We start from the raw sequence: 142,602 nt of genomic DNA on the forward strand, positions 1-142,602 counted from the left end.
TAAATGCAGCCTCATGGGAAAAGGGATGAATGTGAACTTGTGCCAATCCCTGAGCAGAGGCCATTGTCTCAGCACAGCTGTTCTAGTCCAACATTGCTTTATGTAATCTCATGTAGTCAAAGATACAGCTGACTCGGTGCAAAAGAATGAAGCAGAATGTTCTTCCCCCTTCACTTTTCAGGTAAGTCTCTACCAAGTGTGCATCAAAGATATACTTTAAATGAGGTCACCACCATTTATGCTTTTTGGGGAAAAGCACCACTGCATTGATCAGTCTTGAGCAAATCTCATTTACCTCGTCTTAGTGGTCTAGTTTGAGGCAATACGGTGCCTTTTAGTGAACACATGGGCAGGTTGCAACAGTCACTCACAACTTTGTGCCATCACAAGGCAGTTTAGGGCCCTTCATTGGATGCAATTTGAGCTGGTCTGCTACAAATGATAGTTTAGAGTGTTAAAGGGATTTCCGAACACTGCATCTGTGCAATGTATTAATAAACACTTGCCACATTATTCAAGTCGTGAGTTACAAGATGCAAAATTTGTGATTCGTCAAATTTAAAAACTGAACCTCCTCCGGGAGGAGGATTTATGAGGGATGAAAAGAGACAGTGCAAGGCAGGCAATTCATTCTTTAGTTTATTTTGCATATTCGAACTTGTGCATTCCAAATTTACAAGAGACAACTTGTGGCCGGAGCAGGGCTTCAAAACTCATCCAGTGCAAGTCCGTGTCACAGCATGCCAGCTCGTCACTGGCGCACTGGGAACGCAAACCTAGCAAAAAAGTGACCAGGATCCCATGCTGACATGAAGCCCCACTATACTGTACAGAGAGCCATCTGGTCAAGTTGAATGGTGATAGGCTACAACTACTGTTGATTGCATGTGCTGGAACTTAAATGCATGTTGGAAAAAGGTAGAAATAGGCAAAGCTTGTGGAATGTTCATCATGGGACGACCGGTCCTTACGACGCTGCCTTCTCCTGTTCAATGACTGCAAAAGAAGAGGAAGAGTCAAAGCCAGAAAGTGGAACACAGTGACCAAATGTGCATTGAAAGGAACTTTGAGCAATACATACCTTCTTTAGTTGGCAGTATGTTCTTCACTTCGGTGTCCGTCTTCTTCAGCTTTGTTTTGTCAAAGGTAGTGACTTCTGTGATGTCGGGTTTGTCAGACATGCTTGCAGAGGTTCTAAACAGACAAGAAACTCACCAGTATTAATTTCACCTCAAATGAAGTCAAGTAGCACACATTAGCATTAGCCAGCGGCATCCAAAAGCTTAAAAAAACGGCTCAGCAACGCAAATATGACCACCTCCGGTTTGTTACAACCGTGTAAACTGGGGGCTATTCTATTCCAAATATAAAAATTCTATACGACTTTCTAAAAAACAAAAACACGTAGTTCGAGGTTTAACAAAGACAACGCCAAACAAAAAATAAAAAGAACAAACGGAACCGTGACGCCTAAAGGTAAAATTACAACTGCCACTTACCAGTTTACGACTCAGCGAAATCACACAACTTTACTCAGTCACACAGGAGCAGAGTGTTGTTCCGTTCCCCAATCATCCTTTAAATACCCCTCAGTATGTTAATGACTCCATGACGTCACGTCTTTTGCCCTTTTTGTACAGAAAATGCTTTGCTCTCCCGCTCTAATTTTTAGCGTGATAAGAGGCAAAAGTTGAACAAGCCCAGGCAATAATATTAAAAAAAAAAAAAACTTTGAAAAGTATACGTGTATATTTAAGAAAAAATAACCAGCTGTATCTCATTAATGATTGACACGAGTCGTTGTCTCCGGACATTAGGAAGCTGTGCATACCACAGAGGCGGTTATAGATGTTTTTGACTCGCCAAAAAGCGAACGAGATGTGGTTTACAAAGAGATTTAAATTCAAAGTAGGACGATGAGTTTGTAGTTTAAGTGAACACACAGCCCTTTGTTTAAACTTTAACAGCTGCGACCCCATGCGGTTGAGAACAGCAACTGCATGAAAAGCAGAATGCTGAAGGCGAGGTCAGATGCATAGTGTAATTAAAAGGTTTGTGCGGGAAATTTAGGATGCGTATGCCTCAGTTTTCCTGACTCCAGACAACCAAAAATAAAATTTGAATAAAAGGTATATAGAAAGTCTTGTTGGTTAAATTAACACTTAGTATTTAGCCAAAATCTGCAAAAAAAGCACACATTTGAAATTGATTTATTTACATAAAGTATTGTTTCTACACACATTCAAAAGACTTCAGTTATTATTCAGGATCAGCGGAAATGACAAATTGTTTTGTATTTTCTAAAGAGCCAAATTGTGGAGAACCAAGCCCAGACCTTTGTACAACAAAATAACATTACAAGCCAGGTTGTCACCCTGCTTTACTTGCTCGTGAAGTAATTTGAATATGTCTTGTTGTACATCACTTGATTATCCACTCTAATGACATTCCTCAGGTTTTGCCAGAACCAGGGCTCCGCGGCTGCAGTTCTCGGCCACTCAACAACACTTTTCCCACACAGCCTCTTCCTCAGACGCAGGAAGTGTGAATGCTGCAGGACGGGCTCCAGCATCAGCAGCACGATCACATCCATATTTTCATCCAGCAGTCTTTGGTGGGCCAGATACATTGCCAACTTGAAGACACCAGTCTTAACATAGCCCTCTGTCAAGACAAACATAGTTTTGCGACTATATTGGATGCTCTGAGTGAGATTGTCAACTAAAGGGACCCCAGGGGGCCAATCCCTTTCCTCCAGGCACAAAGGCAGATGCTTCTCTCCTTCCTCTTCCAGTTTCATGCGGAGATTCCTCATCACCCATTCAGAGACATGCGGGTCATTGGTGTCGTATGTGACAAAGACGTCATAAACGTTATCTGTTGAATGCAGAGATCGGTAACCCTTCAGCTTCGCTTTCATATAGTGCAGAACATAAGAAACATCCCAGTAGAATAAGTGAGAAACTGTTGCTACAAACATGAAAACAATAATGAAGACAGTTGTGAGAATGTACATCTGGAATGCCTGACTATCGTTTACACACTGTCTAATGTCAAAGTTTATCAGTATGTTACCCTTCTTGTCTGCTGGTGTGTCACATGTCACTTTAGTTGTCAATCTAGGAATCTTTACATTACTTTTTTCAATCCATACAATAAAATCTAACGAATCGCAAGTACATTGGAAGGGGTTTTTCTCCAAGAATAAAGTCTTGATTTGATTTTCAGGTCCTGTCGGGAAGGTAGATTGATTGATGGTGGTCAGTTTGTTGTAGCTCAGGCTGAGAGTCCCAAGGCTTTTTGGCCCCTTAAAAAATCCCTTTTCCAAGTGAAAAATCTGGTTATGGCTCAGATCAAGGAAAGTCAAAGTGTGGGTCATGTTTGAGTTAATACCTGCCAGGTGAGACAAAGAATTGAAGCTCAGGTCTAAAATTTGAAGTTGATTGAAAAACCGTAGCGCCTTCCACGAAAAGTCAGTAAGTAAGTTATGGCTGATGCGTAGTTTGATGAGGTTACTGGGCAAATGCTCATAAACACTTTGTGGAATCTTTGAAATATAGTTGTTGGATATATCTAAAACTGTCAAATTAGTAAGGTCAGTGAAAAGTCTCACATAGGAGCCATCCCTTTCTTTCCAAAGAGTTCCAAGAAAGTTGTGTGTGAACTGAAGTTCTGCCAATGAGATGCTCTGCATCTGTTTTGTTGTTAAGGTGGAAATGCAGTTATAACTCATATTCAGCACTCTAAGAACAGGCAGGTTTTTTATGAAATTTAGATTATGCGTTATCCCATATGCTTTAAAGTAGTGCGCATTGTGACTGAGGTCCAGCACTTGTAATTTCTGCAGTTCTTTGAAGGCGTCGTCATAGGCCAGATCGATCTTGTTGAACGACAGGTCCAGGTATGTCAGATTAGGCAGCACGGAGAACTCTGTGCCATTGAGTGCTGCTGAAAATCCATTCCCTGAGAGGTTGAGACATGCGATATCTCCATAGCCCTCAAACTGCTTCGGAGAAATAAAGAACAGGTTATTTGAGCTGAGGATAACAACTCTTCCAGAGTCAAAGCAGTCCTGCTTTACAAGGCTATGTGATGGCTTATTAGCAGTGCCGTCTGGATGGGGTTTTATGAACGGTGAAATGGAAAGGTCAGATATTTGATTTGATATTCCCCTTCTTAGAATTGGGGGGGTTGTCTCTGGAATGGGATACAGCCTGTTTTCTGCAAGATATATCATTTTCAAGTGGCGGAATTTTCTGAATACACTGACATCAGTATGAATGATAAAATTAGTCCCCAAATTCAACACTGACAGATTTTTGAGCTCATACAGGGGTTCGAGTGTGCTCGGTCCAATATTCTGGAAGACCAAACCCTCTATGTTCAAAGTTCGTAATGATATGAGATTTGAAAACTCTTTTGAAAGGTTTACTGTTGTAGGATAAAGCTTAAGAGCAAAGTTGAAAGCCAAATGTATCTCTTCAAGCCTCGGAAGGTATCGTAGAAATGTGGCCTCCTCAGTAATCGCTTTTAGTAAGAAGTTAAATGACAGGTACAGCCTTTTAAGCTTGTTCAGACTTTTAAACCAAGATGGATTCAGGTATTGCAGTGAGTTTCCGCCCAGGTTCAGTGACTCAAGCTGTGTTAGACTCTGAAATGCATCATCATCAATTCCAAGAGAAGTGTTGACGCAAACTACACAAGGATATGGAGCATTTTGACATCTTTGACAGTTCCCTTGTATTCTAAGGTCTTTTAAGTTAAGCAGCCCATGGAAATAATCTTTATACATGTACTGTATTTTGTTAGAGGCAACATTCAACATGGTTAATGATTTGGGTAATCCTTTGGGAACACTGCTTAAGTTGTTAAACGACAAGTCCAGAGAGTGAAGTTTGGTCAGGGCAGCAAAACTGTTGTCCATAATTTTGACATGCTCTCCACACGGGTTCCACGTGTAGCAGTTTTTGGATAAGTGCAGTTCTGTCAAGTTTGTTAAGTCGGCGAAGCTGCTGTTGTGCAGGAAAACAATCTTGTTATTGTTTAGGTCAAGGACTTTCACACCGAGGGGGAGATTTTCTGGAATTCCTTTCAGACAATTACCAGCCAGTCTCAGCTTGCGCAGTTTTGTTAGGTTTTTAAAAACATTTGCAGCAATGATCACTTTGCTGTTCTTGTTTGCCCAGCTGAGATTGAGCTGAGTCAGGTTGAGCAGTTTGGAAAAGGGTTGGACGGTAATGTTCTTAATGAAGTTTTCTGATACGTCAAGATCAGTGACATTACTAGTTATGTCATTAGGCACTTTATGCAGATGACGCCCTTTACAGTTAAACTGGACCTCAGAAGCATTGACGGCTGTGACATCACAGGGGAACTGTGGTAACATCCAGAAAGGCTTGCTTGCAGCAGTTGTGATCTCATGATGGCAGCACAGACAGAGAAGCAGGAGGTGAATCCAACACATTGTGTTCTGTGGACAAATCATTAAATCAGTCAGATTCAGCAACTTGAACATGTAATTGTTTTCAGCATAAGTCACATCCAAATCACAACTTTTTATAAATGTGTTTTAGCGCTAGTCTAACACCCATATACCTTGAGCTCAGTTCTGCTTTCTATGCTAATTTGTCTGGTTCATAACGGACGTTAAGAGTTCACCTCTTAGTCTCCTTTCAAAATGTAACAAGGAACACTAGCTATAGCCTTTGTTTGCAGAGAGTTTTTAAAGTAAATGTAAAATATATATGAAGTTAATATGAGGCCTCAGCCACCTCATTTGAAAAATAAGGAATAGAGGAATGATCACATCAAGCAAACATAGCAGATACTCATCATTATGACAGCGATGAGTATCATCATGTCAGATTTGTCATTAACGTTGAGGTCATTTGTAATCATTTTACAATTTAGGTAACTGAAGTGATTTTGTGCCTTTTTGTGGTCAATTTGCATGTCCATTTTTGGAAGAACCTTTAATCCCTTTGAGACAATAAAACATGCAAATTTTTATTTCCATTTGCATGCATTTAGTAATTATTTGTCTCTTTGTGATTACTATCACTTCGTTGTGGTTTTTTGATGAACTTTTCAACTGTTAAGTTAGAACTAAAGTGATCTGGGCTGCTCTGACCCCATAGACCGCTGGGTTTATGTCTGACCGGCTCATTCAGTATTACCATCATGCAAAAAAGAGGCAACTTGCTACTCAACCAAACGCTTTGTATGCGTATTTAGCTTTTATTAATATTCAGACTTAAAACACATAAAAACCTAAGCATTGTTTTTGAACAATCTCCAAAAATCAGAGGATTTTTATCTGAGCCCCTTCGAAACAGATTTTGAACAGAACACTTTAGATTTTATTGTTAATTACCGACTTTGACCTAATCTTTAGAAAAATTAATAAGAAAAAACAAGAAAAAAAATGAGTGTGTCTTCAAATGATGAAGATAGATCAAAACTGCAGGTCTGGAAGAGCAATACACATCTGATACCTTACTTACAGCTAAGGGCAGACTTCGATACTTAACCCATCTTTCACTTGTTAGACATTGTTGCACAATATGGCACCAGCAGGTGGCAGTAATTTAAAATAAGTAAAACAAGACTCCAACTGGCATAACTCGTCTTCTTTGATTTTGTCTAACTGTGAGCTCTGTTAGCGTTAGTCCTTTTGAGCAAGACTGTATAACATTTGATGATGTAACAGTCAAAAATTGTTCATTCTAAAAGTTACTGCAAAAACACCCACGGGTAGAAAAGCCAGAAAGCCTGTGAACTGACGCAGTCGTGTCAAATGCACTGCGATTTTTAATCTAAACCATGACAACATTCGTTGAAAAAAATGTGTGGCTGCACTTGAACATGTAATTGCACCGTTTGTCATCTCTTGAAATCTAACTGTTGTTCCGGGACAAAGTAAACTGACAGAAAAACGACAACCTGATTTTTTTTTTTGTATATTGTATTTACTGTTTAATATATTTTCAATAAGCCAAAATAACTTCCAACAAATAACACAGAAAGAACAGTTTTTTCAGTCAATATTCATTGTCTTATTAAGCTGTATAAACCTTTAGCACAAAATCAGGAGAAACATAGGTATATAAACATATATATACCAAAAACATGCAATATGAAATCCCTGATTATTATTTCAGTCTGACACATAAAACTATAAAAATAAGTGAACTCACCATTGTACATAGGCTGTACTAATTCCTCGTAATCTCAACTTTTAAACCAGTTGACTTCGGCACTTTGAAATAGTTTGAAAAATCTATTCTCGTAAAAAAAAGCACCTTTGCTGCATCTCCAGGACACTATGAGTCAAAGCAAGCCTACGCTATCTCTTTCTTTATACAAGTACCCATGTGGCCAAAGCTGCACATTGAAGTTGCACACTGGTTCACACAAGAAGATCTGCTGGAGAGAAGTAGCAAGTGAATTGCAGAAGTACATGTTTCAGTTCCCTGTTTTGAATAAGTGTTTGTTGTTTCACACCCATCTCTTTCTAAAATGACGTCATAATCCTATGTAAGGCTGGCAAGGAGTGCAAATCCATCCCGTAAAAAGTAAATTAGTACATTTAAAACTTTAAAACTTCTGCTTACATTTGAATGACACATTATTTCCATATTAGAATGCAGACACAGAAGTACATTCAGAGCAATGAAGGGGGAAGTGTGTGTTTCAGTGTATTGTTCTTGTTACAGTGTCTCTTTGAAGAGATTGTTGTATTGTTTATGGCTCTCAGTAGCTAATACACTCTTCAGGCTGAACCAGAAGTATGGCTGTGCCTGCGGGTTTCTTGGCCACTCGAGTAAAGACCTCTTATACAGTCTCTTCCGTAATCGTAGATACTTTGAATTGCAAGGCACTTTCTCCAAGAAAATCAGTACTATTACATCATCTCTTTCATCCATCAGTCTTTGGTTGGCCATGTAGAAGGCTGTCCTGAAATTCCCCCCTTTGATGTACTTTTTAGTGAGTATAAACACAGTCCTCTTGCTCTTGTGGATGCTCTGGGAGAGGTTGTCAATCAGGGGACAACCAGGGACCCAGTCTCGTTCTTCCAGACACAGCGTCAGGCGGCGCTCTCCGCGGTCCTCCAGGTGAACGCACAACTCCTTCATCACCCACTCTGATACTGCGGGATCCTCTTTGTCATAGATCACAAATGCATCGTAGACAGCGCTCTGGGAGTACAGGCGGCCATAGCCTTTCAGCTTCGCCCAGCAGAAGTGGTAGATGTACCACACGTCCCACAGGAAGAGATGGCTGGAGATGGACAGAGTGAGGAAGCTGAGTACGAGGGACGTCATGAGGGTGTAGAGGATGATGGACAGGAAGGGATGCTGGCAGGCCAGCAAGTCCACTGAAACCACGGGATGACCTCTTTGTGCACCTGGAGCGGCACAGGTAACATCTGTGCCCAGCTGAGGGATGGTCACCGTTGTCTTGTTGAGCCACGTGACAAACCAAGTGGCGTTGCAGGTGCACAGAAACTTGTTTTTGTGGAGGAGCAACATGTTCATCTTTTCGATAACATCATCTGGAAAAGTGGATTTTTCAATGTACTGTATGTGGTTAAAACTAAGATCCAGATATCTTAAGCTGAAGGCATCCTTGAGTAGATTTGCTGTGAGTTTTTGGATTTGGTTTTTATGTAATATGAGTTTTACAAGGGATGTTGTGCAGGTTGACAGCATGCGTGGAACAGTAGTTAGGTGATTTCCACTGAGATCCAAGACGCTTAGATTACGTAGAAGTTTTAATTTCCCCCAGTCGAAAGACTTCAGTTTGTTGTTTTTGATGTAGAGCTCAGATAGCTTGTCTGGCAGACCACTGAAGACATCTGGTAGAATAACATTAAGGTTGTTGTGGGAGATATCGAGGACAGTCAGATTAATCAGTTTCTTGAAATAGTTGACATATCTAGTATCCCCATCCCGCCACAACATATCTAAGCGGTTATCTTTGAATTCTAACCTTTCAAGGGATTCACTTTCCAGCTCTGTGTTGGTGGAAGTAGAGATTTTGTTATGGTTCATCAGTAGTACCTTGAGCTTCTTTAAATTTTTAGTAAAATTAAGCAAGTGAGTCAAGCCTTCTGACTCAAAATAATGGTTGTTATTGCTTATATCCAAGATGACCAGATTTTGCAGCTCTTTAAAAGCGGTTGAGTAGAGCAAGTCCAGACGATTCCACGAGAAGTCCAGATACTGTAACTCTCTCAGATTGGTAAATTCAGAACCATTCAGGCTTTGGCTCATTGCGTTTCCGGACAGATTGAGGCATCTCAGCTCTTTCAGATTTAAAAATCTAGCATGCAAGAAGAATATGTTGTTTCGGCTTACATCTAAGGTTTTACCAAACTTACTGCATTCCTTATTGACAAAGGATGTAATTATTCCAAGTTCCTTATCTTTGTATTTGCAGCTTCGTGCATACTCATCATATCGAAAGTAATGAATCTCTCTCACGTCCTTATTTTGGTACTGATCGGCAGGTGACATGGGAGACCAGAGTGAGGGTTCCGCTCCAGTGAAACCGACAGTATCTTGGCCATCAGAAGGAGAAGATATTTTGTTGTCAGACAGACTGATTATTTTAAAATTTTTCAACTCCATCAGGATGCTAAGATTTGCCATTTTTATGAAGTTTGTGCCGAGATCTATGACCTCCAGGTTTGGTAGAAGTTTTAAAGGATCGATGCTCTCTCTCTTTAGCTGCTGAAACACATAACCCTTCAGCCTGAGAATTTTGAGTGACTTGAGATAGGAGAAACTACAGCTCAGACTCAGTGTCTGAGGATACCTCTGAAGCTCGTAGTTAAATGACAGGTCTAGCTCTTTTAGTTTGCCCAGGAATAAAGGGAAGGAAGTGAATCCCATCTCTCTTGCTAAAAAGTTTGATGAGAGATCAAGCACTCTGAGCTCTTTTGTGCTGACAAACCATTCAGAAGGCACACTTGTCAGGGAGTTACTGTGCATACGTAATGTCTTTAGTTTAGTCAACATATTAAATGCTGTCTTGCTGATATCAAGTGGTGCATTATTTGGACATGGGTTACACGGGAAAGGGGCATTGTAACATCGAGGACAGTTTCCACTAATGTCAAGAATTTCGAGGTCTGTTAAGTTTTTGAAATCCTCATCCGTGACCTTTTGAATGTTGTTGTTGTAGAGATACAGCTCTTTTAAACTTGTGGGTAGCTGATGTGGAATAAAGGACAAGTTGTTAGACTTAAGAGACAATAATGTTAAATTGTTAATCTGTAAAAATGCGCCGTCATCGATGTAATAGGAGACATTGCAGGGGTTGCGATAGTAGCAGTTTTGACCGAGGTAAAGCACCTGAATATTTCTGATCTCAGAGAGGTTTGCTTTCGAAAGATAATAAATATGATTCACTTCCAAACTCAGCAGGATCAGATTCGAAGGCAGGCCTTTAGGTATACTGTAGAGCTGATTTCCATCCAGATACAGTGCTCGGAGATTCCTCAGTGCAGTAAAAGCATTTTCCTCAATCACAACACTCTTTGTGCACATGTTGTCCTTGGGGCCAATTTTGATTGGCACACAGTTGCACCTCATGTCAATCTCAGTCAAGTTCTCCAGACCCCGAAAGGAGGTTAGGTTTAATTTTGGAATATGGTTGATGGTGAGAGTCAGATTGGTTGTGTCTCTTGGGATGCCACGGGGAATCTCCTTGAGGCTTCTCTCGGTGCAGTCCACTTTCACCTCACTCCCATTGTTGACCTCGCTGACGTCGCATGGCAGGGTTTTTGGGTAAGAAATTCCGGTTGATGTCATAATGAAACAAGACCACAGGCCGAGCAGCACCACACACATCTGTACAAAGACATAATCACCTTTTGAGAAATAAGTGAAAAGCTAATGTATATGGTATATAGAGCCATCAAAATCAATGTTTTGAGCAAGTTAAGTACAGAATCTTCCAGTTCATGATTAAACAACAAAATGGCACAGGCTAACATTTCATTTTCAACATCAGCTTGTAGTATACAGCCCTTCTGAGCAAATCATCCCTCATTTAACTGCATATGAATCACAATATTGCGGAGTATATGGACAAATAAGCTTACACTCACCAGATGGAAAGACATTATTTTTCTGAGAATGTGAAGAGGTCCCGCTTTGAGATCTGTCGTCAAGCTGAGTAGAGTACTGAAAGAGTCGTAGCACTCACAATCAATTCTAAGGAGATGGTATGAAAGTAACAGGTGTCTGTGTTAACCCAATGTTTGTATAATTTTAGCTGGCATCGCTTCCTTATTGTTACAAACCACACGCATACAAAACTTTTGACACGTCCGGAATGCTTGATCGAGTGCCGTTTGTTTTATAGACATATGCTCCATGCTGAGATCATCAAGACAGTAATTCAGTTATAATAGAGGGATCGGGGATTTGAGGATCTATTTGGATAGTATAATAGCACAAATGGAGGACTTATGGGTTATCAACTGCCTCCCATCAGTGCCAAGACTGGTTTCATTTCTGTTTAAACTACAGGGGAAAGTGAAACCTATGTGCAGGGTTTAGGTTTGCAGACTTGCATGGTAAACCAAGCAAACATTTTTTTCTGAAATCTGTGGCTACTTTGACTGAGAAGGATTCCCCCTCACCTGTGTACATAGCGTGCATGTCTGTTCCTTTACCAAATGTACAGATTCAGTCCACTTCTTCCCGATTAGCTGCTTTTACAACGATAACACATTATTTAAAACTGTCATTCTAGCCATCCCATCATCATATTTGTGGGCCATTGTACCGACGGGCCAACTTTTATCACTGCTCAGCTGATGCACACACAAGACTGTCCGGTTTTTTTCTGAGGAAATGTCTTGACAGTTCAGATTGGATAAATTTGATTACAATATCTACGATGCATGGAGGATGAATATGACTCTGGCCATCCACTTTTCCTCAAGCACCATGACCATTTTAAAGTGTTGCTTCTTCTTTGACATTTACGAAAATGACAAGCACAACTTTACTTACAGACATTCATAGTTCCCTAAGGACACTCCTGAACACCCACCCTCAACTGTACGCACCCACTCTCACATTCCTTTATATCACGATCACCACGTCCATTGTTAAATCGTTCTTATCCATCCTAGAACATACTAGCATAAGGAAGAAACAAATAAATACAATACATTTTAATTTACAATGAAGTTACCTACATATGTTGTCTCCCTGGTGAAGAGATAAGCATAACGTCTGGATGAAAACGCTTGGTGAGACTTACTTGTAATGATGGGATGAAGCCCCTTCTGGAAAAATCCATCCAACAAGATTTTGAGATTATTTTCAAGGACAATTATGTTAACAATAAAGCTAACATAAGTGTTTTTTTGTCATTCTTGGGCTACATACTGGTGTGTAAATGATTTATGGAACATGATAGATCATATAGATACACTCACATCTTTGTACTAGTCATGTTATGTTTTTTCTCAATCGTTCACACACTATCACCAGGACACAAAACAGACAACAACAAAAGAAGATACAAAAAAACACACCAACCAACTATTAATAGTATTCTCCTGCTCTGACAGAGGGCTCTGATTTGTTGAGCTCAATGCTAAACAAAAAAATTGCTTTATATTTCAATGCCTACACCAAGTGTTCATTTAGGATTAAAGTGATTTTTTTTTTTTTGCTTCTTATTTCTTTATAGGACTGAGCCATTTTCAACACTCAGCAACACTCATTACAGGCTGTTACGCAATTGTTTAACATCGATCTTCCTGGTGTGTCAGACTGTGTTGAAGTTTATGTGTTTTTGAATGATTTTGTGTCATGTTTGACGGCAAAGTATAGGATTTTCTGCATGATTATGTGTTTAACTAGAGAATTAGGTTTTGGGAGTTGTAAGTTAAAAGCTGACCTAAGAGTTGTAAGTTTTGGAGATGAGGGAGAATTTGTTATGGAGTTGTGTTTAGAGTTTGGGGGAAATGGAACCACAATTTCAGTTCATCTTTTTGCCTCCTCTAATGCAGCATCCCTTGCACCCTCTTCTATGCAACTATGGGCTGGCAGTTTTGTTTTTAACATCTTCAAAACATTTGCAGGTAACCATGAAATTGCTAGAAATGCAAATGTCGCTCACCTTTGAGTGCAACGTGCAGGTTAACAACCCCACTGAGTTTAAGTGGAGGAACTAAAAGAAAATAATGTAACTTCCTAAATGTGGAGCATGCACAGAACACTTAAGCCAGTTTTCAGAAATCCAGCTTTAAGAAGTTTGATTTGATACAATTTCAATTGGGAAAACACATGTTCATATATTTTAAAAATCTGGTTTTGGATGGAATTGCACGATCATTTATTTTTCAGTTGTCATGTACACATACTCTTTGTGCTCTCAGTAGAGTGTTTGCCCTCACATTTCTTAAGTATATGGAAACAACTAGAGGTGATGTTTTAGTGTTGGAGTAACAGACATTACACAAAACAACGTAATGCCGAAGCAACAGCCGGTGGGCTTTTAATCATGTCACACACCGTACAAGAAAGCAGCGGTGGGCTACTGAGCATGAGACACCAGCTGCGAACAGAAGGTAAATTATGAATAAGTAAGACTAATTATTATTAGATTGGAAAACGAGACTCTTCTAAGAAGTCTCTGTAGAGCTGCATTTCAGCACTTCATCACTGTCAATATCTTGATGTCCCACACCTGTTTATTGGCAGCCATACGCCAATGGAAACATAAGAGAGTACACAGAATGAAATGCTATCGGTTAAAAATGAAATGCTATCTATCAGTCTCACATAAATCTGGCTTCTGCATCCCATTTGGAACTCCTTCAAATCTCTGTGTATATCATACTCGTGTCCAAAACGAGCACCTCATACTCTATTCAGGTTTGTTGTTACAGAATCATCACTGAAGTCTTATTTCTTCACCTGCACAAAGTGCACCCAAGCAAGTAGGCCAAATCAGGGGAAGTTGAAGTTGTTCATTATGTCAAACTTACAACATTTTAATTTGCTTGTTCTACTCATACTAAACAGAGAAGATAAATACAAGTAACATTATACCTGCTAAATATCAGGATATGAGCAATGGCATGGTTAGTATATGGCATCATAACACTATATACTAACCATGCCATTACCTAAGCCCTGTGCTTATATACTTGCATAGCTGCTAGAATGACTGATTTGTTTTTCTCGTATGCATGATTCAACATGTTTTTTGTTACTCCTTTGCCCTGTACATTGCAAACACCGTTCAACTTGACAAGTGCGACAGACCATCATCATCATCACTAATGCAAAAAGCAGCACCACTCAGACTCGAGTGAGTCCTGACATGATGAATTGTTTAAACATAAGAGAACGTATCCCGGGACGAGGGGCTTTTCTTTACGGTTTTGTTTCTGGAACAAAACTTGTTCTGTGAGAATTGTGAGAATTCAAGGAAGTGGCTGTTCATTTTCACGTGCCATTGACATAAAATGTATTGTACGAGAGCTCTGTAATGAGAAGAACTACAAGTGGAGTGACGCATAAACTGACAAAGTCATGGGAGAAGATTTTTCAAAAGTTTTAATTTCTTTAATGATGCTGACAAAAATAACAGTAAAGTACTCAGTGTTCATGTGTAAAGTATTCATTAAATTAAGTGAATTAGCAAATGAAAATGTTTTATGTTACTTTCATTTTATAATGTCTTGTCCTGTGCAATGATTTGTCTTAAGCTTTAAATAGTTTATGCATTTCTCTAACATATATTCTTTTACAATTTATGAACAAAGTACTCATAAGATTATAATAATTTACATGTTGAACTCCTAATATAACTAATAAATCATTAAAATAATCCTTATCATAATCCTTAGATAATATACTTGAGAGGAGAGTCATATGTTTTTAATAGAAGCCTTAATATAATCTATTTCAAACTTGAATTCATATAATATTATATTTTCTTCACATAATAAAATATTGTATACACAAGGCAAGTTTTTTTTTCACAGCAGTTCACATTGGTTGTTAAACCCATGTCTCTTATATATGGCTTTAAAATCAATAATCAGGTCAAAATAACAGTTTTCTGTTGAGCAGTGTCTTCAGTGAGTGAGTTAGTGTGTTTATAATAGCAGACATGGTGGCAGAGTAATGTGTCAATGCATTCACACTTTGGTCACCGGGCGAGCCTCCTGCGGCCGCCTCGGCAGCTTTTAGCAGACAGGCATAGTTCATGACGACCTCATCCACCTTGGCTATCACCTCACGGCGGTCGCTCTCGCTGCTCAGGCCTTCCACCAGTGACATGCTGGCTTGTGTTAAGCAACAGAGTGTGTGGAAGCTGTGAGTCAGAGTGAGCAGCAGTTCCTCCGGGCTGCTGTACTCCATGGCCATCTGACTGCAGGCGCCACTCAGTACTTTGGCCTGCATGAAAAACAGCTGGGAGAGCGTTTCCATATCTGTTTTGTTGACCTCAGGTACATCACCTCTGGACTTATCTCTCACGCTGCAACGCAACACGCTGATCATCTCTAAGGCATCCTTGCGTGCAAGTGCAAACCCTGTGTGAAGGCTATAGGTTTTTCCCTTCATTGAATTTATATGAGCGAGCCTTTCTTTGAGGCTCATACTATTCACTGATGAGGGCGTGCTGCTCTGTTTACCTTTGTGTTTTGCTTTCAGGACCAGATTTTCCTTGCCAGTGAAAGGATTTGAGCTCTCAGAGAGCAGAGCATGTGAGGGCATCTCTCTGTCTTCATCACTACTCTGAGCGTTTAACTTTCTCCTGAGAAAGCAGTTACTGAACGGCCCATGGCATCTCAAAGTTCCTGCATCCAGCCTCAGAGATGTTGACTCCGGCGGCAACAGCGAGGCTTCTGTTAGCAGCCGTCTACCAGACGAATTAGAGGCGACTGAACCCTGGGACACGCTCTTGGGTAAGGTTTTGGCAGAGACTGCCCTCTGCGCATTTGGGGGATCTTGAGACTGCATGTTCTGATTATCATTCTTCCAAGTAAGTGTCGCTTTGGTCTTTTCTATCAGTGCTTCTAAACTCCTGGAACCTGGCATTAAGGTGCTCCAGCTCCTCCTGAGCATCCGAACCCTGCGTGGCATCCTGAGGTTGCCTGTTGTTGGGTCACATGAAGGTCCACTTGAGGGGAACGCCAGGGCATGTGGGTCAGGCTCAGGACTGGCCAGTGTTAGCCCTCTGGGCTCTGTGCTACTTCGCATAGATGAAGGTGACATGATTGTGGTGGTGGAACTGGTCTCATTACAGAGAGCTAAAGATGATTCTTTCCCAGCCTCCTTCAGCTTTGTGCAAGCTACACTAGGGGGGTAGTAGGAAAACAGAAAGAATCGTTAAGCATCTCCCTTATGATAATTAAATGTTTCTTTTCATTCCTCTCTCTTAGGCCAGAAATACACTTTGAAATTAGGATTATACTTAAATGTATTCAATATAATGTACTGGTGAGCAGTAGGAGCAAATAAGGGATCCAAAATCATTTTAGTGGCCTAACATACCATCAATTCTAACTGCTACTGCTTCTTCTTCTGCTATGGTCTGAATATCAACTACAGTATAACTTTCTTAATTGTGGGCTATTTTTTTTGTTACTCATGCCTGGAGTGCTCAGGTGATTCCCCTGGTGCAGTCCTTTGGGAGTAGACATAGTAAATACAAAAGTATGGGAACAATTCCACCCATGACAGAGTCAGTTGCTGATATTAGCCCATGGTAAAAGTGCTTTTAAATTTCTGGCCTTTGTGTTCTAACAGGAAAATCTGAAATGATTTATTATGCTTAATAGCAGATATCCTGATTCCTGGTGCAACTAAAAAGGGATAATTACATAGATTTTCACATTTTGGGACCTCCATGCAGATGATGATATCATTATCGTTCTTACATATGAGGCTTTGCCAGTAGCTGGTTGGCTTAGTTTGACAAAAAGATTGAAGACAGAGGAGCACAGCTTGCCTTGTTCTGCTTAGGTACCAGTAACTGTTGCCCAGCTGCTAGAGTAAAACACTCACATTTTACTGCTATTCCGAAAGATACATGTACAAAATATTATCTTTCAGCCGGATACAAGTGTGTGCTTTCACTAAAGAATATGTTCCCTTTTCCAAGACTGAAAGGAGAATGATGTAATATGTTTCAGAACATTCATTTGAGAGGCTATGGCAACGCCAACGAGGGATCATCTCTTTTGTTCTCTTTCTTGCCTTTAACAACACAGTATCAGTTTTTTTAAAAATCCTACACCCCCCCATTCTTTTTTGTTTACCAAAATGACCTCCTTCAGTGTATGAAAACATCAAAACAGTGTTAGTAGGTATGACCTTAATTTGTGTATCTGATTTGATTTGTGTTTTTCTATATGTAAAACATCAACATTTTTCTGTGCCAGCTGGACTGAAATCTGCACTCAAGCGCCTCAAAAACTCAATGTTGAATCAACACACACAAGCAAATCGTTATTCCCTTGTATTGTTTATCCAGCTGGATACCAAAGTGAGAAAATCTATGTTTTTATTTGCTGCATATATTCTTGCAACGGTGGATGTTCTTTACTCTGTATATACAGTCAAACACAGATTACATGGAGCACTGTCCTGTTTAATCTTACCTGTGGTCTCTTTTATCTTGGGCATTCTGTGACTGCTGTCCCGTTGGCTCCCGAAACCAGGCTCGGCACCGGTAGCTGCGTGGATCTTCCTCAGCAGGGTGGGATCTATTGGATGGCCGGCTTTCCCCTGCACTGAGGCCCCGTAAGCCTTCTCCTCAGCAGTAACATAACTCAGCCCCTTGAGTGAGGACTCTGACAGTACATGCATACTGTCTGTGGCACAGAGGGGAGAATCCATAGGAGTGACACAGCTGCTGCTGCCAGTGCTACAACCAGCATCTATAGAGGAGCACTGTGAGCTTTGGAGCGAATGAACTCCTTCACTTTGTATTGATGACATTCGCTTGCTCACATGGTATTCATATAAGCGTGTGACATCTGGCTCCGACTGTGGAAGTTTTATCTGCTGCTGCTCATTATCTTGCGAAGTGGGATCACTTTCTGCAGGGACGGGCCCTTTGGCTGGGGAGAGATGATGGGCATTTAGCTGTTGGCTTCTTTCATCTAAGTTTTGCTTCTCTCCCTTTGCTGTCAGCCTGTCTGCGTGGGAAGCCTGTGAGTCATTCACACATTCTGGAGCGAGATTCTCTGCCATTTTGTTTCCCGGTGCTCTCTGCTGCCATTTTTGATGCCTGTCTTTACAGTGAGTTCGCCCCAGATCAAGTTGATTCATGTAATAGGAGTCTCTCACAGTGAAAGCGTTATACTTCCCAACAAGATGAGGGAGCTCCTCTTTAGCGGAGTCTTGAGAAGTCATGTGTGACTTATTGGAAGAATCGCATGAGTCTCCTTGGATTCTGTTCTCCATCTCCCTCTGTTTTCCTCTCTGTCTATTCATTAATGAGCCCATGTGCATCTTTGTGAAGTATTCACAAACTGATTTAGTTTCCATGGTCTCTGGTTCCATCTCGCCGCCACCTGAGTGAAAAATCTGTGAGGAGGCGACAGCAGAGGATTTCGCCTCCTCCTCCTGATGTACATCGCTAGGTATGCTCACCTCTGTCTTTTCTTCATTCATGCCATGGTATCCTTCTGCCATGGCTGCATGTATTCTCAGGTGGTTCTCTGATTGTCTCTGAGCGGTGGCCAACTCGGAGCTCTCTGTCATTTCAGAGGAGTTTGTCTCATTACCAGAATCTGAAGACTCGGGACTAAATGCTCGTGATATTTCTACACCTGTGTGCCACAGAAAAAGACAAAAACCTCATTAACAATTTCATCTGAAGAACAGGAAAAAATGTCAGAATGAGTCAGCTGTAATTCATGGTAATGACAATGTAAATCAACATGTAGATGACACTGACAATAACAAATGTGAGACGATGCATAGTATGATTCCATCCTTTAAAAAAGGTATAATCTATAGAATATTAAGGTTTTGGCAACCTTACACTTCACTGAAACATGACAAAACTGTTTAATGTTTTCACTGAAAAACCCACCCACCAATTTTCCCCATGTCCTTGTGGCAAAGATAGTTAAATTCAAGTTTGTTTTCTTTTTCACAAACGTTCGGGGTGATGCTTTATGGCAAAAGTATAAACATTTGAAAAAGCAATGGCATAATGTATACTTTATCCTAACATTATTTACCCAAATTTAATGTTAGATGTGGCTCAAGTGTTATAAGTTTAAGCTATTATGTCATACGGACTTGTAAACCTTATGTTTGCCATAGAAAAGGGAAAAAGCAGTGAGAGATACTTGCTTTTTCCAAGAAGATTTGACATTTTTGATACGATCTGGATATATTTATCAATACTCCACTACTGCTTTTAAAGCAAATGATTGTCTTCAGTTACTTTAGAGTCTTTATCAGTCACTCATGCTATTATTCAGAGTGTTGAAACAGAAAATCACTAATTCCATTATTTGATGTCATCGTTTGCTCCACACTGAACAGGGTAAGAAAAGGAAAGTAAGAAGCTACACTTGTTAATATCATCAGGAAATTTAAGAGTGATGGTGCCTCATCAAATCAGCTGTATTCCCTAAGGAAAGTGGAATCCATGGAGACAGATTCAGAAAACCCCAGTTTAAAGAGAGCAATGTATATATTCAAAAAAGTATTCTGTTATGCACGTTGACAAGTCAGCCTGACCGCTGGAGAATGTCAAATGAAACACTGACACATTCAAAGGCGAAAACATCAACTCTGTGAGATATGAGAGAAGCCTGGTTGTGTTATGGAGCCGCAGGGCATGGAATCAGAAAATGATCAAAGCATTGAAGAGCAATAGCTGCCTCTTTTGGTCATTTGAAAAAAGCTTACTTTCTCATTTTCAGGTCTATCAGCAGCATAATGCCCCAAAACATACATTTTTAAGCATGAAGAACAGATGAGAAGTGGCCTGCTGCAGAGTTAAGGCTCATAATTGCAGGAGGGCACCCATTATACCTGAGGGAACTTGAGCTGTCAAACCACTACTTGAGAAATGTCTCTTTAAAATCTATTGAAAGTGACAACAGATGTCACAGAATTTCTTTCTCATTTAAATGACTAGGTACCCAAGATTTTTATCATATCTGTCGGTGGCTATTAGAAATATTTATATTACGCTATTTTTTAAGATGCTAGTAATAAAGCTAGTACACTGTACTGTGTGCAAATGAGAAAATAAAGAATACACAAAGTAACATGAATGACACAGCGATGAACAAAAATGTACTCACAGATGGAAACCTAGAACAAAATGTGCTTTATTGAAAAAAGGAAAAAAAAAACAGCAAATCAAAAATGAATGGCAAGAGGATGAGTGATGTTAATGGATGAATGTTACAATAGTATAAGAAGAACCTGCGCTACTCTCTGATTGTGCTGGACTCTGTTCCTCAGAAGCAGCAAGGGCCTCAAGTGCCTGTAAAGTGGACACCATTGCATCGTCCAAAGGCTCCCCTGGACCCTCTGCTCCGTGGGTGGGCACTGAATCTATTAGAGACACTGGGATGTCATTGCAGGCCCCCTGGGCCCGGATCCCAGCTGCCTGCTGCTCATCCTCATCTGAGCTGTCCCTGAAACCAGGAGGAGGAGCAGCAATAGCCATGTTCAGAGAATGCAGCAGCACGTCATTGTCCTCCTCATCATTAACCTCTGGCAGAGGAGGAAGGGAAGTCAAGTCAATGATGTCATCGCTGGACCCTGAGAGTGAAAGCAATGTAGGCTTGTCAATGTCACTCATCGCCATGTCTTCCTCACAGCTGATGTCATCCTCATCCTCTGCATCATCTGTTGTCTCTGCATAGCAGATATCATGCAGCAGCGGTTCTTCGATGCACTCAGTAGGACCAAAGATTTTAGTAGAGTATTGATACCCTTCCTCTATGGCATCCATCATCTTATAGTCCTCCTCTAGGCGCCTGTACATGGGGCTGTGATTGTCTGCAATCTCTGAGCCTTCGTCCATCAGTCTCCGGTAGCCCAGATTTTGGGGGTTTACACTGTCAAAGGGAGGATCCCCAAATATGAAGGAGACCTTTGCATTCCTTGTGGAGTCCTGGGGTTTGGCCCTCGGGATGTTGAGATAAGTTTGGGAATAAGGACCTCTGCAGCATTCCGCCATCTCTGTCATATGAGCTGAGTGCTGGGGCTGTTGGATCTCAGTTATGTATACGGTTTGGCCTTCACATCTGCTGTGGTCGAGGTATTCAAACTCGTGGTCGGAATAATCTTGGCTGCACCTCTGGTTGTTTCTGTCTTCACATCCTTTATGTGGTATGCTGTATGCACACTCAATGGCCTGATAATTTTGCTTCATTCTTGCTGCATGGCCTGTGAAGAGGAACCAAAAAAGAAACGAAACAAGTATTTTTAAACACAGCACATTCTGCTGAGTCATCGTGTAGCAATTTTAGATGCACTGTTTCCATACCGTCTGCGTTTTTGGCCACATTGAAGATGGAGCGCCGCGAGTCCACAAGTAATCTGTAGTACCCAGCGGTCAAACAGGCCAAATTCATTGCATCAACAGACTCCATTAAGAGTGTGATGGGCTGTGAAAGAGGCAGATAATCGGGTGACAATGATACAATGAGGTTGTACAGTGATGCTATAATGACTGCTGAACACACTTGCTTGGATTGAGGTAAAACTGTAGAAAAGCTTATTTACCTTAACATCCAGAACATGTAGTTCCACTCTAACCCTGTTCTCATCTTCTGTGTACATCTCGATGCGGTTAACATGACTGAAATCAGCCAGAAGCGCTACAAGGTTGGTTTTCGTGTTTATTACATGACTGATGCCATATTTGGGCCCCACCAGCAAAGTCACTTCCGTGTGTTTCTCTCCTTGCTGTAACAGGGGAAGAGACACCGAATATATTATTTTCTGGGTGTGTAACTGTACAGAATGTGATACTAGCTGCATACGTGTGAAGAAGCAAGAATGTTTTACTCACAACTAGCGTGGCTTTAAACACACGCCCACCATACAGCCTCAAATCACTGAGATACTTCAGATAATGGACCTTTGCTTGCAAGGCTGTCAGCTGGAGGACAAGAAAGTGATAAGCATCAAATGAAACATAAGCTGAAAGGTTTTAATGAGGTATTTACTGCAGACAAAAGTGTAACAGAATCTGTTAAAGTAACAACCTTGCACTGTTATTTTGTAGCTTATGTCTCCACTAGGGGGTAGCCAAGAGTAAGGAAGAAAAAACAATAAAAGGTGTACAAAGATGACTGAAAAAGGAAGAAGTAGCTCTTTCTACCTTTTTACCAGGTGGCACCAGGTTTTGGTTGGTTTTGAGGATGTGGGTGAGGGCTTTTTTGATATTCTTTTCTTTCATGCTGGATAGCACTGCAGGAGGGAGGAACAGTGCAAGACCCCATTCCTTCCTGCAGATGAACAGTTAAAATAATATCAGACACTTTGAAAAACAGCTAAGCAATCTTTCTGAACTGATTCTCAATTTACTTCGCCTAAAGTTAACGCATTAATTAACTTGGCACAATTAGGATGCAGAATGATCTCATAACCAAGTGTTAAAACAAGAGGGATGATGTTGTTATGTATCTAAGATATTTAGCAGTGTCCTTTACAACTCGAATAAGTGAATAGAAACAACAAAACTGCTCATTGAAAGGAGACATTAGGTCTCGGTTCCCGCAGCACAGCAAACTGTGAAATCCAATCTACTTACTCAATGTACTTCAGGGAAACTTTCTGGGACTGCTTGGTATTGATGGTTAAAATATACATTTGCAAGGCAGCCAGACGAAGGGCCGTGTCGTATTTCAGCTCCGACCCAAATCTCTCCAGTACCACATCATTACAGCTCTGAGTGAGGCAGAGGGGGAGAACAAAGGAAGATGTTAAACACCGGTCAATCTCCTTGTCATGACCTCAGAGACGAAAAACCTTTAGCAAGTGTTTGCTCAATCTAGGATTAGTCCTGATGAACAATATTGCCTCTTTTCGCTAACATGACATAAGAAACAATTCATTCCTCTACAAACTACTTTGTGTGAATCGGTTATCACCTGAACATAGAGATACTCAAAGGCTACAGCATCTCTCCTTAGCAGGTCCACAGGATCCTTTGGGACAAACGTGATCCGAAAAAAGCACTTCATCTTGTGTGACCCTGGCCTCTGTGTCACCTAGAGCACGAGCCAAAGATAAGGAGGGCCCCATTAGTCGTGAGGTGCATGCATCTGCAGTATGTCTAACAAAAGCTTCTGTGGTGTTATGAACAGAAAAAGTGCATTACGTGCAACATCTGACACTGGTTTAGGATTCCTCAAAGTCTGTCAGAATTCATTTACAGTCTCACTTGGGGATAATCCTATAAATATTGAATTCTATGAAAGTTACATTAGATGAAAAGATCAATACCACTCATATCATTACAATAATGCAGTTGAGTTTAGCTTAGCTAAAGAGATGGAAACAGTTTCAAAACTCTAGCCTCCTGCGTCTCTGTGGAGAATAGGAAGCTGATGTTACCTGTCGGTTTGTTTGAATTCGTTTGTCTCTTGCTCTGAGGGTGTCCTCTTGTATGTACACACTCTAAACTCTGACATCGGGATAGTGTTTCTACACTCAAACTGTAGGATCAGCTTTGAAAATCATATCTCAGTCAGTTTCTAATCCTCTAAACCAAATGTTAAACATATCCGTGCACTGCAAGTAAAAGTGCATCTTTATTATCAATATAGTGACTCACAAAATCCACCACATAGCTGCATTGAATGAACATATTGCTTAATGTATTTAGAAGTATAGTAATGAATCTATTTTGATAAATTTGCCAAAAAAAGGGTTGGATTTTTACGAGGGATCAGATTTTGGCACAATTCATACTTGTTAATTAGCAGATCATACTTTTAGTAGTGCAATTCAGTTATTCCCAGTAATATCCATCTTCATTCTCCTTTTTGTCTTTCCTCATCTGAATAAAACAAAATCTAACCAGATCTTAAACGAAGGCAAAGCATTGATTACGTTCTATCAGACAACACAATGTAACATATCCCTTCATTACCTATAAAACTATTTTTAAATTAATCTATTAATGTGTTCAGTTAGTTTCTACATACCCGGAGTGTTCAAAAATGTTTGTTTTCTGAAGTAGTTTGAGTTGAGTAGGCATTACTTGGCTGGTTCATGGCAGAATGAGCTAAGCTGATGTCTCCTGAATTCATCTTTTATATTAATGTTTGTTTAAATAAGATGCATCTACCCTCTCTAAATTCTGAATTGTACAATGAATCTGTTTATTGGGTGGTTATGCTCATAAATTTGATCCAATTGTACAACAGTATGAATTCAGAGGTAGCCATAAAGCCTTTTTTTTGTGTTGAGTGGCATCCAAGAGGGCGGTCTCACCTGAGTTAGCATCTCCTGTTCATGCAGGAGCATGAGTTTGCTGGCAGATCCCTCAGCTCTTTGCTCCAGCATCAGCGAGAAGTGCTCGATGCTTTTAATGGATAGCTTTTCTTGCAGGGTCAAGATGACGTCCTTTCACATGGACAAAGTCATAGTTAATACAAACTGAGAACTGTGCAGATGCAGCAGCTTCCTTGTGTTCAGCTTAATGCCATAACCACAAGTCATTCTCAAGGCTGCACATACAGTTTATTAAAGCATGACCATTCTTTAGCATAATTAATAATCATAATTTTAATCGCAGTTGAAGAAAAACATTCCAAATGTGAGCATACTAATTTCCCTCTGATCCACAGTTAAGTATGCTCCAATGTCATGATTTCAGTTTAGATGAAGTTCTGAATGCCATTGAGAAGCGGGTTGCTCTCCTTAATGTAAAAATCATTTTAGATTACATAACGGCATTTCACAGTAGGAGGAGATTCTTCCCGGCACCTACCTTAATGGATGTGTTGCTGTCAAATTTAAATGATTTAGTCTGCCCGTTCTCCAGGTACACCTTCAGAACATTTGGCATGAAAAGAAGGGAGTTGTCCTTCACTGTTTCCTGAGGATAGAAAAGGAACCGATTGATCAACAAATCTCCTTTTTTCTACCTGGATGTCATTTATTTACTGTCGTGCATCAGTGGAATATGGAAAATCCTTTAATCATAAAAGACAATACAATACAGTTTGAAGTGGAATTGAAGTTAAAGGGACAATTTAAAGGCTGTATTGCCAAGAGGAATAGATTAGTTCTACTCTCATATCTGTATAAAGACATTTAAATGTCACTCATTCTGCTTGGAATCAGCTACAAAATCCCCTAAATCTCCTGGAACCACTCTTAAACATACTCGAGTCAAATACTGTATCTCTGGTTGTAAAAGTTGTGATTGACCATTAAGGCCCCATTTAGTCTGCAGTGACTGTGTTGATTAAATATTCTGAGGTTCATGATTTCTCAAGCTTTTGCTGTTTAAACTTAAGATTTTTTTTCGTAGTGTTTTGTAGTTCCTCAATGCAATATCTACCTGTTATTATGTGTATAGTGTGTGTATATTTTGTTGTTTCTGCTGACCTGAGCCGCAGCCTATCTTGGTCAAGACATTTTTGGAAAAGAGGTTCTGAATTGCAAAAGTCTCTTGAGATTTTTCTGGTTGAATAAAGGCGTAAGCATAAGGTAACACCATCTACCTAACATTAACTCTTATTGATCACCGCTAAATATCTCACCACCGTAACGGGACTTAAGTAAGTAAGTCGTCTGTAACAAGGAAATAAACACAACAGACTACAAAAAACACAACTTGTGGATGATTAAACACTTCACTGTTTGAAAGAATTAAACAGAAAAGATGAATCTTAATAAATTATTTAATCATTCGGCTTAAAGGCTTTAGACCAATCTAGAGTAAAAGTCTCCTATGGTCCTACATCAGAATTTTATTGATCCTTCCTTCTAAGTATTGGAAACAAAGCAACTAATTGCTATAACATTGATCTTATCCTTTTTTCTTTATTTTTTGCATTTGATATCATTTCAATGACATTTTTTTATTTGCCGTCATACTAGTGAAAGTAATACAAACCAGCACATGGTTGCATTCTCTGTCATAATCACTCCCTGCTTTTTTCAGTTGCTCTCTCAAAAGTCCTTTTTTTCTTATTATTTATTTGTGACTCACCCAGTAATTTCGGGAAGCTCTTTCCGAGTAGTTCTGCTTTTTTTTCAATGTTGCATGTTGTTATTTGAACATGCCATTAAAATGATGGTAGTGCGGTGAAATGAGATAGAATGCAAAGGTTTACTTTTGGTTATGCGTGTCTTCTCTTTACTCTTTACCAGCTTTATGAATTCAAGCCCTGCATCTGCCATCTGTTCAGTGCTTGATGTGCACGGAATGAATCAGTGTCCACCATGACTTACAGGGACCTGTCCATTGATGATGACCTCTTCAGCGAAGCGGACTTTAACGGGATTCGTCTTTAACTTGGCCTTCTTGGCTGCGCTGATGAATGCTGATTTGGGTGACTTTCGGAGGGAAAATAAGGAGAAGACAGGGATTTAAAGGACAATCAGCTTCATAACAGATGTGCACGTTTTTTTGTCATCACACAATTCAAGGACACATTTCTCTCTTGAAACATGTCATCCTCCCATTACTCCACTGATGCAATTAAGGTGGCACTCTGTAAGAGAGTGGAAATCCTCCCGCTGTTATATCATTGCGTGTGCAAAGAAACCTCCTCATTATCAGAAGTAATTGCAGGTTGGAATGTAAATGCCTGGTTCAGGAAAATACTTTCGTATTTTGTGCATGTATTTTATGTACAAAATACTGATGTATTTTCCTGCCATTTACTCAGTGGCTGTTTTTTGAGACCTAACATTCATCATGCTGATAATCTGAAACACTGGCAGTGAACAAAACAAAATCAACAATGTTGCCTGGTATAAAACACTTTGATTAATATTACAGTTATAGGTGTTGCCAAATTTTGTGGGAATTTGGTAGACTAGATTTTCTTTTCTATGAGCAAGCATTGATGTTTGTCTATTTTCGGAGGGAATTCAAGCATAATTCCATTTCCACTGACTTATTATGTGAACAGCAAACAAAGGCCACATAGAGTGTATGCTCCTGGCACTGTGTGTTCACCGCCATCTGGTGCTCTGTGACTCGAGGGAATGTTTATGTGGAAGGATCAAACGAGGTCTTGTGACGACCTAGCTCTTTCAAACATAAGAGGACTCGAAAAAGTTCTACCTTTGGGTTACCCAGGCTTTAACATGGAGCTAAGACATTACTGATACAGTGCCAGCACAAACATATGGCACGCTTAATTACTCGCTTTTATAGAGTAAACAAAGTAATTGTCTCCAAACGCACAAATAGCCTATTGGAATTTACTCGATTTCATTCATTGAGGAGAAACTTACTGGATACGGCTGAACAACAGTTAGTAATATGGACTCCTTGCAGCTCCTGTGGGACACAAAAGAAAATGAATGAAAAATTATTTTTTCTATTAACAATTCTCAATAAGAGACCAACAAATAATAAACAGAAGATAAAGAACAGCTGATGGATGCAGTTAGATTTGTCAGGGTTTACAGTAGCAGGAGGAACGCTGTGTTCCAGTGGAGCTCCCAGCAACCCCTTCTTGCCACTGTAGTGATGAGCTTTGCTGCAGAGACGGAGCCCACTGCAAGCCACGAGAGCTGGGAAGGGATGGCCACGTGGGCACTTTTCCCTGTACCGTTTACAGATTGCCACACAGGTCGTACAAAGACCAAATGCTCACAGCCAGCCACTCTGCTGTGTCTGTGAAATTAATCTAATGAGATGCTTGAGAACACATCGACAACATCATACAGCTCAACCACAGTGAATGGAGCAGGTGGCTAGAGGGCTGCGTCACATCTATCAAGCTGAAATATTCAGTTTCATACTGTAGTACAACAGAATGAAATAGATTCAATTCAGGCATGGATGTGGCCATTAGAAACTTGTCAATGAAACTTAAACAGTTAACATGTGGGGATAAAGTATATATCTCCCTTGGGTGTTTAACACTAGATAAAATTAGTCTTGTCACTAAATGGCTCTTTTTCATGCACAACAGGTTTAATGTCAGGCAACTGTCTTACCTGACAAGGTCAATAACTCTCTCTCTGGGTGCTGAGCTGACCGGCTCATCATTAATCATGATGATCTCGTCCCCTGGGATCAGCTTGCCTTCTGATGGACCCCCTGCCAAAACAAAACAAACCACACTTCAGGCACGCATATTGCACACAGCCTGAACATTTCTCTTGATTTTCTTCGTTTCCTTGTTTTGTGGCTCAGAGCTCTAATAAACGCTTACTCATCGAGGGCTGTTAAAATCAGTGAATCATCCACATAATCTACAGCCTCACAGGGTTATTCCCTCTTAGCTACTTTTGAGGAGGATTTTATCTCTCGTTGACACAGTAATAGCTGTAGATTGAGTGAGTCACTTTTGTAGAGCTCACGGTGCCGCTGGATCACCTGACCTGGTGTGACTGAGCGCACCACTACAGGTTTCTCACTGCCGGCCACAAATCCAAAGCCAAGAACGGGATCCCGCCTCATCTCCACCTTCCGGGGCGCCGGTGGCACAAACTTGTCTGCGTCCAGACGAACTTCCTCCAGGGAGTTGCTCGAGGAGTAGCTGAGGGAATGATAGATAATATTTCTTGGTCATTTTATGTGTGGTGCTTTGAAACTTTCACAGAAATATCAATTCATTCATTGATTCACACATTCGAAGAAGATAGTTTGTTGTTTCCCTTTTTCTTTATGCCTTTTAAAGTTGTTTCTATGTTGTCTTAAACCGTTTTTGTGCTGTTTGACAGATTGATCAAGAAATTTGAAAATGTCTCCCTATATATGTATATTTGTAAAGCTATTTTCTGATATTCAGAAATTTAAATTCTTGAAATTGGGTAAATACAGCCTCTGATGAAAAACAACATAGCATATTACACTGTGTCTGTTAGCGTTTGTGGGCTTTGTTCTTAGGCTTTCTGGGTTTTTGTTTCGTACCTGTTTTCTCGTTACTAGTTTATAGTTTTACTTAAGTTTTATTCTGTTAGTATTAGTCTAGTCTATATCTGTCTCTTTGTTACTCTCATGGTTGGTCTTTGTTATTCTTGCTTTTGTCTGTTGGTCTTGTCTTGTCTTTGCTCAGTTTAGTTTCTAGCTCTCTCTCATGTTTCCTCAGTCTTGATGTTCTGGTAATTTACTTCCACTCTTTTCGCATGTGTCCAATTGTCTCAGCCGCTGTTCATTCACCAGTCACTTTCCCCTGTATCCTGTACTTAAGCCCCTGGTTGTTTCAGTCATTGTCGGATCTTTGCTGTCGTCTCAGCCTTGGTTCGGCGTCATTGTTTCGTGTTTAGTCACAGGCAGATTTTTGTTAGTTCTTAGGGTTTTTGTTTTTCACAGTTTAGAGTTATTGGTGTTTTCCGGCTTTTTGTTCTAGTTGTTAATAAATCAAGTTCTCGACTGGTTTCTCTCACCACCTCGCACCCAACCTGATAGTGTCATTATTTGTTTAACAAAAACTAAGCCAAAATTCACACTGAGCTTATGTATTCGCTTCAAAGAAAAAAACACTTACAGCTCTTATTAGAAACAGCTGTTCCAATACAGAAATAAATTCAAAATTGTTCTTCATGGCAAACAAGGATTCAGTGCATATTCTTAAACCTGGCAAAAGAGAAATTTTGCTAACAATAAAGAAATGAAGATATAAACTGTTTTACCATTTTGAGCTCTAAAGATGTGCACAAACTACTTGCAACTTTTTGCATATTGTGCAAATTGAATTTTCACAATGTTTCTTCACTTCCCCCTCGGCTGCAAAAGCAGCAGCAGCGGCGGCAACTCTGTATGGTGCCAACAATGTTGATTAATTAAAGCCGTGGGCAGACACAGTGTAATTCACAGTTATTCTTGACAAATGTTCTATTCACCGCTAAATACCAACAATTAATCTTTCATGGCACAAAGGCACAGTGAGATCTGTCGGTCGCATTCACAGTACCATGAAAACCTGACACGAGGATAACAAGGTCAAAGATGTTAAGTGATTGTCACATATTCTTTAGGAGGAGGATTCAGCTGCTACTCCCAAGACCAAAAGCCCTGCGATCAGCCATTTGGATTTAGAATATAGACACTAAACAGATATATAAACCAAATTTTTCAGTCCTTCAATAACCCCCAATATAACTGTTTAAAGGGGTGTTAAGAAAACATAAATATCATGGCAGGGAAAGCCTAAAAATTTACTCTACATATAATGTCAAACAGGGCAAAGATGCTTTACTTGCGCCATATGTTGACCTCCATTAGCTTCATGCTAATTCCAACAAACTGTTTTGCGTACAAGCTGAGCAAATCTCCTCATGATTTGAAACAGAAAACAAAAAACATTGTATATGCAAAACATATTTGCTATCTCTCTAACAAAACAATCTTCTACAATTAAGATGCTTTACATAAATCCAAGAGGGTTACAGGTTTAACTCCCAGCTGGGGCCTTTCTATGTGGAGTTTGCATGTTCTCCCCGTGTATGCGTGTGTTCTCTCCGGGTACTCCGGCTTCCTCCCACTGTCCAAAAACATGCATGCTCGGTTAATTGGTGTCTCTAAAATTGTCCTTATGTGTGAGTGTGTCTGGTTGTTTGTCTTGTTCATCTCTGTGTGGCCCTGTGATGGACTGGCGACCTGTCCAGGGTGTGCCCTGACTCTCGCCCGATGATCGCGGAGATAGGCTCCAGCCCCCCTGCAACCGACCGGCGGATTAAGCGGGTATAGAAAATGGATGGATGGATACATAAATCCAGCCGGCTCGGTTTACAAACTGCAATGCTCTTATCCCCCTTCCCACTCCCACTTTAAACATTAAACCTTGATTGAAAAGAGGTGAAAAAGTGCAAAATGTAGCTTGCTGGCATGTGGATGCTGGCATGCTGTGAGTAGGTCAGTATTTTTTCTCACACTTATTAAATGCCTCAGAGGTAATGTGCTACTGAAGATAAGTGATAATGCCTGTTAATATATTATGCATTGCATGAGTGATACGATCAGGCCATAGTGCATACAATTAATAAATATCCTCTTTGTTTCAATGAAAATTACACAACCTCAAGTGATCCATGGGCCACATTGATAACCCATCTGCTTTCCGCATCAATTCATAAGCATACGTTAAAAATTCTCTTTCACTCATGCAAACAAGTTTCAAGAACTTTTACAATGCTTTTACACCTTCTCTGCCAGGTGGACAGTAACAGTCAGAAGTTTGGAAACTCCCAGCTGTTTCTTTTTGAATGAGCATATGAGTTCAAAACCTGTGACTAATGTTGGTTTGAGGGAAACTTTTTATTCAGAACCAAAACTCACACAAATTTACATATCTATCAGATCTTTTAACAATGATCTGTAATCATCTGGAAACAGAGGAATTTTTTAACCAAAACATTTTCCTATTCTTGCCTGATCGAGTATTTAAGCAGCTCAACAGTTCAAACGTAGGTCTAGAATGCTGGTTGGTCAGATTAGCGTCCAGACTCTTTCAATAAGAAGCCATGCTGTTGTCATACTGCAGTTTGGCATTATTTTTCTTGATTAAACAAAACCTTCACTAAAAAAACACTGATGCCAGCAACATCTTAAACTTCTTTATGTCAGTCAGAATTCATTTTGACTTTGCAGATTTGCAAGTTGCCCATGTGCACCAAACGAGGTAAATGGAATTGAACCGAATAATACTTTATTATTCTATAAGGAAAATGAGATTTTCCACTGAATTTCATGACCAACAGAAAGATAAAATTTTAAATTCAAAATGAGAACAACATGCCTCTTTGATTAGTTTTTCACAATTTCTCCCATCTTATGCTTCTTTCCACTGTTCCAACTTTTTAACATCGTAATGCATTCATTAAAGTCAAAAATACTTTTTTTTTGTAATATCAGTACATAAAATAGGGTTGTTTTCAATCAAATGGTTTCAAATTTGGATGAGAAAAACTAGCATTTAGAAAGTGACTTAAAAAAACAATTATTTCATCATGAAAGTGACAAACATTTGCATATGGTGATGCCACCATGCCATCATATAGTGATAATGGAAAGAAGAATGTATGTAGATAATATGTGAACATTCAGATCTAGCAAGACTGAAAAGTAGTAACCAGCTAAAACTGATAATTCCCTGTACCACAATGTAAACTGCTGGTATTAAGAGACACCACACTTTAGCATGATTTTACTGAAATCCATTTACCTCAGCACAAACCACGTTTAGCCCTGGTTATCATAAGAGAAACACCCATTCCGTGACTTTTACAGCAAAAATAAGGAAAGGTATCTTCTTCACTGTCAAATGGCTTATTTAAGATAGATGTGCAGTAACCTGTGTGGTTTTTCTGAAACAAATTTAATTACAGTAAAAAATAGCAAATTATAGTGACATGTAACTGCCAGTTTGGTGCCAAGAAACTAGAGCCCAAAGGGAAGCATTTAAACAAAACCTATCCGATGACCATAGTGATTGATGAATTAATTCTTTGTTCTGTTTTGTTCTTTTATCACTGCAACACAAAACAATTTCAACACCATCCCAAATATTTTCCCTGTTCAACAACAGTCTTTGCATCATTTCTCTTTACCTTTTGGAAGATCCCTTTAAGTCACATTTAGTTTGTGTCTTTTTTGCTTAAGAATAACGAACTCAACAGATTGTGCACAAATCAAAACCATATGGACCTGTGCATTCAGGAAGAGGACTGTCCCCTTCCCTGCATGGCCACCTGCTAAACATGGCTAGATTCCCATTATGCAGACAGCCATGCATCTAACGCTCCCTAATAATACCCATTAGCTGCAAGTGTAGCTCCACAACACTCAATATAGAAATCACAGGACATGCGGAGAGCTTTCCAGGGAACGAGATGAACAACAACGGGCAGCAAGATATGCTGGCCTGATTCTCATTGTAGGAAGAGTATTTGCAAATGTTTTCTAGCAGCATGTTTTGGATGAAGTGGAGTAAGCCTATTATCAAAACCAATATCCTGTTGCTCCTGTTCCAAAAGCCTGCTATGATGAAGTTAATAATTTGGTAGGAGGCTGTATTTGTCCCCCTTGAAAAAATAACCATCTAAGCCTCCCAAATCTCTTTAAATGCTGCAAATACTATGATAAAGTCAGTTGAAGTCATGACCTTTTGTTGACATTATTGTAACATATATATAAGAGAAATATATACTGCCTTGTCAAGCTTTGAAAATTAGGTTAAAAGAAATCTCATTTAGGAAGAACCCTCTATTACATTTTCCTTTTTTCTTATATTAATCCATTTTGCTCAGCACCTTTTTTACTAAATGCACATTTTTTTTCACAATAGTCCAGTAAAGTATAAAGTACAGTGACATTTCTAAAAACCCGTTTGTCATACTGTAAATATTAAATGCCTACTGCTTTATTCATGTGCTCCTGTCACGCATACAAGGCATGTGTTCTACTGACAAACACTGCAATTCAGTATCAGCACCCTGGAGCCAAAACAGCACAAATTTAGATAGCCACAGACAGTCACAGGAAGAGACATTTGATTATTCATGAGTCTTTTTCCAATTTAGAAGGGAAAAGCTGAAGCCAAACAGCCTCCACGATCTTCCTCATGCAGACACACTCTGCATCCAGTACTTTCGCTGCTCCGTACTTCTTATATAACTCCTCTGACATCACGCTTCTCGTGCTATAACCCTCGTGTGACAAGTGCTCCTCTCCCACTCTGTACACCAGTCAAATAATCTGTTTGGAATGTAAAGTACCCGACTGCAGTAGGTTTTAGGTGCATTCAAACTTGTCAATTAAAACAATTAACAATCTTGTGAAAAAATGACAGCAGCACATATTTTGCAGGGACAGTTGGCACAGCAACACTCCAGAGTATATTGGATTTTCCACATTTAGAGTGAAAAGAAAAAAGAACATCAACGCAGCGCTTACAGCAAACGCTCACTTGTTACACTGCTATGCACACAAACATAGAATGAACCAGCAGTCTTTTTACCTGCTTGCTCAGATTTCCAAAAGTTCCTCTTGCGAAGGATCAGTTCGGATGATCACACAATAACCAAACATCCTCTGAGGGACGTGGTGATTTTCGATAAAATGCAAGCTCCTGTGCAGGTGAATTTCATTGGCCGCAGCAGCACACACACTCTCACTGTCTTAAAGTCCTCGTCTGCATTTGGAAGGCTGCATGAAGAGTGTTGTGGGTGTATGAGAGCACGAGAGAGAGTCAGCAGGGGCAGAGTGTGCGCAGCAATGAAGGGAGCAGAAAATCAGTATTCTGAATGCTCTGTCGGAGGCAGTGACGTGGCTGGAATAATCACAGGTTGGCAAAGTATCTAAAACATCTGGGATAGAGAGAGCTCCCCCACAGTGTCTTTAAACACAGGGCACTTACTTGATGTAGCAGTCACGCCCCTCTCTATTGGTGCCCATGTCCCATCCATTTGGGGGTCCCTGTGCAGCACTCCAGGTCCCTGAAGGGGGTGGCCAGCCTGAGGATTTGGTCCTGTGGCTGCAGAGGCAGAAAGGAGAGAGGATTCATGTATAGTTCTTGCATGCCTTATCAAACTACACGGTCATATAATAAGAATAACTTCCAAATAGTATTTGCCCAAGAGATCTTTGAATCACTGTAGCTATAAATAAAGTGCACTACGAAGCGATTCAAGTCAAGTGATAAGAGATTGTACAATTCCAGCATGATAAACAATGCTCCATCGGCACAGTTCACTCAGTGAATACAAATCAAATTAATTACATAACCTAGACACACAGGCAAAGTTGTCATGCCTCACTCTTGTGCTTGAGAGGCATGAAATTGGTTTTATTTCCAGATGTCAGCACATTGTTTAGAGAAGAAGCCCAAAGGAATTATTTTATAAAGGACTTAATTTGGTTTCCTTATTGCCAAGATGCTCTGATAAACGATTTTTAAGACACTATAACCAGAGCCATCAACCACAAAAAAACTGCTAATTGTGGCCTATTGTTCAAAAGGCAGCAACTGTCTAAATCTCAGTTTCAGCAGATTTTCTGATTTCACCGACAGAACACTGTTCTGCACAGTCATTTCCCTGTGCCACAAGTTAGCAGAGTGCAGGTATTCTGGAAAGCTGTGATTGGTTAAAACATTTTCATGTCTTCATGCCTGTGCCCCCCCTTCTTTTGTTCCCTTTATCTTTGTCTTTGTGTCTGCACACAGGCAATGCTATGAAAGCAGTGGCAGTAAGTTATGCCACTTCAAAGGCTTGTCGACTGTGTAACGGGGCTCTTGGCATTCATTATTCAAAGCCCCTCTTTCTTTCCCTCTAAATGTTTCCCCAGTTACAGTACCCGGTGATAATAAAGTTTTTGCATTGTGCCTGTATATCTACACGAGAGTGTGTTTGTATGGACTCACGTGTACATCACATTAGATATGAACGAAATCTCGACAATTCATCAACTCAGTCTATAAGCTTAAAAGAAGTAATGAAACATTGTAACACCATTTTCAGTACAGTTATAGTAAACCATAAGACGGCATAATCTCATCTTAAATTACTGAGAATAAGCCAGAAAAAATCATGTGAGTTCTAGTAGATGCATTAAGTCATTATTAATTCATGAAAGAACATGCGCTGTTGTGAAAAATGCTTTTTTTTCTTTTGTGCATGACATTTTAAGGCCTCTGAACATAGGAAGCAATTAGATTTTTTTCCAAATGTGTGTTTGGGGGATATTAATGTTTCCACATGGATATGGATTTATTTGACCTACAGTACATTAACTGGGTAGAGGCTTGGATGTTGTATATTTAGAACATTTCCTGCAGCTCAAATGATGCTCTCTGACACCGGAGCTATGTTAATCTCTTTCGTGAGTCCCAACCAACAGCCTGGCTAAAGCAAGCAGTGTTTCGATTTTACAGCTTTTACACATTTTAGTCAAGATATAAACAGTAAACTAACTCTCGGTTATGAATACAATATACTGATGACAGTATTCTTTAAGATTACACCTTCAGCGCTGACATAGTTGACATTTCTCCCAAGACTTACAACATAATATTGTACTTACAGTTTCAGATGCTGTGCCTTCAAGATATATTTCTGAACTATCAAACTGTTCCAAAAAAAGCATTTTCTGTCTCTCAGTCACCATGTTTCTGTATTAACAAAACAGTCACTGATAGTATGATCTTTGATTTCTTCTGTCTGCAAATGGGAGGTGCATTATGCCGCTGAGTCGCAGCATTCCTGTTTAACAGAGAGGCTGAAAGGGTTCACCCGCTGGTGGACAGTGAAACTGATCTTCCTCATCACGCATTAATAAGTCATTCCTGCTGGGTCGCATCGGACTAAGTAATCAAGAGCCAAGTAGGTAAGCCATGCTGCACAATTCATGAACAGGTTATCCAAGAGTTAGAACCACGACAATTAGAAGAAGAAATGGGAGGCAAATGTAAGATTTCATAAGGCATGATTCATTTAAAATGACAAAATGCACCATCAATTTTCTACATTTTAAACATCTTTAGATTTGTCTTGCTCGGCTAGCTAGAAAAAGGAAATAGTAATCTTTAAAAGACATTAACACCAAAAGAAGGAATAGAACCTCATAGCTTGTTAAATTAACAATTGAAAAAGTACATGACCACGACGCCTTCACTACCACAGAAACTAACGGCATTTTATGATTTAAACTGGTCAACAACCATGCAATTTTCCACACTTCATCATCAGTCTGCATCAGTTTTAATATCATCGTCAAGATGAACAGATATTACAGGAGTTTCAGGAGTTTAATTGCAAACTGCATGAACAGTTCCTTTATCAAAGAATTTCACTTTTGCTTCCTCCTCTCTAAAAACACGCTGGTCACAAAGACGCACCCTGTTGAAATCCTGATAATGAGGGAAGTCACTATACATTATAGACAATGCCATGCCTAAGAAGAGCATATTCCAACACAGACACTCAAGTTAGTTTGAATAATTTACATTGACAATCTCCACAAGAGTTGGCCATATGAAACCACATCCCAGCACCACATGCCTGCTATTACAGTATACAAGTAATGCGTTTTTTTCACGAGGTGCTCAGCGCATCATTTCCTTTGACAAGTGTTCTGGGGCAGTAACTCCATTTGCACGTGACTGCAAGTGACGTTTATGTGCTGAATGCTAGAGGAACAAACTCTCCAATCCCTTTTAGGTTTTTACAGCTTTCGCAGCATGCACTTGGCAAGAGACATAGGGAATGACCCCCGGTCAAGAGAGCCATAATAATTTCAATGTTCCTTTGCATATGCCATCATGTATGAAACATCACATTGTTCTCATCTGATGCTGCTACTTTGTTGCGACTGAATGAGGGGATTCTATGTTTAAGCACAACATTCAGTCTCTGCTGTGTGAATACACACATGTATAGAAAGACTTAGCACAGTCACACTGTTATAATTACATAACCAGCATTTTTTATATGAAGTTTAAAGATAGTATAAGCAATATCCTCAGATTCTTGTCACAGGCTAAATAATATATGACAATGCTTTTACCATTCAAATATGACTAGAGATACTTTGTGAGACGGCTTGTGAGAGATGCTACTTTCTCAGCGCTCTTCAATTAAACAGACATTTATGCAGAGACAGACTGCTAATGTGATTCTGTTTGGATATGAAATCTGCAGCGGAACAGAGATGACCATCTCCTAGGAGGAGACTGGGGAGATGTGCAGAGAAGTGGCTCAGACAGAGAGGAACCTCTCTGATTAAAGGCTTTCTTCCTCTGCTCCTCTTTCAGAGACTGCCTCCATCCTGTTGATGACACGTTGACACTGCCTTTTGTTTCAGAGAGCATCTGCCCCCTGCTTGACTTCTCCAACCACCACCATGGCTCTAAGGCTCGGGTCAATATGGCAGCGCAACACAGCGTGGTCCACACTGCTATTTACATTGTGCACTGCAATTTAAATGTCACTGTAAATGTGAAGGCTACTGAGCATGTAGTTACACTTAGACTGCTCCATTTTGTGCTGCTCTTCACGTGCATCTTCTGAATCAAACATGTTGATTTTGTACATTTTAAACTGTATGAACTTAAGACAAGGATAATGATACACCCCTCTTTTCTGATATGCAAAAGGATGCTTTCTTATGGAGCAAACATGATCACATGAACATATATTACAATTTGTACTCAATACACAATTAATCTGGAATCTTCTGCACAGCAACACTTGTCTGTGTTTCCCATTATTCCAACAGAATATTGTATTTCTGTTTGTCTTGGTAAGCACTGATATTGTTGCTATGGGCAACTGCACTATCCTGAGCAGCTCTCCGGTGCCTCTATATATATATAAAGGTTTTTGGTTAGTTAATCTCTTCTGGGAAAAAAAAATAAAACAGCATCTGGGAAACAGCCCACCCACAATGATCCTCCTGCATTTTTATGATGAGCGAGGGAGCCTCAGCGCCCCGCTGTCTCTAGTTTACCTGACAAGCAGCAAAAAACCATCGCCTAACAAAACAGTTACCAATTGAAACCTTGACATTATGTATAGCCTGCTGTAACCCTACATGGGAAATACAAAAGCAAATCATAAACTACTCATTACCGCAGTAGTAGAACTTATACTGGGATTGTTATTTCTATATCGAGCTGTAAAAAGTGGTGCAAACCTAAAGATAGACATCTGTGTTTTCATTATAATTTCATTATTAAAGTGCATTCTGTCCAGACCTCCTCTACTCTACGGCACAAAACATTACCAAATATAGTGATGAACTACCCTCTGGGCACTGAACTAGACATGGGTTCTCCCACACCCCTTTGTGCTCCTCACTGCTTTTATGCTAAAAGTGCCAAAGGCGGAACAAAATTAATGGTTGGGACCTCATTCAACAGCCAGCTGGCTCCTGTTTCTGACCCAGAGTCATTTCTGATTTACTCTTCTCTGATAGCGTCAGATTTCAGCAGCTAAGTATGACAGATCTTTTGGTTTGTGTGTACTCTGATAAACATTTAGGCGAATCAATTTCTGTCCAGGCCAGTGATTTCCTGTGTATACACTGTGTTGTCAAAGAATGTTGAACAATGGATAAGATGATAGATTTTTTTTATTCAAGAAAAGAAGAGTGAATCAAGAAGGCATCACCAGTAGAAAGTAAACACTCCAGCTAAAATCTCTTTAACGTTTATCCCATATTATTGTTTAGGAAAACCACTTTTCTACAGTTCTGCACAAATATTTAATGAGCAATGCTATCATTTATGTAAGGTTGACTAAAAATAGTTTGTTTTTTTTCATATGCAGAGCACGCATGCTCAGCAATCACAAACACAAACACATCTCACCAATCCATTTGAGTTTGGCAAGCCCTGTGGTGAAAAGATAACTGACAGTTTCTGTGTTAATCTACAATGTTTATTATCACCATACGGCTGTTGCTGCTGACAAACCAATTATAATACCCGCAAAATATATCAAAAGACTAACTACTTAGAGGGTAGATAAGCCCAAATTCTACACTGAAAGAACAAAGCAGCTTAAACAACTTTAGTGAGACCATGCTTGTGTTTTTTTTTACAGCAGACACATCTGGGGGTGTTGAGAGGCAGGAGGAGGAGACAGTGATGGGAAATTTGAGCTTTATTGTGGCTCTACGTACATATACAGCGGCCTTTTCTGTAAAATGTTCTATCAAGCTCAGCATTCCAGCAGCAAACTGAGTGAAATTCCTGCTGACAGCTGTAAGGGAGACAAACAAAAAATGAAAAAAAAAAAAAAAACGCCAGTGTAGCAGTGGCAACTCATAATCAGGGACAGCGATGTGTGGCATTATTAACAGTGACAGGTTGCAGTGACGTTGGTGGTCCACTGGGAGCCACATCATACACATGGGAGTCACATCAGCGTCCCTGCTGCCATGGAGGGAAGCTAACCGGGAAGCAATGCTCAATCACATGATGGAAAATCACTGCTACCTGTTACAGGAATGTTAGAAAAAGGAGCTGGGACTTGCAGACAATAGAAATGAACAGTGGGTGAAAAATGTAGGCTTTTCCTTTTAAATCATGCTCTCCTGTCTTCAAGTCTGAAATAAATAAATAAAAAAAAACATTGAAACATTGCTAGTGCAGTGTGCTGATGACTCACAAGGGAGATTATATGTTCCGAATGGGCATTCCTGTGACACATAGTATACATGTCACATATAATAACTCCTGTTTGTGATCAGCTGTTCTCTCCACCAGCAGTGGTCTGCTTTGTTTCTGATGGAGGCAAATCCCCTGAATGGATTAATGTCCACTAGTAGACTCTAAGGTTCATGAAATCAGCTGCTAGCCCTGTCAGTGAATGAATTCTTCTGGACTTCTTTTCATGTAAGGTTTTTTTTTTAAGTTTTCTCACACACTAACATTAACTAAAAAGAAAAAAATATAGAGAAATATGCTTATTTTCCTTTTTTTTAATGAACTGGTTAAAGTGTTCTGTGTCAGCTGTAGATGTTCACCCCTCTATTCAGACCAAAGTATGGGAACTTGATGGATCATTTTCTACATTTACACAGATAACCATGAGCTGATCACACATATGCATCAAGGTGAGGAATGCATGTTTAAGTTATGCGACTGTAATATGATGTTTCCAAATGAATGACATCTCTATTTGCTTGACAATCATTTCCCTTGGTCCACCAATTGCACTGATTTAAGATTAGGAAATGCAGAGCAGCAGTTTATTTTCATACTTTAATATATGCAGGTTTTTGTGACTCTGCTAAATACTTAAGCAACAAAACCATAACCACTATATGTAGTAAATAAGAAACATATCAACTTAGATACAGACGGTTTAGATCCATGAGTCGCATCAGCTTTTCCACCCCCACTCCTAGCTTCCTCACTTGCTCATTCATTTCACATCATACATGACTGCACAACTTGCTCCCTTGAGCAATCAATAACTCAGCATTTTTAATCCCGCAGTTCCACCTGTGATTCTCATGCCGCTGTCGATGTCAACATACAAAACATCTTTGTCCAGAAAACATACAGACACATCCACGGGCAGGCAATTACATAGCGGCATCCGTTGGACTCACCCTGACAGCTTTGGCATCTTCACAAAGCTGAACACATCCATGTGTGCTGCAGACTGCAGGCAAGGCTACACATACAAATTCCACTTCACTCTGACTCCATTGTCCTACACTTTCTTTGGCAAAGGGGAATGAATAATTCAGAAAAATAAAAGTGGAGCTTCCACAAGTCAGGTGGAGAGATTAGTCCTGTTGTCTGAGCCTCTGCATGGCTGAGTGATTGCTGTGTCCTCGCCTCAGCAGCGCAAATCCACAGCCCATGGAAAAGGATCTGGCAGCGCAGCTTCCCCTGGTTACATCCTTCAAAGCATGCCTCTGTTAGCTGCGTTAAGCCACCTTCATTTAATTTCCATCGCAGTGGAATGATGTGCAGGAGCCGCACAGTAACAACAGCTTTGGAGAGAGGCAGAGAGCCCGAGTGAAAGGGAGGGAGGGACAGGGGTGGCGATGCTGATGGGAGATGAGAGTGGAGGAGAGAAAAAGGAATGTGAGAGGATGTTGGGCTTGTGTTTATATGAAAGGCACCGTAATTGCAAAAAAAAAGCGATTAATCCAGCCTCCAGGAATCTCCCCTCAAAAATTCTCTGATCAATTCACGTGGTACCTTTCAAGGAAGAAAGAAAATGATGAAAGGAGGAGGAAGGATGACACACAAATGTTTATGCAAAAGCAACAGAGGAGCAACAAGAGCAGCTGGAGAGACAGGAGGATCTAAAATGTTCCCTCCACAGTTGAGGTCCCTGCCTCACAGCTGCACATTAGGATACCCATACTGTACAGTACATTTGTTTTGACCTTTCAAAACAGTTCAGCTGCTAAATGCTCACTCTCAATGACGCCATTCGTGAGAGGCCTGCAAACATTTTAGCAATCCACCTCACATAAACAAACACAAAGCTGATGCAAGCGCTCCAAAGGAAAAGAAGGATAGTTAGATCAACATATACAATGTGGATATAAAAAACGGATTACAAGACTTTTCCGGGGGGGGAGAAAATGTTAACAAATGCCCATAGCATTTAATTTCTTTTCTGATGTTTCTTTTGATAGGCATCTTGTTAAAGTAAGGCCCCAAAAATGAAGAATCACCTTTCATAGATCAAACACCTGAGATGAGGCATCACTGTCGAAAACCACTAAGAGCCAATTATCCTAATCTCTGATCCATGGAGGTTTGATACTTCTTCATGTGGCTGTGACCGTTTGGATGAAAGAACTTCACAATATAACCAGACTGTACTGTGATATGCTGATCTGTGAAACACAAGGCCAGACAACAGGACTAACATCAAACATATTCGATAAAGGCATCTGCTCCACCTGTCAAACAATGTATTTGAATGTAGCCAACTTCCATTAATTGAATTTACTAGAAAAAAACCTCCACTATAGTCAAACAATAAACAATAAGCTGTTTGATTCTCAGTTTGAAACATGACAGAAAAAGGTCATGATTAAACATGTTAGGTGGTAATGAATGAATAACTACAAAAAAGCTACACTTTGATACTGTATCCACTGCTAAGCAACAACCACTCCATGTTAAACCACCACAACATGCAAGTCTCTGTAGTGTGAGTCACTGCGCCTTTGCTCAGAGTGATACAGAAAATAAAGAATATCTGAATCTGTGTTTTGAGACAATCTAATTATTTAAAAAAAAAAAGCAAAGTGAAGCATGATGTTAATCACATTCTGGAAAATAACACTGAGCTTTTTTATTAATCGATGTATTTCTATTTTTAGGCGTACACATAAGACAGGGCAAGCTGAAGAGCAGGAGAACACGATTTGCTTCAACGATTTGACACCATAGTGGCCTGTGGCTGGAGGATTGAGAAGCTCAGCGTATTTTGGACAGTGATGTTTGTCCATTTGGGTTTGTGGTCCAGAGGCCAGCATGAGCAGCAGAGGATATTAGGGTCAGACAGAAGCGTGATCTAAGGCGACTATGGCTGAAGCTTTGACTGATAAAACCCTGCTGTCCTGCTGATCCCAAACTGTCATCTCTCTGAGTCCCTTTTAAATCATCTGATTTCAGTCACTTTGTCACATTCAGCCATACAGAACTCAGCATTGCTTAAGTACTTTTGGATCCTGTTACTTGCCTAAAAAGATAACAAGCAGAGAGCAAAAACTTGGCACATTTACCTTTAAAGATGCATTGGCAAAGCATTTGTCAAAATGTTATATTTTAGCAATAACGCTCGCAAAAATTTCATTATGTACTGGATCCATCATAAGCTTGATTGTACAGTACAGTGATGGGACTCTATAGTGTTTCGGACCCAGGTTAGTGGCTCCGGGACACACACCAGATGCGTGTGAGTAACCACCAGGCAACGCCCTGAACTGTTCCCTCTCCTGAGTTGTGTCATTCAGAACCTGTATCTGCCTGTGAGCCACCTCAGCATCTCGCCTTTCCCAGTCTCACAGTGCGACACTAATTATGCCAAGACTGTGGCTGATTTATTCAGTGAATTAAATGGCTTTTAGGAGACAGTTTAAAGATCTGAGCAGTGTGCTGTTATGAATATTCAGTAGTGCGACTAATTGGGATAAGAAGTGAAGTGTTACCTAGCTAAGTTATGCTACATTTCTAGTTTCATTACACCTGCTGATAGCATTCAGTGATACTGGAAAGCAGCAGTTCTGTGTGGAGTGAATAAAATCTGTGCAGGGGACACTGCCAAGATGCTTGACACTGTTGCAACTGTGTGCCTGGGGAACCTGCAGGTTATAAAACAGATTCATGAAAGTCATTGGCTGGTCATGTTTGCAGCGTGCATTCATCCATTTATCCTCTAAGGCCACATATTCTGTATACGGTTGCTACAGGCTGAATATTTTCCAGCATCCACTGGGCGGTTAGCTGTTTACACAAGTTAAAATTTACCAGTCGATCATGGCTTTACACATTTTTTATGGTTATGACAGCTGGATGGCTGCAGAAAGTATAAACAAAATCAAAATTCAATTATTTGCACTGTGTAATTGAAAACAGAACAAAGACAACATAACTGAGTTTTTGAAGTATATCTGCCCGGATTGAATTTCATTTGAACATTGATTACTTTTCAAAATGTTTTAACAGGACAAGGCAGGCACATCACAGATCACCACTCTGTTGCATCACTTTTTTCTTTTCACTGTTGAACAATTGAAGTACTTTTGACATCAACATGTTTCCCCTCATCTTCATTTGGTATATGATTTCACGCTGTCAACATTTCAAGGCCGGTTGTAGTATAGTTTAATTTCATGGATGACAGGTCTGGACTCTTAGCTAGCCAGCGGAGCACCTGGAATCTTTTGCTATGGAGCCATGTTGTTGCAAAATGTGCAGAATACAGACTGGCAGTTCACCTTGCTTAAATCAGCTATTTGGATGTGAGCATATGTTGCTCCACAACCTGTGTTGTTCAGAATTAATGTTACCCTTGCATGTGTGCATCTTACTCATTACATGTGCACTAATGCAACTAGATATCTGCCTTTTGAACTGTGTGCCGATAACAAATAGGATGGTGCACCTCTTTTTCCTAGAGGCTATCATCTGAGGGCCAATCACCATCACAGCTATTTAGTATTGTTTTTACACCCAAAGATTTCTCTAGATTCTTATTAGCTTTTAATCACATTGTGTTCTGTTGATAAGGAAGGAAACAATCATTACTCTTAAATGTTCTTAGATTACTGAGCTATAAATCCATGGAGTCTCACAAGACCTGTTCCAATGAAACAAACATCTTAAATTACCACAATACAAAATGCACAGGAATCTATCTATTATCAGTGTGAACAAACAAGGCTGTTAGTGTTGTAAGATAGAGGCACTTCAAGATACAATTTACGTGGCTGTAATGAATATATTAATGGTGGCTAAGAGGATACAATAAAAGAAGCTGAAAGACTGTACAAAAACAAGACTAATTTGGTGACACACATGGCACATATTAGGGTTAGCCCGTTTACTGTAACTATTAGGAATTAGCTGATAGCAACATTGGCCACCTCTTAAGTTATCATAAGACTATTGGCTTGCAGCAATGGCTAATGATAAAATGACTAATGTTTATGTAAAAGCCAGGCAGAAAATATAAACAGTCCAGTCCATCAGTAATGTTAGTAGGCGTGGTTAATTTGATAGATTACATATGCAGTTTTTTTATATACTTATGACCTCGAAAATAACTCCTTAAAGTAATACAATTTTGCGGCATTTTGGGGAAGTCACATTTTGGCTGTTGTATCATTTTTTTACAAGCCACAAAGTCTTTTGAAGGTCAGACGCGACCGAGGATCGCACCATCCCCACATACAAAACCTTTTTGGTTTTGCCCAATGAAGGTCTAGTAATGAAGCTTATCTAATATCTTTCACGATTCAGAACGGTACAAAGTAGTTCTTTCCGTTTTCTTGAAATAAATATTGAATTCGGTTTGCAAATCAATGCATCCTGCACAATTTTACATTAACTAACTATAAAGTACACCAACTGAATGCTCAGTAACTGACACATGTGAATGGAAAGCAGCCATCAACTGAGAACAGTGATACAGAAACAGACTTCACCGAGAACAGATGAACTGGTGTCATTATTTGCAAATCAGAGGTAAAGAATTTGTTGGATAACCCACAACCTTCAGTCAGTGATTTGCATCACAACAAAAGGCACAATCAATTCTTCGTTTTTTCACAGGCATTAAATGACAGAATCATTATTCTGTAAGGCTGAAACGAGAAGCTAAAAGACAAGTAGCATAAAATACCCTGAATGCGTTTATGTCAAAGCAATTGTACAGCAACTAGTACCCCCATTTTTAGAGATATGACAGATCTGACTGAATTATAAAGTAAGCACAGACAATCAATCGACAACACACAACTCACTGAATGACTGTGAAGATTCCGAGATCATTGTCATCTGGGTCCATTGCTGGTGACCAGTCAAATCAAGATTGAAGATTGAAGATTCCTGTCCAGGCCTTTTTAAATCTTCTTCACTGATGAGTGCCCGTGTCTTTCCTCCTGACTCCAAAGTTTCTTGCTGCTTGATTTTGACTCAATAGTCAACTGAGCTTGTCTGACTAAGCCATTCAGTTATTATTACATATAGTGCCCCCGTCCAAGTGAGTGGTCAGTGCCCTGAGGGAAGAGACCGAGCTTGTCGCTTCTGCCTCGGTAATGAAATAACATCACATTCCAGGCCAGTGCGTCAGAAAACACAGAGAGATCAATGTGGAACAGCTGGACTTCAATGGATTGCCATGCTGGTACCTCAATAAGCAAAGCGCTCATGAAAACCATGTTCGGTTTGAGAGAAAATTCCAGTTTGGGGTTTCTCCTTTTTCAGTGCTTTTTGCAAGAGAGTTGAAATATGTTGAAGGACTTCTAAAACAAAATGCTAAACATCACTGTTTGTGGTATTATTAACCACATGTTAGCATACAACTAAATGACAACATCTGACACATTTGCATGATCAACTGTATGCAGGCATTTAGGGAAATGCCATGTGTTTTGCCAATCACGAGAGCTTAGAAATTAAGCTTTACTCATAATCCAGCTTCTACTGTATCATTGTCTGCCTGCCAACTGTCATCCTCAACAGAGCCAAAACTAAGTCCTATATAAACCACAGAATTAGGTCTTAACCTTAATGTTAAACAGCAAACCTGTTAAACAGTTTTTTTTAATGCATTATTTTGCATTATTTTATCTGTGTTTTCACTGCTTTTGCAAACAAATATCAGCTTGTCACACGATATGTTCAAGCGCACGAATGCATCAATATTTCAAATGTTTTTGTACATTTTTTTGTGCGTTCTTGTGCCATGCTATTTTAGGATCATGATAGTTGACACAGAATTAAAGCATGCTGATTTTCTCATGCATGAGTTACATACACAGTAGTCCATTAGTTATGAACTGCAGCACGTGTCTGCCTCTGCCAGCAAATGGAGCGGCTTGCATAACACACCGTATGCCATGTAAACACAGCAATGTATGACAAGTGAAAGTTCAGCTTGCTATATTCGAGCAATACAGTATAACATTTCTTGCTATGCGTGCATTGCTCCATTATGTCTAAACAGTAGATTGTGCAATCTGCTAATCATATACACTGAGTCTGTTTATATGTCCACTGGTAGGCTTGACCATATCGCCACAATAAAGAGCTGTGAAAGGTCAAAGCAGACCTTTCTGTGAGATAAAACTGCACATTAGTCCATCCAATCATGTGGCCTGACACTAGCCAATAGGCTGAAGCAGGCTGAATCGGTGGCCTGTTTTTCTGTGTCACACAGGTCGCAGCGCTTAGAGTGAGGACAGGGGTTGCGCAGAGAGCAATAACCATGCACTGTGTACACAACTAAGAATCACATTTAGCATGTTGTCTTGAGGGTTACAGCAGCAATGATTTAAGATGGTGATGATAAGCAGAGTGCGTTCCAAGACTCGTCTGATTTAATGTGTTGCTCACTGTGTGTGGGAGGATGGCTCATTTGTTTCCTTAGAAGAATGTAAAGTCCAATACCCTCTGGAAAACTCTCCCTATCTGCTTGTATGACTGCAACACTTAGTTTGAATTTCTGATTAATTAGTTAAGTACACTTATGGGTGCATGAAACAAAACATCACAATGGTCTAATGTGGTTAATAAACAGGGGCTAAAACAAAAACCCAAAGCAATACGTGCTTCTACCTCTGTCTTACCTCTGGAGACACAAAGGCTATTTTTCAGGTCATCAAAGCAGATTTGTGCCTCACATAATAACACTGGAAGTGACTTTTTCATTACTTTATGGAGCAGAACAAACACTAGATGTAGTCATTTGCATAAAATGATGATAAGTCGCTCTATGCAGAACTGGAAAATGCATTAATATAAGACCACACAGAATACAGATACTACATTTATTCCAATACTGTGATTTACACTAATTATCTGTCTTGCCATCAGAAGAATGGCCAAGAGGTGATTAGTCATGAATAATTTAACAAGTTGTAAAGCCATTACAAGGATTCTGAAGATAGTTCATCCTTATATTTCCATGGACATTATTAACAGTTAACAATACAGAACACTAACAACCCCACCAAGCTTAAAAACCAAGCTGTTAGAGTTAGTCATCCACCATTGGCAGGAAGTGCACAGAAGTCAATCGCAGTCAATGAGATCTCAGGATATCACATTCCTCAAAAAAAGATAGCCACTCTTGTGTCAACAAACGACAGAAGCTCCTCCCTGCTGCCCTGGGAGGATAGGATTCACAGCATCCAGCAATTATCTGTAATGTGGGAGAAAAATCAATGTGCCCATGGAAAGCTGCTAAGGTCACCAAGTCGAGCCTGTCATTTGAATCAAAAGCACTGTGCTGCTGTAGGCTGGGCTCCAAGCCTCTCAGTGAAACTCGGCGAGAGCACGCATCATTTCTAATTCCTTGGATTATGGCAGCTATTAGCCTGACAATATGGAACATGATTGCTTTGTTCACGTGAACATGGAAGAATGGAAAATTATCGCAGACTTCAGTCATCTGTTAATGCAGAAGAAAGCATCGCTTTCTATAAAATCTTGTTAATTACATTTTATTCCCACTGTTCTTGAGAAATTGTTCTTAGATTTAACAGGCTTTTTGAAATCTTGCTTGAACTATAATTTCATTATGTTGTTATTTTACACCTCAGGTTCCACATGGTGGAGTTGAATTTAAAGTTAAGCAATGGATTTAATTTGCTGCATATGTTCCTCTATGAAAGGCACGAACTGATCATATTAACGACAAATTTGACCCGGAGTAACGCAGAATTCTCCTCTGTGAACGGCTCATGTCTCAGATGCTAGACTTTAACTAATTCTAGGATTAAAAAAGAAGTGAAACAGCTCTAGACTCACCTCTGCTGCTCTTGGCTTTTATCCAAACAGCTGGTAACACAAATGTCATTTTTGCCTCTGTTGTCAAGTTCCATGTCTTCTCTCTCAGGTAGGCATTTGCAACTGGAGCTTGTGGAAGACAAGCTTAGAGTGTACCGTCTTTGGGGCTTAGAAGATCCTGGCACTACTGTGAGGGGAGGGGAGGCCTCGTTGAAACATTGATAGTCTGGTGTAAATTCTATTAACAGCAAGGGGATATTGAGAAGGGTGAGAAATCAATATCTTTAGGCCAGTAATGTTTAAAGGACCTGCTGAAGGAGGGGGGTAAGATGGCATAGCTTAGCTCTAACGCAGAGACTGCGTCTATAAGTGGTTAATCAAGTGCTTGTCTGACATCCAGATTGCATTTTCCTCTCACCATTACTCCCATTTTCCTCCCTCACTGTAGGGAAGATGTGCTATCAAATGCAATAGATGGGAATCAGAGGACTAATAGCACCCACCAATCTGATAGAGATGCACTCCTTGTGAGGCACTGAAGATGGTCTTTTGGTTTCACTTCTCAGTTTTCAAAAGACAAATGCACCAAGTGTCAATTTCGTGTTAAATGCACTGACACTACATACAGTTGCATGCACATAAGCAAAACACGCGTGGATCTCAGAGTGCTGCCTACAGTCTCCTAGACATGATGTGTTGTCTGTAATGAGTCACAGTGTTAACATTTTGCATCTGTGCACCTCACCATTTTGTTGTAACCTCATACAAGAAAGGAGATTCCCTGTTATTTCAGCAATAAATGTCATTAACACAAAAAGCAGGGCAACATTACCAAAGGTTATGTCACTCACTTTTGGTGGCCCTCAAGGACAGACTCTCACTCTTATGTGTATTAACAAAGGTTCATAACACTATGGCGCCATGAGCTGCTTGCACTGCTTTACAGTGCGCCAGCACAGACAAGTGACAGAAACACTGCATGAAGCCATGTTAGGCCTGTGAGTCAATTAGTTATACTAACGCAATGCATTTCCACTTTTCAAAAGAAATTTGACTTTTTATCTGGGATCTCTCCACTAACACACATAGAACAGGAGTCGGGAATTCTTCAACCATGCCAGCAACTCCGGACCTTTATGACGTTAAACCAATCTGGTTTGATTAATGTACATTCCTGGACAAGAAACTTGAAACAACAAAGAAAAAGAAAAGCAAAAGCAATGCATCTGCAACAGCAAGTGCACTGAAGACAAGTCAGTAAAAGCCTTGCAAAGGAGTCGTTTGCTTCTATTGCAACTAATTGTATTGTGTTGCCAATTTGTCTCAGTCACAGAACTGTGAGGTTATTAACCTATCCATCACTAAAGCAAAGATGCTATAGGGATTACATTGGTCCAATGGATCCTGTCGTATTACCTTATTTTGAAACCCTACTTTGAAGAGAGATACTGTCTTCAAATCTTGTTTAATATTTTATGATGAATGTGCTTATATAATATTAGTATTTCCAGTTGTGCATAATCAATTTACCTGCAGCAAACCTGAGGTTATGAGATGTTCCGGCAGACAGACACTGTAAAAAGAGAGGGGTGGCAGGGAAGGAGCCCAGAAGACAATTTTTTGCTAAGTACTCCAAATGAATAATTAGCATTATCCATCATGTCCTGACTGAGTTGATGATGAAGACTCAAAGTAGGTCTGCTAATGCCATCTAGTGGCCTTTCTCTCCCCTGTCACGGATAGATGTTGCTGTTTCGAGACTGAAGCTCTGATGACTCATAATCTGGTGGAAAAGATTTTCAATTTAATGTTTTTCTGAAACTGCTCATAAGCCCCGAGCCTTTCACAAATATTATGCCTTATGTGGCAGACCCCCAGTGGTTTAGGAATGTAGAAGAGCCTTGTTTTGCAGAAATCTAATGACAGTCGAGACCCAAGCTAAAAAAAATCAAATTACCTCCCACATACATCACGGGGAACCTTGACAGAGGTGTTGATAATATCCCCATGAGCTGACTGAAGATTATACAGCTCATTATGTTCCTACTGTAATTGCACATCTCTGTCCCACAGACCAAGAGAGAAACATTTTTCATTTGTCATTTTTGTTTAAAGATGAGAGATTCTGCCAAGGCTAAAACTCTTTTCTTTTTCATGTGCGAATGCAAATACCTGAAAGCAAACCAAACTTTAATTTGCGAGGTATTCCAAAAACAATGTTCTTTCTGTCATCCTTTATGAGGTTGCTGCACCTATCCCTCTGAGAAATGACAAACGGGAAGTCTGATGAGAATCTTCCAGGAGTCTTTACTCCTAACCCCACCACCGAGATATAAGTGGATCAAACTTAAAGCCGCCCACTTATCACCACTTCCCCTGTCTGTTTGGTGGACTCTGGTATCTGATGAATCCTTATCGAGGCCATACAGTGCTGGTTCACATGTCATGTTATCACACTGGTCCCTTCCCCAGGGCTCCCACAGGAAGCACCCGTTCAGAGGGCATTGCATGCCATGTATCTCAATTGCTTATGGTGAAAAAAATGCAGTGCGATTAGGTGAGGCCAGTTGATATGAGCAAGGTTTCTGCAATATTTGTCCTGAAACTGAAACATATTGTGGTTTGGAACCTGCAAAGAAGTTCAGAAAGTAAATATTAATAGTAATGGGCAACTGCCATACTGTTTGCAGACATTCACTTAGTTGTTTAACATTGTTTAACGGTTACTGGTTCAGTTAATCTTAAACATGTAATGTCACATAAGCACTTAATATACAGCTTCATATGAAAATTCCAAATAAATCATATAGGAATGACTGGCTTTGTCTGGTTTTGAGTATGATCAGTCATGGAAAACAAATTCCACAATGAGCGAATAGCATTTTATTGGTTTTTAAATGGATTCTTCTTTGATGAGTGCGTTTTTAACAACTGAAATTAAATCATATGGGTTTACCCCACTAACTCATTTTGATTTGCACATCAGGACCACATTAAATGGTCTGACTGAGTCACACATAGCTCACATAGATAAAAGCCTAACCCTAATCCCTCGCTGTTTTGTTTGTGTTTTGGTAAATTAACATACTTGCAGTCGTTGTTAAAATGCTGAAAGCAGGAAGTATCGAGTCACAAAATTGGGAGGTAGAGGAAGGACCTGTGGAGGCAAGCGCGTATTTCATAATCCATGGCTGGGATAATGAGGGTTGAACGCGGTGGAGACCAGGTGCCTCTGTGAAACTCTCTCCCTCTTATCTGTGGCAGGATATGAATCTGTTTTAACTCGTCTTTATCCAATACGTGACAAACTAAAGGAGACATGTCCGCTCAAGGACTGTTAAGCAGTGTTTTCTCGTGTTCGCTAAGCCCTAAAAGTATTTCCAAGCGGAGGCTGAGGCAGACCAGGAGCTTGGACTCTGCATTGACGCGACACTGTGGTACCGAAGCCGAGGAGACATCGTATAAGGTATGTCACTTTACCGTTAATTTAATCGCTTCCAATGCCAGACAACACAGATATAACCGGGTCTGTTATTAGAGAGAGAGTGATAAGGGTTACAGACTTTATGTTTATTTAGGTAATATTGACAAGAATCTCCATGACTGGGGATGCAAATTTCCTCGAACTTCGGATACCCTTACTTTAGTTTGCTAATTTCATGGGTTAAATAAATAACTATTTGCAAGATTTAAAAGTTAATGGGATAACTGGCGTCTTTGCGCCATATTGTTACCAAATTTTGGAAGTTGCTGGAATTCCCTTATGGATTATGTTTGTTGGCTAGTATAGATTTGTTGGAATTTTCCTTTTATTAATGAATAGATAAATAAAATACATAAATTTGAAAAAAAAAATGCTTGCTTGCCATGCAGCTTACATGTGATGATTAAGCACTGAAAAATCGGGAGAGGATCATAGTGTCCTGTTCTTGCAACATCACCAAGTCTGTGACTAACATGACAGTTTTGGTGCCCGTTTGGCAGCCCTCTGCGTCACCAAACGTGATTCACCTGGCGCCCCTATGTAAGCCATCATGTCTGCAGCCTTTGTTGGGATTGAGGTCCTGGAGGATGTGTCACGTTTGACAAGACTGAACTCAAGAAAGTGCACTTTAACACACCGTCTATGCCAAGGCTGATTTCTGGTAGAATGCATGCATGTCTGGTATGCATTGATTTATTTATTTAGTTCTGTGCAGTGCAAAGGTTACAACATGTCAGTATGAAAAACAAAAATATTATGAAATTCTTTAGATTCATGCATTGTGGAAGTGTGCATATTCTTACTGGACATCTTAGATGACTTGCTCAACACAACGGGAACACTCTGAACTTGAGTTTAGGGGAAACCAAAATTACCAGTAATAGCTGCAGTGCAGAAAATGCACAGGAAGCTATCTTATATAGCCAAATGAAATAAAGCACTGAATATTAGAGCCAGTGATTTAAACAATCTGTAGTGTTTTGCATAAAATGAGCTTATTGGTTACGTTGGTTATTATAATGAAAATGTAACGCAGACCTGTGACTGTAAAAGGCTGTAAAAGGCATCAACAAAAACTGATCCAACAGCCAGAGCTCTTCAGAAAATGTGAATGAAGCAGATTATTCCAAGACACAATTTCATGTCAGAGAAGGTATTTAATGTGATTCATGAATTGGCATTAGTATGTACACACATACTTTACTTAATCGCCAAGAATCCCTAAGCTGGAAAATTTCACCTCCATTGCAGATAGCAGAAAATGATGTTGTTATAGAGACGATTAACCATTTGTCACTGATATTCTTCCTATTTCTTAGATAGGTGGAGGTATTTATAGAGAGCGCAGTTGTAAAAAAAAATGTCCAATATAAAAGTAAGAAGAATTCTAGCGACTTGAGCTGAAAGCTGAGGTCTTAGAGCCTATCTGGAGTCTCACATGACCATGCTGTCAGCTTACAGTCACAGCAACTAAGTGCCTTTAATGCAAACCTTTCGCCAACTCAGTAATCAAAGTCACATTTTATGGGTGTGCACATATTCAGGCAGTGCTTCATTCAGGGACAATAGTATCTATGAGACTGTTGTTACAACAGTAGTGAAATCAGGGATGCAGTATGCTTGTTTTTTTGGGGGAGGGGGACTTTGAACAAAACAGTGCTGAATTTCCACCCAGTAATGACCCCAGTACTGCAAGACTCTGATGTACAATATGTCTTATTAGTAAGACACTATAATCCTTTCATAATCATAGAAATTGGCTCTATTTAGTTTCTTGAAAGATATCCAATATAAACAATGTACTGGCTGCCTTGGTGTGCTAATGATAAGCCTGTAATTTTGTGGATATTGTGTCATGGCACAGTTGATGTGTCACAATCAAGGTGTAACCTAGCTAGCACTGCCTTGTTTTTGTAAGGTTGGTCTTGGTCATAAGAGCCATATCCTTTCCTTTGTTTAAATCTGCCTGTCAGAGTGGTATTTTTCTTTTTTTTTTTTTTTAATAAACGCCTCTTATTTTCCATAGGTTGAGAATCATTGTGCCTTAATAAGAGATTACTTACTCTGAATTTCGGCAGTCTGGGCTGAGATGGAAAGCAGAGACATCTGGTTTACGTGAAGAAGGCCTCAAGTCTTATTTCTCACAGTGCAGCAGCATGACCTGATCCTTGGCTACAGTCCCTCATGCGCATATTTCTTCCCACCAGAGACTGTCCGTTTGCATGGCATAAGGCTGAATCTGCTGGCTTGCAAGTGCAGCACTGTACCATCAAGTGTGAATGTTTGATAAATAAAAAAAACCCTCAAATTTTTAGTCTTAAACATACAGTAAGTGTAAAATCATTGTTTTGAATCAGTTAATTTAAACCTCAGTTTTAAGCTGCCTTTGTGTGGTTACATAACAGACAGGATCTGTTTAGTCAAAGTGTTCTCTGCCTTAAAGAGCTAAATACTTCCATTTTAAAACCAAATGTAGTTAGAACACTCTCTGAGAGAACAATAAGGCAACTGAGGCATAATATGTTGTGAAATTATTAGCTTAGTTATCAAAATGCCAGATAAGCTAGAAGAAAGAAGGTGTTAACTCTTTCTCTGTCCTTCCCTGTGTATCACACTCAACCGTGCGACAGAGCCAGAACCCTGAGCGTTTAAAGTTTTATGAAATCATAACATTTACCTAAGAATCGGAGATAACATTGATCTGCACCGATCAGCTGGGCACATCTTTCCAGCCCTTTACACAGTTAAAGGATTCTGCAGACTGCTCTACTCCAAGTCGATTACTGTGTAATGCAACTCTAATCCTGTCTTTGATCCACTAAAGTTCCCAGCATTGTTTACAATCCTGTATGCAGTTCATTGAAGACTGTTTTGCATTTCGTTTTGCTGTGTTTCTGGAATAGCCAATGGTTATGACTTTAAGGTAAAAACCAAATGTGTTAATTTACATTCATAGTGTTTTCCATTTTCTTCAGTCCGTCTGAATATCTCCTGAAACCTCATCTGAGCATTAAGGTGATTATGAATGCATGAGAGAAGTAGTTCTGTGATTCTCTGAATAGCCAGATTAGATATACAGTTACACAGGGTATTTCCATTCAATTTCTCATAAGAATTGTAGAAACTTGTCTGACCTTTAGATGGAGCCATTCATCATTTGGTTTGAATTATGCAGTGGCAAAGTGAGAATAACAACCACTGGGACAAAGATCGAGGGTGGATAGGAAATAGTGTCCAAAGATGTGAGCAGTCATTAAGTTTAAAAATTACTTGGTAGCGTTGTTGACTAAAATAAGGACTTGAATTGGATCATATTTTAAATTGCCTTTTGTATGCAAGTTAATAATCCTTCATTTTGTCATAGAAGTACAAAACATATCCGAATGCTTTAACACTCTCTGCATATACTGTTTGAACAATATGCTGCGGAGTAAGAGAAGTTTGTGAGTGCTGTGCTGTGCTTCTGGAGGGTTCAGGCAATCTGCATTCCTCTGAGCACAACGAGGAAGGATGGCCTGAAGCAGAAAGAGCGTAGAGGCAACTGTGCTCTCTGGGATCTCATGAAATGAAAAATAACTTATAATAACAACTTAGTTTGAGAGACTTCTGAAAGTGTTCTTTGTCTCATGCTTTCTTACTTCCAATTGTAATAATGTTTTTAAAAAAATGACATGCACTACAAACATTAGGATTCAAATTAGAGAATTTTATTAAGGCTGACACACGGTCCCTACCAGGATTTGCGTAATGAAATGGCCGAGTGCCTTCCAAATGAAAAGTACTGCAGTCACTAACATGTATCCAATGGCAACAAGATATTTAATCCTAACTGATGTAACTTCTCATTCCCTCAGCAACCATGTCTGAAGAAAACTTCCTGTAAAAAAGAGGGTACTCCTTTCCAGAAGGGTTGAAACACTATTATACTTCAAGGAAACAAAACAACAATGAACATTACTGAAACTACTAAAATTGGGTTAGGAACTGTCAAGCGCATTATTAAAGCCTGATCACCGTAGTAAAATATTAAGAAAACATTAATAATCGTGACAGGAGATCGTTTAAATGTTTGGGCAAATCAAATTGAAGAAAACAAACTCATAGAGATGTGAAGAAATACTGGGACTAAACAGCTGTGTCGCCTTAAGAAAACCCCTTATCAGTGAGGCTAATGGAAAAGAAAAGTTTTCAGTTTGCTAGAGAACATAAAGATTGGATTCTGTAGCTACGGAAAAAAGCTCATGTGGTCTTATGAGTTCAGATTTATACTGTTCCAGAGTTATGGGTGCACCAGCGTAAGAAGATAGGTGGATGAAGTGCTTCTCTTTGAAGTGCCTCGGCATGTCTTGTGATTTGGCGTTACGTAAATAAAACTAATTGAATTTAGTTGAATTGCACCCGTTATGCCTTGGCCCGACAAGTGGGGCCTGTGGGGGCAGCGCTATGGTTTGAAGTTGCTTCGGTTGGTCAGGTTATGTGCATTATGTGGTAATTAGGTATCGTTATGTGGATAAAACAGTTGGTCAACTGACAACCTGAATATGCCAAATGACCAGGTTTTTCCGTTAATGGGCTTTTTCTTTACTGATGGCACGGGCAAATTCTGAGATGATGGAGTGGTCGAAGAGTGGTTCAGGGAGCATGAGACATAATTCTTCACACATGGATTGGCACCAGAGTCCAGACCTTAAACCCATTTAGAATCTTTGGGTTGTGCTGGAGAAGATTTTATACAGTGGTCTGACTCTCCCATCTTAATTACAAAAATGAACACAACTTAATGTTGGGATATTACATGAACTCGCACATATTTCACGGCGAATGCGTGCTGCGGCTACAGCTAAAGATGGTCAAAAAATATTGCAAGTATCTCACTTTTCTTTTGGCCAGGCAGTGTACTTCTGACTCTGCTCAGTGCTGTTAGTACCACTGTTAAACATTGGAATTTATAGGATTCTCAAACTATTGCTGTAAAAAGTGTAAAAGTCATATTTTGGGTCTGAAGGCTGTTAACTGAGTGCATGTTTAACCCTGCCTGCAGGGTGAGGCAGTTGTTCATCTGATAACAGTTTCAAATGATATGATATAAGTCAAGACTTTCCCCAGCAGCTGTGCATGAGACTTTTTAATACATTCTTGTTATTGATAATGACATTGTATTAAAATGTGACAAAAGAGCTGTGAAACAACATATTTCATTGTAGAGTTTTAGTGTTTTCAATCACTGATAAATGTACTGTGTTCACATGAGACTGGGGATTTCTCCACTCAAACAGTGCACTTAACAATATCAGCGACATATTACAGAGTATGCCCCACAAAACACATGATTTAACATGAATGTATTAATATACAGTATAACTTCCCATTGGGATTAATGAATAAAACAAATGTTTTCACTAAATTTAATTGAAAAAATAAGGCTGTGGGAACCGTAAGTGAGCCAGCCATTTGTGCTAAAAATCTGTCAGGTTTGAAGTTTTTTTGGTCTATAGGTTGCAATCTTTTCTGATGCACAAATCAATCTTGCCCCTACTGATTGCATAATTGTATAATTCATTATTGAATCACTGACAACATACGTATGCACTGTAGAAAAAAGTTGAAAAAACGCGGAGAACATAGAAGATCACTTAACAATTGCAGTTGTGGGTTTTTCTAGTCTTGTTGACCACTCAAAGCGCTTTTATGCCACATTGATCTATTCACACACACTCTCATACAGCACATCTTAGTCTATACATTTGTACAGGTGTGGCAGTGCTTTATTTCTTCTAACAAGAATGAGTGCTGATGAGCGCATCAGAAGCAATGTGGGGGGGGGGGTCACTGTCTTGCCCAAGGACACTTCAAAACGTGGTCAGGGGAAGCAATGGATTTGACCAACCTTCCAACAAGCAGACGACTCCTCGTCCTCCTGAGCTACAGAAAGTGGGGAGAGGTAACTTAGTATTGTGGCTATTCTGCAAAAGAGTTGAGACCAAGCTATGATGACCCAACACAACACAATAGTGAGTTAAGAAAGAAGCTCAGAGGAACAGATTGACACTTAAAAGAAACTATTTGAGCAGCTCAACATCTCTGTTCATAAATTTATCATGAGCAAGTCACTGAACAGAGCTGTATGAGGCTTTGAACTGTTTAGGAGGAAGTTGCATCACTATGCTAAAAGGGCATCGACTGGCTGCAAATCCCAAAGTCGAAGTACCACAGAGCGTGCATCATGATAAGAGGCTGCTTCACTTCATCACTGAGGAGAAAGTCAGTTTTGGTAATTTTAGGAATACCTGACAGGATGAAGTTGTTGCGGCTGTGCTAGCTCAAACCTTTGGTTAGTTAAATTAATGTTTGCCTGTGTTTCTTTCTAATTGCAATGTGTTTACTGACATATAACTTAGCCGAGATCAAAAAACAATAGCTGGAAGCTTCCATATGGGTGTACATATTGGTCACTTTTGGTCACATTTGAGTCTATTTCACAGTTCTTATTTGGACCCATCATAAAGTTGCAGAGGGTGTATGACATCAGTGTTCACACATTTGCAGCAGGGTGCAGAATGATGTGTTTTTAAGATTTTCTACAATACACACAGACTCTCTCTCTCTCTCTCTCTATATATATATATATATATATATATATACTCATAAAATTAGCATTTGGTAAGCTAGAAGTTAAAACAAATATACAGTGACAGCATACGGATACAGATACATCTGTGCACAACTATTGTGTCCACCAATAGAACAACCTGCAAGACAAAAGGTCTTGCTTTTCTTTTTCTTTCTTTTTTATCTTTTCAACTCTTGCTGCAATTTAGTAATTTCATTAATAAAACCACAAATATATCTGTTATGTACAGCTAGCTAAAGACAGCCCAATGCTACAAATTAGTTTTTCATTCAATTAGCAAATAAGTTTCTGTGTCTTTTAAGCCGTTGCCCTGTAATTTGCGTCTCTAGCTCTCTGAAGCGGTCGGCGGCCGAGGCTCATGGGTAATGTAGTATAAAGATAGATGAGCTGTTAAACTCCCCGCCACGTTCATTTGTGCGGTTCTCTGGTGTGAGGGCCTTCCATGTGTTGGGAATGCACGCAGCGACACCGTATGGCCGTGTTTTGCATGTAAAATTGGGTTCGCCTGGCGTCAGTTAATTTGGAAGCAAGTCCGTGTCAGCGTCTGAGGATTTAGGGATTTTTTTTTATGATGGAGGATCCTTTTGTCGAGCGAAGCGTCATTTATCTCGTGAGTAATTGGTGTTGGGTTGTCTCAATAAACGTAGCGGGCAGAAACCAAATTGGCTGTCTGGAGGTTAAAGTTGACTAAAGTAGATGGAATAATACAGTGGCGTTCAGGGTATGTACAGCCAAACTGTGAAACATGAAGATGTCTAAATATGCTTGAAAGAAGTTAATACCGTTCTTTTTTTTTCTATACGTGTCATTTGGCTGACAGTGAACCTGCCAGGGTTGAATATTGATGCACCTGCACTGATTCCCACAGTTCAGCCAATATTAATACAGTATGTTGGCAATTTTTTTTTTTTTTAAATGTAACAATACTTTAATTCTGCAAAGAAAAAGGTACATATGCACTGTTGTATGTAAAAGTGATTTTTTAATTTTTTTTTTATTCAGCATTAATTTAAAGAACAACGAATATGAGCAATTGAGAGCATTTGATAAGTTTCTGTTTGCTGCATATATAAAAAGAAAGAAAAGATCAAGTACACGTCTGCTGGTGAAAGCTTGTTTTTTTTTTTTTGTTGTTTTTTTAACATCTTATGCAGAATTAACTGTGGACCCCTGAAGCAAATGAAGTGGGCTGGCGTGCTAGTGTTCCTTTGGAAAACTCTTCCTGTAATGTCCCATTGAATGGCTTCCTGAGCACCGAGGAATATTCATCACCTCTCTGGATCTCGCTCAAGTGTGCTCGATCAGTGTAATCTGAGCTTGTGATCTCACCATATTGTATGAACTACCTAGCAGGTTTCCTCTCATTGTCTTCTAGGAAGTGCTGTTTTGTATCAGCAAGACTTTGAATTAAAATTAGCCTGAAGTCGAGTACACCTGTATTCAAGTGGCGTGCGCCCGCTGCAACAGGACGGGGTTTAGATGACTTACCATTCAATATATTTCAACAGTGTATCCTAGTTCGTTGCTAGTGCTGTTGGGAATTAAATGCAAAAATGCTATGTAAACAGAAGGTCCTTTTTAGCCCAGTAAAATTAATCATAGCTATTAACTTGCAATATCAAGTTTCAAACTTGACAGGATTTTGAAAATTCACATTTTTTTTGTCAGGATACTTCATTTAATTTAACTTTAACAATTACAGCCACAACCACAAGCTCCCTGTGCTATGAAACTGCTTCCCTATCCAGCTTTGACAGCGGCTGCTCTGTAACAACTGGGAACAACTGTTTAGGTCTGAATTCCTTTCAAGTGTCACCATAGGAAAACAAAAAAAAAACAAAGTCATCGTCAAAGTCCTCTCAAATTATGAAGAAGTTACCGGCTCAAACTGTGCCCGAATGACACGTCTTCTGCTTAAAACGTTTTATAAACCTACTGTGGTGTGATAGCTAAAGGATTGCATCAAAATGCTGAGCAAAGCACCATGTATTCCACAAAGAAAGTAGTTGCATTTTACTTGCAGACGTCGCTTTACTGCAGGGAAAGGAAGTGTGGGAACTCAACTCACCCTTACATCAGATATAGGGAAAGTTTCCACTCCTGTGTAGTCACACCAGAGGAATGTCTGAGCAACATGGGTTGATACAGTTACAGCGAGCGTGACACACTCACAGCAGTTTACGTAATCCCAATCTGAAGAGTGATATACAAAGACGGCCATAATGTTTTTTTTATTCATTCTTTATTTTACGTTTGCTTTAGATGGTTGTCACATGATACTTGTACGACTTGTTCATCTATTGTCATAGAGTGCAGATCCAACAGACTTCTGGCATGTGAGCCAAGCCACCCTGTGTTCCATCTGCCCAACAAGTAACAGCATCTCTCGTAGTTTCTTCATAAAGGCATAAAAAAGTGTGCAGAAAGGCCTTGCAACATGCAGATTGCACAACAACACTTCAGCTTCAGCAACTGATAGCTGAGCATTGGATGGGGTACTGTTTAATGCTTATTGATGCAGAAAGGAAGCTAAAACAGTGTGTCTTTGACAGTCAATTGAGTGTCTGTGAGTTTATAACATTATGTATCGTCTGGTATTTTATGCAGAAAGTTTTTTTCAGATTAAACTGCAAGAGATTTGCCAACTAAATCATTTTTCGAGTTTTTTTCAAGGCAAAATAGTGAAAAAGTATTAAAAAAAAACACCCCAAAACAAAACAAAGAAATTGAAAATATTTTATTCTATGTTGTGTGTCACTTTTGTGTGCAGTAAACGTAAGGCCATGTGAAAGTTTCAAACGCTAAAAGCAGAGTGAGCATGTCTATGAATTTACTTAAGCTGTTTATTTATCACTTAACATCGTAAAGTACTGCAAACAGAAAAGACGCAGATGAGATGTAGTCGACCTTTAGCCTCTAAAAACGGTGTCGACGCTCTTCGAAACGCAGCTTGTCAAAGTGCTTGACAGGTTCGTTGTACCACCTCATGGAGAATTTGTGATCCCAGACTGACACGATGCTGTTGACAGGCTCACAAAGACTGTGTGGGCCACACCACTTGTTGCAAAAAAGTGTAGTAGCTGAGCATAGTTCTTTCTGACTCTGTTTGTGGGATATTGGGATGCAGCAGAATTAATTTGGCGCCTCCCTGATAGTGCTCTGTATTTATACAGGACTTTCTCATACCATGTGTGTACTAGATCACAGCATGCTACTGTGGAACAGCCCTAATTCTCATTTAATGAAGGCGAGCCACTTTAGGGTAAGCCTTATCCTGATAATGAGTTACTAAGCCTCTTTGGAACATGGCTCATATGATTGGCCCAACATTAGTGGATCAAAGCACTGTAATCTTCAGCATGGAGATGCTCAAAGGTTGAGAATTTCAGATCAGATTATTTGCTCCGTTATTACCGCACTACTAAATCTTCAGAATGGCTGTGAGATGCCTTTTGATTTGTTTGAATAATAGATTATTAAGAATTGTGGAAAAGTATGCACCAAAATTATACCCACTGAAGCAGGGATAGAATTAGGGATTAGAATTGAGATGACTTTTTTACTTTCAAGGGTTATGCTGAAGTGTGTATACTTAACCATCTGTATGCTAATTGTACAAACGGATGATCTCCACAATGAGTTTTCTGAGTCAGCATTTGTGATAGAATAGCTTGTCTAAGTCGGCTTTCGGTTTGCGCTAAACGCTTGTAAAAAAAAAAAGCCTTGAGAACGATTTCAGCTGAGCATTATCAATTATGTCAACTCCACCTAATTATTGCTGATATAATCAGAAAAAAATGCATATGTGAATTGTTAAGTACAAATGTGACAGGCCGACATTGAAAAGATAATGCCAGTTAAACATCAGATGTCTTTACAGCTGGCAGTTGATGCTTTCAGCTGACAAGTGAAGCAGACGTGTCTGTCAGTTTGTGCGTGATAGACAGCGTGTCTTGACCTTAATGTGGCTCCAACTCTTGCTGTATCTGATGTGTAGCGTGAATTCCTTGTGTGTCCTCAGGGTGACTTCACCTGGAACAGCGCGCTAGGACACAGCGTTTGCCTGAAGCCCGTCCCCCTGCAGAGCCTCTCGGAGCTGGAGAGGGTTCGTCTTCAGGATGTCGCCTTCAGGCGTCTGCTTCAGTGTCATGACCTGCGCTGCCACATCACCATCCCTAAATGTATTACTCTCCTCACATGCGCAGCGCTCCCCTTTTTCCACCCCGTTGCATGGACATTTTTGGTTAATTACCCTTTGTCTCGCCACTTTGCTTTTCGCGCTAGTTGTCTTTTGTATGTAAACTCCTTCAGATAGTTTAATCATTTGGAAAATGAGTCTGAGAAGTGGAGCAAGCATGAACTGCATTTCTGCATTTACCCTTTCAGATGGCCGCAAGCACAAGAAGTCTCTCCGGAGTAAGTTTGATTCATTATCAAAGGAGAAGAGTAAAGACAAAGGTAATGTTGCTGATGGCATACTCCTAACTATGTCCATTACAATGTGTAAATTACAGAGAAGTGTTATTCCAGTCTGCCATCCATTAAGATTTTAGTTGTATTCCAGCTTGATGTGATAGCAATCCTCAGTAAACTTCTTAAACCAGTGAAGGTAAACACATTTTTCTTACAGGTCTGTGAGAGAGTCTCTGATTCTCGTTAGGATTCTTGTCAGCCTCTGACACTTGTACTCTTTTATTTTTTATTTTTTGCTGAAGCTGTGTACACTGACTGAAACAGACTCTTAGCTGTTTATAGCCACAGAGCTCTGAGTGATCTGAATCTTACAGTACAGAGGAAGCTGTGATCTTCAACCAGCGCGCTGCCCCGCCCGCTGCAACAATGTGGCAGGAAAGTGATGTTCTCTGTCAGACAGAGGGAGTCGAGGGAAATAACTAAAACAATCTTAAGTGGCGGCTTATTCGCTGCAGCCTATCCTCCGGCATGCCCAACCCCCTCTTTCCTCTTTTCCCCTTTTGTTTACAAAGGCACTTGGGAAAGTATGCACAGTCTGAATATTAAGTGCACGCCGCAGAGCACTGTTCTTGTGTTTCTCTTGTCAACTTGGCTTAAAGAAGGATTTGTTTAAAAGTTCAAATTTGAATGACTCCATTGCAACTCGACTTAGACGCTCTCTACACTAGAATAGACGTGACCAAAGATTAAAGAGTAATTCATGACGTCTCTGTTCACTTGAAGCTAACGAAAACACGTGAACTTTAAATCTTCCTGTCTTGCTCTTTTTGTCTCTCTCTCAGAGACTACGCCACAGGCGTTTGGCATACCGCTGTCACATGTCATATCCAACGACCGCATACACAAGCTGAGGCACGATCACCCGCGGGAGGAGCACAGTAACCCCACAGAATTGATGCTATCCTTCCTTCACCCGTCCTCGAGCTTGAAAAGGCCTAACAAAGAGCTCTCCAGCAGCAACTCTTCCCTGAGCTCCACCTCTGAGACACCTAATGAATCCAGTCTGCCCAGCACACCAGACGTTGCCCCACCGACACGCAGGAGGGTAGGATTTTCTGTTTATTGAGTGTCCTGAACCTTCAACTCTGATGTAGAGCATTAACGTCTGTCTGATTACACGTGCACGCTAGATTTCTGTTGAAATTTCTGACCTTTTTAGATATTCTCTACGTGTACTGACGATGGTGCAGCCTTTAGATGAATGTGGGACAAAAATTCGCACACAGTTGGCTTTTCTCAAGCTTCACGGTTGTCACCCATTTGCTTGACAGGGTGGAGTGTCTGTGGACTGCATCACTGACCTTGATGATAACCAGTCTCGGCTATTGGAGGCCCTTCAGCTGTCTCTGCCAGATGAGGCCGCCGGTAACAGGAAGAAGCGGCGTGACAAAAAGCTCAGCCTCAACCCTATTTTCAGACAGGTGCCGAGGATAGTGGATCTCTGCTGTCAGCACCTGGAAAACTACGGTACAAAGTTGAACGGCTGAAGCATAGCGTTGCAAATACTCACCTGCACGCAATCCACTGCAGGAACCTGGTCACGAGTGTAGGATCAGTCATTTCATGTGATGTTTTTTGTGTTGTTGTTGCTGAATATTTTTGTCTTTGTTCAGGCTTGCAGACAGTTGGAATCTTCCGCGTTGGGAGCTCCAAGAAGAGAGTACGACAGGTAACACTTCACACAGCCGGTGAACCTTAAAACACCTGTGTACTTTAATAAATTGCATTAGATATATGCAACATTTTTCGGCATTAAACATCACAATGTTTCACCAGCTTCGAGAGGAGTTTGATCAGGGGTTGGAGGTACACATGGATGAGGAGCACAGCGTCCACGATGTAGCTGCTTTGCTGAAAGAGTTCCTCAGAGACATGCCTGACCCACTCCTGACAAGAGAACTCTACACAGCCTTCATCAACACACTTTGTAAGGGGCACATACACGCGTACTGAATAAAACACCTCACTGTTTTTGTTGTTATGAGGTAAATATTTGAAAGCCGATGTCCACTGATGCGTCTCTTTTTCTGCAGTGCTGGATTATTCCGACCAACAGAGTGCCATCCAGCTCCTGATTTTCCTGCTTCCTCCTTGTAACAGCGACACGCTGCAGCACCTCCTCTACTTGCTGTCCACTGTGTCCATGCATGCTGAGGACAGCCTGGACAGTAAGGGACGCGAGGTAAAGATACAGCATCGGCTGTTTTGACGTTTTTGTGAAAAAGGCGAGGTTTATGAAGTAGCATCAGGTCTTCCAGGGGCCACCTTTTTGATAACTTATTGCATAAAAAAAAAAAAAAAAAAAAAATGGACACAGTCTGCCATCACAGAAAAACTTTGAAGAGGGCAGCGGGACAGATGTGTGTTCATCTGCAGCCTCTGTTTTGAAGAAAGTGCTGTGCTAACATGCAGCACCATTATGCATGATGATTCCTAAGGTTTTTTTTTTTCAGTAAATGATTCATGATTACCCTCATCATGCTTCACCACAAGAACATGAATACAGTATCTATTCTGTCCCAGTTTGCTTTGTACTCTGTGTGATGCAGAGGATAGAACCTGTTAATACATGTGGCACCTGTGGTTATGAGCACTCAGCATAGATTAATTTGCATCTCATCACTCTGCATTGACCAGATACTATTGCTTTATTGTGTTGTGTTGGATTCGGAATAAAATTATGGCTGTGTGTTGGATTAAACTCACTGACCTTACAGCCCAAAGTACTGGTACCTTAATGGTATAATTATCTTTTTTGTTAATGTTACGTTTGGACTATGATTCATCACAAAGATTTTTTTTTTCCTTATTGGCCCCAGTCTTTGAATGTGTAAATCTGAGCTACTTTGAACAAAAGGAGGCAGAGACAGCCGGTCTTATTGAGGACGACAGGTTTGATGTAGGTGTAGATTCCCAACCTCTCCTGGGAACTCAGGAGGTCTGACCACAGCAAAAGACTTGCTCTTAATCTTTAGGTTTTCTTGCAAAGCCTGCCAGTGAATTCTATATCCTGTTTTGTTTAGATTTCAGGAAACAAGATGACGTCGCTTAATCTAGCCACCATCTTTGGGCCCAACCTTCTACACAAGCAAAAAAACTCAGACAAAGAGTTTGCTGTCCAGAGTTTTGCCCGTGCGGAGGAGAGTGCCGCCATCATCACTGTGGTCCAAAGCATGATTGATATGTATGACATGCTATTTATGGTAAGCCTCATGCACTATCAGTGCAAACTAAAATACCATAAAAAAGTTAAAGATAACTCACACTTTAATCCGAACAATCTCAGGCTCTTCGGTTTAATTTTATGTGGAGTTTAATAAAGCAAAGCCACTTAATGAGATGTAAGCATTTACTTTATAGGTTATGATAACCTTTTATGGACGATTATAAAAAGAAAGTTGCTACAGGAAAGCATTTTCTCAACCTTGTAAAATGAAGCTTCATCCACACACTTTTCAGTGCTTAGCAAATGAAAAGCCTCACTGGAGGGGCCAGTTAGTTTTATTCCAGCCTCTGTTCATACATAACAAGATCTATCTCTCTACTGTGTTCTCTGTTTTTCACCGGGCAGCTGTGGAGAGCTCCATCTGGAAAGCAAAATTCTAGATGAAAAAGCGCAATTGACCAAATGTGGCACACTTAAAAACTCACTTTCAAAAGAAAGCCACACTGCTCATAATGACTTTGTAGTTAAACAGCCCAGCGACATTAGCTGGTATGGACAAGTATGTATTTGATATTAAAGCAGACTTTTGTCTCTCCTAGGTCCCTGCTGACCTGCAGAATGAGGTTCTGATGAGTTTGCTAGAAACTGATCCTGATGTTGTCGATTATTTGCTACGGAGGAAGGCCTCTCAGTGCACGTGAGTTTCACCTTTTGTCTCATTGGCCCACTCAAAAAGACCCAATGAAACAGACCTGTTCTTGATATGCATTGGCAGTTTTCTCAAAACATACCGATCCATATCACCAATTATTTTAGCAGCAGAAAGTTCAAATGAATTGTGTTTTCTTTCTCTGTGCAGAGAGCAAAGCCTTCTTAGACCAAAGGACTCATTCTCTCTCACTGAGAGACGCTTGTCAAACGACTCCCTCAAAGCATCCAGTGGAGAGGTGTCTCCTTATGACAATAACTCCCCTGTGCTATCAGCTCGTCTGCTGTGTAAATACCCAGAATACAGCAGTTCAGTCTCAGATAGGTGTTCCAGGCATTCCAGGCGGTGCACACTCCGCTGCGATTCAAAAGACCGATCGGGCAGCACTTCTCCCACCCTCTCTACTGACAAAGGTAATCTAAATTAATTTCACCATGTGGCAATTTAAAGTATTATTTAAACAGTTAGTTTGACGTTTTATGTAAATGGTTATGAATTGCTGAGATTTTTCTTTCCTGTTTATGCGGTGAGTGTGTCGCTGGAGCCGGCAGGTGATTAAAAGGAAAGTGAACAGAATTTATTCAGAGCATTTTACGCATCGTTGGGTACTCAAGGCAGTTTACACTGCAACCATTCACATACACACACACACACACAGTGATTCCATCATTGTCATTATCACACATTAGAGACAATGTGGCCTTCAGAAGACGCCTCAACATGGGATCAAACAAATCACCTCCCAAACGATGGATAACCCACTCTACCTGAGCCAGAGAACTCATTAGCATAACTCAGAAGAAATACTATAAATTGGAGGACTCAGCAGTTTGTTTTGTATAAATGTAATGACAGCATTTAGGTTCCGTTTTTATTATTCAAATGTGTATTAGAAACAGCTTTATATGTATTTACACAAAACATGTGCATTTATTAACAGTTCCCTATTTCATGATCTTCAGATAGAGTGGACAAGCAGCTAATGGCCTTTCTAGGCTTTGAACTGATCAATAAACTGCATGTTGAGTATGGGTGTAGCCTCTGGCTAGCAGCAGGCAGCTGAGACTGTAGAAGTCGATAAAAATCGACACAATTACCCCACTCCTTACTATTTGTGACTTCACTTAACATAATCTCTATGGGTTTATGACTAAAGTTACATCTTCTTCAGTCCAGCAAGACTTTAAATTGGGAAATACCAACCTATGGAGAGTGAAATTGACAAAAGAGTAGGTAAGCTTCGAGGCATGGCTTCCCCATGTGCCTGATATGTGCACGTTCTCAGTCAGACTCAGCCTTTGTTATAAATAACTTAAACCTGAAACCAAACCTTAAACCAAATGGTGACAACAGGAGATAACACTGCATCTTTGTGTATTTTTCATGTCTTTGGGCATTTCTTTTTGAGGGCTTGTACTGATATCTCAGCTCCCATATCTGTGGAAGTGTCTTAAGGCAGGACGCCGAACCCCCTATTGCCCCAGATATGCTCATCGATGATTTATCATAGAAAAAAGGGATTGTACATATACTGTAGAGTGCAACTATAATAGGCACTGTATGAGTGGTCTATGGTTGAATGAGAAACAGTAAACTAATAAACTTGAATACTATTGTGAATAGGATGTCACCAAGAAAGAAGGAAAGCAGAAGGAACCTTAAAAAGTGGGGCATGGGTTTGGTTCTGTCTATATTTCACTCATCTATAATCACATATTAAACCAAAGTGTCTAATTCTCCTTAATTATCTTGTGTCTCAGAGCCCTCAAGTGACTGTTTTTGGGAAACCTGGCATGAACTGTTTGGGAAGGATTTCATCAACCATCACATTACTGGTAACAGAATCATCTTTTACATGTTGCTCCAGATGGTCTGAGGATATGAAATGAAGGCAGGATGTTAATGAATTGTTTCTCCCAGGCTCTCTAGGAGACGCATCAGAGTGTGACTCGTATGGATCATCAGAGGGGCTGAGCAGTCACCAAGGCAACAACAAGTTGCCCATCAGGCCAACACAAACATCATTGGGTGTTTTGGAATGCAGGCCACACCTCCCGGTGACTCGCAGCAGCAGTGGTCATCATGACCAGAGAGAGCAGAGACAGCCAGAATCATCATTGCATCAGTCACTGAGCGGCCAATCAGGAGTCATTAGCTCAGACAACCTAGCACAAAGGACAGGATGCCCTGCATGTCCATTGCTTACAGACAGTACTGATAGTTTGTCTCCCCTTCGGTGCTCTGGACCTCTAAGAGAAACTTAAATGTCTCACTCCCCACCCTCGGTTTTCACTTGTCAGCCTGACCCAGTCCCCACAACTGCCCCAACAGAGCTCTGCCCTGTAGATACGACAAACACCTCAAGGTCTGGTGAGAAAAAGGGCTCCGATCTCTCAAACTGAAAGACAGAGAGGTGGTATGTATGGCAGCTGGTGTCAGATGAAAAGCCAAAGCCCTGCTGGAAACTCTGGTGTGACGCACCCTTCGCTGATAAACTGAATTGTGAGTTTCAGAATTGGGGGCCCACCACTTGTAACATCATCCGATCAGTCATCTGTAATGACTGTTCTGTAGTTTATATGCTGAGGAAAATTTGCAACGCTAAAGGTGCCTGACTGTTCTTTTTTAATCCTGATTTTGTATGTTGCATTTTGTGCTACTGTTTCTTTGGATATGTTGTGGAATAATTAGATATAGAGAAATGATTTGCAATCAACCATCAAAAACTTATATTCAGACTTGAATGTCAGAATTTAACTTGAATGTTTTTTATGCTGAATGTAAAAACACAATTCCTCTTTATTTTGTGATATAACATTAACAGTACAGTATCTCGATGTATGCATTGTAGCTACATTAAGTTTTACATTAAGAGTTTTGTTTCAGGTGCACTGGTGGAAATGCTGCAATCTGTGTTACAGTTCATGATTGTTTTTTTTTACAGAAGTTCTAAGCTGGTATGTATGTCATGAAGAATGAGTCACGAGTTATGAAGTAAATTGTCACGTTTCAAAACAAATGTTCTGCTAATTGACACCCCAACGTTTTGTGTTTTTTTTTGTAGAGTTGAATATATGTATTTTATTTGAAAATGTTATAGTTAATGCCACTTAATAAACCGTTTCAGATTGGTCCCCCCCTCTGTTAAATTGACCCCCGTCTTTCCAATCTCACAAGGCAATTATTCTTCCATCCAGTGACCAAAGCTGCCAAAATGAGAAAAAATTGATGGTCACTGTATCGTGCTTCGAGTCGTTCAATTACTTTTTTGACACATTTGTTTAGTTTGATGCCAGAACTACAAGAAAACCTGAACAACACAAGTACAAAAATATATGGATATGAGTATTTTTCCTTTCGTCTCTACAGTAATGGTACCGACATTGAGCAGCTCCCTCTTTTCTTTGATCCTGATCGCTGTGAAGGCAATGCATTTTAACAGGCAGCCAACACCACACACTGACTTGACCTTTGTGTGGAGGCTCAAAAAGGGCAGGGGCTACTCAGTGCTCACACAGCGATAGCGTAGTCATGGATAAAGCCCTCAAATCTTAGCTCGAGGAGCAATTACCATGGCTACACTTGAGTGAATACATGACCCCGACTAGCTCCACTAAGAAAAGCAACATTTTTACTTTAGTGCTATGTAAGCTGAGAGTAAACGCTATCTTTACTTTAGAAATGGCAAAAAGAGTAACACTTGACAGTGGCATTCTGAGCTTTTTTTAAATGCTTTATAATTTTTTTCTTTTTAGTATGAACCCTGAACAAGTTTTCTGTTTTTTTTTTTTTTATTTCAATTCTAATTTACACTGTCAATTTTTACCTTTGAGTTTTCTTTTTAAGTTTTCAAAACTTCCCTGCGCCATAGGACACTTTCAGTGTAAGCTAAAGATGTGCGAAAAGTAAAGTTAGTCATTAAAGATGTACCATTAGCTGTAGTGGCATACGTCAGTCCCCATTTGTTGCTGTCATTTGTGGGTCCAAACAGTATACAGAGGACAGTAAGCCTTCTCTCTTCTGAAATCTCCTTGGAAATAATTCAACATGAGAAAGGTAACATACACAGTTTATTTCAATGTTCAGCATTTCCATTCCATACAATTTATCCACAGTATGTGGACATACTGTGGATAAATGGGACTGATAGCAAGATTGCCTTGATTTTCAGTTCTCTTTTCAGCAACAGAGATTATGCATCTACAAATATTTTACCAGTAATGCGGAAAAACAATGAAGAAAGAAATAAAAGGCTGAACGGCGCATATCAAACGCCCATCGAAAATCTGTTTCACAGAGCCCGATAATGTCAGTGAACCCTTTCCTTTGTAAAATTAGATTGAGAATCAAGTTATATGCCTGATTACCTGTCTGTAGTGGGGAGCCTAGAAGTCTGATTTCTTACAAAATGAATGAATTACCTACACTGGACACAAGGGGGAAGCATGAGACCAGGAAAGCGTTTTTATTTGGTTGAGCTTTCCAGTGAGCCAACATTGTGGATCTGCACGGAGGTTTTTCATCATTCATTGCATTTTATATTGTTGTTCACCGTAACCAGGATAGTGGGCCTTTATGCGTTGGGTATAACCACTTTTTCATGTTTCTATAGATTGGATTTTACAGTCTATGACAGTGTTTCCCAGCCCCAGTCCTTGAGGCAGACCGCCCTGCATGTTTTCCATGTGTCCTTGCTTCAATGCACCTTATTCAAATGAATGGGTTCTCATCAGCCTTCTGCAGAGCTTAAAGAGCTGAGGAGCTGACCCATTTATTTGAATCAGGTGTGTTGGAGCAAGGACACATGAAACACACGCAGGGTTGTGTACCTTGAGGACCAGGGTTGGAAAACACTGCTCTGTGATGTAGGCTTTTAATGTCCTTTGACATTTTGTTATAATAAGAGATTGTATAACTGAGATTGCTGGTTCTGTAGTTGGAGGGTGCCTCAGTATGATAGTGGTTACTATGACCCAGATAAACTCTTTGCTCGTAAAGCAAAGACACACATTTCCTCCACGTGGCCTGTGGTTAAACTTTGAGCACTCCACAGCTGTGTGGGTCAGTCAGCACCTACCACCACTCTCACAAGACCAAAGAAACCGAACAGGATGTCTGGATGTGTTTTACAGAGAATACAACCACACATGCTGCCTTCACATTTTCTTTTCTTTAATGCGTGCTGCAGATCGAGTCTTTCATTATTCCAAACAGTAACTGGCCAGGCAAAGCAAACAGATGAACCAGACTGAAGATGCTGTTTTCATGTGACCTGTTTCCCAAAACCAAACAACTGAGATGTGATATTTAATTTGGTGTCTTGATGGATGTAAATTGATCCTGTGGCAGAGTGCTGCCGCTGCTCCCAACAGGAGGTCCATCCGTTCACTTCTGAGCATCAGGAGCAGCTGCAGGGAGGACAGAGGAAGGTCACAACCAAAATGAGACAGAATATTAAGAAACAAAAGAGCCCTGGCCCTGCGGTTTCAAGGGCAGGATTGATACACAAATCTCTGCAGATCTAAAATAAAGCACAGCGGAGCTCATTAAGGTGTTAGTCATGCACAATCGCTTTCAAATCAAATGCTACAAAGCCTCAGTCCTTTCGCTGTCATTTTGAGCACCAACTTTGAACTATTTAATATGCAGCAGCACACTGACTGACTCACCATACTTCTTGAGTGCTTACTTACCCCAAGGATTTACTCCCTGATTTGTTAAACCACAGAAGTCTGCGTCAGAAGTGTCAGAATACCTGAGGTGTATGTTTAACACAGTGTAGACTTACACAAATGAGATTCCAGTTTTTAAAGAACTGGAATGATTGCACCAGATGATATAGTGCCTCCATGTAGTTGAATGAAAACTAAAGAGAAAACATGAACCACAGCTCTTCAGTCATATTTGTTTGCAGAAGGAAAGCCTCTAAATATTTCCTATAGCCATCTATAACCTTCTTGGTTGTTTCTGTCACTCTGGCATTGCTTAGCAGTTAAGCTCAAGTCTTGGCAGATTTCAGCTTTCTGTAAAGGTTTTCACTGGGATTTAGGTCAGGACTCAGCAAATATGTAGATTCAGATCGACCATCGTTTCCTTTTCAGCCATCCTTTTGAAATGTTGGATGTGTACTTCAGATCACTAAAGAAAGTAAATATTTGCTTCAGCCCAATGTTTGAGACAGCAAAGCCTTCCCACAGCATGACAAAACCCCAGTAAAGTGTTCCTTATGGGCTAAATGTAATCAGTAGTAAACAAACAAACTGATTCTCTGCTTTCCCAAGGAGGGAAACTGCTTTGGTTGAATCTGTCCATAGATCGTTACCTCAATAGAAGCTTGACCTGCACATGAAAGCTGTTGCAAATATTAGCCTTGTTATTTTGTGCCATTCTTTCAGAAGAGGTGTCATCCTTGGCCTTTGCCCACGGAGCACAGCATACAGCATATGGTACTCACTGAAAATAACACTCCAGATTTTTTTTTTCTTTCTGGTCCCAATCTGCCACTACCATCACATGCATCTATCGATGTCTCATTTCACAGTGTCACCAGTTATCTTTGCTGCAACTGATGAAGTGATTTCAATATCACTGGCGACTATCTTGTCGTCGTTTGGTATTGTTATGCTTTTTTGATAACAGTGGTACTGGTGCCTTCAGACAGCTCTTTAGTCCTCACAATTGTGAGAAAAAATATAATCCCCTTTTCACCTTGACTATTTTCCATTTGGGTCACATGAGCTCTCAAGATTAAGCATTATGCGAGTGACTCTTATCTTTTGGGGGTCAAGACAAATGTGTCCCCCAGATGCAAATGGCTGCCTCTGGGGAAAAATATTATAATTTTTTGTCTTTAAATTCACTTGATAAAAGCCAATCCTCATTGTTGTTCAATAACCTGGGACATTTAAATGACATATTTTGATTATACAAACAGGTTCTTTTGTGTCTATTTCTGAAGATATTCAAAGTTCTGTCATTTTTTTAAATCAACTCGACATCAATGACCCATGCAGGATATGTTAGTGTTAACCTTTTATATTTCTAATATTGAGGAAATGTATTGTGACATCTTTTAGAAATGAACAGAACTTTACATTAATAATGGTATATGACAACAGTGCCCATCCCAACAGAAAGGAGACAGTTAATGAAAGCAAGAGCGACACCTGACCCAAATGTTAATGAGAGTGGCTCACAAGGGTCAGATTCATGATTGGGTAATGAAGTTTGATTTAAGAAAAAAACATTACAGGATTATCAGTGGTTGCATGAAGTCTCACAGCTTTGATAGCTTCAACACTTTGTCAGCAACGCAATTTGGGCAATTTCCGACTTACTTTGGATTCGGAACAACACCTCATTTCTCACTGTCGGAGGGTAATGCTTGAAGTGATACTCTTGAGTATGACTTTTTGAATTTGTACTTCAGAGTCAACGCTTTCCAAATCAATTCTTTCTTATCTGCTTGAAACTATCAGGCCAGTACACTGAGAAGCATTTCTTCTCTCCTGTTTTTCTACAATCTCAGAGCAGCGACACGAGAGCCGAGCTCATGCAGCCCAAGAAATCTCATTTCATTCGTGCCATCTGTTCCGCCTTGTGCTCCAATTGGGTTAAATTAGATTAACATTTTGAAACAGAGATCACACTGTACCAAGAAAAATGGTGAAAAACACACATATTTATTTATTTTGATGAGTTTTGTCCAAATGCTTAGCGTATGCAGGTTTAGAAATGGAATGTGTGCGTGGAGGCAAAGGTGGTTGTGACATCTCAAATGCAGCACAGCTTTCAGCGTGCATAATGCCAAGAATGTTTTCCTTCACCCTTCTTGAGATAACTCATCATAGACAGCACCAGAGCGGCTCAGCCAACAGGCATCGTGTGGACAGTACAAGGGTGGGGTTTTGGGTCAAGTTTGGTCAACCTGATCGTGTCAGTTTTTTTGGCAAGGCAGAGCAGCAAATGATTTCTTGTTTGAATTACATTAGGGGGACTCTTCAGGACACTGAAAGACAGCTTTCAACATGCAGCGTGCTCCTTCCTCAAACTTGCGCAACAAGCAGAAAACTATGTGGCTGAGAAATGACTCCCATGCAACATCAGAAATTAGAGCAACCAGATGTTTTCCTCCAAAGCGTGCTGTTATCAAGCTTGTTTTATGGGACAGCCATGAACGTAATAATTCTGTCTACTTCTTTGCTGAGACTGTCAGCCTGCCATTTAGCAATAAGTAAGAAAGGGCTCAGAGATGTGTTATTTTGCAACAAGTGTTATGAGACAATATATGTGTGTGATAGAGAGACATATGGTGTATTAATACAGCTTAGCCAATGAGTCCTAGCAACAAAATCTGAAATGTGTTTCTTATTTTGGGCATATGATGAAAAAAAGTTGGCAACTATTGTTTTGTAGCTAAATACAGCTGACCATTACCAGAAAAATGTTCAGTTCTCGGTACTCTGCAGGCTGCATTTAAAGCAGATGATTGACATCAGTAAGTAATTTGAGTTGAAATACAAACTGGTATTGTGTGGTACAGAAAAAAGAAATTGAAGCTTACAGTTTTCTGAACAGAAGAGGACAGAGCAGCAGCTTCAAGGCAAGCTCTCTGTTTCTTCTCACCACTGTTTCCTCCATCCAATTTACTCCTGGAAGCTTTTTTCTTCTACTTTGGTTGCATCTTTATGGTCTACCTCTTCAGATGTGTTTTCTTATGTGAGCCATTATAAATGCCATTTAATCAGAAATATGTTATCAATTTGGTGATCTGATGTGTGCAATTTGTGAAAGTACTGTAGAAAGCTCCATGAGCACCCTATCAGCCACTTAAGAACAACCATCATTGCCATAGCAACTACTGAGCAAAGTGGCCAACATCCAAAGTTAAATGGCTTCTGTGAGATAGATTTAATCAACAATGAGTTCTAAGTAGTTCAGTGTAACTAGGTTTAAAATGAGAAAATCCCGATTTGATATGAACTAAAACTATCCCTTACAATTAAACACTAATATATGTTTATTAAATCCAAGTTTATTGATGTAAAATGATGTATAAGTTTAATCAAAATGAATATCCTTGCTTAATCAACTTTGAATGAATAGGGTTAGGGTTAGGGGAAACCCTTAAGTTTGGCTGCCCAAGACACTCTGATGGCAGTTCAGCGGACAGTAGTTGCTTTAATCAAACAGGTCCCCATCCACCTCTGGGTACAACGAATGGCATGACCACCTTGTACCACTAGAAAATTTAAACTACTGGCCATTTATGAAACAGGAAGATTCCTAATTCTTCCTATTCAGAGTCATAACAGTTTCCTCTTCTGGTACCTTGGGAGAAATTTAGCCCCATCCTAAAAGTAAAACAGTTGAGTCCATCTGTAAGGAATCTGATTTTTAGCTCAATCCAAATGAAAAAGATACAATTTAAAATGTTGCGACTCCTAGATCTATTTATTGCAAGCTAGATTTATAGTTAGATTCAATATCATTCAAAGTCACACTGTGAATTAATTGAGTTTAACAGTAAATCTGTTGTTACATCTCAGAAAAACTACATACAGTAGAATTTGATACTAGAAGATTATGTTAGTTGTAATAACTTGCTGTGAAAAACAATCAAAAAATAAACGGTCATGTAAGTTTGAAATGCAAAAGACAGACAGTCTGAACAAAGTGCTCTGAAATTCCTCTGAAAATCTCTAATCAAATTTGATCTTAGAATAGGTCTAGTTTATGATTCAAAAGCTTTCTTTATTAGTTATAAACTCCTCTGAAGTAGCAGTGCTTTTTATAGATTGAAGCTAAGTGTGTTGCTGTGTATGAAAAGGGTCTGGATTCAGGATCAATCACTACTGCTTGGTGGATTTTGAATAGATATCATTTGTATATTTCCAACTTATAGTATGAAATAATTTTTCCACAAATCAGATATCTGATCATTCGGAAACTTTCTGTCTTTTATTTGTACCCTGTGGAGTTACTTCATCATAGACGTGTTAGGATCATGAAAGGCAGTGATGTTTGAACTCCCTCAGCAGAATGAAACACAATCTCACTCTTAAAGTATAATTCAGTGTTCATGTCATTATCATTATTATCATTATTCCATTAGTACTATTAGTAAAAACACGAATTGCTTAGAACAGAATAAGACACATGATAATTTTCTTGACCACATTTTGATGCAGCACATCTGCAATGAATGTTTTAAGTCTCTGCACGTCCACATGTGTTGAGTTCATCTGTGAGCTGGCTGCTATATGCTGGAAATTTGCTGAAGTCATGCAACTCCTTTATGCTCGAAGGAATCATAAAGGTGTAATCATCCCACCTTCACAGGTGTGTGAAAAGTCCCTTCTTATGAAACCAAACTTTCTTTTCCGGTTACACCAAATGTGGGCAGAGCTAGTTTACCTGTGAAAATAAATCTCTGAACAAAAGAGTAGATGACAAAATACTGTCTTTTCTCTTAGAAAAATAGCAGCTGCGCATATTGGTCGTATGTTACAGTAATAGAACCGGGGCTTTCCGTCCATACAGATTTAATAAAATTCATTGTTTTCCTGGAGCTCTTAGAAAGATAGATCCAGAGGTCCCTCAAGCCTGATCAATTCAAGATTGAATTCAAACTGAGTTTAAAATCGTTTGCTATGAGCTCCAAATAAAACTCATCAACAAGATGGAACAAGACATGAGTAGAGTACAAGTTCCAACTCTAACCCAAAAGCTTTTTCCACCTCTTCTTTTAAGAGAGGTAATCAGAAGATGGCATGCAATGACAGAATAAAAGGCCAAATTTAAACTGAGGACACTTCAGGCGAGAAATGGGTTCTTCCTCTTAACCTCCTCCAGCTCGACATTTTCCTCAGAAATTCATGGCTAAACACAAATGTTCTCAATTATGACTGGTCCTAGATTAGATCAAGTTCACCACATCATCGACTTTCACGATGATCAACTTTTCCTAATGAATAATGGTTACATAACAGTCGAGAAAGCAAGAAGTAAACAGAGGTTCAGATGTTTTTGCTTCTTAGGTTTTGCTTCTTAAACCTCAACATGTTTGTTCTTGTGTCACAGGCAAACCATTCCATTAGATCATAGTTTTTTTTTGTTTGTTATTTAATTTGCCTGTACTTTGTCAGCAGTTTTTTACTCCTACAGCTACTACTTCAATTCTGGAGACAATTACTGGCAGAAACCAGAGCTGACAGTGAAGTCATAGTCAGAGATTGTGTGGAAGCGGAAATAAACTAGTTCTACCTGTTTTCATACAGTCCCACAGCATCCAAACTCAAGGTTACCATTGACATCTGGTTGTTTTCACAGATGTTTATGTTATATAATTACTTTTCCCCAAGAGCTTCTGTGCATGATGCACATGCTAATTGAGCACCTCCCTCTCTGTTCTATTATTTTTGTGATAACGTGGCTTTAACTTTGACCGTGTGGTCTGTAATTTAGCTTTTTCTGATCCAAAAGAGCCTGCTCTGACTGGAGCCTCAGGTGTCTGAATGTCTGAAGCTTTCCCATCCATTCTTTTCAGTTTTAGCTTCAGAGAGAAGTTCAGCTTGTAATTATTCAGGTGCTGGCCACACAGGCTTTTAAAACTGACTCTGAGCAGCTCTGATTATAAGAAAAACAAAGTTCTCTTTTTGCTGTTCATCTAGAACATATCTCCTTCCCTGCTTTAAAGCCTAGTACAGAATTTAAAATGCATGGATTTACTTCAACAAGAGTTGAAAAGCTAAAATGCCTTAAAGTGAGGTTAAGGTTGGCTGTAACTTTTTCACTTGAGGGATATACACCCAATTCCTAAAATATGATCTCATCATTACAAGTAGAGAATTGTTTTCACATTGACTCATCTATCTGACAGGATGAATTCTCATTAGGGTGGAGAAAACTAATTCTCTCTTGCTTAATAGTACGTTCTTTTCCTCCCCTTCCCCCCTGCTTTTCCCTGCCTCCTGGCTTCTGTGAGTCTTACCCTTGAGCCTTGTTTGCCTGTGCATGGTAACACAATCAACCCAACTAAGCCAATGAATATACACCCTTTGTCAGTATCATCTGATGTCAGGTTCCATCTTAGACTGACATTTTTATTAATATTTTCTCATTACCACCAAAAAAAAACCAAAATATAAAAGAATCAATGCTATATATCAATAGCGCCTCTGTCAGAGGAAAAGTAGGTGGGCTTTTTGGCTGATCTGCATGAGAATACATATCTTCCATACTGTTCAATTCCAGCTTACCAAAGGGTTAAGTATTCCACTCAGGAGCTTTCCATTCTCCTGTATAAACCTGTAAAGCAGACGAGAAGCAGTGTGTGTGTCAATGAGGTATGTGTGAATACACACCCCAGTAAAGAGGAGTGTACATGTAGACAGAACACCTTCAGTCTTCTGTCTCCTGTCTGTCTTACCTCAGGGGAGAAGCACCAGCTGCCTTAAAGTATTATACAGTTTTAGCCTTTTTCACCAGGGAGTGACACGAATCACCACAGCCATGGGGAAGCAGGTAAGACAGAATCAAGAAGCATTTGGTGGTAATGGAAGTTTATTTGGTGCAAAGTCTTACATTTTGTTTCTGCTGTACCTAGAATCAATGCTAATAATCTCAGGCTAAGTAATGGGGCGACTTGAAGTCCTCTTGTAATCGACAATAATGATTTCAGAATATCAATCATGGCACATTAGGTGTCCTACCTGGATTCTAATTTAGTCAGTGAGGAATCAACACACTGCAGTCTTCATACATGAACAATAGTGCAAAATCAGGAAGACACATTAAACTTTATGTGTAACTCATTTAGTTGATCCAAGTTGATCCAAGTAGAAAAGCCAGACACGCTGCCTTGATAATATGTACACTCTTATTTGCACATGCATCACATCTGCTGACAGCTGCATATAGCTCTGATATATCAGCTTCCTCATAAAACAGCTGCTGGAAGAATTATTCATTCCGCATTTCCTGCTCACAGGAACAGGCTTGTTATCATACTTTTGTTTTCCTACTCTTTTAGCTTTTCTATCTTTACAGGATCGTTTATGGTTTTTAATTAGCAGGCCTTTTCTCCTCATATTTTTTGTTTTGGTGGGAACCAAAGTGATGCCATGTTTTTCTAAGAGAGAACTGTATGTGTGCTTTTGCCAAATAACTCTGGTGAACTCATTTGGGTTTTCTGTTTTTTTTCTTTATATAAGCATCTGGATGTGCTATTCCTTGCTTCACTTTCAGAAGACTGAATCAAACTTTTGTTCTTTGGTACTATTCTTTTTTATGCCCGAGGCAACCAGTATTAATATTTCTATCCTTTTACAGAATTATGAACTGTCCAGAGAAGACAGTTTAAACAGATTATTGTATCTCAGTGCTTCGGATGTCTGGTGATTTAGATTTGTTATCTGAAACTCACTCTTGATGTCATTACATAGCTCTGGTTCTTCAATCTTCATTCCAAATGATAAACAAACCAGAGTCCACTGCAAACCAGAGTCAGCAGTGCCAGCTCCACTTGCAGCTGTGAGTTCTCTGGGTCGGACTGTTGTGACAGGGCAAGAGCTTTTTCCAGGTCGATCTCATTGTCAGAGCCAATAGCTGTGTGTGGAAATGGGGTCTTGTGAGGGAATTGGGTGCTCTAAGTGCATGTGCACAGTCACTTTATGGGGATTTATCTTTAATATGGAGAAAGGACCAGGCCCCATTTTCAAAGGTGCAGGGTTAGGGTAAATCAAGCACAAGTTATGCTTATGGTAGGAGCAAATCTATAGGAAATGATCCACTGTAACATTTTGTGAAATCATGGGTACACTCTGTAGCTGATTTTATCAGCGATAGCACTGCGATTTTTTTTTGTCCCTGTTAAACTCCAGAGAATGTGCTATACCCGCCAAAACTGAGGAATGCGTCCTACGCTGTCTTGAAGGAATGCCGTGTTGACTTGTTGATGGAGAGTAAGTGAGGATATTTGGTATCGACACAGTGAGCCAACATTCACAGAGGAAGCAGAAAAAGCAATGACTCTAGTTTTGAAACTTTTAGGGAGAGCTGTAACACAGCAACGACAGGCCTTTAAGGTCTATGTGCTTCAAAAAAAATCTTGAGATAATCATCAGCAGTGCTTAATGTGCCAATGACAGTGTCAATAATGTGTCAACCTAAGCAGATAGTCTTATAAAGAAAACATCCATGAACCCACATTCAGCAGACCCAGATCCCAACAGCTGGGCTTCCGCCTTTGGCTCTAACAGTCTCTCTCGACACAGCACACCACAACAGATGTTTACACCTCCTCCAGCAAAATCTTAGAGTATAGACTTTAGCTGAGCACTGTGATATAGTGTGTAGCCGAAAACGGAGGCACAACACTGTCTTAAGCCTCTTTTTAGGAGAGCTGAGAAAGAAACTTTATATCTGACTGTGTTGCAGAGGCGGTGTCGTTAATAGCTGCTGCTGTTTGTAAGACAAGACTGCATTCAGAGGTTGGCTGTTACCACATGAGTGGTTGAGTGCTACACCAGCATCATCTCTGATAAGATAAGCTCAGAGTTGGTGGTAGATTCCTGATAAAGCTGTGACAATAGCTCTCTACAATAGATCCCACAGAAGCTGGAAGCAATTACAGACTCCTCGAAGTAGTAAAGAATGTAGCAGCCTTTCACCGCACCCTTTCAAAAGGATACATCTTTTTTCCCCTTTTTTTAAAGGGAAAAAACAAAACCCAAGACTTTTCTGTGATGGGGCTGTGGCATGGACTAAACATAACATATGACCTTGCTTTTCCAAAACCCCTTCACATATTTGTTTCGGTGAGAAAGCAGCAGACGGTACAGTTTTTCACTGAGCTGCTTACAATCACAAAGTATAAGGTAAATGATAAATGAATTTCTTTTGGCCTTGATTTTTTTATTTTCATCTTCTGTCGTAATTCACATATTGTAATTTCATGGAAGTCATCTCATGAGAGCAAATTGAAAATGACCATTGAACCATATTCTGTATGAGCCGAATAAGGCACATTAAACATTGATGGTGTCTTTGAAGCAATACTCCTGAAGAAAACCATGCTGTTCAGTTTATACCACTATTTTAAACTAAATCCAATCCAACCATGTAAGATAGAAGTATATGTAAGCTTTATATATTAAGAGATGGAAGAGAGGACAACAAGGGAGACAGCTGATTCTGCTGGTGCCATAACTGTGAACACATTAATACCACAGGAAGCAAATCAGTTTCAGGTCAGTGCCCATGACAATCCTATATGTTCTGCCAGCTGATCATAAACCATGCTAAATGCATCTAGACATAGACTTCAGAATGTGATATACAAAGAAGGCTGGATCTGCTTCCTTTACCTGCATTAAATTAAAGACTTCTCTTGAAGGCAGAAGATAAACTGCAGTCAGTGTTAATTGGCTTTGTTGTAACATGTTCATCCGTTTGGGTGATGTTTGGATTGATTGTGAGTCACTTTTTTATGGGCAGCATGCCTTGAGAATGAAAGCAATTAAAATCCTGAACTTTTGCCAGGATGAGGGCAGCCTTTGCCCTCAACTTATTGTTTATTGGCAAAAGGAGGAGTGCTCTGCACTGTCCTAGTTAGGAAAATAATTATTGCCGGTTAGATCGCTGTTTGCAATGAAAAAGACTATCTTGATGCCAAAGCACATGCTAACTCAAGTAGGCATGTACTTTCAGACTTTAATTACTGTAATTTCTCGGGGTTTGACAGCAAACATGATATTGTAAACATATTCTGTGTTGTGTTGCCCTTCACTTGTGCGTGATCTATGATCTGCTGAGTGTCATTTAGCGAGCAGAGGAATACAACGTTTACTGAGAGGATGTATAGCTGCGTATTAAATGCAACGATGGAGCATAGCCCTGGAGACTGGTCCCATCTGTTCGAGGCCTGCCTCCGTAGTTAGAAACTCATCAAAATTTGTCCCCCAAGGTTTATGCCCCCCCCCCATTGTCTCCCCATTTGTTACCTCTTTGTCTCATTGCTGAGAGGGTGGGCAGTCAGGGGCAACTGCTCAACCCCTGAAGGGGGAGGATGATAGGCCCAAGCATTAATGGAGACAGTATCCGTGAAATGGCCCAGTGGAAGTGACGCTTCCTGGACATGATTTATGCTTGCATGAGCATACGGCTGGGGCTGGGGTTGGGTGGGAGCTTTAGCAATGAGGGAGGGTGTGTGGAAAGAGACCAGTCGGGATGCTACTGTGGGTTTTGTTTGTTCTCTCACCCATGTGCTATTGAAATAGAGAGCTGAGCTGTCAATGGGAGTTGCATTTTACACCTGTGTTTTAGAAGATCACTCTGGATGGTAGCATGTACTGTAAGTCAGTTTTACTTCTTATTTCTTTGGCTCCAGAATACACAAGAAAGATGCAGTTCTAGTTGTTGTTTGGTTGCTTTAGCCTTGTGCAGTTTGTCCTGCTAACCCAGTAGCCTTATAGGTGTCTACTCTACTCTATGATTTATTTTATGTATCAAGTATGTTAACATGCATATTCTAAGATGTATTTGTTTAGTATAAGACAAGTTTTCACTTAGAAAGTAGCTAATAACCACGGTGAACTGTAACTATGAGTCACGGTGATGATGCAGTAAACAAATCTCTGCTTCTCCCTGGGAGATTTCTTGTTACTTTTTCAGCAATCAAAGTTTATGTAACATTACATTTCATAACCTATTTTGTTCCAACTTCTTATCTGCCTTTTCGGGAGGGCATATCTGTCCCTTTGCAGGTCTTTTTCCAATTAATGCAGCTTGATGTACCAGCCATCATCCAGAGAAACTGCCTCAGGCAGCAAACGGCCTTGTTTAATGGGGATGAATATTCATTTATTTTGAATAATTGTTTCGACAGTGCTGTTAATTATTGATAAGGGAATTCATTTACAGTATATTTTAATGTATTTTCTGGTGGCAATCTTACTAGGATTACACAAGAAATATCTGTCTTAAACAAATCCTACATAACCATAATTGTTCTCAACATTGCTACAAGGTTTGGGCGCAATTTTATCAATTCGCTGAATTGTTATTTTTCTTTTTTTTTTCATCGAAGCTGATACATCACGACATACTTGAGGTAAAATAGTTTTTTTTACTTGGGAGTTGAGCTACTAAGTAACAGAAATACACAAAAACAAACATGTTTGATCAATTTTTGGAGAGAAAGCCACAGAGGATTTATGTGTCAGACTGGATCGAGGATTTTCAGTTTCCAGAGGGCGAGTTGGGTACTGTTGCTAAAACCACAACCCAGACAAGTTTTCTTTTATGGAATGATAAAAACAGAAACAGACAATTTTCCATTTGATGTTTATTACAGTTCAGAGAAGGGCGTGACTTTGGATTGACCCGAGAGCAGCATGCCATTTTCACTGGCATCAAATGTCAGAGTGACTCTAAAATCCATGTAAATGCCTCGAGTTTTATTGCTTCTTATTACACTGAAATGAATCTCAGTGTGAAAGCAAGCACTAAAGTAATCTTTATCAAAGGCAATTTATAGACAGGTTGTATTGCCGTGGGCAGGGCAATAACAACTCCTTTTTTTATTTCCTTGCTGCCGTAAATACCAGAGAGGTGGTGTACATTTAGGAACTGATGTAAGACTAATTCAGCTTTGCTTTCTGTATGTTTTACATAGAGAATTGATTTGGTGTTTACAAAGCCATTAGCATGCTGTTAATGTGTGCAAAATGGGCCAAGCATGGGAGCCACACTAGAAGTCGTGCTTAATTTGCCCATTGTTTCTCACTGCCTCTCAGTTAAAAGAGTTTAGCTGTGGTCACGGGAGGAGAGTGACCTCTCTCAGGTATTGTTGTCTGGCTCACAGTGTCTTTACACATTCTGTTTCCTTACAAAATGCAGTCAACTTCACTTTGGCATGGGATGTTGGAAGGAAGTGGGTAGTGACAGACAGCAGTAGGCTTGACTGAGAAACAAACAAGCTGTGAAGAGAGAGCCGAAGGTTTGCCAGTGAAAAGATTAGAGTGGCATTTTGCTCAAGAGCCAGGATGCATCGTTGCTCTTGCCACACTGCCATGGCAACGGAAGCTTTATGCTTCCCTCGCTGCCCCCCAGAGTGTTCAGACTGGACCAAAGATTCATTTAAAGATCTTGAGATTATTCAGGTTGACCCCAACATTTACCCTGTTGCCCATTTACAACATGAATTGCATTTCCCTAAATCCAGCTGCATGAAATAGGCATTTGCTGTCATGTCTGATTAATCCCTCATTTCTGTGGCTTTCTTTTAAATGACATGTAAATGAGTAAGCTGTAGAAAAGTCTATTATAAATGTGCATGTAACCTTAGCGGAGCTTCTCTACAATCCCATTCCATCCAGCTCCAATTTGTCACGCGGGGCACCTCTGTTCCCTGGTGGCCAATCAGGAGTGTTTCCTTGGTGGCTAAAAGCAGCCCCTCACCACCTCATCGTCACATGTGATTGACAGCCTCCCATAAGAAGGAGGGGGGTTATTTACCTCTTCATGTTCTCATGGGACTAAGTTAATGATCCCAGCCAACAAAATAAAACAAAGAGGGAAAAGCCTGAGAAGTCGGCGCCTGGTTGAATCATTTGGAGCAGTTTCGGCTTCCTTTAGAAGGGATTAGAGAAGAGGAGGCTGTGTGAGGAGAATTTCAGAGATAGCAGCGAGGCAGATGAAGCAGGAGAACCCTGACAGAAAGTAAGAGGTAAAGGGAGGCTTCTGAGGAAAGCTGGCATTTTTAGAAAACTCTCTTCTTGGGTTTTCTTTCTGAACTGATGTGTCACCCTGACTGAGGACTGTTTGGTTGACTGACAAACAGACTGTGAGGTAAGATACACTCTGGATGACACTTGAAAAGTTCCCTGAAAGTCTCTTTTAGACCTTATATTCAAGCTTTTGGACAGAATTAGTGGACTAAATTATACACGTTCCACAGGATTCTGCATACTTTTTCAAACTGTTTGATATGGAGCAAATGTTTTCTTGGACAGGGGAATGGATGTAAACAAATAACACGGTGATGCTGCTTCCATTCCTGCGAATTTTCTCAGCAACACAATTGAAATACTTTCACGCTCCATTGCTTATGCTTCCATGCTGCACATTATGCTGACCCAACCACTGGATTTGCATTGGTTCTCCTGCAAGATATTAGCACATTTATGTTCCTTTTCATGTCAAAATTTGCTGTCGTGTACCCAGGAATCTGAGTTGCCTTACTTCCTGTCACATTACCTCTCATACTTCTTTGAACGCTGCAGGCTAAACTGAAACACAAGGACTCCTGGCAGGGGCTTTGGCGTAATCCAAATGAATTCATGCCTTATGCTCTGTGGTTTTACCTCTTTGTATAAACATTTGACTTGCACACAGATAGCATTTTTTAAAAACCTCATACCTGATGCTGCTGACAAGGTCATTTCAGGTAATGTCCCCCTCAAACCTAATGGTTTAACAGTGAGCTGAGAAACTGATCAAACTTCATGTGATCAGCTTCTCTGTAACCGTGTCAGCCTGCACATGTTTAGCTCTGGGAGCATTTTCCATGCAGCTGAGGACTGGTGAGAAGATGCCAGCAATCTGAAACAACTTTCAACACTTTCTGAGACAGCTGTCGCAACCTCGGTGCTTTCCTGTACGTTTCCGTATCAGTGAATGTGTCCACATCGAGAAGCAAAGACTTGTGATTGCTTTGAGAAATAAAAACAACTGACAGCACATTAATGCACGTCAGTTTAGCCATGATGGAATTTACATTGGGCAACTGACAGAGCATCACTCTTGCCCTCTCCGGAGAGTATAATTATAATTGACTCCTATATTTGATTTGGCTTTACTGAATCTTGCCTTAGGTGTGAAAAACTTATCCAACTTCAATAACAGTGACTAAGTTTGGTGAGAATAATGAGAAGCCAGGTCAAATTTTGACTGAATATGGTCACACAAAATGCAGGTTTCGTGGTGTTCCATTCCACGCGTCTATTTGAGCTTAACAACAAAGCTTTGTTGAGAATTATGGCAGCGCGTCATGCCCTGATAGCCCTGAGTGATACATTAAACCTGCAAAAGTCCTGCCCCTTTCATATGATTGGCTTATAGAACAATTTGCATCCCACTACATCGAAATGGGATAGTTCTGAGTTAGAGCAAAGAAAAAGGTGGTAAGTTTTGATCCTCCTGTGGGCTTAGAGGAGCGGCTTAGAGGCTCAGAAACTCCAAGAGAGTTAAAGAGACAAGTCGCTTTGCTTTGAGTTCAGACCATTGCACTGGATCAGCTTTTCAGAGCCTAAATATCAACACTGTCTGACTTTAAAGGTGGCTCTTTCCTTTTCCTGCTTGTTTATGGCTAGAATCATGAGGCAGGTAAGTTAGTGGGTCAGTCTGAACTCGGTCTGTATTTCATGTTACTGCGCATCTGTGTTTTTCTACTAAAACAGTGAGTCATGCGTTTCCAAGCCTCTAGGCAGGGATCTGTTTGAGTGCCTGGGTTTGTTTGGCTGTGTTTTTTTTCTTCTTTTTTCTTCACGTTTTGAACCAGGGATAATACTTAGGGGATAAGATGACTAAGTGAGAAGACAGGGGGGGTTTATAATTAAACAGCGCCAGAAAGAGTGGGTGTAGACAAAGTAGATTTCCTGTGTCAAAGCACTCATTAAGTGTATGCTTTGTAACATTTTCAAAAATGCGCACTCCTCCAGGTGTTCTGTAGAAAAGAAAATGTTAGCTTAATGCTTGTAGTTTAATTCTAAACCTTATTTTCAAACATGCAGCGACAGTAAAGCTGTCTTCTATCTTTTCTTGATCAATAATATTTTTTCATTCATCATTAGTCAGAGGATAGGAGCTCCTCTTGTGCACCAAGGAAGAAAAACCACCCTGTGGTTGCCCTTCTTAATAAGTAACATGTCCTTGCGAGGAGGAATGTCAGACATCTCCTGTCCACAGCACAGCTCCTGATCACTAGTGTGACTAATAGATAGCAAGCTGTCACCGTGGCAACACATGTGGGGGTCATGTGTTTTTGGGGAAATATTTGAACAAAACCTTTTTTATGATTGCTTAAATAAAGTCTGCATCACCTTTGGAATGACTGTAATCGAATCAGTTGCTATATGTCCCTTTGAACTGTTCTTGGTATGTTTCTGAATTCGTGCAGAGAAACTTGCACTATGCTCTTATACTGATCGGCCGCACGATGTCGCTCTTTGAGTGTTTTCTGCAGCAGTGGAGTATTCCTAGTCTATGACGTCTGCTAATTACTTGGACGACGACGGTGGATAAACAAGGGCAAGTTTTGACATTTTGGGGTTCTAATTCAAAGCTTACATCGATATATATACATATATATACATATATATATATATGCTCAGCGATACATTTCCTCCATCTGGCCCTGTGCGGAGCAGGTTAGGATTGCATGCTTGGAAAGTCACATTATGCAAAGTTCCTGTGGTTGTGGAAAGGATACGGTGTTTTCCCGCTGATGCCACCTGCCAAGCCGCGGAGAGGAAATGAGAGTTCAGTGCAACTTCTGATACTGACCTGGATGACCCGTGTGGCACACAGACAATAAGCCTTTAAAGCAAATACTGGGGGAAAGAACTTGTTTAACTGCCCACTAGACCTCTGCTTCCATGAAAAATGTAGTATTACTCACATTATGAGCGGTTCTTGCTCTAATTAGAGATAGTTTTTCAACCACCCCCTTTTCTCAAGAGGGACCCTCCAGCCAAAGCTTTTATTGTCCCAGCAAAAAAAAACTTATGGCCATTGCTATTATTCTGTATATGCCATCATGTTTGACAGATGTGTTTTAGATTAAGTTGCCAAGATGTTTAGTTTAGTAATTAACATGTCTTCTAAAACAATTTATACAACGGCATCGGAGGCTGTTAGTCAGGGCCAGGCTCCATTAGGCTAATCTGTGTAATGTGTGCAACTGCAGATCAGGTAGATTTGTCAGTGTAATCAGCTGGCTTGTGCCGCCACAGCTGTAAATCACATTAGGCCTGAGTGGGCCGCTGCTGAGCTGGCTGCTGCAGGGAGCTGCAACTGGCCACACATTGGTCACAGCTACGCTGTGAAGACAGGATTACAGATAAATATGTTAGGTGTCAGCCCCAGGAAAGAAGACAAAGAGCAATCGCACTCTTTCAGACTCTGAATAGTCTACATGGTTCAGAGCTATCATTAAGGGTTATAAAAGACCATAACCGAAAGGATTAGAGAGTGCTTGAACAGGAAATTGCCTTCATATCTGTGATTCCGTAATTGTTTAATCTCTAAATGACCTATTACTTTCCTAATCAAATAAAACTCAAAATGTTAACTTACTACCCTGGTTCGTCTTTTGAGAATGAATCACAGTTAAGTGCTTGCATCCCCATCTATCTGCTAATACTCAGTATTAAGCACCTTGACCTCAGCCCTGAAACTTTTAAGCCGATAACTGCAATTAAATGTCAGTGCAAGTTTTGCACAAAAAGAGGGCATTGTTACAGTTCCTCAAACAGTTGAAGAAACATTCTTGTAAAAGTTACGCACAGATAAAATGATGACTTTGTGGTTTGTTTTTAGATTTCACATGTGATTCTGGGTGTTAGTACTGTGAGACAGCCTATGCAGTTTCCTTTGATGCTCTCAAGCTTATCTGATTGTTGTGGTTAAGATCAATTATCTATGGATTTCTGTGCTCATTAACACGAGGAAAGTTTTAAAGCAACAGCATATAAATTCACTGTATAAATACTGATGTGCTCCAGTTGGTTTGGGTTCGTCATATGGTCTAACACGATAATCAGGCTTCATCTATACAAAATCACTGACTGTAGCCTGAAGGTAAAATTTTGCATGTGACTTTGCAGCCAAGGGAAGACTGCTTCCCTCCGTCTCATAAAATGACTGCATAAACTCCCTTGCTTAAAGAGATTAAGAAGCAGGACTATTTCAACATAATCATCATATTCTATATTTCTTTTGGGTTTCCTAAAAGATTTAACCTTGTGTAAGAGAATTATTTTCCAGTTGGAGAGAGTATAGAGAGCACTCAGGGGAAACCAGTCACATTCCCCTCCCATGAATTGTAGCTTGGACACCCATGTTTGTATGAACTTTAGTTCAGTTTTTACAGTGTCTATCTGTATCTGAGTATAGATAGTCACTCTGGAGACTCCTTTGAATGACAGGAGAATCAAAACGGAGCTCAGCATGGGGTTTGTCTGGAAATAGAGGCATATGGTTAGCAGATGGTACCATTGTGATTCCTACATCTGGGCTGGCTGGGACAGATGTGAATTTCGCAGATGATGCTTTATCACGTTTGGCTTCATTTGTAGTCTTACAGCGGATGTTAAGTGTCTTTCTAGTTTTCCTGAGGGACTGTGCAGTTGTTTTAAAGTCTGTAAAGCCATATGGTTTTGAATTGTTCCATGTCATAAATCAGAAACATTTCAAAGGGATTGCTCAATGATTCCACATCACCTTGTTGGTTGGATGTTGGGGGAATCTCAGACCTCTGTTCTTCCTGTGTCTGTGATTGTGTTTTCAGTTTTTAGACTCCCTGATGGGAATGCCAAGAAAAGTTCCAATCCACGGCATTGTGCTGCTTAAAGCAGTGGGACAGTTGCACAAGGAAGCCTGAAACTGATCCTAATGCTCTGATTTTCTGAATGGGCAGGGCCGGTTGGAGACTGACCTGCCTGTAAGGACGTGGGCTCTGCATGATCCCGTCCCTCCGCTTGTTTGCTGATTTTAACTCCCTCTCTGCTCCACAGTGTTGTCTGCTCTCCCTCTTCTTCCAGTGCTGGCCAGAGCTCCTGCTGTAGGTGGAGCTGGCTTTCCTGGAATTGTCGGGCAACTTTTCCTGTTGTGCTTGCTACCTCTTGCTCAATCTCTTGCTTAATGACAGCTCTGCAGCAGGATTACTGGGGTCGCGCAGACTTGTGACATCCGGATGCATATCTCTACAGAATGATGGAGTTTCTGACTGATGCATTCATTATAAACACATTTTTATGATTCCGTTCAGAAGTTTTTCTTCAGCAAAAATGTCTCGGCAGTGCAAAGTGGGGCGAAATCCATCGGTGGGTAAAGTAAACTATGTATGAATGGGAGAGCTTTCAGGAGTGTGTAATGTACTTGGGGCTGTAACTCTGTTTGTAGTGGCTCTTTGCCACAGTGTTATTTTACAAGCTTTTTGTAAGTTCAGGATATTTTATACTGTAGGTGATGACATCAGAGGATTAGCCTCTTTGCATTGTTTATTACACAAAGCTTTATTCACTTTTGTATTTAGGACAGTCTGCTTGAACCAGTAGCCATTACCAGTTTGACAAGATCGGCAAAGGCTATAGGTTGCAGTTTTGCTCATGTGATGTAATTTTGTTGTACTTGAAATCATGTGAGAGTATTTGAATATTCTGAGAGAATGCGTTAGAATGTCAACTTTCAAAGAATATTTGTGATGAAAGGCTTTATGTTTTACACGTTTTGTTCAAGATGGACGGTGAACAGATCATGTTTTATCCACAAAAGCAATTCCCAGGCACCTGCATTTGTCGCTTTGTGTGGAGACGAACAAAATACCACATAAACAAAGGCCCACAGATGCATCCCAGTCACAAGAGACAAGTGCAACAATTGCTTCTTGTCTTATACAGTACAGCGGGGTAGCCGAAAGTCTGAAGATTTGAATAGAACGGGAAGAACAAACCCAGGTCTTTTGCTCAGGGGTAATTGCTGTATCCTTGCAACTTCAAAAGGCTGCTTGTGCTCGACTGTCCTGATAATGAGCTTTTGCCCTCTTCACACATAATGAGTGGAGGTAGAGGGTTCACATAGAGAGAGACGCTGTGAGCACAGTGTGTCCACTCGCAGCTGGGGTGTCTGACTGGCCGGGAACAAAGGCTTAGTGTCTGTGATGGTGTAGAGCCCCAGCCATCAGCAAGCAGGCCAATAGACTTCTGCTTGGCTGAGTTGTCAGTCCTGACCGGCTGGCTCGCCTGCGGACTACAGTATAGAAAAGAACACATGCAGACTGTTTTTGTGCCAAATTAAATGAGCCACCGCTGCATTCTTTAAGTTCAGCCAAATAGACCCAGTATAAGTTTATGCACTATATGCAGGCACATGTTTTCGCTAGTGTTCTCTTCCTCTCTTCTTTCATTTTACAGTTTGCTTCATATTTATATCTCCCCACAATATTTACATAATATTTAGATTTGTATTCAGCATGCAAGAGAAATCAATTGAAACTCAAGACAGAGATGAATAATTTTGTGTTTATTATCATAGATATTTGATAATTATCACAGAGTTCACATGATGCCTGTTTTATTCAAGCTATGTAGGCTTCATGTCTGAATCTGGACAGACTATAATGTTGCAGCCTAATAAACATGCTAGACTTGCTCTTACATGTTTTATTATTTAATCTCCTTAATAATAAGCAACTTAACTTTAATAAGCAACTATTGTCTCTTATTTAAGGGGTGTCTACAACCTCCCAGGGTTGAACTTCTTTTATTGTTGTCATAATTTTCTATTTTGTCTCTTTGTCATCTTCTCAGATAGCTGATCAGCTTCCCTGGATTTCGCTGACATTCCAACTTTGTTTTGCCTGAAAATGGAAACGCTGGAGTCAGAGCTGACCTGCCCAATCTGTCTGGAGCTTTTTGAGGACCCACTGCTCTTGCCTTGTGCTCACAGTCTTTGTTTCAACTGTGCCCACCGAATCCTGATCTCCCACTGCACCCCCAGTGAGCCTATTCAGTCCATCAGCGCCTTCCAGTGCCCAACCTGTCGCTATGTCATCACTCTCAACCAGAAGGGCCTAGAGGGACTCAAACGCAACGTGACCCTGCAGAACATCATCGACCGCTACCAGAAAGCCTCTTTAAGCGGACCTAACTCTCCAAACGAGACTCGCCGGCAACGAGCCGTCCCTGATAGCAAAGCCATGACATCTTCCGCCGACCGGGTGCAGTGTCAGTTCTGCGAGCAGGACCCGCCACAGGATGCTGTGAAGACCTGCGTCACCTGCGAGGTGTCGTATTGCGAGGAATGTCTCAAGGCCACCCACCCAAACAAGAAGCCTTTCACTGGCCACCGACTGATTGAGCCCTTGCTGGACTCTCATCTGCGAGGGCTCATGTGTCTGGAGCACGAGGATGAGAAGGTCAACATGTACTGTGTGACGGATGAACAGCTGATCTGTGCATTGTGCAAGCTCGTTGGCCGACATCGAGACCACCAAGTAGCAGCCCTCAGTGACCGATATGACAAACTCAAGGTAAGCAATGATTTATCGTTTGAGGAATGTTTGAGGTGTTATGATGCAAGCGTTCCCACAAGTATTATGCTGATGGAATTCAAGTAGGATTTCTGGATTTATCAAAAACCTCTTTTCAGCTCATTGCATCTCAGTACAACAGGTACACAAGCTGCTGATGAATATTTCAAATTTCCATTTTATGATAAACATTTGCACTGGTGCTGCATGATTTTAGCATCGTATGATCCCAATTACAAACTGTCTTCTGTGTGCACTTTATCTGAAACAAATGCTTTAAAGAAGCACACATATATGATCTGTGACGTTAAAAAATGCAATGCAATTTACAGTGCAAGTTGAAACTTGCAGCGCAGTTTGAGAGTTTTTTTTTCCGCTTTGGACACGATCCACTTCTCTTACAAATTTCACAAAAGCCAGCACTTTTGTAGTTTTTACATATTCCTGCTGAAAAGCAGACACAAGACTCTCATCTTGATGGAGGCATAAGATTATACTGCTTTATGTTAGTTTTATTGTTGGCATCAATTGTACTGCTCGTGTTATATTTAAGTAAACCTAAAGCGGCACTTTACAAACATTATTAACTTTCTATGATAAACAGCAATAACTACAGAAAATTGCTTCTTTGCACGGTTAGACTTGACTGTAATGCGCTGTGTTGAAGGCCGCTCTCACGGTTTCAGGTAAAGTGGAACTGCTCACTTTCAACAGCTAGCCTGACATCAATAAAACATAAGATGATGCTGTTGGCCGGGGGATAGAAAGCTTTCACTGCTTCCTTTTCATTGTAAATTTGAATGAGCTGCCATCGCAAGAAATTTTGCTCACTCACTGGGCATCTTACCATAGCTTCAGCATCATCTTAAGAACGTTTTATGGTCTAATATAAAAAGGAGCAGTGCTATGGAACTTTATTGTGGAGCCTTTGACACAGGGATAGTAAGTTAACTGTAAACGAAGGTTTCAGATTGTTGGATGAAAAAATTAGCCCCAGTCCTTCCTAAATCTTATCCGATAAACTGCATGGCAAAGACTGCATGAAAAAAGTATGCCCTCTCCTTCCATCAGCGCTCACAGTCTTCATGCATGACTCACTAAAGGATGGATTTCTGCATCATGAATAAAACTCCAAACCCTTTCTGTGCCCATCGCACATTCTTTCACAATGCTTGGTCACAGTGGAATTTGGATGCACACAATTTTTTGCAGCATTTTGGGACGTTAGGTCAGAGGACTCGTCTTAACTTCTCTCCCTTGTCTGATCATGCTGTCGTTGGGCAGATATCTCCTGGCCGCTTTCCCTCTGTGGGGCGTGATCTTTCACACCAGGAGGCAGACCAGGTGATCGACATGATTTCTTTAACTATGCGATCGGGACAGGTTTGTTGTATCCATCTGCCACATCCTGAAAGTTGTTTTTTTTTCCTTTTAAAAATGAGGCAAATTAAAGTGAAAAATGTTCTGAAGAAAGGTGGCGATGTGGTGGTTATTAATGCACCCGTTATCTCGTTTAGCTTTTGAGTCTCTTGTGTATTTATTATGTCATCTAGTCGTTAATGTCAACATTAAAGTCGAATAACATCCTCCAGATGATTAATGAAGTAAAGTTCAGGAGGTAAAATGTACAGAATCCACTTAATCTTCTACATTGTTGCAGCTATTTAATGTATGATACATTCTCTCTGTACAAAAAGATTAGCTTATTACTTATGTTCAGAATTCACATGCTTGGTGTCCTTTTGTGTGTTGTATTCCACTTATTCACATATTTATCATTGAACCCTGTTGACCCCCATTATACGTTGTTATACTTCCATTGTTAGAAGCCTTCGGTGAAAGTGGAAATGGAAACTCCAGTCCAAAAGAAAACAAAAAAGATTTTTCTTATGTCATACAGGACAAGACCCAGGCAGCATGTCGCTAAGCTTTGTGTTAGCTTCCATAATTTTTCTAACACTTTTAAAGCCAGTAGGCTGCGCATTTCTTTGAAAGTCCCTTTGATCTGAGCATTTTGCGACGCAACCCTGGTTTGGCACCATAGCTGTGATTATTTTCTGTCAATATATTACGATTGAAGATCAGAGGAGTGACTGCAGCGTTAAGGGATAAACTCAGTTCTCCAGTCAGTCACAGAGCTATAGAAACAGAAGGTAGCCATACCCCATAATTCAAATGAAATCATTTAAACCACAGAGAGAAACAAGTCTAAACAAATGCAAACCCAATAAAAAGTGACAAGGCCACACTCATTTAAATAGCCGACTTTCCTGAATGATTAAAGCATATGAAATCCATGGTCAGATACTTGTTTCTTTTCCATATGTCATACTTTCACATGACCTTGTGTCATAATTTTCCAAAAGTCAGTATTAGAAATGAGCATCTTGGCTGTATCCTTGGCTGTATGCAAGTATCCTGCAAGGTCAGATGGTCAGTTGATGGTCAGTACATCCCAAATTAATCAAAAATATAAATTCCGGTTGACATACTGTGAAAACCTAACAGTCAGTAGACTGTAAACATTAATCGAAAGCTTTTCAATAGATGCAAATATGCGTCTTTGCATCTACACCATCCAATATATTGGAAAAGGTAATATTGCATTATACTATTCAAGGCATATTATGTTGTCCACTGGATGCAGATATGTTGCATAAAACATTTGATGTGATCGATGATTGTTATTTGGGTGCAATCTCTAATTCAAATCTAATCCAAACCATTAAGATTCCAAACTGATTTGGAATCAGCCTTCACTTCCTCTGATGACTCTTTTCACAAATTAACATTTTTATGTGTCAAAGTAGGAAAAAACGTATTTGAAAGATATTTTCCAAATTCCAAATGTCTAATGATAGCAATGAATCCAAGTATCACTACTTTAAAGCAACAATGCTTCTTTCATTAAAACGAATACAAGACAGCAGTATTTGTAAGATCGGTCTTACAGTGGGTGTGAGGGAATCCTTAGGGTCCTGTTGACTGTGGGTCATTGCTTCCATATTAGGCTTGTTCTAGCACATTTTGCGAATGTTTAGTCGATCAGATTACTATTTTGGGAGTTTGAAGTCAACTTCTAGAGCTATTAGTTGTGTCCCTGTGGCCATTCCTTAGCATTTTTTATGTTGTGTCAGTTGTCCGGCTGGAGCAGTCTGCTGCTGTCGGGGGAATCGTGTTTGCGACGGTGTTTTTTTTTTACAATCTTAGTTGGGCTGTTATGTGCCAGACCCCAACATATTTCTGTGACAAGAAGATCAATGCTATTTACCGCACCTATAAGTGGAAAATCCACACTATGTACTGTACTTGAGGTTATTCTTACAGTAAAAACCCACAAGTCCAAATGAGCATGTAATAAAGGACAATTGAAGAGCTGAGTTAGCAGGGTGTACATGGAGTACAGGTTGAAATAAAACTTAAAACTCCAACAAAAATGACAGATGTGTAACTGGATCCGTGCTGCTCACAGGATGAAGTGGCAGCCAATGGATAAAATGTCTAATGTTGAAACAGGATAAAACTCTTGGTCCTGACAGTGACCTTTTAGGACTGTGAGAGGAAGGAAGAGCGTCTGGCCAATGCAAAGGTGTGGGACCAGAAGCATTCCCACACGAAAGGAAGCTGCTATTCTTTCCTCTCATCAGGTTTAAATGATTTTAGGAAAGAGACCACATTGAAGAGAGAGATCTCTAAACATGTGAGGAAGATTAATGTTGTTAAAGGAACTATATTTTAGGAGCACTGGGTAAATGAGTACATCAAAATGTTTGCAGAGATGAACTCACACTGCGGTTCATGTTTCCTCTCTTTTCCATTTGCTCTTTATGACTTTATTAGTGTGTCTCTTGACATAGAGAAACAGTTGAAACACTGAAGTCTTTAAAGTGCATACATTTGGCTGCATTTGAAGGCAGTTTGATTAATATGTTATGCTCCTTTCTCCACTTTCGAATTTTGAACTTTCCTCACCTCCACCTGCAGCGCAGCATCTGAAATGGCTTTCATTCCATTCTTTTCAGTATGAATAAATCATATTTATGGGAGCAGTACAATGAAACCTTTGCTATTTTGGTATACGGTGACGCTCTTACCTTATAAAATCACAATGTGAAACATCTAACATTAAAGTGGTCTCACTGCTGCTTGCTTCGAGCTTTGGATCTTTCCTGCCTTCTCTTACTGCTTTGCTCTCATCTTTGACTCTTAAAGGTTTTCGTATTAGACCAGAATAAATCTTGCATGATGCTCAAAATGATATTTTTGGCATCTGTGAAATAATTTTTTTCAGGGAGAGAGTTTTTTTTTTAAAATTGTTTTAAACACAACTTCAAATTATATTAATAAGCAGAACATTAAATCCATCTTGAAGATCTTGAAGAAAATCTCTTCAATGAGCACATTTATGAATGAACAGAGTTTGTTGCTGTATCCAAAAATGCAATTCAAAACTCTACCGTGCAGATAGAGACAGATTAACGAGATCTTGCAACGCTGCCGCCTGCTCTTAGTCTGAGATCATTTAAGATGGACTGAGGCAAAGTAGAGTGATGAATAGAAATGTGAAATTCATTGTGAAAGTTCACGTCCTCGACTAAAAGAAGAGCAGCGTACAGTTCAAAAGCCAACATCTGTGATAGGCACTATTAATGCTTAACAACATGCAGGTTTCGGAAAGAAATATGCAGCCACGAAGACCGTGTGTTTTTTCAGTAAAGGCCGAGCTTATTTCATTTTTAAGAGCCTGGCTGTCCAGCAGTCCAAACCCGTCACCCTCTGAAAACATTTACCACATCACATAACTTAAAATATAGCAAAAGAGGCCCTGAACTGCTGCACACCTATAGTCTTATATCAAGCAAAGCTGGCGATGTTTTGGTTTTAAACTATAATATTTATGGTCCTCGTGGTTCTCAAATTCTTCAAATTCTACCAGAATGTTTTTCAAACGCAGTGGTAAAAATGTCACATGAAACATGAAAATATAATATTTTTTTAGATGTCAATTACAGAATTCTTCCACTCCTTTGTAACTGATAGAATACTTTGATTTAAGTTTGCACCAACTTTTGTTTTGGAAGAATATGAATATTTACAATGTAACAGGACATTTCTCACCCCCAGATTAAACCATCCTCATGTTACCCAATTACAGTGAGAGATTAAGTGTGAAACATAAGCCTTTGATCCCAGTCAGTGATTAACACAGCCTGGGTTTAGTTGTCCAAATCACTGGCAGATGCTCCGCTAAGCTCCATGGCCTCAGCAGGCAGTATGGTGGGATCTTTGGCACACCACAGGGAGGACTCTGGGGAGCTTCATACTAATCAGAGCCCAAAAGTGGACAGTTGGATTCAGTTGCAGCATATACTCACTACATTTGAGCCTGACATGTCTTTACTGTATGCTCTCATTCACCTACTCAGACATCTCTCCAAGGTTTATTGGGCAGTTTGACAGTGGAAAGTGTGTAATTAGATATTCCCTTTCAATTTTGTTTTGCAGCAAGCCTTGGATTCCAACCTCAGTAATCTAATCAAGAGGACCAGTGAGTTGGAAAGCTTGATGGGCAAACTCATCCAAACCTGCCAACGTGTGGAGGTGAGATTTTTAATCTGTCTCTTCCTGGGTGGATGTTATTAGCTACTGAGGCAAATTATTACCGTGATGAATTGCTGTATTTGAAAGCAGCATTTTACAGTATCTGCTAGATTAAGTTTTTTTACAAGGATATGGACTTGTGATTTAGTTAATATGGTAGCAAATTAAGTATTTTCAGAAGACTGTAAATAGTAGTTTACAGTCTTTGTGTACTGTTGGTATGTTGTTTTCACCTCACTATGAAGTTTCAAGGGCTTTTGTTAAAAGTCAGCAATAAATCATGTTTTTGTAGATTTGAGTGACACTTTAATAACCTTTAATTGCCTGTGATCATAAATGTGTTTTGAGCAAATAGAGAGACTCTTAACAAGGCCAATTGATTGTTATTCTGCACAAGGCAGAATTATCGTTTAATTAGATTTCCTGGCCGTTTCTGTTTGCCTATTATCGATTGTGCTACTCATGATAAATGCTGTGAAGAATTCAAACTTGCACATATTTAAGCGTGCTGCACAACATTCATTCCGAGCAAATAAATGGTAGAAACACTATCACACTTATCTACAGTAAACCTCTGTTCTGTCCAGGTAAATGCATCGCGGCAGGAAAACAAGCTGCTGGAGGAGTGTGACTTGCTGATTAATATCATACAGCAGCGAAGACAAATTATAGCGACCAAGATAAAGGAAGGAAAGGTATTGTTTATCACCTTTTGTATCAATATAACCTTTGTTTGTTTATCACCTTGTCCGTGCCAATAGCCTTGTCTCTCCAAACCTGAGCAAGATGATCTTTTTAAAACTGCAGCAATAAAAAATCGCTGTTAGTTGGTAAAAAACTATGTATCTTCAAAGTGTTACTGCCTAAAGAGAGAGTTTGTAATATTTAAGCAATATGTTTTTCTTCTTACAAATGAGAGTCTGAATTAATTGGTATTTCACACACCATTGCTCAGCTCAGCACCTGAGGGTTGAGTTGAGCAATGGTGTGCGGTGCCCGGTTTGACTATTAACTTAAGGTGGCTAATGTTTGCTGTGTAGGGTTCATACAGTCTTAAATAAAAAAAAAAAGAAGTTTGTTTTCAATAGTTTCCATGTCTTCAAAAGTATTGAAAAAAGAAAAGTTTCAGACTTTTTTGGTGAAACAAAGTCTAATTTCTAAAATTCTCAAATAAAATGAGCAGAGATAGACACCATGATCTTACCTCTTGCATTGTCTACCTTTGTGTTTAGTGAGTTAGTGTTTTGGTCATTAGCATCTTGGTTTTTGCACGTTTTGAATTTCTTGGAAACTCATGCTCACTATGCAAGCACATACGGCTGTAAGGACACTATGGGTCGATGTAGCTCAAGTGGTGGAACAAGTTGCTTCCTTATAACGAGGTGTGTGGTTCAGTCCTTTCCATATGCTGAAGTGTCTTTCGACAAGATATGTATATGTGTGTATGGAGGAATAAGAAATACACTGTAAATGGTAAATGGTCTACACTTATGTAGTGCCTTTTTTATCTTGCTTAGGTCTGTAACATACTGGGGATCGAGCCGCTGACCCTCCAGCTGAGCCACAGCTGCTCACTAAAGTGCTTTATGAACTTAACTAATGTTAAAAGGTGCCTTATAGTACAGATAATTTACCCTAGGCTAGCAACTTTGCAGTCAAAAGTGAAAGCTTACATTAAATAGGACCATCCTTTTACAAAATGAACATAAAGAAAATTGTACTGAATAAGTAGGGTCATATATTCACAGACGCCAATCCTTCAGCGGCATCAACCCCGGCGTGCTATCAAAGAAGGCATTTTATAAGTGCTTTTGCTTCAGTTCACTTTACAGATGTATAAGCAAATTCCATCTTTTACCTACAGTTTATGATTTTTCCATATTGTTTAAATCCAACGGTTAGCAAAGCCCCGCAAATTCTGTGGGAGAGGTTGAATCAGACTGGGTTTCATGTTGCCTAAAGCTTCAGGGTTGCCTTCAACGTAGATTATGTGATACAGCGAAAAAATTTTTTAATTATTAGTATTTTTCTATTCGGTAATAGGACTCAGAAATATTGTTTCTGCTCTGTGTTGCTCACCGTTTTACCATTGCAGCTCACACAAAATGCAGAAAATTGGTATCATTGTGATTTGTGTGAAGTACAGCCCACAGGACTACTTTTTTCAGGTGATTATTTGCCAGCATAATTGCATACACAGTCAGAATATAATATAAGTGTTATCATTTAGATTTGAACCCTTTTGATAAACTTTAAATTGTTTGTGCTCATGTCAAACATAACCCAACAAGAAAAAAAAAGAAAAGAAATGTAGAATTAGTTTGGCTATGGAATTTAGAAATGGAAAATGTATAAGAACCCTTAATAAAATGGTAGCAAAGTCTAAATAGATAATCTTTCATAGCTAGTTAATTAATAATTGATAGTTAATTCCAGTAACTCCACAAACTGCATCACTCGTCTTCACTCGTTCCGCCTTTACTCTACATTTTAGCATGTCTCACATAACATTTTCATTTGAGGACACAAGCGAAAATAGAGCACACTTTATTCGGAGACATGTTTGCTGTATGAGGGTTCTTCTGCTTTCAGTCAGACTGCCTAATGGTGATGTTTTCAGGGAGGCCATGCTGTCCTCAAGCTCAAAATTATATTTGTGTGATTTACATGAAGGGATTTGCAAGCTTTAAAGAAAACATGTAAATACTTTAAAAAACACATAATTTTCCTCTTACCTTACATCTATGTAGCACTTTTTGTCAATTGGTCAGCCAATAAGCCAAAAATGGTCGGGTGCCTGCAACTGCTCATTCTTTGTTTGAGCCGGACTAGTTTTTCGGCAATTGGTGAAGTAGACAGTTGGGATGGGAAGGCCCAGATTCCAAACCAGGTATTTCAGGCAGCTCAGCAGCAATGTCTTCTGCATATGGGAATAACTCAGTTTAGAGTTGATTTTGGTCTTTCTCATTGACATATTGTTCATGTGCAGAAAAAGCTGTGTAACCCACTCTTAAATTTGACTGAATGGGGGGAGTCTAAGGAGATAATAGATTTAGAAAAATCTTAATAGACTGGAATACATCTATAAGAGGTGCTTGTGGCCATGGACACGTCCCCTCACCTCACCATATAGGCTGATGTCTGCGGTTTCAATTCATCAGAGGGGTCATGGATAGGTTGGAGTTTGTTTTCATCTCTTTGGCTCAGTGTAGACCCAAGAACAGTTAAGGCTGACGTTTCGGCTTAAGATCAACTTTGATTGGTAAGGCCAATGATTAGAATTTGGGTTTCAATAGAGTATTTATTTTATCATGATTACAGTCAGGGTTATCTTTATGAAACAGTCAAAAACAATATATTAACTTGTGTTTTTAAGAGAAAATCATTGCAGTGTTTTTATAGAGCTAGTTTAAACTTATTTGCAGGCTCCTTGTGCTGTTAAAGTATACCACAGTGTGTTCCGTCGTATTGTCTTCACCATCAGTAATCTGCTCTGGGGTACTGCATCTGTCTCTCTAAATCTGATGCAAATGCGCTACGCCTTTTGAATTATTTCCCTTCCCTCTTCCCCTGTTAGATGTCTTTAGAGAGCTGGTGGCAAGCCGCGCCATGTTCAGTGAGAATAAGATCAGCCCTGCTTCCTTTGATGGCCCTCTCCAGAGGAAGACTCTTTCCTTCCTCACCTCGTGCCTCATGACAGGTTGTGAATTTGCTCTCAGCTGCTAAGCCAGTTAAGAGGATGTGGTTTCTCTGACAGTGTAATGAAGGATGTTTCACAAGTACACCTCTAATGCAAGCATAGATCAGGATGACAGAAAAGTCAGATTTGTTTCCCCCTGCAGGATTTTCTAATTTGGCAAGGTGAAATCCAGTCCAACATCTGGCAGGTTTGCTCCTCATAGATTATAGGTTATTTACCAAGATATTCATCTTTTTGTATCATATTTTCTGCCCAGGCAGTGAGACTGAGGAAGTTAGCGCAACAGATAGCCAGCTGTAAGCAGTGCATCGAAAGGTCCTCCTCTCTTATCACTCAGGCTGACCAAACCCTCAAGGAGACTGATCACACTCGCTTCCTTCAGACGGCTAAAAGCATCTGTGAGAGGTAAGAGAGCCATGAAGGCCAACCTGAGCAACAAAAACAGGAGATACAGTCGAGAGGAATGTTGAAATCCCCTAATGCGTGTTCTTTATCACAGAGTGTCTATGGCAACGGCGTCATCTCAAATCCTTTTACCAGAAATTAACCTGAATGACACCTTTGATACTTTTGCTTTGGACTTCACAAGGGAGAAGAAGATGCTAGAAAGTTTGGATTACCTCACAGGTGAGTATAAAACTGAATATTCTGTTGCTTGGCACAAAGCTTGTATGTGACTTTTTGCTCTTTTTTATCTATTTGCCAGACTTTAGAGTTATAACTTTATTTTTTTCTAATTTTTTTATTATCTTTTATTCAGAACATGCACTTAAAATCCAAGTCCCTGAGTTATGGATTCCTACAATTAAAAGACTATGACTGTGATGGAAGCAGGCTGTTTATATTTCACTGTTAGTTAGTGACAGAAAAATAAAAATAAAATAAAAAGCTCACTATACTGGGCTGCAGTCGCTTTATTTTCTGCTGAATGAAACAGGTTTGATTGTTTATGTTTGGTTCCTGTTGTGCAGCGAGAATTTAACTCTGCATGGGGTTTGTAGTGGTAATAGCTAGAGGAACTCCAGAGCATATTAATTACACTTGCCAGACTAAAACACATAAATGGCGCTATTTATCCATCACTGGTCCCCAGAACAATTTTTTTTTTGGTTTGTCATTTTGATGTTGCTGTGTGGAAGACTAAATTCCACTCAGCTCTCTTTGGACAACATTAGCCTTTTGTTTTCCTTTGCAGCACCAAATCCTCCAATAATCCGCGAGGAACTATGCACAGCCTCATATGACGCGATCACGGTTCACTGGACATCAGACGATGAATTCTCTGTTGTATCATATGAGCTTCAGTACGCCATCTTCACCTGCCAGTCTAATGTTGTCAGTAAGTCTGTAAAATAGCTTTCTTACAGGACTGCTGTACGATGTCTGTGTTGGAAAACATTGAGAGTTACTGAGGAATTTGAAAGGGATTTCTGTGAGGGCCTTTAAATTGAGGGCTATGTTACAATATCCAAACATGATATTGTGTTGCAGGAGCAGATAGTTATATCCGGAACAAAACAATATGTTATTTTGTGACAGAAGGGACATAAAAACAACAGTCAAGAGGATTTTCATCCAGACGCACATCATACAAAGGGTTTGATGTTGTCTCCGGTTTGAAATGAGAAGCAGGCTGCTTGAATTGATCCCCCTTAAACAGTCACAACATGCTCAATCAATCAAATTTCTTATCCGCCTCAGTGCTCCATGCAAACTCGCATGAGTGATAATGAGACTGTGTTTGATCAGTCAAAAATAGCAGCGATAGATTGAACCACTCCCACAGATTCAGCTAACTTAACAGTGTCCGTGAAGAATTTTCTGTTCTTTGTCAGTGACCATCTATGTGTCGTCTCTGCAGGTTTGTGTAACTCTGTTGACAGCTGGATGATCGTCCCAAACATCAAGCAGAATCACTACACTGTGCATGGACTCCAGTGTGGCACCAAGTACATTTTCATCGTGAAAGCCATAAACCAGGCGGGAAACCGCAGCAGTGAACCAGGGAAACTCAAAACCAACAGTATGCCGACATTGTTTACTGATTTACACCAGCTATGAATCATCAGAGATATGTTAGTGAATCTAATTTACAAACTAACCTTCATTTTAAGGTCAGCCATTCAAATTAGACCCAAAGACCGCTCACCGGAAGCTGAAAGTGTCTCATGACAACTTGACAGTAGAGAGGGACGAGACAACATCCAAGAAGAGCCATAGTCAAGACCGCTTCTCCAGTAACAGCAGCTACGGTGTCACAGGAAACGTGTACATCGACAGCGGCCGCCATTACTGGGAGGCTCTGATAGGAGGGAGCACATGGTAAAAGAAATGTGACATTACATATCGAAAATTGGAACATTTTGCTTTATTTTGATCACGGCTTTCAGATTTTGTCGTCTTATTTTTCGCCTTTCATTTTTATTTCCAGGTTTGCCGTGGGGATTGCTTACAAGTCCGCACCAAAGCACGAGTGGGTTGGCAAAAACTCAGCCTCCTGGGTGCTGGCTCGCTGCAACAACTCGTGGGTGGTGCGGCACAACAGTAAGGAGATTCCTTTCGAGCCTTCGCCACACCTGCGGCGTCTCGGGGTGTTGTTGGACTATGACTCTGGATCTCTGTCCTTCTACGACGCTGTTGGCTCTCAGCACTTGTACACGTTCGACATCACCTTCGCTCAGCCCGTTTGCCCTGTGTTCAACGTGTGGAACCGATGTTTGACAATCCTCAGTGGACTGCCCATCCCCGATCACTTAGAGGGGGCAGACTACAACCACTGAAGAAATTTGCTCGACTGGAATTTCTCTCTTGCATCCAAAAGGAGCAGACTCCTAAGCTGTGATGACCACATTTTAAATGATGGTGGAAAGAGACGGGGGGGAAAAAAAGAAGACTGTAGCCAAATGAGATACAATGGCCTTGGTCTACATTCTTAAGAGAGCTTTTGTTGAATTTCATTGGAATTATTTAAAAAGCCACAATCAAGCAATTGTAAATATTTTTCCTTGCTTTGCACAATTATGTTTAGTACTCTGCAGGGTGGTTTTAGAGGTTTGTTTAGAATTTGAAATTCAAAGATATGTTTTCCAGTGAGCTCAAGAGAGTTTCTTTCTTTCTTCTTTTTTATTTTACAGACTATTCCACTCACTTTAAGGGCAGTGATAAACCTGTTAGTACAAGTAACAAAGGGACTGTTTAGCTCACATGTTTGTGGAGCATTGGTTTATAGACTGTTAAATGTAATGTCTTTTTTTTTTTTACGTCATAGCACTTTGATAAGACAAAACTGTCACAATGAATTGTATTTCTAAGCCACTTCTGCCATTAAGCACTTGTTTACTTGTTCCTTGCTTTGAGGGAACAGCATTTAAGTAGATCCAATAACAATAGAACAGTTTCACTCACAGCTTCTAAATTGAACTCAATCATTTCATCAGTTTTGAAGTATTTATTGTCTGTAAATGTTTCACTTTACTTTAGAAAGGTGGGATTATTCATCTGCTCACTACAGCAGTTTGAAAGCTGCGCCTCATTTTTTTCAGTTAAGCTGCTTCGGCGAGATCTAATAAAAGTGACTCCATGTGATCACCGGCGTGACCTTCTTCTTTGCTTTGTGGTGCGCTGCTATAGCTACAAAAGGGTCTCGCTGAGATGATAATTTCATACAATGCAATACTTGTTGTTTACACCCATTTATTTTGGATTTGTCATTCATGCTTGAACAAGCACGGTGAAAAAGGAAAACACCACCAGCATTAAGAGAAGTGTCCCTTTTTTCTTTCTTTTTTTGTTGAACAGGACCCTCTCTGACCTACACTGAGCCAAAATACTACCTCTGACAAGATTCACCATGACATGTCTTTTTGTACTGGAGTAATGTGGCTTGATTTCTGCAGCGTCTCCTTTCAACAGAGATGAGGCCAAAAAAAAAGAAAAAGAAAATCTGAACTCTCTATGACCTCCCCGTGAGACACCCTGCAGACAAAACTGTAATACATGAGCACCACCTCCTCCTCAATGTGATGCCACGGTCCTAGATTTTGAGATGTCTTCATTTTTGTGTAAAAGCAGCTAAATCCTACAGAGATTAGGTTTGAAGTAAACCTATAATAAAATCACATTTCTAATCTAGATGATCTTTCATAAACAGCTCTCTAGGTTTTATAATGTATATATGTATATTTGTAATCATTAATGCGTGGGGTACAAATAATCCATTGTTTTAGTGATGAATCGGTTGATAAAAACACTTTAAGATTACAGATCCAACAGGTCCAGCATTTATTTTTGTTTTCACATCTTAAGCATCCTACAGAAGATTGTCATCCTTCAGCTATTGTGAGGAGTTCGCCGTGACTTACTGAGATTCTGTAAGTAACGTAAGTAGTTATTCACATTCATTGCCCACTTTTAAGGAAAAGTGTTTGGTCTACAGAAACAAACTCTTTGTTGTTGACCACTCTATCTTCTACATGACTAAACAAGAACCGGCAGCAGGGATTGCAGATTATAAATGTGGCGTGCTACCTTTAGGGGATTGGTGGAAACTGGCTTTTACTATGAGGCTTAATGATACAAAGGAAATTTGCAGACAAAATTCAATGACCTGAACATCTCAATTTTATATATGACAAATGTTCCCCAGGGCTCCACCTGCTGGATTTCTATTATTATTTTTTTTGTTGTTTTTTTTTCTATGAATATATTAGCTGTTATATTGCCATTTCTGCCCCACTGAGAAATTTCATCTGTCACCAAGACCCATTTGTCTTGGTGTGTTTGTTTTGTAATAATACTATTATGAGTTTCAGCTGCAGTCCAAAAGGTGAATTTAGATCAAGGTAAATGGAGAATAAATGACGGGTCGCTCTTCAATAAATACAACATGATCAGGGACAATCAGTCAAGTCACTAACTTATGCAATGCCAAACCTTTGTGGTTACGATAAGTAATGCATATAAAACGTTATTGTACATTCTTGTTCCAATACTTAACTGCTGTCCTGCCTTCCTCTTCCACAAATATTGAGCTAAAGCAATTCATACCGTACATGATGTGATTTGAACATGAAAAGACAAAACTACAGAAAATGATACAGAAGAAAACAGGCTACAGCTGCTCTTTAACACTGAGTGTTAAATCCAAACATGACACAGGGGAAAACACTATGAATTCACCCAATATCTCTACTCATTTCATATTTTTAATGACAGTTTTTTATATACAATCTTGAAATATTTTAAATTAAATAGTGTCAAGTGTATAGTGTATATATAGTGTATAGTGTCTAAACAACATGTTATAAGTGGAGATAAAGCTACAATTTATACAATTTTAGATCAAGGGTTCACAAAATGACTGAGAAAAAAATAATTCTTTAAGCTTGTATTTAACTTGCCAAATACAGTTCTTCCTCTTTCTTCTGACCTGACGTCTCTTGTTAGTTCCTGAGTGTTACTGCTGTAACAAAAAGTTCATAAAATACGCATGTCACACACAAATCTGTTTTTCATTGTGATCCTTATCTCCAATCTTTCAAATTTCATGGGCTTTACAGCAGGGTGGTGATTAGCACCGGCTCCTCACAGCAAGAAGGTTCCTGGTTTAAATCTCATCTGGGGATTTTCTTTGGAGAGTTTGCACGTTATCTCCGTGCCAGTCCAGGTTTTCTCTGTGTAGTCCGGCTTCCTCCCACAGTCCAAAAAAAAAACATGCATGTAAGATGAATTGGTTCTTCTTAATTGACCCAAACTACGAGTGTGAGCATGCATGATTGTTTGTCTCTGTGTTGGCCCTGAAAAAGACTGGCAAACTGTCAAGAGAAAAGTCAGAAACTGCTATTTTTTAAAGTTATATCATCTACTGAATGAATAGATTTCTGTAAGCATGTGAAATAAATGTGTTGGAGCAAGAAACTGTTTATTCTCCTCCAAAGTTAGTGTAGTGGAAGTAATGCAAACATAACAATGAAATACGGTGCCTCTACAGAATGCAGCGGAAATATCTCCAGTTACTGTCCACCACTTTCAAATCACGTTTTATTCAACATGAATTGTACCCCAGGACTCTATTGTAGGTATATGTAGCACGAGGGAAACGCAGCACTGCGATTGGACCAGCCCCTTCTTCAAACCCCGCCCACCTTCCCGGAACAGGAAGTACCTGCATGTTGCTGTTGCTGACGTTGGTGCTGTCTGAAGTGACGATGGCGTCTACAGATCAGTCGCTCCTGGACCTTACAGACAAGGAAACCCGGGAGAAACTTTCGTATTGGGACCGCCGCACGGATCCAACGGCTCCCCTCTCGGAGAAACAAATGGACTCTGTCCTGGAGATCCGAGCTGCGGCTGAAATAATCCCCGTTCCTTCAGAGGTGAGATGGGACTCAGCTAGCTGGCTAACGAGAATGCTAACTTACAGTCTAAACCAAGTATATGTAGAATGCGCCTCTGTATTAACGTAACCACCTCTCTGTTATGTTAAGATAACGTTCCGAATGGAAGCTCAGCTGGTATGCTTCTGTGCTTGCTTGCATTTCGCACCTCCAGGTCAAGCTATCCAGCACGTTAGCTTCAGTTGGAGGCTTGTTTAGTGTGTTTGGGACCAACGAGCCCTGTTTTGTGTTGCAGTTGCCCATTGAGGACTTGTGCAGCCTGTCGTCTCGGTCCTTGCAGTCCCCGTTTACAGCGACTGTACCCGCTTCGACGGAGGACGTCCTGCTGAAAGGTTTCCAGATGCTCGACATGGAAAGCGACAGGATAGAAACTGCACAGCAGGTGACTGTCGATGCCAGCAGCGAACAGTATGCAGCCAGTCAAACATTTATTCCCAAATTAACATGCACGGTTTTAACATGAAGACGTTTTCTTCTTCTTCCCCTTTTTTCCCCCCTTTTCTTTAGTTTTTTGCTTGGTTTGCCAAGTTACAGGTAAACATGGACCAGGATGAGAGCTCAAAATACAGGTGCTTCACACTTTTAAGTGATTCACTTAAGCTATGGTGTCGTGCTGTGTGACTTGGCTGGGTCTTTATTTCTGGAAGGGGTGTGTGAGACAAATGCTTTTTTTTTTTTAAAGGGTGAGTCTGAAACAAACGGTTAGGCATGACTTGTAAACACAGTGTTCTTGCTACAGCGTGGAAATAGTGTCCAGACTCCACCTGTAAATGTGTGAACCCAGTCCCGTACGACGTTGTGCCGCTTTTGCCGGTAAAATCCCTTTTTAGATCTGATTTCTGATGTGCAACGTGCTGTTGTAATCCTCACCTCCTTCGCTGTGTAGTCTTAGCAAAAGCAAACAAGTGGTTTCTGTGTTTCCCTTTAGGAGAACCAGAGATGAGCTCCACCGCTACCAAGAACAGTGCGATGCTATTCTGAAAGACGTCAATGCAGCTCTTGAGCACTTGGACTCTCTTCAGAAGCAGTACCTGTTCGTGTCCAATAAGACCGGCGCCCTACACGAGGCCTGCGAACAGCTTCTAAAAGAGCAGGTGATGTGCGCTTAATTGCTGTCAGTGTCCGACATGATAACCGGATCAGTGGATAATATGTACCAAGTGCCATGAATAAATGCTTATCAGAATATAGATTCCTCCCAGGCATTCTTTTTGTAAGAATGAAAGATCTTGAGAATGTGTTTTGGAGCTTAAACGTGCACACGCTTCCAAATCCGGGTAAATGTGAGTCATCAGGAAGCCTGAGCTGAAATGACCTGTGGCTTTAACTGTGCTGTGTTTGCTCTCCTTGCAGTCGGAGCTTGTTGACCTCGCAGAAAGCATTCAGCAGAAGTTGTCGTATTTTAACGAGTTGGAAAACATAAACACGGTGAGCTGCGCTTTGCATCTTCCTACAGTTGATAACTGAGCATGTAGCACCTGTGTCAGGGAGATGGTTGATTACATATAAATGCAGCTGCTTATGAAACATTAAATATAAGCTTTAGTTCAAGTTGACAAAGAAATCAACAGAAACTTGTTGTTTTTTGTTTTTTTTCCCACGTTGTGTCTTGACCAGCTTCGAAAGCATGAGCAAAGCAGTTGTGACAGTGTTGACGTGAAGTTTGAAATTCACTTCAAGCTGAACTTTTCTCCTTTTTCTATTTGCAGAAACTGAACTCCCCGACTTTATCTGTAAATAGCGAAGGTTTTATTCCAATGCTGTCCAAATTGGATGACTGCGTTGAATATGTTTCCTCTAATGTAAGTGGCCTTTCATCTCATTTTAACGTTTTGTACCCTTTTGAAATGCAGAGAGTAATTGGCATGTTTTTAGTAAAGGTTGAACATTATTACAATGTGCCAGAAGTCTGTATTAACAGCTGAATCGTGCTGTCGTTGTAACATATTATATGCACAGGTGTATGTGATCCCTCCTAACGGTGTTCGACATCTGCTTATTTCTGTTGATTACAGCCCAATTTCAAGGATTATCCGGTTTATTTGGCCAAGTTCAAACAATGCCTCTCCAAAGCAATGCACTTCATGAAGGTCCATATTGTAAACACTCTGCAGTATCTCACCAGCCAGTTAACGAAAAGGGTAAGGACAGCCACACGATTCCCCGTCCGACAAAGTTCAAAACAGTCAACAATAGGAATGTGAGAGCATGTGTATTTATCTAGAACTTTTCATAATGAGATGTTTGGCACGGAATTTCCATCATTTTGGTGTTTCTTGTGGGTTTTGCAGATATGATGCCAGTTTTATTGGAGAAAGGGAAAACAAATGCCAGAATTTGAATGTACAGCCTTCATCCGGTGGCTCTTTCTTCTTCTTCTTCTTCTTCTTCTTATCCTTTGATTTTGTTTTTTTAAAAAGAGTATGACCTTGTTATCTGAACTGACAAAAAAACTGTTGCTGGCTAGTATCATAAATAATCCATTTCCATGAACTACCAGGCTGACACAAGGAATATATATGTTTTTATAAACTGTTGCACAGTTAATGTTGTGAGGGTTACAGTAACAGAGTCAATTAATGCATTGTAATACTCTGCAGACCGACGCTGATGCAGCTTTGCAACACCTGTGTGAAAGTTTCAGTCGGTTGTTGGAACTTTTTTTTATACTCACGAGTTGTTAACGAACTCTCTTTCTCTCTCCGCCACGTTGACACGAGCTGAACTAAACATCCAGAGTTAGTTTGGGCTTTAATGGCAACCAACAACTGGATATAGCTCGCTGTAGTAGCACTTAAGCTGCTGTTTTGTTGTTTATAAAAGAATGCAGAAGACTGTTTTATCGGGTCTCCGTTTAAAACAAGACTCCACTCATTGGGAGTGGATGGATGTAGACGGTGCGATGCCATAACATGTAAATAATTAAAAAAAAATAGCTATGCAAATAAATGAAATGATGTAACTGATGATGCCCACGCATTCTGCACTTTTAAGAGCTGTGTGCTACGTCTTGTGACATCTATGCACAAAACGCTCGCCTTAAAGGTGCAGTGTGCAGGGTGGAATGACAAATTCTATGGAATCAAACTGCACATTGCAAACAACTTAGGAGGTTACCAACTACCCCCGGAGGCCGCTGAAAGTAAATGTAGTGAAAAAAACCGAATTCCTTGGCTCATGTAGTAAAAATGACAAAAAAAAAGTGGTATTTTTGGATATTAATTGTTGGGTCAGAGGTCACGAAAACACAAATTCGACCTGATCTTGTGATTCTACACTAATGAAAACAAATTGAGTGTAAAAAGGTTTCTGCCAGCACCACCCTGGATATGACCTGCTGGAACATACTGTTGCAGTAAGAGTTAAACATCAGGATTTGATTGTGTTTGCTTTCTTTCAGGATCCTATGGGTCTGACTAACGCAGACAACGCATTTACACTCTACTATGTTAAGTTTAGAGCAGCTGCACCGAAAGTTAGAGTGAGTATAAATGTTCACGACTAACTCAATGTATGCAGCCGATTCTTATTGTTCTATTGATGATTTTCTCTTAAAATTCCTTCCATCCAGTCACTGATTGAACAGATCGAGCAGCGAGCGGAGAAGATTCCAGAGTGAGTGCGATCGTTTTTCCGGAACAAGGCGACAGCGCCGTTGCTCCCTCCCATAGTGTGTGTGTGTGTGTTTTTCCCAATGCTCGAAACTGACTCGTCTGTCTCGTGATGTGAGCAGATACAATCAGCTTCTCGATGAAATCCACCAGTGCTATCTTGACCAGAGAGAGCAGCTGCTAAGTCCCTGCATCACAACCACCATTACCGAGTTGACCAACCAAAACAGCAAAGACCACTGTGCTCTGGTAAGGCACGGCCAGTTCAAAGCTCCATCTGCCCTTTAGATTTAATAAGGTGACATTTCAGTTTGCATAGAATGAAACAGCGTGGGTCCTCGGGGATATTTTCTGCAGTGTTTGGAAGAGACACAAAGTTGCGCACATGATAAATGAGCCTGACCTCGGGCTTGTGTCGAGAGATTTGTCCTGTTTTGCTCCAAAGTGAATTGCTGTGCAGACACTGGGTGTGTTGTTAGTATTCCCCTCCGTCATACCTAATCTATGTAACTGTGAATTATTACACCCCTCTGTTTCTGAAAATTGGCCCGACCTGAAGGTCGGCTCAGAAAAAAACAAACAAAAAAAGACTGGTGAATGATTCTATTTGTGTCTGTTCTAAAACATCTGCAAGTGCTTCAGCGTGTGTGTGATCGGTGTGTGTGTGTGTTCGCGTAGGTTCGCAGTGGCTGCGCTTTCATGGTTCACGTGTGTCAGGATGAACACCAGCTGTACAACGAGTTCTTCTCCAAGCCTACACCCAAACTCGAGTGAGTAGCACTGCCCACCCACCACCTGTAATGACGCCTGACTGTCGAATTTAAAGCCTGAGCGGAAAAGTGAGGGCTTTTGACAGTTCTGAGTTCTATCAAGGACTGAAATGTTCTTTAATCTCTGACAGTGAGCTGCTAGAGAAGCTATGCGTGTCGCTTTATGACGTCCTCCGGCCGCTGATTATCCACATCATCCACCTGGAGACCCTGTCTGAGCTCTGCAGCATCCTTAAGAATGAAATGCTGGAGGACCACGTTCAAAATAACGGTACGCTCCAGCTTTTCCTCCTCTCAAAGCTTCTCTAATGCCATAATGTGTGCTAAGTGCAGGTATGTTTTTGGCTGTAAAGGTGAAATTCTGATGGGAAACAGCTGGAGAAACCTGGTGTTCTCCTTGCACATCTTAAGCTATGAAGGTTACAGCAGGTGGTTTTCTTTCCTCTTCATGTCAGTTGGAAGTGTTGACGGCACCTAGTTAATTCTGGCTAACTAGTTGGCCTGAATGTGTTCCTCATAACTAGAGTACTATAACAACAGTAACAATTGGCAAGTATCTGGAGAAGTCTGGAGAACGGAGAAGGAGCTAGATTTTAATGCCGTGTGTGCAAACGGCAGCCAGCCGTAGTGGCTTTTTCCGCTTTCATTCTTCGGCCTTTAAGCGTTTAGGAATTACAGCCATTTTTTAAAAATGTTGTCCTCCTATTGTTGTGGGACAAATTTTGCTGGAATTTTGACCGACGGGACGTTTCATTCCCAGGTGTTTCTTTCTTATTCATGAAAACTTAAAGGTCTGGGTGATATCATGTCCACATCCAATGGACACGGAGCCTGTAGTGTTACTGTTCACCCAACTTCAGAGCCTGTACTGTCACTTGATGTGTTCTTCCCCAGAAATACTACACCGGTTTACTTGATATGCTTTACTTATAAGGCATACTGTTTTGCTCAAGTATAATGCCCCTCCCTGCGAATCATTGTAAAATGTAACAGGCTTTAATCATATCAGGTTTAATCATCAGGCTAAACACAGTTACCAGTGTCCCGCCTGCAGCTACACGATTCAGCAGTTATACACAGTATCTACTTTAAAATCTCGTCCCTCTTCTGTGTTGCAGCAATTTCAGTAAAATTGACTTTTTGAACATCTCTGAGCTCCACATGTGCTCACACAGCCAGAGTCACATTCAGTAACTTTTTTTTTTTTTTCTCCAGTTGCTATCATTTTAAACTGCAGCTTAACACGGGTTTGGGAGCAAACCGAAACTCGGAGCAGACACAGAACCTATAACGATAAATGCCCGTCACTCACTTATTTGGGTTCCATGTCGATCTAACAAGGACCCGTTAAATAAGCTGTAGGATGAAAAAAAAACCAAGCTGACTTCTCAAGAGAGATGGTGGAAATTTGAAGATTTATCAAACATGCTATGCTGTAGGTACAATTTTTAAGAAGAAATGCACTGTTAAGCTCAAGAACCCCTAACGGCCTTGAATACAATTACAGCTCGCTAAAGTGGGTGATTACAGAATCCTTTCCTCGGTGAAGAAAACCTCCTTCACAATGCCAAGTCAAGAGCTCTCCTGAGGAGGTAGGCGAGGCCAATCATCATCAAAAATCTGTGAAAGGAAAGCTTTCACGAATGTAAACGCAGAGGATTTACTTCAAGGTTCCAAACACTAGAAGCGCTTACAAACGAGCCAGAGGAACATCTAAAAGATAGACCGCACGCTCGAGGCTTGAGAAACAACACTCTGTGGACAGATGAGATCAAAATGAACTCGTACGATAATGATAGCAAAGGGGGGAGGATTGTGTTCAGGAAAGGTTCACCGTTCAAAGCGCAGCGCCTAGTATGTCAAACAGGAAGTGTTTGACTGCTGAAAGAAGTAATGGGATGAAGTGTGCAGACCTGTGCTTCGTGCTCAGATTCTGTCTGAAGTGTGCAAAAGCTAATAGGACACTCATTTTCACAGATGGAATAAGCATGAAAACATACCACAGAGGCAACAAGAAGCTTGTTTAGGCAAATGAATGGCATGTTCGGACCTCATCCTCATACAGATTCTTTTTCAGTGACTGAAGACTAAACAGCAGACAGAGACCCACAAACAAGCAGCACTAACTGAAAGTGACTGTAGCAAAGGCCCGGCTACCTCTGATAGGCATATGTTGAGATGATATATGACAATCGTCGTCATTATTACTTATTTATGTGGCATTATTAAAACCGCAGATGTTTAAATCATTTCTTTATGATGGAACATCTTTTGACACGCTGTTCAAAGGCTTTGTAAGTTCTTCAGTCTCTCGTTCTATGTCTGTGGTTCAGACCCTGAAGCGCTTTTACACATTTATGATATTTACCCGAAAAATAGAAAGCATTATTTGTTGTGATTTTGATGTCGGGTTGATCCGTTAACTGAACTCGGTGTGCTTTTTTTTGTGTAGCTGCTCAGCTGGGCGCCTTCGATGCTGTCGTGAAGCAGATGCTGGAGGATGTTCAGGAGAGGCTGGTCTACAGGACTCACATTTACATCCAGACTGATATCATAGGCTACAACCCAGCTCCAGGTGATCTGGCTTACCCTGAAAAACTGGAAATGATGGAGGTAAGGCTTGTGTGCTTAAGAAAAAAACATGTCACCATTACATAGTTTGAGATCCATGCATTTTCTATACCCGCTTAATCCAATTTAGGGTTGCGGGGGGGTGCTGGAGCCTATCCCAGCTGTCACTGGGTGAGAGGTGGGAGTTTGTAAACCAGTCAAATCCATTTATTTTGTGGTGTACGGAGTTGTTTCATGCTATTAGTGTCGAAAAAATAGTTTCAGCTTCAGTACAACCATTTTTCCACAGTGTCGGTGTGAGGAGGCACATTTACTTTCCCAATATCTATTTAAATGCTGATCTGTTGTCGCGTCGTGTACAGTTACCAATCACAAGATTCCAGAGCACTGCTGACGGCCCTGGAATTCCTAATTGTCCGCAGGTTCTTGAAAAGGCTTTTTTTTTTTTTCTTCTCTGGTATTCTTTAGATATTCATGACTTATTTTTTTTTTTATTCTCCCAATGACTTTAATTTCATTTTATGTTTAGTGTTCAAAGACCTGTGAACTTCTTCTGTAGCTGAGAAAAAAGGGGACTCGCAACTTCTAACACCATCTCTGACTTCACAAGATGTCGTAAGGCTTTAAGCCTTATGTATATTTAAAGCCACGGAAAGCCTTTGTTCTTGCGAGATATCTCCACATGTTGTGGGAAATGTCATCGTTTTGTCTTCAGCAGCTCCAACATGTGTTATATCTGCACCTTTTTGCCTGACATAAAATCCCCAAATGCTCTTGATATTCATTTAGATGTTTATTTTTTACCTTGTGTTTAGATGCAGATTTTTTTGGGGGGCCAAGTTTGATTTTATCTGAGTCGTTTAGCCTTGGAAAAAGACTTTACTTAACAGAATGTTACGTATCGCATGCATTCATATTTGGTCTGCCCATTCCTTTTTATTCTCCTTTTTATGAATAGAAAATCGCCCAGAGTTTGAAAGAGGAGCAGATGAAGCAGATGTCACAAGAGTCCGTGTTTTCTGAAGTACAACTTGCTGATGCTGATGGGAGAAGAAACAGTAATGCTGGTCTGTGCCTTATGATTGTGACTCTTGCTTTTTAAGCCATTGATTGTTGCTACAGTTTGCCTGATGCTTCTTCCTCATACATGCACTACATCCAGGCAGTGTGGAAGCATCCCGACTGCACGCATCTGTCTCTCCTGCGGATCTGCACGGCATGTGGTATCCTACCGTTAGGCGAACGCTGGTTTGTCTGTCCAAGCTCTACAGATGTATAGATGTGAGTTTCTCATTTTTTATCAGTGGCTCATTTACTGTGCTGCAGGATGCGCGGTGTTTAGATGTAGCACATTTGCGTCTCTTATCTGTGTGTTTCCTTACACCAACTCTTGATCTTTTTCCAGAGAGCAGTGTTCCAAGGTTTATCTCAAGAAGCCTTATCAGCCTGCATCCAGTCGCTGCTTAAAGCCTCTGATATCATCCTTAAAAACAAGGTTGGCACGCATGGTTAAGCGGAGAATCTGGTTTTATATATGCCCCATTCATTTTTTTTTACTCTGATAAAAGCTGCGCGAGATTGGGGGGCCTAAAATAACCTTTTTTTGGGAACAGATTAGAAGATAAACAAATCTCTAAAGTACTGAGATATTTTTCTGTTGCTTTGTGTAATTTTACTTGCCCACACTCATCGTTATGAAAGTTCAGATGATTTTGTGCATACAGTGACTCGTCAAAACTGCTGCCATGGGCTCCTGTTAGCACCTACCTTGCCCTTTGGAAAATCAAGATAACCGATACCCTCATTCAAGCTGAAAGCTATATCACATCAAACTGTATTCTAGTAGCTTCATTTTCGTTTGTAATATAATCAATAAATGGTAGCTGACAGGAATGAGAAGAAGAAAAATGTAAGAAAACTTATTCTAAGACTCCCAGAAAGGCAAACTAAAGGACTCCCCAGTGATTCTGCACCTGTGTCACCTTTACGAAAGAGAAAGAAAAAAAACACCAATCAATCACCTCAAATTCCCCTTAGTGGGACTGGCCGAAGAGGCGCGAGCTAAAGGTTACATCGTGAACCTCACTGTACCCTGACACGGACAAAAACCGGGGCTACTCGTATAAGCAGCCCGACAATATTTCAGATTTTAAAAGCGTTCGCATGGAGAAAACATTCAAGTCTCCAAAACAAGTCCCGAAAATACTCTTTATAACTGGAATAAAAAGAAATAAAAGAAAGCAGTTGCTAGCTGTTGCACTTAACCGATTTGGTGTACTGATCTGCCAAAGTTTGAATCTCGAATTGGAGAAAGATGCAATAAAAAGCAATAATGATAAAACGATTAAATTCGTTAGCTCTAACTTTAGCTTTTTGGATGTCGGGTCGTCTTATGCTGGTCACAGTAATAGAAACTTTAATTTGGGGGACCCAAACTTTTGCACTGGATGAATATGTATCATGTAATTATACCAGTTCTCACATGGAGAGAAATGTTTTTTACAACAAGATCTTTAGCCAAAGCTGCTTTGATGGCACTCGATTTATGTATTTAATCTTGTTTTAATAGGTGACCTATTATCCTCCACAGAGGCACCAGCAACCATCCTTTATTTATGGGCTTGTCGATATTTTTGGCTAAGTGGCATCTTTGAACCTAACATTTCAAATTAAAGGAGCAACATTGTTCTCAGGGGAATATGTTCTCAACCTATTTTTGATAATGTCCTTTTCCAATCTTTTAGTTGCTTGCGGAGCAATAAATGACTCCGGCTGCCTTATTTGTCTCAGTAATATTCTCCTTCTGGCTGTGGTTAATCAGCAGTTATTAATTAGACGCGTTCCCTTATCGCCACGGCGCCTGTGCTTTTTTTGTGTTCTCTGTAGTTTGGATACTCAGCAGATGCCCTTTTGTGTCGGCAGCCCGCAGTGTGGATATAACAATGTGCTCTCACTTTCTGCAGACTCAAATAGATGGGCAACTTTTCCTGATCAAGCACCTGCTGATAATGCGTGAACAGATTGCCCCATTTCACACCGATTTTGCCATCAAGGAAATCTCACTGGACCTGAAAAAAACGCGAGGTAAGATAATTAAAGGCAGAGGGGGAACGTTGGTGTTATGCTCCATAAATCCACTCATTACATTTTCATGCTCATTAAGCAACTTGTGCCTATCACATGCACTGGTGGCAACAATTAATGTGGAAATTGTAATCCAACACCATAATGTCCATTAACCGCTGGCTCACGGGGCAGAGTGGCTCCTCCTATCGCCCTCATCTCAGTCGATGACGAGTTGAATTTGCAGCACTAGAGGGCACTCTAATTCTACACCAGTCCAGATTTAATCTCTCTGCTTTGTGTTAAGATGCTGCCTTCAAAATCCTGAACCCTAAGGCTGTTCCCAAATTCTTCCGACTTAATAGTCACAATGCCATACTTGAATTCCTGTTGGAGGTAAAGTATTTTTTTTTTTTTCTCCTTCATCTTTTATACTAAACACACCATTCACATATATACTTTGATAGCACACTGCCTAAGGGAAGCGTCACTTGATAGGGCTAAAGGCTTTTACTCTGCAACCCCCCCCCCCCTCCCCAGGGAACACCAGAGATAAAGGAGCACTACATTGACTCAAAGAAGGATGTGGACCGACACCTGAAGTTCAGCTGCGAGCAGTTTATCCAGCAGCAGACTCAGATCTTTGTGGGGAACCTTGAGGAGTTTCTCACCAAGGTAACCGTTGGAGCGAAGGCAGACGTAGCCTCGGGCGGAGATGGCACATCCTGACCTTAATTTCTTTTCTTTTTTTTCTTTTTTTTTTTTTCCAGCTTTTGAAAAGAATCTTAAAAAAAAAACCATTTGCTTATTTAGTGATCACTGAAGGTCTCAGTGCTTTACATCAAGGGTATTTAATTCAGTTGCTGGGTGTTTGTGATAATGTTTGCATACGTTTGTGTTCTTGGGTTGCTTTTTTGTTTAATGTAGATATGACTTTATTTCAAATGAAAGACAAGCGAATTGGCTGACCTAAAAGTCACATTCTTTGTCACATTGAAATGTTTTGTTTCCACTCAGGTTGAAGCTCTTAAAACAATGGCAATCCAGGGCGGTCCCACATATAGTCTGTCTCAGCAACCTTGGGCGCAGCCAGGTAAGATTTGTTTGGGGAAAACGCCATGAGCGTCACGCAGCAATTTATCAAAACCCGTAAAGTAAATGCTAGAGGGCATGTCAATGTTTTTCTTTGTCTTTTTCCAGTCACTACTATTTTTTTTTTGCCCTCCTCTTTTCAGCGAAGATCAACGATATAGTGATGGCCACCTACCGGGTGATGAAGAGCAAGCTGCCAAGCACTTTACAGAGCATGTCCTTGTACTTGGCCAATAGAGACACGGAATTCATCCTTTTCAAGCCTGTCCGGGTGGGTGGCAGAAAAGCTAGGGTGTAGCATGTACTGCATGGTTTCTTTTTAAGTTGTTGTTAAAGCTATTAGAATATCCCAAAATCCATTTGTGTGCCAATGTATTTACAGAACTGGAGGGCCGGGTTGTTGCACTCCAAGGTCCTATCTGTTTTCCCTTTTTAATAATACAAAGTGTTATTTACTTGTATCACTGGAGAGCTTAACTCGCTGTGTTTTTGCCTCTATTCTCTGAGATATTAATGTAATGGCTCTATTGTACTGAGGGATCTGCTGTCATGTAAGCAAACTTCTCATGATGTCAGATCTCATTCTTGCTATATTCTCATGAGGAGCCTGTTGCGAATTTTGGGAAGACGGCATTTCTTTTTAGAATTGACTCTTTGCGGTTTATATTTTGCTTTAACGTAGCAGGGAGATTGCACCTTTAGCTAAATTGTCAGTTGATTGATTGAACTCTTAATAGAGGCATCTTTGTGCTGCCTGTGTACTGTTTATCAAGGTGCCAGGTGAGACTGAATGAGAAAGAAACTAAATTCAGCGGTTGACATGGAAACAAGACGGTGAGGGGGACAGAGGCCAGATGGAAATGTGGTCTAATTACCTTCCAGCTCTTAGTAATATGCTGGTGTTTTCCACAGAATAACATCCAGCAGGTATTCCAAAGACTGCACGCCTTGCTTCAGGAGGAATACAGTGGAGAAGACCTTCAAATCATCGCATGTCCATCTATGGAGCAGGTACGGTACTGTGGGATTAGTGCAGCCTTTAGGCACTTTTCATAGTTTGCATAATTCTACTGCAGCATCCAAAACTGCTGCAAGCAACTTCGAGAAAGAAACATCAAATAACATACATCAGCTCGGGCACAGTGAGAACTCATGATTTTTTTTGCGACTCTCTTTCAGATTAACCTGCTGCTTTCTGTGAATAAGTAATGTTCGGCAAAGCGATGCCGGTGAACGCTCGCGGGATAGCAACACCAAGCTGCTGCTCCAGCCATAACATGGGGCTTTGAGGTTGAGTCGGCGGAATGACCAGAAAAGCTGCAGCTGTGCTGCCTTCTGGACCACGGACGGCAAAAAGAACCCCGCACAAAGCCGAAGACTTTTTGTTTTTGTTTTTTATTTCCCTGGTCAGAGGTCTGGGTTCTCAGTTTGTGGTCCGAAACAACATGGGGGGTGGAAAGAAACTGTCTGCGGCACTGAGCTGATCACTTTGTTCTACTAAAATTAAGACTGGTGTTTTGGTTAGGGTTGCTTTCATGTAGGAGAAATCCATTACAAGAGTGGATTTTTGACAGCAGTCGTGTTTCTCAACACCAGCTTGTCGGCAATAAAAAAAAAAAAAAAAAAAGGAAAAAAAGAATTTGCACTCTTGTTTGAAAGTGGGATGGGTAACGAGGACACGGTTGATGCACATCTAGACCTGCCCAGCTGTTGCTCATCAGCCATGAAGTTAATGGCCAGCAAAGGGACCGACAGTCACATGTCCTTCCTGGTTTTAGAAGGATGGCGGGAGAAATGCTGCAAAATATTTTATTTCTTTATTTTAAAACGTAACGGTAACTTTGCAACAAACTCAGTGAAGCCCAATGATGACCTGTGACTCAGCAGGTCTCCTCCTGTCATAGCAGAGTCCTCATTTGTGTTTCCCTAAACTCTCCCACGCCCTTATGGATGTATTTGTTACTCTGTTGCAAATGTGTGAGGGCAAAAAAAGAAATCTTATGTTTTATACTTGTTTTCTTTTATAACTAGCTCGATTCTGTGTGAAAGTCTGTGTGCATTTACTCAATAATTCATTTTGGTTCTGTACATGATGTGTGAATGTGTTTGGTCCTCACAGCGCTACAAAAGTAACCAGACATTAGCAGCGTAACATATGCTTTGATGCGTCTCATGTAAAATGATGTGTGGGGGTATTCTATTTATGGACATTCTAATTAAAAAAGATTAATAATGTTCTTTGGCTTTATTTCTAAAAAGCACTTAGTCGTCAAATTCAAATTCAAGGGACAGTGCGGTTCTGGTGGCTTCACTCAAATGAGAAACTGCCCATTGAAGGACATCATCGGCTTTAGGGGGTCTTCTTGGCAGACGATTGCTGTTTCGCTGGCAGCTGCCGTCTTTCCATCTGTGAGATGAAGCTTTGCTGGGACTTGACCTTCCGTGGACTGATGGTCTTTTGATAAGTGGTGAGGGACTGGATGTTCTGGAGCAGAACATTGATCTCTGCGCTCTTCTCCTTCAGATACCTCTGAAGCATGTGGGGTCGCGGCACCATTAGACTTTTGCTTTGATTCAGCTGCAGCAGCAAAGACATGCAAAGCAGAGGCAATTATTTGATCTGAAATTGGAGATGCTCTCTGGTACCTTTGCTGTCGCTGCACGATAAAACCAAAAGCCATCGTGACTTACTTTCAATTTTGCGCCTACGTTGAGCTGAATGCCGCAGTTACCAGAGGTGAACATGATACTGATGTGCTCCTGGGATTTGATGCGGATGTTGAGGTTGGGGCTCAACGTTACGCTGAATGGCTGGCAGGGTGGAGCATGAACATGATACTCATTGTCCAGCCAGCTCCAGTGTTTCTTCAAATCTCCTGTCTCACTGCAACTAGTGCCTCCCTGTGAAGTCAGGTTGACCCTAATAGAAAGAGGCAGCTTGTGAAAACAAGCCCCAAAGAGGTTTTATTGTCTCACTCATATTTTGTCATTTCTAACGCTTGACAATTTATTTATTTATTTTTTAAAGCTAATTTGCATATAATTTGATATCAAATTTAATATTGGATTAAAACAGATCTTACCAAATGCTGCCATTTTCATGGTAACAGGTGCCCTGTCCTCTGTTGGTGAAAACTGCCTGAATGCGAGGCTGCTCGTGTTTGTCCTCCAGGACCACCACACAAGACCAGTCAGCTGACTGTGCAGCAGCCACAAGAATGGCCAGTCTTCCTGACGGATAGCTTTTCAATGTGATTAAGGCAACGGATCAAACGTCAAGCCAGTAAACTGTAATTTGGATTCACTTGAAAGGATACCGCACCTGTCCTGTTCCATCTGGGAAGATCACAGAAAATGTTTGGCCACTGGTGTAGTGTTTGACAAGTGGCATTGTTCTCTGTTGATTCATTTATTTTACAATTAATTGAAATCGGTTTCCCTCGTACCTGTTGTAAGGTAGGGAAATTGCATGAAGTAGAATTGAAAGAAAGTGATTTGAATATTTGACAATACCTTTAGTCCAGCGCTTTTAACATTAAAAGAGAGCACATTTTCACAGTCCATGGTGTCTATTTCAGGGAACAAAGCCTCCATCCTGGCAGCCTCTGCATCATCTGAGTGTTGACTGTGTGATGTGGCATATGCTTGTTTGTCTCCTGCAGTGTAGTTTAAGGTGTTATTAGATCGACGAACAAAAGGGATGGAAAGAAAATTGTAATCTGCTTATGGCATCTGTGGTTCACTGTGTGCAACCTGCTTTAGGTGTCTGACGTTTCGAATCCTCTTTTGAGCCCAAACCATTTAGCCTGCAGAGTGTCATTAAACATCAGGTATTAGACATTGAGTTAATTAAAATGAGAAAATAAAAAGAAGAAACCATGGCCCAGTAGGTGGTCATAGACAAGCAATCCTGACCTTTGATCTAACTGCTTTGCTGGACCCCGATCAATCTCAGTTTTATTAGCAGTAAATTCTGCAGCGTTTGGTGAAGTCGCCGATGTGTTCCGAGCCTTTTTGCTGCAGATCAACTGAGAGAAAGACCACTGTAAACATAGTAATACTGTAAATACTCTTAATTGTTATTTTAAACAAATCTGCAGTCTCTGTTGACTCACATTTCTTTCTATTGGATATGTGTGCGCAACAAAGCACCCTACATACCCCTCTTTAAATGTTTCAGTTTTGTCATACCAGGTGTTGCTCGAAGAAATCTTATTTTAGAGTTCACGGGCATAAAAAAAGAGGTGATTTTTAAAGTAAATGGAAAAACAATAAGTACAATACAAAAGGACGTTAAATCATCAGGTAGCACTGGCTTGGTAAAATTCAGTGTTGAACATTTGGGCTGCCAAGGACACTTTTTCCTTGTGTTTTCAGAAGCTTTGATGATTAGATTGTGTATGACTTAAAGGTTATGCCCTGTTCTCATTCATTCCAGTCTGCCTTGATTGCTTATCATGGAACTTGAACCACTAGATAGTTGAATTTGAAAACAGTCATTCATATTCTGAACCCTGAGGGGCTCAGTTGTCGTTTGGCAACCTCTACAGTGATACTGAAGACATTTTCTTTTTAATGTGTTCCTTATTCCCCAGCTTCGTTTTGTGTGTAAAACAGACTTGAGGCTGATGGGAATGTAATCAGTTTAGTCTATATTTGGTCTTGAAATACAATGTAAGACATATAATTTGACCTCCTGATGGTGTTGCAGCGAAGAAGAGTCACACAAGTCAATAATATTTGCCTTTTTTTAGTCTGCACTCCATGAAGATCTGTATGTAAGTTTAAAACAGTTCATCCAATTGTTGTTGGGATATTTCATTATAATCAGCCCAATGGGGAGACATTTATGTAGGCGAATTCAAAAGATGTTTCAAATTTGTTATATTTATCCCCTTGTAACTCCCATTTCAGCTTTGATGTGGTGATTGAGCAGCTGACACGAACATCCCCTTGCAGCTGAGGTGCAAACATGGCCAGAATGCTAAAAGGTTTGAAACGGCACTATTTGCAATTTCTACTTGGATATTTCAAATGTTTGGCTCTGTCTTTGTTGTTATCCTTTGCAAAAATCTAAATTCACTGATATTTCTTTAATTGATTCCATAGTCATTCCAACGAGCCGCATTCAGGGACCATAAACAAATTCAAAGTTGAGTTTCTTTGCACGAACGTGGCAACACATAGATTGAACATCACACTCACTCTCACCTCTTTTGGGTCAACACTGTTGTCTGTCTGAGCACTGGTCTCTGGGGATTTTTCCCTCCGCTGGCAGTTCTCTGAGCGAATGTTCTTCTCAGCATGCAGCAACTCATCTGATCCACTTGGAGATGAAATCTGAAAACACTGGAATAGATGCTAATCGTGTTCTATCCATATACTGTTTTAATATCATAAAAGCTAAATCGGTGCCCGACTTGTTTTAGAGGAAACTGCAGCAGTGATAGGTAATGTTTGATATAACACAAAAGCCAACTAATGGTGTGTTCTATAAATAGATTCATATTTATTAAAGAGGAGGAAAATGAGCAGTTGTAAGTGACATTTTCTTTCATACCTTGTCAAGATTAGTTAGAATCTCCTCAGTTCCTCCTTGGCAAGCTGTCTGAGTTTGTGGAGTTTTCTTCCAGAGCAAATCCAGCATTTCATTATCTGGGGATATCTCCAGCTCAGGCTTCATGTTTTTAAAAACACTCTGAAGAGAACAAACAAAGACACTCAATAATTTAATAAATTCTTTGAGGTCTTTAACTTGTGCCTCATGAATAAATCAAAAGCACGAAACTCTGTGTCTCTGGATAACATGTCGTATCATCTTTCGCAGGATAAAACTAAAACACTGTGACAAGGCTATGATATCTACGATTCAGATTTCCTTTGGCAAAAGGAAAGGCATTTCTAAAAACACACAAAAGCTCCCTTATATGTGATAATTCTGAGGTTTTTTTTGTCTAAGGGTCTCTCTAAAAAGTGCTTCTCAAATGTCAGTTTAAAAAAAGTCAACTTAAAAGAAACCTTCGACTTTGTCAGGGACTTCTTATGGCTGCAATTCCCATAACGAGGTATTTTACGAGCCAGAATACCTCATCGTGAGCTTGTTGCTGCAAGCATTCTTCTTGGTTAGGACCCCAACTCGACTCGCCCAGCTGCTCGCTTGACAACTCCAAAAACTTCTCTGGAGACTTTGGTGTTTCATGGTCAGGCTGTTTGCAGTCTACAGACGATCAGGAGAAATGAGAACAATCTGTATCAGTCAAGATCAGAGGCTCATCAGAATGGGAGATGAAGAAAAGTTACCTGGACTGCACACATCCTTGTGCTTCCAGTCGGTCTGAGTGCCAATGCTGAGTCTGCTGACAAGTCTCCCATCGAATGCACAGATTGTCAGGAATTCACTGGCGCTTACACTGAAACCAGATCCTCATTATCAGTTTGGTAAGTCCAAACCCATTCAAAAAACAACTCAAGCACCAATACAACGTAAAGCATTTTGTTGGATTCAAAGTTCAGTGTTTTGATTAATCTGTGTGTGTGAAGCTGAATTTGTTTAGTCATCTTGCTGCAAACGATACAAGAGACAAATTTGTCTTGTGTCCAACCAATGCAGAGGAGATTATATTCCATAAATGCAAGATTTTTTTTTCTTTGTCTCACTTTCTTTCCTTACACATAATGTCACACAATGTCTAGTGTCCGTAACTCTTTGGCAAAAGTCTGGCAATTTTTGGCAATTCTTTTCAAACCTCTCTTTGTTTACACATCCAGGATTTGTTTTCCTATCCATCTTAATTGATTTCCCTGGCGAGTCAGGTGTTTGCATCATCTCTGTGAAGCGCTCGACTCCTTGTGAAGCAGAAGTGAGCAGAGATGCCACAAAAAATTGCATCAGATCCAGAATGGTCAAATAAAAACAGCATGTTTTGCCCCCAGTGTAACATAGCAACCATAGAACAGTGAGTAACTGTGTCCCTGGTACACACAAAGAGAGAAAGTTCTTTAAATTTGGCCCTTTTCTTTTCCTTGATCTCTGCTCTCCTGTTTGTTCTTTCTGCAGCCGTCCCTGCACAGCATCATGCAAGCATGTACCAGTTCTGAACTAAAAATGTAAGATTCAATTGAACTAAGCCTTCAAGAGGGTGTTTGATTAGTTTAATTTTAGGCTAGATTCATATGAGATGTTTTCAATGATTTGTCTTAGTATTATATACTATACAAAATTGTACATTGTATATGTTGTCATTATCAAAACGGTGCAAATATTATACAAAGAATCTGCTTTGGAAGGACTGATTTTTTTTTTTCTTCTTCTATTTTTGCAAACAAGCTCGTCATACATGAGCTTGATGATAAAAGTAAACCATTATAGAAGTCTGGTATTAGATGGGAGACAAGATTAGAAAAGAATAAAATGAATGTTGCCAACAGCTGTAAGCAAGGCTGAAAATGCACTGAAATTCATTTTTAGACTGATCTTTCAAAAACATCAGTGCACATGAGCAGGAATCTTTTGACACAGCATGAATATGCATGGGGACTGAGAAGACTGATGCACTCCATGATGTGTTTGTTTTATATAATTAAGGGATGCTAATAACATGGTTTATTTATCACAAGAATCCTGGTGTTTCATTTCCATTCCGTGTGTAGCAGAAAAACACAATCTTTACCCTTTTCTAGAACATCCATTAAGCAAGCTAAAAAGCTCTAAACTGCATGGGAAAAAATGTCATCAGACATTTGAGTTGCTGAGGAAAGTGAGTGGAAAATAATTATATATGAAAATCGAGCCTGCAAATTTTTTGCTAGCATGAAAGAAAATGTAATGGATGGGGGAACAGCATCCACTGAAAATCAACTTCTAATGGTCTCTATATCAAGAACTGTTTACAATTGTGTCTAATATGTGCAGTTCAGTCTGGGTGCAGTGAGCTCCCATCTCTGTTGACTCCCTTGATAAATTTGAAATGATTTACAGAAACTGAACTGCCAGTTAAAAAATAAAACCAGAACAGATTTTGCTTGTATGTCAGTGTATGTTGGACAACTCCTATGAAAAACTTAAATAAGTTAGTCTCAAAAGACCAGATCTTATTACTGCTTCTGTTCTGTGTTTGTCAGTCGCTGGATTTCAGCCACTGTTACAGTTTTCTTCTGTTTGGGAATGACAAAAATGAGCTTCCACTCACTCCAGAGGCATCACATGCATCCATTTCCTCAGGATAATTAGAATTAACAAATGACAATATGATTGTGTTGAAAATATTTCTGATTCATTTTAAATGACTGAACATTTCTTGCCATGCCAAAAAAAAAATACAGTTTCTCAGTAATCCATGAAAAAACTTAATTTCAAAGCATTTTGATAGTTCTTATCCCAGTTTATGAGCTCTTTGCATGTATTCAGTGTGATTGTAAATGACTATAGTTTTTGGATCTGTTTCTTGCAAAAAAAAACAATTGATGTTGATGCTAAATTCTCAGGGCTGGGGATCAGAAAACAGGTTTATCATATGCTAGTTTGTTATTTTTGACTGGACAGTAGAATTTAGCCCACACACTGGGACTGAGGGTGAGCCACCGGAGGTCTTGCTGTCAGGTAAAATCAATCAATCTCATCTTTTTGCCCATTAGTTGTTGCTGTTCGCTTCAGAGCCTCAATGCTCTCACAGTCAGTAAAAGTGTGTTTTTTCAGAAAAGGGATGCTGACAAATCGTAGGCTAAGACTGATTTGTTTTTCCTATGGTTCATCCTATCCCAATGACCTTTCCAATGACAATCACTGACAAGCAGAGCACGCTGAGCTGTGATTCTGGAGAAGGGGTAATTTTCTTTCCACGTAGCCAGAGAACAACAAGCATCGTTTGGATTGCCCAAAAAAAGTGGAAGTTACTGGACTTATGCATCGACAAACTGAAAAATATCTGTGATGATAACAGCGTTCATAGTCCCAGCAAGTGTTCGTCCACTGAATCAGAAGCCTCTTTAACCTTGTGTTGCCTTGTGTTGTGGGACAGGATGGTGCTAATCTGGCAAAGGTGTATAGGTAGCCATTGGGTGAACTTACAGTTAATACAGCAATGTTAAAGGATACCTTATTTAACAAGTTGGTACAATTTCCTGAGGTCTTATTCAGACAGATCTGACATGCTCTGGTCAAATATTACTTAGCTTAAGCACAGCAGCCATATTGTGCACTATGTTGGAAGAAAACTACTGTTTGAGGGTTAGGGGTGTGGGGAGGTGAGCAGCCACTTACTCTGCAGACCCTCTTTTTCGGTCAGTCCCTGAACACGAAGGAGCTCCTGAAGAAATTTCACTATCAAACCTTCAAAAGGGCATTGTTGAATAGTTTTATATGTTTGTATGTCATGCTGGCTGTCAAACCCCAAACTGCAAGTTACTCAAGTTTATATCATATGATGTGTTTCAGTATCTTACCTGTTACCCAGACCTGGGCCTCTGGTGTGCAACTTAATGCAAAAAAATGCAAACATGATGACGTTATTCCTCCAGTCACACCGGTCAAGCCCTCTCTTTATTTATAGATATAGTTATTTGTGTGATCCCACAACAGGTAACGGATCCCTTTTAGAGGCACAATTTCTTTATGATTCCAGCATTGAACTGACCCAATTTTGGTAAAACAGTCCAATTGAAAGTGGCTGCTACTCACACTTTTGCTAACTCTTGCTGGAACCTTACCTTCAAACAAAAGGTTTAACCACTGAACGCTTATGTCGTCTGAGGCAGGGACTGATATAAGATGCATACTGCTCAGTACAAAACAGAACAGTACAGAGCATTTACATGCAAAGTGGGCTTCATCATTCTACCAGGTTGATTGGAAGCATGAAATTGAGGATTTTCGAAGATGAGACCAAGCAGAGGAGATGGGATGAACTTGAAAAGTGAGTTAAGTTTCCAATGAAAATCTGAACGGGTCACTGAATGAGATAGCTTCAAGCCTGGGAGGCATAAAACAAAATGCCAGCTTTGTGTTTTCCAAAAGGTGTTGAATTCTACCTCCCAAGTATAAGCTCTCAACAGAACAGCCAAAATGATTTGTTTCATAAGATGCTCCCTTTAAGAGGGTTTGTTGTCCAAAAAATATTCATGATGAGGGATTGGTTTTTAGTGGTTCACTTAACGTCCAGAAAAAGAGCAAACAATGTCTTGACCACTTTGTCTGTATGATTCAATCTTTGAGCTTACCTTACTTTGACCAGGCTTTTCTTCTTTATTTCATTTTAATGTCATCTTCTTTTCCAAGGCTTTTTCCTCAACCGCCACTGAGGCAGCGTGAGCAAAAATATCTTGAGTCAAGACTCTTCAACAGACACTACACAATGCTGTTGACTGTTGAACGACTAGACTATTTAATAACTCTCATGAAAATATAAAAATTTTAGTCATCGATTTAGATGTTGGACATGAAAAATTGTTGTTTCCTAAACACAAGGACATGACTGTGGTACAATGAAATAAACTAAATTCCATCCCAAAAGAATAAAATGCTGATGAGACATGAACAATGTGAAGTTCAGACCTTAATCTCATCTATAATTTGTTGACGGATCAATTGATGACAAGACAAGGGAGTCTTTTGGTTTTACAAACCTTTCTTTTTTTTCTTTTTTTTGCTTTAAATTATTGAAGTGGCAGCCATGACAAGACAGGTCGAATTTCTGTATCTAAATGTTAAGGACAGGAGCTTCAGTGGTTCTCTCATTTTATCCTGAAGCATAGAACAAAACTGGGGCATCCTTCATGAAAGGACTGATTCTGTCCCGCAATTTCTTGTGGCCACATCTTTCAACGTGATTGTATTAATTCATTTGTAATCACTGTGATTTTCATAGAAAGATATGACGACGGGAGGCTGATTATGAGTAGACTGTAACAACAGTATCTTCTACCTCCGGTTCTGTATCTTTTCAGTCTCAATAACTAAATGATATTTTAAGACCACAGTTCCAAAAAAGATCAATATGCTGTATAAAATTGAAAAAAAAAAACAAGAAAACCCAGAATGCAATGATTTATAAATGTCACAAATCACTATTTTATGCACAATAGAACATAAAAAACAACAGTGGTTGAAAATTTGACAGTTCTTTAAATTAATTAATACCTTTTTATCATTATCACTTCATTGCAAAGTGCTGGCTTTATGACTTAATTTAAATTAATTTCAGACTTAAATCAATGATTTCAATGATATCAGTTGTAAAAATGTGAAAACAACATAAGAGAATTTTCAAAATGTATCATTTGTTATTAATCAACATCAATCCAATATGGACTGATGGCTTAACTGTATGAAACTGTCAGTAAACCCATGATACGTTTGGTTGGGTACTGTGGGGAAGGGGGGAAGTTAGATAGAGTAGCAGGGTGGGGAGTGTTTATAATTAGGTGTCTGTGTGGCTGCAGACATTTTTCTTGTCTTATTTAGTCGGAAACGTGTTTAAGCTGCTTTTGCGTCTGTATCTGGAAAACCGAGGACAAGAGCTATTTATAATTGGGTTCTCATTCGAGCAATGAGAGCGTAAATTCATTTACAGTCACCAAGAAAATGTTTCAGTCCCCACGGTATTCGATTCCCCATGTTATGTGAGCTTGAACAATGCTGCTGGTGACTGTATGTGGTGGGGTTGTAGCTTTCACTTTCATATAAACAATCTACTGACAAGTTAGTTTTCTCACTTATTTATTTCTTGTGCTTGATTTCACACCGAGCTGATTTTCACCATTTTGGGACCCCATCATCAGACACCTTTTATAAATCTTCACTATCGTTCAAACCATTATGAAAGTAATTGTGGAAGACTTTAAGCACAAGATTGTAAACAGATCTGAAATAATGTAATTATGTTAACTCTGGCACTGCCATAAATGATAAGCCAGTTGGGTATTTCTCTCTTAATTTGCATGGGCCTTTATCTTTTCGGGTGACTTCTCCTTTTCCATTTGCTTGCTCAGCCGCTGCTTCTGGGCAGCGAAACGATAATGTGGCTTAATGTTGTGCAGATTTGAAGAGGGATGGGACATGCAGGTCTGCATCTGGTCAAGCAGAGAGTAAATCTCTGTGTTCTTCATTTGGACATATCGTTCCAAAACGCTTTGCCCTGGCTTGTCATGGCTCTCTGGACAAATGCGCTGCATTAAAAGCAAAGCAACACAGCGGCCCTTTTCAAATGCGTTCTTTCTAATGGTCATCTGTAAATTTCTGCGTACAGTTTAAAATGGTTTTCACCCATGAGAAGCGCATCAGATCACAACATGCACAATTCACGGTGCCTCTGTGCTGACCTACCTGAAGCTTTGACCCCACACTGAAGCGTACAGTGTTCTCTTGATGCCCAAAGGTGACATACATGTGCTCTTGTGAGTATATGCGCACACTAATGTGGGGTCCAAGGGTGAAGGTGAGAGGCTTGAAGGGGAGGCTACGGACATGTGGGTCAAAATACAACCAGTTCCAGCGCCTCCTCAGATCTCCTGACTCACTGAAGCAGAGACCTCCATTAGGAGTCAGATTCAACCTTAAACACAGCACAGAGATAGGAGATACAGATGGTCAAAAACTCTCTGAGGGAACCTGGGAGGTCTTAACTATTTGATGCCAAAAACACAAAATCAACAGTTCATACGTTTTTGATTAGAAACAGCTAGCCATTGGCAGAGGGCAACAAAATACCTATAAGCCCCTTAAATAGCAAGTTATTGATATATTATTTCTTATTTTCTTGAGAAAGATTACATTTTAATGTGTATTTTTTGGGGGGGTTGAAAAAACACAACTAGGTTTGTTGTTTGATTAAGCTTAACTATAATTTTTCAAAACTTCTTGATTCTGATTTTTCCACTGCAAAAGTGTAAAAGCATATTTCTCACACACTAACGCAAGGCCTGATTTTGGTAATTGAGTTCTTACATTACAGTCATGACTTTAATGGATTAACAGTTACCATATCATTCCATTGGGGTGGTAGCATGTGGAGCGGCCTTTATTTGTGAAAATGCCTTTGATGCCGGGTTCTGTGTCCTTGTCCTCCAAGATTATGTGAGTGAAGTCATCAGTTTCTGCTGAGGATACTATAATGGCTGCTTTCCCAGAGGGATAACTTTCTCTATTAAGGGTCATTAACAATGAGCAAACCTTTTATCAAAAGAAACAAATGTAGCCTCTCATTTATATTTTGACCTAATCCTCTACCTTCTACTTTATGCAAGACTTAAAAGGATACAAAACATTACCCGTTCCATCTGGACATAGGGTCAGGAAACATTTCCCGCTTCTGTAAAACTTCTTGATTACTTCTTTTATCTGTGACACAAAATGGCCAAGTTATTTATTAGCCCATGTGTCTGGTAAATACTTCTGTCTCAGCACATGTTCCTGCGCCTTTATCCTTTTTTCCTGCATCTTTAACAGATGATCAAACACTGATTATGGTTTGGGAAAGACCACAACAAAAGCCTCGCCATTACAAAAGCATAAACATACCTTTGGTCCACCATCTGTCGCTGCCTGTAGTGTAAACATGCCACTCCGAAAGATGCGAGACTCATCCGTGATCTCTTTTGACAGTCTATATGTTTTAGGTTTGATTTCAGTACACCCTGAGCAGAGAAAGGAGAATCTCTGTTTGTTCGGGTCTCCTCAATAAGAGGCAGTAAAAGCGGCGTGCTTAACATTATCATTTGTGCTTGTTTATGTAGACAAGTCCTGAGGTTGCATACTTACCGGGGCTTTCATACAAGTTAGTTTTTCTCGGTTTTCTCCAGGGTAGCAAATACCTCAACCTAAATTAGACAATGATTGAGTAATTTTCTGAAGAAGATGTGACGATGCAGAATGTGATGCCAACACTCAGACACCACCTCATACCTCAGCTGAATCTTGCATGGAAAAGTGTGATAGGTGTCTTGTTCACATTGTCACAGCAAATGCACTGAAATTGTGGGATGGTAATGCTATACTTTGCCATTTAATTTGTAGAGGGCAGCATTTATGTGGGTTGATGCCAACCTGTAATCATGTATTTTCAGTCAACAGCAAATTGATTCAGCCACTTCTGCACGGGGGTTGAATCCTTTTGTTTGTGACTTTTAATATCTTACTCTAACTTAGAATGCAGTTGTAAACCATTGCTCACCAATTTTGACTGACAGCAAAGTTGAAAAGTGAACATAATAGATGTTGAACAACAGTGGGTCAGATATGGCTCACATTTTCCTGGTTTGATTGTCCATGGTGTAATGACACCTCTTAGCTCCTTATGAACATTTTTTGTGATAGATATGGAATAGTTTTTGACAGTTTCACAAAATGCAAGATGTTGGAAACTGCAGCCATATGAAGGTGTTATTGAAAACAAAGCAATCTAAAAGTTTGGATTATATATGACGCAAATGGTGCAATTTCAAAAGAAACCCAGAAAGCATGGAGTTTCACCTACTTTCTGAGCTTGTTAACCAACAGGGAATTTAAACAATCTACTGTGTGACAGCGCTGTATATTTTGTGCTATTGTAATCACTACACAAAAAGAAGTAGAGTACAATGTATGCCATTATATACAGTTATGTCTAGGTTAAGGAAGAATAAAAAGGGACATGGAGTGTACATTACCTACCTTTTCTGTTCTTTAGCAGCTTCCTCCTCTTCACTATCAACGGTTGCATGAGAGTTCACATCAATCGTTCTATCAGCCTCTTTCAGTGCCAGTTTCTTTCTCTCTTCCTGGATGAGCGCTCTGATTTTCTTAGCTTGCTCACAACAGAAGGGCTGAATAAAAGAATTTCAATGCTACAAATTTCTTTTCACTTACAACCGAAGAGCTGAATTCAATAGTACAAATTTCTTTTTACTCGCTGTGCTCCTCGGCTATGAACCTTGCTCAACCACAAATTGGGTGATTCTGTCACTCTGTAAAGGTTATCCGAGCAGTTCATTATTTCCAATGAACTAATGTTAAGTAAAACAAACTGCGCTCACCTTCTCAAAGTGAGTCTCATTTTCCAGTGGTTCACCGTGTGTGAAGGGCTGACAGAGTTGCTGGCAGTAGTCACAGTGAGTCAGGTGAAAATCTTTTTCAGATTCAGCCTTTGGAAACTGCAACAAAAAAAAACAGATTCACAATCATCTCTCCACCTTAGATATTATAGCGTGTGGTTATTACTATGGTTATTACTAGGAAAATGAAAAAGAAAAAAAAAGGACATTGCTGTTGTTTCCAAGCACTGGACTCGGTCAACACCACCTTTTTAATGCGAGGAGTTTGTTTGGGCTCTGGCTTGTATGCTAGGAGGCGAGGTAGACCCAGACTTAGTACATTATAGTCCTCTGTCTTGTCATCTTCTGTCTCCTAATATGGAACAACAGAAAATTAGTAAAAAAGACTTGAACATATTATTTGATGTACATGTATAACCGAGAGGTACAGTCCATAATATTTAAAAGATTCAAACATAGATATGACCATCAGCACTTAACGACCTTAGAGTGAAGAAACTGTAGGCCTGGTATGATATTTACATAATTGTTTTTACATTATTAAGCAGGTGGGGTGGAGCTAGTTATAGATATGTTCTTACATTAAGCTTCAATAAAGCTTTGCTATTTATTTCTGAAATAGATTTCGAGTTCGGCTATGTAATAAAAGTACGTAAAGCTGAAAAATAAGTTAAATAAAGAGCACAATAATTGAGTAGAACTGCAAAAGTTAAGAGTTAATAGAGCACCAAATGGCCTGAAAAACTGTAATTTATTCATGCACCTACAGTAAGTTGCTTGTCTATGTCCGTCTTTACCTGCAACTCGAGTTCCTCAACTTCCTTTTGAACTGCACCAGAAAGAAATAATTAGGAATCTGACAGATGTCTTCAAGTCAGGAGAGGCAAAGGGGAGGGACAGATGACCCGTTCTCACCCAAACTGATTACATAGCTTACCTTGACAGCTGAAAGAGAGGTTCCTCTCCGCCCACTCCCAATCTGTCTGCGTTTGAGTGCTCACCAGAGTTATACATTTTCCATCCAACCCGCGAACCTCCGTGAAATGTGGCAAGACCACACTGTTTGGAAGACTGAAAATGCAAAATAAGAACTTTGAATTTATATATATGTACAGAAATATATATATATATATTTAAATATCTATACCAACACAGTGTACCTGTAACTGTTAGCCGGAACACTGGTGTTAGATTATTAAAATTAGACCCTTGGCTAACACAGGCACATTTTACGTTAAACTTGTTTACGAGTCTGTTCATGTAAACTGTATTTTTTCCAGCACACATGGAGAAACTGTTTTTAAACTAACTAACAATTAGCTTTATTCATTTCTTAATCATCTTTTCAGAAGAAAAAAATCTTGAATGTGAGCTAATTGATGGTTGGTAGACCGCTGAATTCATTCTATTATTATTATTATTATTATTTCTGTGAGTCAGTGTTTCTGTTGGGGATCTAGTGTGGTTGTTAGTGTAGATTATCAGCAGTGCAAGTTAGAGTAATCCACCCAATTTCTGAAAAGGTTTCAGAAGATTAAGATCAGAGAAGGATGTAAATACAGGTATGCTGTAAGAAGGCCAGCAAGGTAACAAAAGAACCTTTAATTTTTAACAAACAAAAGGCACAAAGGACAGGAACTCCTATTAACAAGAAATACAAAAGCAGCAAGGCAAAACAGACCTGTAAGCAAAACAGACATGAAGCAGGAAACAATGACGAGGAAATGGCAGAGAACAAAGGAAAATATATACATATATATATATATATATATATATATATATATATATATATATATACATATATATATATATATATATATATACATATATATATATATATATATATATACATATATATATATATATATATATACATATATATATTTGGGGTTGGGTTGATGCTAATACAATGCAGGTTAAAGACAACTGAAACACCCGAACACAGATATAGAGCAAAAGAGCACAGGAAGAAAAACCTAGGATCATAAAATAAAAACCAATCAAGCACAAAGAAAATAACCAAATTCACACAATAAGAGAAGAATGTTTTGTGTGTCCTACAAGGACACCGAGTGCACGTGGGTATATAGAGCTATTGCAAATTATGCGTTCCAAGCGTTCCAATTAATACTGTGCATGTTATACTAATCCAACAAAATAAATCTGGAAAGTAAGTCATTAGGGGACTGGATTACATAATCTAACTACCACTGCAGAATCTATAATGCATCTTGACAGCATTATATAATCTTTCATTCAATGCCATACTCAGTGGCTGCTGTTATTTCCTCCTAAGAGCACAGTGATAATCCAAGCGTTTTGAGACGAAACAAAATTTCACATCACACAATTGGAGGTAGCAATTGCAAACTGTTTTGAAAAAAAAAAAAAAACCATCATGTTTTCACATGAAAACTTGTTTACTGCAAGTACCACAGCAGTAATGATAGCTTCGGCAACAAAAATCAGAAGGCAGTAGCAGCAGTTAATGTTTCGTTTTCAAGATGAAAAGCTTTTTAACCACTTTGAACAGTACAACAGGCTGATGTCATAGCATATTTTACAAAAAAAAAAAGTTAAATTACAGCTAAAGATAAACATACAAGGGGTGACTAAGAATTAGTGAATGTTACTTTTCATCTTTAAGTCTGTCAGTCAAGCTTTTGCAAATTGCAGTCTCTTACAGATTCTCTTCCACTGATGGCAAACTTGAGCCTCTTGGTTCTCTCTGTTGGCCTACATGGAAAAGAAACAGAAAATTGCATTCATATAGAGTCTGCAGACAGCCTAACTATGAACATTTCTCATATTTTTTTCATTTCCAACTTACTTCTCTCAGTCTGCTCTTGGGGAAAAATGCCAGCACATACTTTCCCAAGGTCATTTGTCACAAGTGAAGCACAGATCTGAGCATTGAAAAGAGAGCTGGAGTTGTTGTCAGGCACGTTATTAACAATGGGATCTCTCTTGTCGTCACATGTCCCGTGCTCCTCCAGGCTGTTCAGGTTGTCATAAAACTGTCGAGGGGAGAAGTCACCTTCTCCAGGACTCTCAGGAGAGAGCGAGGTAGAGGCAGTGTCTCCAAGGTAGGATGGGGACAGACTCATGTTTTCAGAACCTGGTATGTCAAATGAAGCAAAAATCTCCAGAGGAAACTCACTGAATACTGTACAGTTCCATTCCTATCCTATTTGTTATTGTTCAACTTTGGTTGCCTGGCAGTAGCAGTACATCAGTTTCATACAAAATGTCACATAGTTGCAGAATATCCTTTTCAAACATGCAGTACATTAATCAGAAATTACTTCTTGGAGTGTGATAGAAGCTTTTGTTGCTTTAAGCACACAAAAAGTTCTCTAAAATAGATTTTTTTTAATCACATTTAGGTTTTTTTAGGGGCACCTATGCCCAAAAAAACCAATGGACTTGTTTTTATTTATTTTTTCAAGAAGATAAAAACAGTAACATAATATACCCACAGAAGACTAAAATGATCTCACTCTGTGATAATAGACGGAGCTCTTCAACACTATCCTTTCATTCAGGGTGATGCATCGAGGGAAGTAATTACAGTCAGTACTGACAGATCGATGACTAATGCTTACAACAATACCTTAGTCTATAAAAGTCTGATTTCCCTCAGCTGGTTTCCAACATTTACAACAGCACAGCGCCAAAGAGTTATTCTGTGTATTAAACATAGAGCCTATTTTTCTCGGTTTTACTGCGACTTTCTTGCACAGTGTGTGTGTACATCTGAAGGTAAGCTGGAATAAATCACTGCATCACACTGTGTAAGCGCTGTTTGTTAATTTATTCTTGTCTTATAAAAAGGAGATTGGACAAATGCTTTACAATGCCTCAATGTATTGCTGCTGTACATCTAAAGACAAATCTGCTAATTATTGCAATTCTCGTTTTCAGTGCGGATTTGGCAAAAACACTTCAGGGCTTTTCTGTGGAAATCATCAACAATGTGGGCCGTGACACTCCTTCTGTTTTTTGGAAATATCCTCTGTGGATTAGAGGCCAATGATCAGCTTTCAGAACGTCTCCCTGTAATTGAGCACTCAGAAACAGCCTCACCTAGTCTTTTAATAGAGGAAAAGCCAAAATCCAACAGCTCAGTTCTTCCAACCCAAGTAATAGCAGCAAAAATGCCACATCCTCCTATGTGCTCAGAGTCCGCCAGAATCAGAAGTGCCTTCAAATATGTTAATATTATGGTATCAGTGATTGTGTTTGTTGTTGGAATAGTGGGAAATTCAGCCTTACTTAAAGTCATATATGTTAACAAAAACATGAGAAGTGGACCTAACATCATCATAGCAAGCCTTGCTTTGGGAGATCTGATCCATATTATGATAGACATTCCAGTCAACTCATACAGGGTGAGTTAATTGCCATCAAATTGTTGCATCCTGCGCCTCTGCAATCTATTTATTTCAAAAGTTCAAACTTGGTGTTCTTTTCTCTTAAAAGAAATGTCCTTGTCTTTATTGCAGCTCATGGCAGAGGACTGGCCCTTTGGTTTAGCTCTATGCAAACTCGTCCCCTTCATCCAGAAAACTTCTGTAGGGATTACTGTGCTGAGTTTATGTGCTTTGAGTGTTGACAGGTAAGGAGATAAGGTGCGCTGTCCTGTGCCCTCCAAGAAAATTGTATTTGCTTGTTACCATCTGTATTTCATCTAGCAGACAGATTTGTTTAGCATTGGTCCTTGAAGTGTGCTTCAATTGAAAGAATATATCATTGCTACAGACAAAAAGTTCCCCAAGCTATATCATGTTCTCATTGATTTCGCAGATACCGTGCTGTTGTATCCTGGAATCAAATCAAAGGAATTTGGGTTTCTGTGTGGACAACAATTGAAATAACCCTGATATGGGTTATTTCTATCCTGCTGGCTATCCCTGAAGTGGTTGGCTTTGATATGATAACAATGGACTATAAAGAAAAGCATCTGAGAATATGTCTGCTTCATCCCATGCAAACCACACAGTTCATGCAGGTAATGTAATGCTGTGCACCCAAAGCTACAAGATAAAATAAACACATCAAGTGTTTGAGAAGGTCATCTTTGAATGGAAAACAGATAATAATGATGTATTTCTTTTTTTTTTTTAATAACTTCACCACATGCTAAGTTGATGTTTCTGTTAACTCATACAACTATGTATGAAATATTGTTTCTTGGATGCTGCATCATAGTAACCCCAGCACACCACGTCACCTCCAGCACTGACAGCCTGTTGGCCTCTGTCATGTTTAATCAACAGTTTTATAAAGCTGTAAAAGACTGGTGGCTCTTTGGCTTCTACTTTTGCATGCCACTGGCTTGGACTGCAGTTTTCTACACACTGATGATCAGGAAGATGCTGAAAAATACCGAGACCACATTAAGCGAACACATCAAACAGGTTATAAGATAAACCTGCACTTTTTGGCACATTTAAAAAAATGTTTGACATGTTTCCATCGTTTCGATTTTAACATGAATTCTATCTTTTCTTTTAAAGAGGCGAGAAGTCGCAAAAAATGTCTTCTGCTTGGTGATTGTGTTTGCAATGTGCTGGTTGCCTTTGTACCTCAGCAGAATCTTAAAATCAACCATGTATGACGAGAAAGACCCAAACAGATGTCAGCTACTTAGGTGAGCACGAAGAACTGAGATAACTTTCTTTTTTGTAAGTGGCTGAGTTTTTGTGTGATTTTCATAATGTCTATGTTACGTTTCAGTGCCTTTCTTGTCCTCGACTATTTTGGCATTAACATGGCATCGCTGAACTCATGCATCAACCCAATTGCATTGTACATAGTCAGCAAAAGATTCAAGAGATGTTTCAAGGTGAGTGCTTTTGTAGGTGCTCCTTTCCATTGTAGACAAACCAGGTGAATGTTGAAAACATTGTGGTTCATGTTGGATGAGCTGTCATGTGTGTCATTAAGGACATAAAGAGTCATGTCTGAAAAGACTGCTGCCCAGACTGCAGCAACTGCCCCCGAGGGGGATAATAAGTGAAAGTGGTCTGAAAAACATCATCAAGGGAAAAGAACAAAAAAACACTTGGCAATATAACAGACACTTGAATCAGTGTGATGTGTAATGTGGAAAAAGAAAACATAGCTTCAAGGCAGTTTTTAAGGGAGGATGTTCAAGTCTTTATTACATTACAATCTCTGAGGAAGATATTGGAATTATCATTTGATTTATTCAGACTAACATCAGGTTAACACCACAGCCCACAGGGAACATTTTTCCACTGCAGTAACTGTTTTCATGTCATATTTATGTATTCATTTTTGCACTTGTTGGTTTAGATTATCACCTCTATGTCAATTAAAAGAAAACCTCAAGTTTGCTATTTAATAAATGCCAACTTGGATAATTTTCTACAAGACCTCCTCTTGTATGCCCTCACTGAATTAATGAAGGCTTGTCTAAAGGCTCATTTTTAAATAGCACAAATGAAAGTATGATTTTCTCCCTGTGAAATCGATGAGAAATGTGTTTTATGCTCTGGTCAAATTTTGCGTGTGATCTTTCAGGCATGTCTGTGCCGTTGGTGTCCATCTGTTCAAGCTGAAACGCGTGATGAGGCGCAGGCAGCATTGAAGTCCAGAATACAGGATCAAGCCTCAGAGCAGAGTTGCGACATCAAAGCTCACAAGGAGACTTCCACACCTCCACCAGTTAACACCTAACTGTGTTAACAAAACTCATGTGGAACTGTGAAAATACTTTGTGATCTGTCAATATTTCTTCATCAAATATGTATGGCTATCAAAACATCAACTAAAGCAGCTTTATCTGTATCTTGGAAACCTTGACATGCCATCCAAATAACAAAAAATACCTTCTGAATCACACCGGGGCA

The 142,602-nt window shown here is 40.0% G+C and overlaps 9 protein-coding genes across 14 annotated transcripts in view; 4 read left to right on the forward strand and 5 right to left on the reverse strand.

Moving 5' to 3' along the window:
- Positions 1-626: 626 nt before the first annotated feature.
- Positions 627-1,228, reverse strand: tmsb4x (thymosin beta 4 X-linked). Its single transcript, XM_072396971.1, has 2 exons — positions 1,082-1,228; positions 627-996 (listed from the first exon to the last, which is right to left on the reverse strand). Exons 1-2 carry the CDS (start codon positions 1,179-1,181, stop codon positions 968-970), a joined length of 129 nt encoding a protein of 42 aa, XP_072253072.1. The 5' UTR covers positions 1,182-1,228; the 3' UTR covers positions 627-967.
- Positions 1,229-2,150: 922 nt separating this feature from the next.
- On the reverse strand, positions 2,151-7,279 carry LOC140319363 (toll-like receptor 8). Its single transcript, XM_072396965.1, has 2 exons — positions 7,197-7,279; positions 2,151-5,470 (listed from the first exon to the last, which is right to left on the reverse strand). The coding sequence occupies exons 1-2, from the start codon at positions 7,197-7,199 to the stop codon at positions 2,381-2,383; spliced, it is 3,093 nt and encodes a 1,030-aa protein (XP_072253066.1). The 5' UTR covers positions 7,200-7,279; the 3' UTR covers positions 2,151-2,380.
- A 137-nt stretch (positions 7,280-7,416) lies between these two features.
- tlr7 (toll-like receptor 7) lies at positions 7,417-11,585 on the reverse strand. The gene is made up of 2 exons (XM_072396964.1): positions 11,117-11,585; positions 7,417-10,856 (listed from the first exon to the last, which is right to left on the reverse strand). Exons 1-2 carry the CDS (start codon positions 11,129-11,131, stop codon positions 7,710-7,712), a joined length of 3,162 nt encoding a protein of 1,053 aa, XP_072253065.1. The 5' UTR covers positions 11,132-11,585; the 3' UTR covers positions 7,417-7,709.
- A 2,994-nt stretch (positions 11,586-14,579) lies between these two features.
- frmpd4 (FERM and PDZ domain containing 4) lies at positions 14,580-41,704 on the reverse strand. Of its 2 annotated transcripts, XM_072396962.1 has the most exons (17): positions 41,242-41,704; positions 34,541-34,657; positions 28,563-28,720; positions 28,176-28,278; positions 27,465-27,510; positions 26,451-26,555; positions 24,979-25,086; positions 24,480-24,611; positions 23,132-23,251; positions 22,792-22,928; positions 22,360-22,486; positions 22,048-22,137; positions 21,759-21,941; positions 21,520-21,640; positions 20,448-21,419; positions 17,651-18,826; positions 14,580-16,339 (listed from the first exon to the last, which is right to left on the reverse strand). In XM_072396962.1, the coding sequence occupies exons 1-17, from the start codon at positions 41,280-41,282 to the stop codon at positions 15,087-15,089; spliced, it is 4,989 nt and encodes a 1,662-aa protein (XP_072253063.1). In that variant the 5' UTR covers positions 41,283-41,704; the 3' UTR covers positions 14,580-15,086. The 2 variants fall into 2 exon arrangements, with proteins under 2 accessions (XP_072253063.1, XP_072253064.1); XM_072396963.1 differs by lacking the exons at positions 34,541-34,657; positions 41,242-41,704 and adding an exon at positions 34,142-34,328.
- Positions 41,705-52,237: 10,533 nt separating this feature from the next.
- On the forward strand, positions 52,238-70,630 carry LOC140319365 (rho GTPase-activating protein 6-like). 2 transcript variants are annotated; one of them, XM_072396967.1, is made up of 13 exons: positions 52,238-52,586; positions 63,257-63,416; positions 63,622-63,693; positions 64,491-64,753; positions 64,980-65,175; positions 65,322-65,377; positions 65,485-65,635; positions 65,742-65,890; positions 66,732-66,911; positions 67,474-67,571; positions 67,734-67,996; positions 69,344-69,418; positions 69,504-70,630. In XM_072396967.1, the coding sequence occupies exons 1-13, from the start codon at positions 52,440-52,442 to the stop codon at positions 69,845-69,847; spliced, it is 2,154 nt and encodes a 717-aa protein (XP_072253068.1). In that variant the 5' UTR covers positions 52,238-52,439; the 3' UTR covers positions 69,848-70,630. The 2 variants fall into 2 exon arrangements, with proteins under 2 accessions (XP_072253068.1, XP_072253069.1); XM_072396968.1 differs by having other exon boundaries at positions 63,622-63,651.
- Positions 70,631-79,987: 9,357 nt separating this feature from the next.
- Positions 79,988-106,068, forward strand: mid1 (midline 1). 4 transcript variants are annotated; one of them, XM_072396973.1, is made up of 11 exons: positions 83,838-83,937; positions 93,176-93,897; positions 95,182-95,241; positions 99,403-99,498; positions 100,086-100,193; positions 103,455-103,603; positions 103,698-103,825; positions 104,394-104,537; positions 105,060-105,221; positions 105,313-105,520; positions 105,630-106,068. In XM_072396973.1, exons 2-11 carry the CDS (start codon positions 93,232-93,234, stop codon positions 105,976-105,978), a joined length of 2,070 nt encoding a protein of 689 aa, XP_072253074.1. In that variant the 5' UTR covers positions 83,838-83,937; positions 93,176-93,231; the 3' UTR covers positions 105,979-106,068. The 4 variants fall into 4 exon arrangements, with proteins under 4 accessions (XP_072253076.1, XP_072253074.1, XP_072253075.1 ...); XM_072396974.1 differs by lacking the exon at positions 83,838-83,937 and adding an exon at positions 86,228-86,435; XM_072396972.1 differs by lacking the exon at positions 83,838-83,937 and adding an exon at positions 87,790-87,971.
- Positions 106,069-109,372: 3,304 nt separating this feature from the next.
- Positions 109,373-122,937, forward strand: cog3 (component of oligomeric golgi complex 3). The gene is made up of 23 exons (XM_072396976.1): positions 109,373-109,572; positions 109,829-109,975; positions 110,101-110,162; positions 110,522-110,687; positions 110,947-111,021; positions 111,303-111,395; positions 111,609-111,734; positions 112,994-113,074; positions 113,165-113,208; positions 113,327-113,453; positions 113,883-113,974; positions 114,106-114,245; positions 116,427-116,587; positions 117,504-117,612; positions 117,708-117,826; positions 117,951-118,040; positions 119,509-119,629; positions 119,916-120,004; positions 120,149-120,283; positions 120,626-120,701; positions 120,844-120,971; positions 121,613-121,711; positions 121,880-122,937. The coding sequence occupies exons 1-23, from the start codon at positions 109,405-109,407 to the stop codon at positions 121,907-121,909; spliced, it is 2,478 nt and encodes an 825-aa protein (XP_072253077.1). The 5' UTR covers positions 109,373-109,404; the 3' UTR covers positions 121,910-122,937.
- Positions 122,938-132,471: 9,534 nt separating this feature from the next.
- LOC140319205 (uncharacterized) lies at positions 132,472-138,831 on the reverse strand. The gene is made up of 10 exons (XM_072396803.1): positions 138,624-138,831; positions 136,662-136,784; positions 136,492-136,553; positions 135,972-136,052; positions 135,707-135,823; positions 135,345-135,496; positions 133,954-134,046; positions 133,675-133,830; positions 133,020-133,248; positions 132,472-132,862 (listed from the first exon to the last, which is right to left on the reverse strand). The coding sequence occupies exons 1-10, from the start codon at positions 138,829-138,831 to the stop codon at positions 132,626-132,628; spliced, it is 1,458 nt and encodes a 485-aa protein (XP_072252904.1). The 3' UTR covers positions 132,472-132,625.
- An 867-nt stretch (positions 138,832-139,698) lies between these two features.
- ednrbb (endothelin receptor type Bb) overlaps positions 139,699-142,602 on the forward strand; it is a 2,914-nt gene continuing 10 nt past the window's right edge. The window contains exons 1-7 of the mRNA XM_072397666.1: positions 139,699-140,115; positions 140,230-140,342; positions 140,531-140,735; positions 141,004-141,144; positions 141,244-141,377; positions 141,464-141,572; positions 142,274-142,602. The exon at positions 142,274-142,602 is cut by the window's right edge and continues 10 nt beyond it. Of these exons, the coding sequence (XP_072253767.1) occupies positions 139,699-140,115; positions 140,230-140,342; positions 140,531-140,735; positions 141,004-141,144; positions 141,244-141,377; positions 141,464-141,572; positions 142,274-142,429 (1,275 nt within the window). The 3' untranslated portion in view covers positions 142,430-142,602. The remainder of the gene's footprint in view (positions 140,116-140,229; positions 140,343-140,530; positions 140,736-141,003; positions 141,145-141,243; positions 141,378-141,463; positions 141,573-142,273) is intronic.

Source organism: Leuresthes tenuis, unplaced genomic scaffold, assembly GCF_036924035.1.
Source record: "Leuresthes tenuis unplaced genomic scaffold, fLeuTen1.0.hap1 SCAF_12, whole genome shotgun sequence".
In the NCBI taxonomy this organism is placed as follows: domain Eukaryota; kingdom Metazoa; phylum Chordata; class Actinopteri; order Atheriniformes; family Atherinopsidae; genus Leuresthes; species Leuresthes tenuis.

Excerpts from the sequence above, each read along its gene's own strand:
- tmsb4x (XM_072396971.1), bottom strand. The coding sequence starts at position 1,181 with ATGTCTGACAAACCCGACATCACAGAAGTCACTACCTTTGACAAAACA. Across the intron at positions 997-1,081 it reads CATACTGCCAACTAAAGAAG|TCATTGAACAGGAGAAGGCA; the intron begins GTATGTATTGCT and ends CTTCTTTTGCAG.
- LOC140319365 (XM_072396967.1), top strand. The coding sequence starts at position 52,440 with ATGTCCGCTCAAGGACTGTTAAGCAGTGTTTTCTCGTGTTCGCTAAGC. Across the intron at positions 65,176-65,321 it reads TCAGCACCTGGAAAACTACG|GCTTGCAGACAGTTGGAATC; the intron begins GTACAAAGTTGA and ends GTCTTTGTTCAG. Across the intron at positions 65,636-65,741 it reads AGCCTTCATCAACACACTTT|TGCTGGATTATTCCGACCAA; the intron begins GTAAGGGGCACA and ends CTTTTTCTGCAG.
- frmpd4 (XM_072396962.1), bottom strand. The coding sequence starts at position 41,282 with ATGGATGTGTTCAGCTTTGTGAAGATGCCAAAGCTGTCAGG. Across the intron at positions 34,658-41,241 it reads AAGATGCCAAAGCTGTCAGG|CCACAGGACCAAATCCTCAG; the intron begins GTGAGTCCAACG and ends CTGCCTCTGCAG. Across the intron at positions 22,138-22,359 it reads TGGTGCCACCTGGTAAAAAG|CTGACAGCCTTGCAAGCAAA; the intron begins GTAGAAAGAGCT and ends CTTGTCCTCCAG.
- LOC140319205 (XM_072396803.1), bottom strand. The coding sequence starts at position 138,831 with ATGAGTCTGTCCCCATCCTACCTTGGAGACACTGCCTCTACCTCGCTC. Across the intron at positions 136,053-136,491 it reads ACATAGACAAGCAACTTACT|GACTATAATGTACTAAGTCT; the intron begins GTAGGTGCATGA and ends GACAAGACAGAG. Across the intron at positions 133,249-133,674 it reads CACCCCAATGGAATGATATG|GTTGAATCTGACTCCTAATG; the intron begins GTAACTGTTAAT and ends GCTGTGTTTAAG.
- mid1 (XM_072396973.1), top strand. The coding sequence starts at position 93,232 with ATGGAAACGCTGGAGTCAGAGCTGACCTGCCCAATCTGTCTGGAGCTT. Across the intron at positions 99,499-100,085 it reads AAACCTGCCAACGTGTGGAG|GTAAATGCATCGCGGCAGGA; the intron begins GTGAGATTTTTA and ends TGTTCTGTCCAG. Across the intron at positions 105,222-105,312 it reads AGGGAAACTCAAAACCAACA|GTCAGCCATTCAAATTAGAC; the intron begins GTATGCCGACAT and ends CTTCATTTTAAG.
- cog3 (XM_072396976.1), top strand. The coding sequence starts at position 109,405 with ATGGCGTCTACAGATCAGTCGCTCCTGGACCTTACAGACAAGGAAACC. Across the intron at positions 109,976-110,100 it reads GGATAGAAACTGCACAGCAG|TTTTTTGCTTGGTTTGCCAA; the intron begins GTGACTGTCGAT and ends CCTTTTCTTTAG. Across the intron at positions 110,688-110,946 it reads AACAGCTTCTAAAAGAGCAG|TCGGAGCTTGTTGACCTCGC; the intron begins GTGATGTGCGCT and ends CTCTCCTTGCAG.